General features: G+C 43.7%; 1 protein-coding gene across 2 annotated transcripts; it reads right to left on the bottom strand.

Annotated features, from left to right (window-relative positions):
• Positions 1-1,471: 1,471 nt before the first annotated feature.
• TSPAN2 (tetraspanin 2) lies at positions 1,472-48,646 on the bottom strand. 2 transcript variants are annotated; one of them, XM_041757360.1, is made up of 8 exons: positions 48,503-48,646; positions 32,473-32,575; positions 21,285-21,382; positions 19,898-19,972; positions 18,546-18,644; positions 17,357-17,428; positions 4,121-4,204; positions 1,472-1,798 (listed from the first exon to the last, which is right to left on the bottom strand). In XM_041757360.1, exons 1-8 carry the CDS (start codon positions 48,569-48,571, stop codon positions 1,733-1,735), a joined length of 666 nt encoding a protein of 221 aa, XP_041613294.1. In that variant the 5' UTR covers positions 48,572-48,646; the 3' UTR covers positions 1,472-1,732. The 2 variants fall into 2 exon arrangements, with proteins under 2 accessions (XP_041613294.1, XP_041613295.1); XM_041757361.1 differs by lacking the exon at positions 4,121-4,204.
• Between the last annotated feature and the right edge of the window lie 73,250 nt (positions 48,647-121,896).

Raw genomic sequence — 121,896 nt, 5'->3', positions numbered from 1 at the left:
TCTCACCTACTAGGGTATAGACATCTATTTCAAGAAGTGATTTTCTTAAAAATATCTTTTCTTTAGTTATGGACACAGTAAAGTATAATTCAATTTTTAACTTGCTTTCAATCTTTTTTTCTAGAAAAGCTTCCTCCAAAGTTAGTAGCAGTCAAAAGTATGGCAGAAGTGTGGTTTTCTATGCCAATGAGACTATTTGTAGTGGTTAAGTCTTTTCAGCAAAATGTTTTGTAAAAGTTTCTTGGGGATGTACATTTTCCTTTAGTGCACACCTGAAGACTTATGTTCTCACAAGTGTGTGTGTTTTGAAAGTCCCTAGTACTTTCATTTTTGTGTAGCCTTTTAAAATATAATTTAAAAACCCCTCCATGATCTATTAAATGTACTAAGTTATTAAAAATTGGCCAAAATATCAATTTAGATCCTAAATTTGGGTTTACACACCCAAATTGAAGTATCAAGACCATAAAGAATATGAAAATTTTATTTTTATAGGAGTCTTACACAGAAAAAACATATCTCTGTTCTGTGTGTTTAAGTATTTTAATTTACTTAGCTTGTTTCTGCTGTATGCGCACAACTGGTAGATGCTTTTCTTTCTTTTGGTTTGGTCAAGGATGCTTATGATATAATATTTGAATTAAGAAGGATTTTGTTTTATTCTAAAGGATGAAAATGGGAGATCAAAATCTATGAAGTCTCTAGGTGAATAATACAAAAAAATTAGGAAAATATGTAAACTCAAGTTATGAGGTATTTCATAGATACAGTGCCAGTAGAAATTCTCTTTCCCACTATTTGCAACTGCCAGATCTCTTGCTTTAGTCTTTCAATCTGTACATTTGGAGAAATACAGAAAAATTTGAGATAAAAGCCCTTTTGTTCATATGAGGATTGCTATAGTTCAGAGCAGAGTCAGAAAAGGAAAGTAATAAAGCATTATTTAAATGTATTTATATAAGAACAAAAAATTTCCTTAAAAAGTTATTAAAAGTTTTTTTTTTTTTAAGTCCTAAAGACACTCAGTTTTATAGGGCACATGATTGTCTGTGTGACCACTCTTTCCAGAGGGAGGTTTTTATTTTTAAATACGAGGAAAGTATGACTTCTTCAAATTAGATTTTCCATGCTATATTTAGTTTTACAGATGTGTTTAGTTCTAAAACTGTGGTTTACTGTGTTCTTGGGAGAGTATGTATATAAAAAAAATCCCAGGAAACCCTTACATCTAACTCAGATGCAGTCAATTTTAGCACTACACCAAGATCTCTCAATTCTTGTAGCTTATTGCTTCTGTGAACCGGAAATCCCTAGATTCTCTGTATCTAACTTTCTATGCCTAAAATCTGAGAAAATGACCTATTATCATTTCTTCTGAATAGCTACGTTGTTTTAAAGTTTATCAAAAATTTATCATCTGTTTCTGAGAGTCAAATAGGTTGTTCCTCTAACATAACAAGAATCAGGAATCTCCAGCAAAGATTTCATTATATACAATGCATACACCAGAAATACACAGATCACACACGAATATGCTCTCAGTCAACATACACAGCATTCACTCAAGGGGTAAATGAGTAACGAGCCAAACATACATACATGTGCAAATGTACAATTAACAGCATATTATTTTAGATCCTAATGTCCTTTGAATATTAAAAATGAGCCAGGAGAAAGTTCTGGTGACAGTCATATGAAAGCTCTAGGTTGCAATTTTCATGTAGAAGTAGCTTCATATCACATCTCTCGAGGTTCGTATTGCACAGCAAAGGACCATGCTGAATATCATACCAAAGATCTGAAACAGAGGGAACCACTTGTTAATGACATTAAAATGATAGAAATTGATTTTTTAAAAAGTCAGTAAATTGCATGGGTGTCTAACAAATAATTATACCAATAATTACTGGCTATAAGTGGCATTTTTATATATATTAATTATGGCTGCTGGTTAAAGACTTCCATATTAACATGTCAACTATTGGCTGTTTACACTTTGGTCTAAATAGTTTCCTATTGTTGGAAGAGCTTTTGTGACCACAGTGACCACATATTACAAAGTAGAGCATCTCTTCATTTTCCCTGCTTCATTTTAAAGTATAAAGTTGCTTCACTATTTAACTCAATAGTATTCTGAAAGTATAAACTGAGATATTGAAATATGGTATTACTGACATCTTCTGCCTCTTGGATAATTCTTTGAAAAGCCAAACACTGGGCAAAACCAATGGTTTTGAATACAAGGATACCAAAAGATCTTTCTTGTTGTCAATCATTTCCCCTACAATTTCTCAGAGCCTATGGAATGCTATCTGTGGGTACCATGTTAATAAACTACTGTCAATGTTTGTTTAAAGAAATATGTACCATGACCTTATGATTCTCTCCACAATCCTAACCTACATCAGACTAGAATCTATAAATGCTAAACTTAAAAAGACATGACTTATCTGCTATTACGGAAGGGAAGAGGTAGGCTTAAGAGAAAGAACCTGGAGCAGGGCTCCAAGCTTCTGGCTGCCACAACTCAGTACCACATATGGCAGGAGAGACACCTAATGGACATTTGGCTAACTGTGCAACTCTTACCTTAAGAAGAAAGGAATTACAGAAGCTCAGGGGGTGCTGATTCAAGATGACCAGTAGAGAGCCTTCCCCCTTTAGTGTGGTTGTCAACTTGGATACAGCCCTTACTTCGTCCTGGTTGTATTCTAAAGGGATCCCCTCAGAAAGGAACTTTTTCAGTATTGTCCTGCTACTGTCGTGAGTCAGGGGTTACTGTCTCTAGGATGCTCGCTCATTGAGATTGTAGAATTGTTATGAGTGTCTCTTTGATACTTCTATTATTCAGCACATTTTCAGATCTTCTGCCTCAAAATTGTCCTCAGGAAGCAACAGAATAGCAACTAGGCTAGCCCTATAGAAGATGAGGAGGGCCGAGAGATGTTCCTGCATTAGGAGGTACTCAGCATAGTATTTCACCCACTGCCCCACCCCTCTGAGTTCTAAATGCAGAAAAGAGGGAAGATGCTTGTGTGTCCCAGAAAACTGCCAATTCCATGATTTTCCTTGCAATTCCCTTTGCCTCTGCCTTAGCTTATGCCATGAATTAATCTTCATAGAGAGCTAGAGGGTAAGTGCTACCTTAGCATGAGCTATTATCACTCAACCCCTGGACTGTGGAAATCATCTCTTTACTAGCCTGACTCAAATCTCACTTCCCTCCAACTTACCTCCACATGGCAACACAGGTCCTTTTGTCCCTTGGTGGCTTCCCTCTACCTTAAGGATGAAGCCTAACCTCTCAAAAGGGCACAGTTATATGGATCCTCATATCCTCCTCACTGTCCTCTCTTGCCAGTCCTATCATATCCCTTTGGTCCCTATCAATTCTTGCACACTCTTGTACTGTAGAGGCACTGAGCCTCCTGTAGGTACCTAGGTGCACTATGCTTCACACTTCTGCATAGGTTATTTTCTTTGTCTGGATTCTGGGTTCAGGAGCACCCAGATTATGTACAGAGCTAGCATTTACTGAGTGCTATCTTCCAGACACTTTATATGAGTCAATACTCTATATGGATTACCCCATTTCAGAAATCTTCACAACAATCTTATGAGGTTAGTACATTAAAATCCTCATCTTACAGATGAGGGAATTGAGGAATAGAGAAACTTTCCCATGATCCCAGGGCTTGTAAAAGGTGACCCCAGACAGTGTGATGCCAAAGCTTGCACTATTAATCATTGCACTACACTGCTTCTGCAAATCATAGGTGAGAGAGATTAACCTGGTAGGCTATTTTAAATTTTTAACAGTAAGAAGAGACCCAGAATTGGAAATCACTTGTTTAGTTTAAGCTTGTTGGCCTTAAAATATGAAGTTATTGCAATGATAAACTCAAGGTCATAATTAGGTTAAAGTTAAAATTGGTATCATATTTTAGAGAACTGAGTGTTGCTATATCTAATGAGTTTTGTTCTTAGAAGATGTCCTGTCAACAAGTGTCTGTCTTTTATGAGAAATCTCTCCTAAAATACTGACATATCACACTCGAAGGCAAATAAGATGCAAAGGCTTCTTAGAAAGCAAAAAAGATAAGTTCTGGAACTTTCTCACCGTGAGACCTGCAATCCCAATACCAACAATTCCGATGAGCTGGAGCTTAACACTGATTATGGCCTCAATTTCATCAATGCAATTCTGTTTTGGAAAAAAAAAAGTCAGGAATAACAAACGATGATATCTGTGAATTATCACTCTGATCCAACCCTCTCTTTCTCTACAGAGCATCCTGTGAAAGTTAATCCACATCAGCTTCTTGCTCACATTTAAAGCGCTTCTCTTAGCACCATTTTGATAACCTTAAAGCAAAAATGTATATTGGGGAAAAAAATACAATCCTCTTCTTTTGGTGGAATGTTCCTATTTAGGCCAACAGCTCTTTCAGAGCCCTGAAACCTGGCTGGAGAAAGCTATTCTAGGACCTGAAGCATTTAAAAATTTGGGGCATCTTCTTGCTTTCAGCATATAAAAATAAGTAAAATATCCCCCAAATAATAGCTCCTTGCTTTTGTCTTGTCATTAATAATTTAAAAGACTTTCTATATACTTGGTCCAATTTACTATGCAAGGTAGGTATTACCTAGTAAGAGGCTTAAAAGTCTGTACTGGTTTAAATTAAACAAAGGAATACAACTCTAGCAATTAGACGACCACTCTTATCTATGATGGCTGTGCTGGTGGGTCTCTATCGTCTCATCTGCCCCATAGAGACTTGTGGAAGTCAGATTCAAAGAATGAGGGATAATTGGATAGGGAGCAGAACAGATCACTTGTCTCTACAATTAATTTCTCCAGTTTCTATTTGGAATCCTCTTACGTATAGAGGTATGCTCTCCATGCAATTATGTCTTTAGGCTGTCTAGGTCCTTTTACTTGTCACTCGTCAGCTCCCTCTAGTACTCACATAAGCTGTATGAAATCCCTATCACTATTATTAGGTCTCCTGTCATAACCGCATTCATTCATTCATTCAACAATCATTTCTTGAGCATCTACCTCGCCTCAGTGAGTTACTGGAATGACATGGTAGGTATAGAGATAAGACATGATTTCTTCTCCCCTTAGGGAGCTCACAGTTTAGAAAAGGATACAGATTCACAAAAAGTAACACACTATAATACATTCTGGTAAAAGTTTGAGAACCACTGCACTAAATAGTGGCTGTCTCACTAAACTGGAGAAAATGGTTTCCATAGGTTCTATAGTCAACCTATAGAAATCCTTCAACCTTCTTCTTCACCTATAAACTTCTATGCTCCATTCATTTCCAGGCACTGTTGTAGGCAGCAATCATGCAAAGTGAACAAGGCAGCCCTGCCCCTTACCTCCATCTCATCAAAGCCAACCAAGTACCTTTCTCTGTTGAAAGTTAACCCTTTATTGGAGCTAAATCTCATTCCCTCTCATCTCCTCAGGAAGCCTGTACTGTCAGTTATCTTCCCCTTTTCTGTGCATTCAGCCTCTCCTTCTCTGTTGATATTTCCACTCATCATATAATGCCATGCCTGTGTTCTTCAGCCTAAAACAAAACAATCCCCTCTACTGCAGTCTTCCTCTAGCTCTGCCCACATTCCCTCCTTGCTTTCACAGTCAGCTTCTTTTTGTGAACAACTCACATGTACTGGTTTGCTTAGTTGTAAAGGAAATATGTGCTTACGGTTGAAATCTGGGAAATTCAGTAGTTCCCCCCCTATCTGTAGTTTGGCTTTTGCAGTGTGTCACCCATGGAGTTTCACCTATCCATTGGGGATCTTGAAACATAGCCTCTGCGAGTAAGGGGGAACTATTCCAGATTAAAAGAAAGAAAAGAAGACATATTTGTATTCTTATAATAAAGATAATCACTAACACTGTTGGTGTATTCTTTTGCTTTTTTTTTTTTTTGAAGATTTTATTTTTTTTAAGTAATCTCCACACCCAATGTGGGGCTTGAACTCACAACCCCAGGATCAGGAGCTGCATGCTCCATCACCTGAGCCAGCCAGCCGCCTTTGTTGGTGTATTCTTTTTTTTTTTTTTTTTTTTTTTAAGATTTTATTATTTGGGAGAGAGAGAGAGAGAGAGAATGAGAGCAAGAGAAAGCACAAGCAATGGCGAGGGGCAGTGAAGAGGGAAAGGGACAAGTTGACTCCTTGTCACCCATGGAGCCTGACGTGAAGCTTGATCCCAGGACCCTGAGACCATGACCTGAGCCAAAGTCAGATGCTCAACCGACTGAGCCACCCAGGTGCCCCTGGTGTATTCTTAAACACAAACATACACTTAGTTCATTATTTATATACAACTATGTGCTTTTTAGACTTAAAATTATGACTTCAAAATTACTTTCATTAAACATTCTTTGAAATAGTGGCCTTTAATGGCTCTAAAACAATTCATCATATGATAGTACACAATTCTCCTATTGTTACAATATTAATGGCCTATTCAGTATTTTATTCTTATGAATAACACTGCAGTGATACCATTATCTCTGTCCATATCTGATTTTTTTTCCTTAAAATAAATTAAGGAGTGAAATTTCTGAATCAAAGGGCATGAACACACACTTAGCTCACTAGTCGCTTTAAATTTCTTTTTAAATTTTAATTCCAGTTACTTAACATACAGTGTTATATTAGTTTCAGGTGTACAATACAGTAATCAACACTTCCATACATCACTTCCCCATCACCATTTAACCCACCTTCCCACCTCTCCTCTGCTAATCATCAGTTTGTTCTCTATAGTTGAGTCTGTTTCTTGATTTGTCTCTCTTTTATCCTCCTTTGCTTGTTTCTTAAATTTCACATATGAACAAAATCATTTGGTGTTTGTCTTTCTATGACTTATTTTGCTTAGCATTAAACTCTCCAGCTCCATCCATGTCATTGCAAATGGGGACATTTCATTCTTTTCTATGGCTGAATAATATTCCATTGTGTGTGTGTGTGTGTGTGTATGTATATATATGTGTGGATAGATATAGATATAGATGATATAGATATAGATATAGATATAGATATAGATATATCTCACATCTTTTTTATCCATTCCTTAGTCTATGGATACTTGGGCTACTTCCAAATTTTGACTATTGTTGATAATGCTGCTATAAACATCAGGGTGCATGTATCACTTTGAACTAGTGTTCTTGTATTCCTTGGGTAAATACCCAGTAGTGAAATTGCTAGGTCATAGGTAATTCTATTTTTAATTATGTGAGGAGCCTCCATACTGTTTGCACAGTGGTGTGACGGTTTGCATTCACACTAAGAATGCATGAGGGGTCCTTGCCCCCCACATCCTTACCAACACCTGTTCTTTCTTGTATTGTTAATTTTAGCCATTCTGAGAAATGTAAGGTGACAATTCATTGTAGTTTTGAATTGCATTCTCCTCATAAGGGATGTTGAGCATTTTTTCACATGCTTGTTGACTATCTGTATATCTTCTTTGGAGAAATGTCTGTTCATGTCTTCTGCCTATTTTTTAACTGGATTACTTGTTTTTTTGGGGGGTGTTGAGGCTTACAGGTTTTTTATATATTTTAGATACAAACCCTTTGTCAGATATGTCATTTGCAAATATCTTCTTCCATTGTGTAGGTTGCCTTTTAGTTTTGTTGATTGTTTCCTTCCCTGTGCAGAAGCTTTTTATTTTGATGAAGTTCCAATTGTTTATTTTTGCTTTTGTTTCCCTTGCCTCAGGAGACATATCTAGAAACATGTTGCTATGGCCAATGTCAAAGAAGTTACTGCCTGTGTTCTCTTCTAGGATTTTTTATGGTTTCACGTCTCACATGTAGGTCTTTAATCCATTTTGAATTTATTTTCGTGTATGGTGTAAGAAGTGGTCCAGTTTCATTCTTTTGCTTGTTGTTGTCCAGTTTTCCTAGCACCCATTGTTGAAGAGACTTTTTCTTTTATTTATTTATTCATTCATTAGAGAGAGAGAGAGAGAGAGAGAGAGGAGAGAGAGAGAGGCAGAGACACGGGCAGAGGGAGAAGAAGGCTCCATGCAGGGAGCCTGATGTGGGACTCGATCCTTGGTCTCTAGGATCACACCCTGGGCTGAAGGCAGCGCTAAACCACTGAGCCACCCGGGCTGCCTGAAGAGACTTTTTCTCATTGGATATTCTTTACAGTTTTGCTGAAGATTAACTGGCTTTTTGGTTGTGGATTTATTAATAGATTTTCTATTCTGTTCCATTGATTTATGTGTCTGCTTTTATGACAATACCATAGTGTTTTGATTACTGTAGCTTTGTAATATAGCTTGAAGTCCAGAATTGCGATGCCTCTAACTTTGCTTTTCTTTTTCAAGATTGCTTTAGTTATTCAGGGACTTTTGTGGTTCCATTGAAATTTTAGGATTGTTTGTTCTAGTTCTGTCAAAAATGCTCTTGGTTATTTTGATAGAAATTACAGTATGCATATTGCTTTGCACAGTATAGGCATTTTAACACTATTTGTTCTTCCAATCCATAGCATGGAATGCCACTCTACTTCTTTGTGTTGATTGTCTTTAATTTCTTCCATCAGTGTTTTATAGTTTTCAGAGCACAAATCTTTCACCTCTTTGGTTACATTTATTCCTAGGTATTTTATTATTTTGGGTGCAGTTATAAATGGGAGTTTCCTTAATTTCTCTTTCTGCTGCTTCACTATTGGTGTAGAGAAATGCAATAGATTTCTACTCATTGATTTTGTATCCTGAGACTTTACTGAATTTGTTTTTAGCAGTTTTTTTTTTTTTGTGTGTGTGGAGTCTTTAGGGTTTTTCTAATTCCTTAGAACCGCTTTTGTTGCATCCCAGAGGTTTTGAACCATTGTGGTTTCTTTTTCATTTGTTTCCTTGTACTTTTAAATTTCTGCTCTTATTTCCCAGTTAACCTTTTCATTGTTTAGTTTCTCATGAATAAATAAAAAATCTTTTAAAAAATAAAAAAAATAAATTGCACTTTGTCCAATAGAAGTATTGGTACTCTGGCTTTCTTTTGACATCCATTTACATGATAGATGTTTCTCTATCCCTTCACTTTCAATCTGCATGTGTCTTTCGGTCTAAAATGAGTCTCATGTAGGCAGCATATAGATGGGACTTGTTTTTTATTTATTCTTCACCCTGTGTCTTTTGATGGAGCATTTATTGCATTTGCATTCAGAGTAATTATTAATAATTATATGTTTATTGTCATTTTATTATTTGTTTTGTGATTTCTTGTGAAGATTTTCTCTGATCCTTTCTTATCTTTCTCTCATGGCTTGCTGATTTTCTTTAGTGATATATTTGGCTTTCTTTCTCTTTATTCTTTGCATATTTATTAGTGGTTTTGATAGATGGTTGCCATTAGGTTTGTATATAACCTCTTTTGCATGTAGCAGTCTATATTAAATTGATGGTTGTTAAACTTTGGATTGTTTTTTCCTTTCCTCCTCATACTTTTATATGTTATTATATTTCATATCCTTTTTCTGTGAGTTCCTGGACTGATTTTTTTTACAGAAATATTCATTTTTATTCCTTTTGTGTTTCCTACCTTTATACTGTCACTTTTGTTCTCTCTTTTCCACTCAAAGAGTCTCCTTCAATATTTCTTGCAGAGCTGGTTCAGTGGTCATGAACTCCTTTAACTTTTTTTCCCCAAGAAACTCCTTATCTCTTTATTTCTGAATGATAGAGTATTCTTCCTGGGTACAGTGTTCTTGGCTGAAGATTTTTCCCATTCAGCATGAAATATCATGCTATTCTCTTCTGGCTTGGAAAGTTTCTGCTGAAAAATCTCCTGCTAGCTTTATGGGTTTTCGCTTGTACTGAATTCTTTTGTCTTTCTTTTAAATTTTTTTTCCTTATTGCTATAGTTTGCCAATTTAATTACAAGATGTTTTGATTAATTACAAGATGTTTTGATGTGGAGCTGTTTTTGTTGATTTTGATGGGTGTCCTCTTAGAGCTAGATATCTGTTTCCTTCCCAAGATTAGGGAAGTTTTCTGCTATTATTTCTTCAAATGAATTTTCTGCCCCCTTTCTCTCTTCTTCTTTTTCTTCTTCTTCTGGAACTCCTATAATATGAATGCTATTATGTTTGATAGAGTCATTGAATTCCCTAAGTCTATTCTCATTTTGCATAATTCTTTTCTCTGTCTTTTGTTCAGCTTGATTATTTTCCATTATTCTGTCTTCTACGTCACTAATTCATTTCTCTGCTTCTTTCATCCTGCTATTCAAGAACATCAAGCATGTTTCTTATTTTGCTTATTGAGCTTTTTATCTCTGCTATATTATTCCTTGTCTCTGTGCTTAGGGTCTCACTCAAGCCTTCTACTTTTTTCTCAAGTCCAGTGAGTATCCATATGATCATTGCTTTAAATATGTTATCAAGTATATTACTTATGTATGTTTTGCTTAGATCTCTGGCTATGGCTCTGTCCTGTTATTTCATTTGGGATAGATTTCTGTCTCCTCACATTGTCTGCCTCTCTGTGGTTGTTTCTGTGTTAAGAAAGTCAGCTGTGTTCTCTGCTCTTGAAACTGCTTTTTAATAAAAAGAGGTCCTGGCACTTCAGGAGAGTATCCTATGTGTGTTGCTTATGCCTTGTTATTTTGTCTGAGTCACTTTTCAAATATTTGTAGGAAAAAATTTCACAGGTAAATACAAGCATAATAAAAGTAGTAGATTAATGACATAAAAAACAGTACAGAGATTAAAACACAAAAGCAGTAAAATCAATTATATATATAAAAATCAGTCAAAGAATTCACAAAATAAAAGAATATAAAGTGTGACATCATATAAAATGTGGAGGAAGAGGAGTAAAAATTTAGTACTTTTAGAATGGGTTCAAACTGAAGTGAGCACCAGCTTAATATAGACTGTATATGCATAAAATGTTGTATATGAGCCTAGTGGTAACCACAAATAAAAAACCTGTAATAATATACAAAAAATAAAGAGAAAGGAATCCAAGTAAATCATTAAGAAAATCATCAAATCACAAGGGAAGAGACCAAAAGAAAGAACAGAGACGACTTACAAAACAACCATAAAACAAGTAACAAATTGGCAATAAGTACATACCTATCAGTAATGACTTTGATTGTAAATGAACTAAATGTTCCAATCAAAAGGGGACTGAATGGATAAAAAAAACAAGACCCATCTATATGCTGCCTAAAATAGACTCACTTCAGACTTAAAGACACATGCAGATTGAAAGAGAAGGGGTGGAAAAACCTTATCATGCAAATGGAAGCAAAAAAATAAATAAATTCTAGGCTAGCAATACTTATATTGGACAAAATTGACTTTAAAACAAAGACTATCATATAGGACAAAGGGAGATCACTTCACAATAATAAAGGGAACAATCCAACAAGAGGATATAACAATTGTAAATATGCATCTAATAAGGGAACACCTAAATTCATAAAGCAACTATTAACACACATAAAGGAATAAACTGATAGTTTACAATAATCGTAGGGAGACTTTAACATCCCACTTACATCCATGGATAGATCATCCTGGCAGAAATCAACAAGGAAACAGTGGCTTTGAATGATACATTGGACCAGATGGACATAATAGATACATTCAGAACATTCCATCCCATAAGAATAGAATATACATTCTTTTCAAGTATATATGAAACATTCTCTAGAATCAGTCACATATCAGGCCCCAAAACACATCTCAATAAATTAAAAAAGATTGAAATCACATCATGCATATTTTTTGACCACAACAGTATGAAACTAGAAATCAATCACAAGAAAATATCTGGAAAGAACACAAATACATGGAGGCTAAATAACATGCTAGTCAACAATGAATGAGTCAACCAAGAAATCAAAGAGAAAATAAAAAAATATACATGGAGACAAATGAAAATGATTAGACAATGTTCCAGAATCTCTGGGTTGCAGCAAAAGATGTTCTAAGAGCAAAGATTATAGCAATATATGCCTACCTCAAGAAGCAAGAAAAATCTCAAACAACTTAAACTTACACTGAAAGGAGCTAGAAAAAAGAAAAATAAACTAAGCCCAGAGCCAGTGGAAGGAAGGAAATAATAAACATCAGAGCAGAAATAAATGGAACAGAGACTAAAAACACAGTAGAACAGATCAATGAAAACAGAAGCTGGTTCTTCCAAAAAATCAACAAAATTGATAAGCCTTTAGTGAGACTCATTGAAAAAGAAAGAGTGAGAACTCAAAATCATAAACAAAGTAGAAGAAAAAACAACTGACAACTATAAAAACATGAAAGATTATAAGAGAATATTATGAAAAATCATAGGCCAACAAATTGGACAACCTAGAAGAAATGGATAAATTTCTAGAAACATGACCTCCCACAACTGAATCTGGAAGAAATGAAAAATTTGACAGATTAAATACTAGCAATGAAATTGAATCAATAATTTAAAAGCTCCCAACGAACAAAAGTACAGGCCCAGATGGCTTTTCAGGCAAATTCTACCACTTGTTTAAAGAAGAGTTAATACATATCCTTTTCTTTTTCTGAAAGAGAGAGAGAGAGCCCGAATGAGTGGGGGGAAGGGCAGAGGGAAAGAGAGAAACTAAGAATCCTAAATAGTCTCTACACTCAGTGCAGAGCCTGACGTGGGGCTTGATCACAGGATCCTGAGATCATGACCTGAGCTGAAATCAGGAGTCAGATGCTTAACGAACTGAGCCACCCAAGCTCCCTGAGTTAACACCTATTCTCAAACTATTCCAAAAAAGGAGAAGAGGAAGGAAAGCTTCTGAATTCATTCTATGAGATCAGCATTCACCTTTGTACCAAAACCAGGCAAAGACACTACAAAATAAGAGAACTACAGGCCAATGTCTCTGTTGAACAAATGTGTAAAATTCCTCCACAAAAACCAGGAAACCAAATCCAACAATATACTTAGAAAGATCATTCACCATGTTCAAGTTGGGTTTATTGTTGGTGTGCAAGGGTGGTTCAGTATTCATAAATCAATCAACTTGATACATCACATCACTAAGAGAGTTTTACCATAAGGTCACCTCAACAGATGCAGAAAAGCATTTGACAAGGTACAATATCCATTCGTGATAAAAACCCTCAGCAAAGTACATTTAGAGGGAACATACCTCAACATAATAAAGGTCATATGTGACAAGCCCACAGCTAACATCATTCTCAATTGGAAAAAATTGAGAGCTTTTCCTCTATGATCAGGAACAAGATAAGGATATCCCGTCTTACTACTCTTTTTCTTTTTTCCCACTCTTACCACTTTTATTAAACATGGGCCTGGAAGTCCTAGCCACAGCAATCAGACAACAACAACAACAACAACAACAACAAAAAAATAAGAGGCATCCAAACTGGTAAGAAAGAAATAAAACTTTCACTACTTGTAGATGACATGGTACTATATATTAAAAAAAACCCTAAAGAGTCCACCAAAAAACTACTAGAATAGATAAATGAGTTCAGTAAGGTCACAGGATACAAAATCAGTATATAGAAATCTGTTGCATTTCTATACACTAATAATGAAATAGCAGAATGAGAAATTAAGAAAACAATCCTATTTATAATTGCACCCAAAATAATAAAATACTTAGGAATAAACTACCAAGGAGGTGAGAGATCTGTACTCTGAAAACTATAAAACATTGATGAAAGAAACTGAATATGACACAAAGACATTCCATGCTCCTAGACTGGAAGAACAAATATTGTTAAAATGTCCATACAACTCAAAGCAATCTACACATTTAATGCAATCCCTATCAAAATACCAACAATATTTCGCACAGAATGGGAACAAATAATCCTAAAATTTCTTTAGAATCACAAAAGACTCCCAATAGCCAGAGCAATGTTGAGAAACAAGAACAAAGCTGGAGAAAACCAATCCCAGATTTCAAGATATACTACAAAGTTGCAGTATTCAAAATAGTATGTCACTGGCACAAAAAGAGACACATAGATCAATGGAACAGAATAGAGTCCAAAAATAAACCCACACTTTATGGTTAACTAATCTATAACAAAGAAGGCAAGAATACACAAGGGGAAAAAGATGATCTCTTCAATAAGTGGTACTGGGAAAACTGGACCACTTTTTTATTACATCATACACAAGAATAAACTCAAAATGGATTAAAGACCTAAATAGAAGCGCTGGAAAAATAAAACTCCTAGAAGAAAACATGAGCAGTAATCTCTTTGACACTGACTGTGGAATATTTTTCCAGATATGTCTCCTGAGGCATAAGAAACAAAAACAAAAATTAACTATTGGACATCATGAAAATAAAAAATTTTTGCACAGCAAAGGAAACAATTAACAAAACTAAAAGGCAACAAAATGAATAAATGATAAAATAAATAAATAAATATTTATTTCTACTGAATGGGAGAAGATATTTACAAATGACAAAATAAGGGGTTAATATTCAAAATATCTAAAGAACTTATAAACTCAACACCAAAAAACCCCCAAATAATCCAATTAGAAAATGGGCAGAGAGGTTGAATAGACATTTCTCCAAAGAAGACAGCCAGATGATGAAAAGATGCTCAACATCACTCATCATCAGGGACATGCAAATGAAAACCACAATGTAATATCACTTCACACCAGTCAGAATGGCTGAAATAAAAACAAGAAACAAGTGTTGATGAGGATGTGAAGAAAAAGGACCCCTCATGCACTGTTGGTAGGAACATAAGCTGGTGCAGTCACTGTGGAGAACAGTATGGAGGCTCCTCAAATATTAAAAATAGAAATATGATATGATTCAACTATTCTACTACTGGGTATTTACTAAAAGAAAACGAAAACACGAATTCAAAAAGATATATGTACTCGAAGTTCATTGCAGCATTATTTACAATAGCGAAGATATGGAAGCAGTCCAAATATCCACCAATAGATGAATGGATAAACCAGTGGTATATATATACATAATGGAATGTAACTCAGCCATCAAAAGGAATGAAATCTTGCCATTTGCAGCAACATGGATGGACCTAGAGGGTATAAGCTAAGTGAAACAGAGAAACACAGTCAGAGAAAGACAAATGCCATATGCTTTCACTCACATATGAAATTTAAGAAATAAAACAGATGAGCAAAGGCAAGAAAAGACAAAAAACAGACTCTAATATAGAGAACACACTGTTGGTTGCCAGAGGGGAAGTGGGTGGGGGATGGGTGAAATAGATAAGGGGGATTAAGGAGTGCACTTGTGATGAGCACTGAGTAATGTACAGATGTGTGAAATCATAATATACACCTGAAGTGAATTTAATACCATATGTTAATGGTACTTGAACAACAACAAAAAACAATCACATGGGGAGGTCCTTCTGGAATCCTTCAAATTGCATGACCTCTGTTGGGTCTGTGGTGCTCCCTCTCATGGAGGCTCACTCATGTACTACAGTGTGGGGGTGCTGGCTCCCTTGTAGGTCTCTCCAATGGATGGTGAGAACTTTGAGGGCAGTGGCTGTGCCTTATTCATGTCCTCCAGGTCTCAGGGAGTCGATAAGCATTCAACGGACAACAACAATACAAGCTAGACCTAGGATCTCATCAGTCTCTTCACAGCTATATGCTTAGAAGCATCCATGTCATTGTCCCCACATGCTCATATTTCCCTCTCTTATTTCCCACATTGGGTCTGTGCTTTCCTCAAGCCCTTCAGAACTGAAACTGCATAGCACACACCATTAATGATCCCCTAGGACCAAATACAACACATTATTTCCAGCCTTCATTTATTTGTCTTCTTCCCAGCACTGAACTCCATGGACAAACTATCTCCTCCTCCACTTCACTGTCTTCGGACTCTTCCCAACTCAATTCCTCCACAGACTTCTGGCTTCTTGTCCTCTGCTTACCTTTGTGACGAGGTTTTCAGCCCACCTCTACCTTGTTCTACACAATCTTCTTGGGCATTCCCTTCTATTCCTATGGCTTTAGCTACCACCACTATGCTGGGATTCCAACACCGATCTTCGGCTCAGATAACCTGTAAGTCCCAAAGGTACCCAAAGTGTAAACTTGACCAAAACTGCCTCAGGATCTGCTCCTTTCCCTATATTCACCTCTCATGGGGAGCGGAGTCTCTACCCATCCTTTGTGCCTAAGCAGAAGTCTGAAGTCTTAACTTCCTCCTCCCTCCTCCCTACTCACATACAAGAGGTCTCCCAGGCCTGTTGATTCTACCCCTGAACATCTCAGAATCCACTGCTCCCTCTCTCTTCCCACTGCTGGTGAACTTGCATTAGCTCCTCACATCTCTTTTATTTGTTTGTTTGTTTGTTTATTTATTTTTTATTTATTTATCAAGAGACAGAGAGAGAAAGAGAGAGGCAGAGACACAGGCAGAGGGAGAAGCAGGCTCCCTGTGGGGAGCCCGGCGTGGAACTTGATCCCAGGACCTGGGATCATGCTCTAAGCCAAAGGCAGATGCTCAACCACTGAGCCCCTCAGGCATCCCTCCTCAGCATCTCTTACCAGGGTGACCACAAGTGCCACCGAAATGGCTCCCTCCATCACTCTCTGGCTTTCTCTTCTACCTGGCACACTCAGCAGCCTGACTACGGTTTCTACAATGCAAAACTGACCATGTCAATCGTCTGCTAAAAGCAACACCTTTCCCAAACTTCCAGGTGTAAAGTCACGCCTCTGTCTACCTCCCCAAGAATGTCTGGCACCATCTCCTCTGGACTCCCGGCTCCCCTGCCGTCCTGGAGTTCCTCACCGCCACGCCTCTGTTCCCGCTGCCGGGTTGGCCTGGGATGACCGTCCTTTGTCAAAGCGCAGCCCATGGATTCCAACCTCCGTGAAGCTTTCCTAACACCACTGTGTCTCCACTGTACTCTGTACAGACATTATGCACAGCACGTCTCCCTTGACTAGGGAGACCACAAGGGGCAGAACCATGGTTTTCATCTTAAAGTGTTCAGAACCCAGCACAGTGCCTGACACACAACACTTAATAAATGAAGCATTTATCAGCGACTTCCACGGAGAGATGTGGGGTGACATTCTCAGGGTGCACACCCTTGGCCCTGGCAAATTTAATTAATGCCATAGCATTTGTACCATCATGGGCAAGGCAGCATGCCATCATTTCCCAGGGGACCAGCATACTGGAACTCAGTGTTGCTTCACTTAGTTTATATAGAATAAAGCTGAGGCAGAGAAGCCACCGGGAGAGGGCCTCTGAGAATCACACCTGTCACCCCACAGGCAAGAGCCATCTTACACTAGAGGTAGGATAGGAACCCTGGAAGAGAAGCTTACCTTGTGCCCCAGAAGCTCCTTTGGGCATGTGGGTTGGACCTGTTCAGAGCTTTCTTTTCCACAGCACTGAAACTAGAGAGTCAGAAAAGAGCTTTTAGGGCCCAGGAAGGGGAAGTAGGAGCTCCAAGTCTGGGTATCACTACTGAGGACTGGAGGACTGAGCAACCCAAAATGCCATTTCTAGAAAAAGAGAAGAGTCATATACTCATGCTAGCAAAACAACAAAGGACTTCTGTCAAGTTGTCTGAGTTTGAGGATGGGAAGTGACTCGAGGCAACCCAAACAAAGCAAGAAGCCAATTGATGATATCTGTGTAAATTGCTATTTTTTAGACAGGAATTGTGTCTTTAGGTTTTTTTGTTTGTTTTTCAGCCTGGGAGTCATTTAACCTGCTGAGTAGCTAATGTTTTATGAGCTTTAGGTAGGGCTCTTTAACTGAGGACAGGCTGGGACAGAGAGGAGAAGTGGTCATAGTAAATAAAGCCTGGGTGCTAAAATGTCAGGGCCTGAAGGCTGGCCAGCCAACAGGTGTCCTGCCTTGGGGCCAGCCCCTCAAAGACAAAGGACAAGGTATGCTGCCTGGTGTCCTTGGGGCAGCTGAAGCTGAATAGGATCCAGGGTTGGCACCTTCCAGGACATTCCTGTGACAAACAAGAATGGAGCTACCTGAAAGCATGTGGCCCAGGAGTTCATAGCTGCTTCTCTGCATCACAGGGGTTAAGAAATTGGGACGACTCCAGCCCGGCCCGTCTCCTCTGGAAGCCCCTCTTGGTTAACTATGTGTAGCTTTCAGCACTGCACTGACAGCACAATCCCACCAATGTTCTAGGATACAGGGAGCATCGCTGTCTCTGTGGCCTTTCATTTTGTAATTGATTCTGTTACACCACAATGCCACCTTTTGAGAGAACTTGGTATTTATTTGGGCTGCTTTCTGGGTGTTCTTATTTGTGCTCTTTTGTCTCTCTGGGGCACATTGCCTGATTTCTTCTTGTGAACTCTGTGTGCTAGGCTTCTTCCTCTTCTAGGTTCTACACGCAATGCCAACTGTGGCTCCCATGAGGGCTGAAATACTGTGCTATAGCTTGGCTTCATCAAATTTATTCTGATCTTTAATCCAGGAGATGAGAGAGAATCTGGTTAATGAATGATCTTTAGAAGGAATTAAGGAAGAATGAAAGTTACTTACTGTTGAGTGGAAGGTAATGAGAGTCCCATTTCCCCTTTCCTTGTCTTTTAGGTAATCATTATAAGCTTCTTCATACATGGTCTGAACATGTCGTATAGCCTGAAAACATACCAAGGGGACAGTGAGTGGGAAGTTTCAAATATTCTCCTTTCATTAAGGAAAATCCCCTATTCCTTACTCTTGGAAAATATAGTCCTTCCCTATGTTCATCTGTATTTTAAGATAATTCTGCATATATGGGATGGATTAGAGATTCTGGAATTTCTCGGATACTTTTGGAGATGGAAGGATAGACTAAGAATAACTTTCGTAGCCTAGAAAGATTTTTTTAGAGTGGAGCTTCTCAAACCTGAATGGTTTGAGGCCCATCAGCCCCACCCAGGAGATTCTCATGTACAACGAGTGGGGACTTAGGCATTCTTGGTACCACCCTGGTTAAAAGTACTCGAGTCTATTCATGACGTGGTTTGAAAGATGTTCATGACCAAGGAAAACTGGTTCAACATACAAATATCATGAAACTCAGGGAATGCTTTTTTTGGTATAAAGGCATGTGATCTGACATCCATAGAGATCTCAAAAAGTCCAAAGATCCAATTCTTCCAACCTACAAATATAACCAGATACTTTAGCAATATCCCAGAGGAGGTGTTACTTATTCCACATGTTTACCATTTAAAAAAATCTATAATGAGTTCATAAACACAATATTGGTAGTGCATGAATTTATGTGAAATACAGTAAATTAAGTTTCCTCCCTTCCTCCTTTTCACTCCCCTCTTTCCCACAGTGTGTCTTAACACAGGGTGTTCCTTCTAAAAAGGCCTCTTCTTCTGTGAGTTCTCCTGATAACCTATTTTAGACACCTATAGTTTGAGCACCAATTTAAATAAACTCTCACCAGCATGCAGCAGGCCAGGCTCTAGTCTTTGAGGGTAACGTGGCCTCTTTCCAGGCCAAGCCTGATGGACAAATGATAGTCTAACAAGGGATGAAAATGTGTGTTCCTCTCCATCCCTCTTTTTCATATATGTAATCTACCTGCTTTCCTGTTACAAATGGGATCATCTTAAACTAGAGATCCTTTAAAAAAAAATCAGACACCTTTATAAATCTAGCGAAAGCTATGATTTATACCTCCTCAGAAAAATGTGTACACGTATATGTATGCACACTTACACATACAACATATATAGGCCTGTATAATACTTTCAGGTTAAAAAGTTCTGTGTAAATGATATATGTGGGGGTTATTTAGTTTTTCAATATCATTGTGGGTGAAATATTCTCATAGCCTTTGCCATGAAGAAACACTTTAACCATCATAAAAAGTAATTGTAATTTCTACTTACTACACCCTTGCCTATAAAAGCAAATACTCCAGTGGTTACTTCAGCAGCAAATATCACCAGTAGGCAGGTAAAGAACTGCAGAGGAGAGAAAATATGCATTTCACTAACTCAACACCTTTTCAATTTATTTGGCCTCTTTAATACTAGTTCCATTTGAAAAACATTAGGCAAGGTTATTCGTTTGCATTGATCTGGTAGGAAGCATTTACCCCCACCCCCCTGTAGTTTGTTTATTCTTTCATTTGCTCATTAATTTATTCAGCAATTGTTCATCGAGCATCTACTCTGTACCAGGCACTGTCCTTGGCACTGGATATAGAGTGGTGAATAAGATATGACCCCAATGTCTGCTATCACAGACCTCCTATTAGAAAATGGGAAGTATGATAAATGAGAAAGGAATAAAAAAGTGAGTTAGATAATTCCAGGTAGTGATAAAGAAATCCCACCACTTTGAACAGTGCCGGGCACCTAGGCGCTCAATTAATTCTTGATGAACAAAAGAGATTTTATAAAGATTTAAAACAAGACTGGGAGATAGGGAGAAACTGGTTGGGCCTGGATTGGGGAAGGTGTGACCCACACTGTGTGGGCTGAGAGGCTTCTCTGTGGGGTGGGAATGGCGGGGAGGGGCATTCTCCTGGACCAATTTCTGTTCTGGTCTCTTGGGTCTACTCTGTGTTCAGTGATAAGCAACAGGGATGCTCGGCAACAGGGGAAAGACAGGTAGAAAGGAGGACTGCGGAGATGATTTAGAGATTTTATACAGCAAGAGGTCAGAAGGAGGAGCCACAGTTAAAAATCAGCAATTTTGGTAAGGAGAGACTGCCCACTAAAATTGCTGTTTCTGACTCTTCACGGAGAAAGACAAAATCTTTCTCTCTTCTGGCCCTTCTTCCTTCTGTTTCTCTCAGGTCACTCTGCCATTGGATGTATAGCAGTAACCGAAATTCATTTTTTTTTTTTTTTAAAAAAAACAGAGGCTTCTTGTTAAAATAAACCACCAGAGAGGCGTTTGGTGAAGTTACTGATCTCCAAGAGCAATTATTTTTCTTGTAGTTAGTTAAGAGCACCTTCCTGCCTATAGGAACTTTGGCCACCTCACTCACTGCGAAATAATTGTGATAGAATGATCATAATGACCCTGTACAATTATTAGGCACTTTAACTTCCCAAACATCTTCCCACTAATGACCTCATTTTTTTTTCATACTTTCCATATGAGGCAGGGACAAAGACAATATTATTCTTAAGCGAGAAACGGAGAAATGGAGACTCAGGGAGAGGGAGTGAGTGCCAAGGTCTCCGTGGCCCTGAGGAACTGGCGCTGGAGGCCAGACCTCTGGCCCCCTCTCTGGGCCAGTTCCACCCCGGACGCCCCACTTACGGATCCAAGCACACACTGCGACTCCCGCATGGCCCCGCAGCAGCCAAAGAAGCCCACGGCCATCATCAAGGCCCCCGCTCCGACCAGCACATACAGCCCTGTGGGGAGAGTCACAGGAGACACTGACCGCTCAGCCCACTCGCTGCCCCACCGCTCCAGGTGTCCCCACCCGGCACAGGCACCGTGTTGTGTCTGCTGCTGATAGTGTGTTACCCACGGGTGACCCTCACTGAGTGCACCTGACTCAACCTGCAGAGGATCCCGAGAGGCAGGGGCTACCATCGCCCCCGGTGAACAGAGAAAGCTGATACCTATGGGGGTGAAAGGACCCCTCACTGGCAAGGCTCCGAGAGCTCCCGTGTCCGACTGCCACACCTGATGCTCTTACTCACCTTGGCACGCCTCCCACAGGCCAGGCACTTTACCTTTCAGATTTCTGCCCCCCCTATAAAGTGGATAGTACTATTCTTTGCATGAAAGTGATGCAGCAGGTCAGGTGTCTGCGCCAGAGCTGGGACATAAACCCACTCCCCTCCAGGAGCCCCTTGGTCTCTTGTGGCACCCTGGACTTCATGACTATCTCCGTCATAACAGAGTCCTTGAGGACCAAGTGGGAGGGTAAAGAGCTGATGGTCTGCCCAGATGGGGAAGCAGGGACGGAGAGGGACAGAAGAGGGAGGCTTTGGTTAGGGATGGGGTTGGGAGGACACAGCAATAAAGCCATCACGTTTTGTGAGAATCAGACTTGAGAGGGCATTACCATGGACACTGAACACACCAGAGGTTGCAATGTTCCAAGAAAACAGCCAAGGAGAGAAGGCGACAAGGTGACACAGACCAAATACCATTACTAATACAATATTAGCTGCATTTATTACGGGCTGATTTTTTTCTAGGTACTGTTCTGAGCAACTGTCACAGATTTATTAATTTAATCTTCGTGAGGTAAGGTACCATTATTATATCCATTTTCTAGAGAAACTAGGCCCCCAAAGTTTAAGCGATTTGCCCAAAATTGCTGGGATGAGCTGAGATGAAAATACCCATCTGCCTCTAAAGCCATCTCATCACCATCACCCTAAGGGGCACTGCCTCTCCAGCAGTAACAGCACCCTTAACCTGGGTGCTAATTTCCCTTACTGCTGAAGTCAGGCCATAGGAACTGTGGTTCTCACAGAGAAAGAAAAGGACAGATATGTTCTTATTCTGAGAGAAATAAAGCCAAGCCCTTTCTTATTTCCTTTTCTGATCCTGAGATAAGTTAGAACACAATGTGACGCCTGGTACTTGGCTTGCTTGGAATAACGCTAATTGTCCCTATTTTATTTTTTGCATTTTATTCATGTGAGTCACCTGAAACCCCTCCCATTCGCAGAAAGGGTGGGGAGCCAGCGTTCCACCTCTGTGGGGAAAGCCTGCCCTCGGGGTACCTCTGCCTCCTCCAGGGGGGCCCTCTGGGGTGCTGCCGGTGGTTTGTGGGCAGATCTATCTAGTGTCTGGGGTGGCAGGCCAGGCTGCTGGGCTTCCTGCACCACCCATGCTGTTCTCAGGGCTTCTGGGACGGGGAAGCCCTGCTGTATCCGCAGTCCCCTGGTAGGTATTTATTGCTTTCCTGCTCTGCCTACTTGGCTACTTCCTCCCCTTTCCTTTTTGGTGAAAACCAAAAGAATGATTTCATGTAGATTGGACGTAGTAATGAGAGAAATGATTCCGTATTAAAAACAGTGCTACTGTTAACTCCACTGCCTAACACCTCATTGTTTTAAAAATTTTATTTCTCAGAGCTCTTTCACTGCCATCATCTCCCTGGTTTCTCCAACAACCCCCATAGGTAAGGCAAGTGTTCTGTTTCTGTTTTGCCAACGAGAGTCAGAGGGGTATGATGGCTGTAGGCAGGACACACAGGCCTGGAGACCTGATTCCCATCCTATTTCAAAGAGGCTGTGCAGGACCTTATTCAGTCCCCCCACAAAATGTCTCAGGGGTGGGCTGCCTTATTATATTAATTTCCCATTTAAAGTGTTTACAGTCTATAGATTCTGCTCAGAGCAACAGCCTAGGGACCCGGTCTGCCTGGATCCTTATCTAGCCTGGGTTCTAGCCACAGAGGAATTTACTGTGATATGACCTGGCCGGCTCCCTTCCATTTTCTGCTTTTGCGGGTGCTCTTATTTGTCTTTCTCTGAAGATCTGAGGTCCACTAACTAACCTTCTTCATCCTATCTAGGATATGCTCGGCACAAGACAGAATTCTTGATCAGACTGGCTGTCCGCCATTGCCATGTGTTTGCTTAGAGATACATGCTAGGTGTTTGCTATTTCTCAGGTGCCTGAGAGTCTGGAATGGAGGAAAGAAGGCAGCTCCTGAGGAGGTTAGGGTGTGGGGGACATAGGCACAGGACCTGAGGAGGACACAATTGTTCCCCACTGCAGACAAGCTCACTCAGTCCCTTGGGCCACAATCTTTGTCCTTCTAGAATAACGATCTCCTCAAGAAAATCTGCTTATTTGTACTGTAGTCTATTCTTAGGCTATCAGAATCCTAGAGTTCAGAGGAAAAACATCCCTAAACTGACCTAGCAGCTCCAGTTCCTGAGACCTCTCCCCAACAATCAAAAAGCTTTGTCTGTATCAACTCATTTAAAGTGGCTCCCCACCCCCGCCCGCCATGGGACTGGATGAGGCATGCTCATCAATTTCTGTGGCTTTTTGGTGGTAGATGGTTTTACATACCCAGCTAATAATCATTTTTCATCTGAGAATATTTTTCTCTGCCTCTGTGCAACTCTCCCTCCCTTCCAGCATGCCCTGGATGCACGTAATTATATATGTGTGTGTACATATACATATACATATACATATGTATATATATATTAAATATATATGTATATATATATATATATATATATATATATATATATATATATATATATATAATATTGTACGGGACCTAGCTTCTGGGGAAGGTAAAGACTTGGGCTCTATGTAAATCGCAACAGTGATGGGTTACTGCGTCTTGTTGTCTTGTTCTATGTAGCTTGACATGTCTTAGTCATGGAGTCATTCAGCACCAGAGTGACAACCACCACTTCCTGGCACTTTGGCCTACTCTGTGCTGCATCCACGTGGTGCACTTAATAGGCATCAGCTCGGAAACCTGCCACCTGAGAAGTATCAATGCTGTCAACTAGTCTCATTCTGATGACGTGGCTCTAAACCACTCCTGTATCTGTCTCTCCTCATATCCCCCCATGTAATTAGGCTTCCTGTAGGCTGGCTCCTTCCATATTGAGGAACATAATAATCTACCTACATAAAAGAACAAAACCTACAGCAGATATCACGCTTATGAGTTCTCTTCTGTTAAATCACCTCATGCCATGAGGTCTGTGGTATGTTAGTGTTCATATTCCACAACTGGGGAAACCGAGACACAGAGAAGTGAAGGCATTTACCTGAGACTGCACAGCTAGTGAGGGGCAAAGCTGGAGAGTCTGCTCCAAAATCCACACCCTGACTCCTCTGGTGCAATTCCAGCAGGAGCTCAGAGGAATGGGGACTCTCAGCTAAAAAGCTGTTCACTTTGCAGTTATACATGCCAAGAGGATGCTCTTTCTTTTTCCTTGAGGAAAGTGCTTGAGGAATCTCTAATGGATGAGGTCTGGGTTTTCCTCTGAAAATACAGGGCTGGGAGCCAGATCTCTGGACCTATCAACTGACCTTTAGGTGCGTCCTCTTAGAATTCCTTAGTTTTGTTATCTGCGATTTGGAAATAGAACCTAACTTGTAAAAATGCTTTGGAGAAACCGTCTCAACCACGTAAGCTATAGCATGTCACTTCTGCAGCCCCTACAACTCTCAGGTAAAACTGAAAAACAAGAAGTAAAACAGTATTATTGGAGTGAGTCAGAGTTTTGAAAAAGGCAAGCCAGCTCCTCAGCATTCAGTTCTGAAACCCTTTCCTTCCACACAAGGTCCGGCTGCAATCAAAACCAGGCTCCCAGACCCTGCGTTCAACACAGAGAGAAGGCTACAACGGTCAGCCTGTGACCCTGAGGAGCCACACGGCTGCTATTTGTGTGTGCAGAAAGACCTGCCACCATCCTTGCTCACAGACAGGACTTCATGCGCCCCAGCACATGCCACCTGTCTGGACTTCCAAGGCTGGAGGGGCCAGCTCCCCACTCAGCACTCCTACAAAGAGCCCCTGCCCTGTCACTCTAGGAGGCAGCCCTAGCTGGGGATTGCAATAGGAAGTCGGAGGGGCTGGGGCGCCTGGGTGGCTTGGGCGGTTGAGGGTCTGCCTTTGGCTCAGGGCGTGATCCCAGGGTCCTGGAATCAAGTCCTGCATCAGGCTTCCTGCGTGGAGTCTGCTTCTCCCTCTGCCTGTGTCTCTGCCTCTCTCTGTGTCTCTTATGGATAAATAAATAAAATCCTTAAAAAAAAAAAAAGAAGTCAGAGGGGCAGGCTGATGGAGTTTGGATGACGAGAGGTAGGGGAGCTACCCCCAGGAGTTCACTGAGAGAGACTACAGCAGAGAGAGTGCAGGAAACCCCAAGTTGTCCAAGCAGGTCCTCTCTTGCTGGGCTCTCTATTTTCCCCATCAGCACCCCAGGGACACAGACAGCTTACATCAGCCTCTAGACCTTGCCCTGGTTCAGAGGACCCTGAGAAGGGGCAACAAGTGGCATTCTGATTGCCCTTACCCCCTGCCCTCAGTATCCCCAGCTCCTGCTCACCCTCAGGGATCAGTGCTGGGTCTCTCCACCCTGGTGCCAGCTGTGATGTCAGGATGGGTCTTTATCACAAGAGGGAACCTCTCTCCATCATAAGGAGGAGGAAGCAAAGATCCCAGACAGGAAAGTATTCCCCCAGGGACAGAGGAAGTTCTACAAAACCTAAGCAGTCACCTGCCCAGAAGCAGGCAGCTAGACCACGTGTGCTCCTAAGACCCCTCCTGCAGAGGGGACTCGAGGCTGTGAGGCTCTATTTCTTTAACAGCCACTTGAATGTGCCAAGCCCGGTCACCAACACTCTTTAACAAAGGGGCGATAAGAGTTTAGTGGGCTCATTGCTCTGGAACTTATTCTGAAAAGAAAACACACAGATTAGTGACTGCCACCCTGTGACATGAAGTGAGATTTTCCAAAATCTGGGCCTACTTCTTTTTTAAAGTCCTATTACCTCACACTCTTTGCTATGTAAGTCCATAAGTGGTGTCCTGGTATATTTGTCTTCTCACTTTATTGCCAGAGAGTAGGTATCTTTCTTATTTGGAAAATTATTTATTGAGGAAAGAATTAGTCTCTGCCAACATGTATATCACTCCGTTTATGTTGTAAGAAATATCTGAAGTGAGGAGGAGGTCTCTGACTTCACAGGACTGTTTATCGTTGCCACTGTCCAGAGAGACAAACAGAACAAGCACAGGCTGGGGTGTCAGCAGACCTGGGCTGTGGGCTGAGCCCTCCACGAAGAGCTGGAAACCTTGGCCAACTGCCAACCTGCTGTTGTTTTATCTGCTGGTTCTCTCTCCTTAGTATACATAGCGCCAAGATTCTTGATAACACGTTTGCCTGAAGCTCCAGCCCTGGGCTTAAGCGTCTCACCACCAGCCACTCACTAAGGGCAGAAGGGAGGTGTGCTGAGGATGAAGAACTGAGGTGGGCAAACCCACACCCAGGCCCCAGGCCCCCAAGAGCACACAAGAAGGACTCAGGCCCGGCTGTATAGACTGTTGTTTCCCCTAGCCAGAATTCACTTCTTCTTCATATCTGTGAAAGACACAAACCCTCTCTGCTCAGTCCCTGCAGACTTTAACCTTTAGGGTAGACATGAAGCCAAGGCTTCAGCCAACAAGCCCATCCTAATGCCTGGCGGGGGAACAGGCACTGGCCCCAGGATTGGCAATGAGAGCGAGGGTCAGGACTTTAGCTGGAGCTGCTGGAACGAAAGAAGGGTGCCAGCGTGACTAGGGAGATGGCGTCGGAGCTGGGAGCAGCCACATTATCATCTTCAGGAAACCTGCCTGAGCATGGAGCCAAAGGGGAGCAGAGCTAAGAGACAGGGATAGGCAGGACTTGAGCACATCACCTGCACCCCTGAGGCCAGTACTAATCCTGGACTTTTAAGTTTTGTGAGTCAAGAAATTTCTGTTTTGTTCAACATAGCTTGTGTCAAGTTTTTGTGATTTGCAATCAAGGGTGTTGACAGGGCATTTCTTGCCTCTTGGGCCCCTCACATTGCCTCAGTTTAGATTAGCAAATAGGACCAGGAATATCTGCATGGAACCAGTTCACCCCCCTACTCAACCCAGGATTCCCCTGAACTGAAGAACACTCCATTCTGGGTTTTGCCATGTGAGCGGCCAATTACAGACCGATGTAGGTGAAAGTTTGCTTTTATCTGTCACTTCTTTGGTTTACAAAATCATGAAAAAAGGTTTTCTTACGTTGGACCTAAACTTACGCCTGTGTACCTACTATGGGCACTTCATTTGTGGGGCAAGGTAGATGGAGCCTGCTCCCCAGATTGCATCTCAGGTCCACATCCCTCCCCCCCTCTCTGGACAGGAACCCTTTCTTGTGCAACTCAGGTTCCTACCGAAAATCATAAATTATTACTTTGAGGCTTGACTCTTCTATCACTGATTATTTTTTTAATCGTTTTGATTCCTTCTGGCCCTGACTTTAATAATGTAGGATAATAACGTTTAATAATGTTTCTTGTTTTCCCATCTCTTTGCTCACAGTTCCTACTGCTGACAACCACCACGGGCAATGCCCTTGTGTCTGAGTGTATCAGTAACCTGGCATGTTCTTTTCTGTCTCCTCTCTCATTCCACAATGCATTGTGGGTCATACCTCCCCCAAACCCTAGTTATCCCTCTGTTGCTTACTAATTTAACAAGCTTTGACAGTCAGGGTCCTGTGTGCTTGTCCACCCCCCCTTCCCTCCCTGACACTTCTAATCCTACCTCCCACCTTGCCCCAATCTATTCCCCTCTAACCAGAGTCCTTTGCCTGGCCTGGGCTTGCTGATCACTGTCTTGTGGACACGACTCTTGTGGTCTTGCCCTATGGCCTTTGCTTTCTTCATTTTGCTTCCACTCATTGATGACAGCCTGGTCTTTCAAACCTAAATCAGATCCTTGCCTCACCAGTTTAGAATGACCCCTGATGTGCCCAAATACCACTTAGCTGGCTTTAGTTATATATTAGTTTCCATCAGAATTTAAATTGTTAACTCTGTGAGTCTTTTTAAATAGATTGCAAAGATACAAGGGAGTGAGTACAGCATTCATTCTCATCACTGTCTCTCATGAATAAATAAATAAAATAAAAAAAAATAAAAACACCATGAAGAGAATTTTAGATGGCCAGATGTTTATCCTCAACGAAAGGGAGACAGCCTTTCTTTTTTTTTTTTTTTTTTTAAATTTTTATTTATTTATGATAGGAACACAGTGAGAGAGAGAGAGGCAGAGACATAGGCAGAGGGAGAAGCAGGCTCCATGCACCGGGAGCCCGATGTGGGATTCGATCCCGGATCTCCAGGATCGCGCCCTGGGCCAAAGGCAGGCGCCAAACCGCTGCGCCACCCAGGGATCCCGGAGACAGCCTTTCTTACATGTTTTTCATATAACTCAGGTCTTCATGGTCTTTTATTTTTTTAATTTAAAAAATTATTTATTTATTTATTCATGAGAGATACACAGAAAGAGAGAGAGAAAAGCAGAGACACAGGCAGAGGGAGAAGCAGGCTCCATGCAGGGAGCCCGATGTGGGACTCAATCCTGGGACTCTGGGATCACGCCCTGAGCCAAAGGCAGACGCTCAATTGCTCAGCTACCCAGGCGTCCCTTTTCATGGTCTTTTAAAAATGGTTTCTCTTCACTATTGCTGAAAATTTCCAGTTCAAGCTCAGAAATTACATTATAGAGATTTACGTCTTCCAACCTCAACCTCAGTGGTGACGTGGGTACGTGGCTGGGTGTTAGACAGTTAGTTATTGCCAAACAACTTGAAGAAGAAGGTCTGCCTGTAAGTGAGCTGGTGGATGTTTTCCCACGTTTTAGTTCAACAAAGGGTAGACTCCTTCCCCATCCCTGGGGGCACAGATGCAGCTGTTGATGGAACGTCCTGAGAGTCCTACCTGAGGAAGAGGAGATAAATAGGGTTCCAGCACAGAGACAACAGCATGTGATGAGAAAACAGATTGAAGGCTAATACCCTGAACCTCTATGTGCCTGAGTTTCAGAGGCAAACTATTTCCATGCTTTTATTGGGACTGACATCATGTTAGGACATTAAGTAACTACCGAATTCAGAGTAGGGAGAGCAAATAATGTTCACCTCAAGGATCAGTTATATATGGTTGGAGGGGCTAGGTTAGGAAGATGCCCCTAAAGGAGTATCCTGGATTAGCCATCCCTTCCTCGGGCTGGGGAAACAATGAGTAGCTGCCTGCCTTATACTGGTCAGTGCTAATTCAGAGTCATCAATAAGGATCTCCTTAATGCAATCTATCAGAAACCCACCTGACTCCCGAGGCACCATTCAAGCACCCCTCCACCTGGAGCTTGTCCTGCAGTCTCCCAGTATTCTCTCCCACTTTTTTTTTTTTAAACATAAGCTCTAAGCCCAATGTGGAATTCAGATTCAAGACTCTGAGATCAAGAATAGTATGGTCTATTGACTGAGCCAGCCAAGAGGTTGCTAGAAGCTTCTTCTAAACCTGTGATGCTTTTTAAATGTGACTGCTATAGTCACAGGCATATACCACCACTGTTCCCATACAAGACTTTTTTTTTTTATATAAGTAATATCTATTCCCAATGTGGGGCTTGAACTCACAACCTCGAGATCAAGAGTTGCATGCTCTACCAACTAAGCCAGCCAGGTGCCCCTTCTCACATCTTAATTCAGTGATTATGTTTGTACCACACATTAGTACTTAACCTATGCATGGGATTACTGTCGCTATTTACCATCGCATATGTCTGGAGAGGCCAGAATCCCATTACGATGGGATCAAACTATTGCTATGATGAATCCAGTGGGCACAGAGGTGTGATTATAGTGAATGGAGTTAGAAATTGTAGGGCACAGTTATGGAATACGCAGCCCCTGGCCCATTAGCAGCATGAGGGGAGATGCATTCCTTCTGCTACCCTCCCCTGACTCTTCTGTACGTCCCCTGGAGGCAGTGCAGGACAAGGACAGGCAGAGCTTATCTGGGGCACAGGGGCCTCTCTGAGATAGAGAACGGTTCTGAGGAGGTCCGTGGAGCCAGGAGAGCCTCAAGGAGAAATATGTTAAATGTGTGTGTAGGCTTTGGACAGAGGGACGTGTGCTATCTGGAAACCACATGGGTGGCAAAGAGCATTTCAGTGTCGAAGTACAATGGCAGATTCCTCTGCTTCTTCCCTATAAAAACTCTGACTTTATCCAAGTGTCAGAGGCCCCCTGGGGAGCTTGGGCCCCTTACCAAGCCCAGGGTTACTCTTCTTTAGTCAGAAGAGCCAATCATTCTAGCTTTCTTCTTGGGCATGATGAGCTCAGGTATGAGCACACAGTACAGTTCTGGCCAATATGCTGCAAGGAGAGGCTACTGGGTGTCTTCTGACACAGGTTGTAGTCATTCCTAAGAAGGGCCACATGAGGTGAAACATCCTTTCTTTCTCTTTTGGACGTTGCCATTTGAGGACACGACCCTTGGAGCCACCATAGCTATCTTTCAAACCTAAGGGGACGTGTTTGAGGTCATCTCGAGGACAGCCAGGGGAGAGATGGAAAAAACCTGGGTCCTTGATGACTTTGTGGAATCCTGAGTGAATGCTGGAGAGTCCCCATCTCCATGCTTCTTTTACTGTGCTTCATCAATTTCAATATAGGTCTGACATGGTCACATTTGAATGTCCCTAAAATTAGGATGCATTGGTTTTTTAAAAAGATTTTAAAAATTTATTCATGAGAGACACAGAGAGGCAGAGACACAGGCCGAGGGAGAAGCAGGCTCCCTGCGGGGAGCCCAATGCGGGACTCGATCCCAGGACCCCAGGATCAAGCCCTGAGCCAATGGTAGATGCTCAACCACAGACCACCCAGGCACCCCAGGATGCATATTTTAGGGCACGTCATGGTTGAATTGGCAGCATTTCTTCTTTTCTGAGTGGAACTTAAAATAATCGTGTGTTTTACAAAAGACTGCCTCTAAGATTTGATGAGATGTGTGTGGACTGTTCTTCCTGCCGCCCATCTTAGAGTACGTTCCTTGTTACTTTTCTCCAGAAGAATCCTGGCTGCGATGCTGCTCTTCTGGGGAGGCCAAGGGTGGGCTGGGTGCTGAAGAGGGGAGCAGCACAGCTGTGAGGAGCCTTCCCCGAGGCTCTAAGTGAGCCTGGGCGCTCTGTCCCTCCCAGGAAGCAGACACTGCTCTTCTTGGCACTGGGAGCAAACGACCTGCACAGGACCTTCCTCTCCCTGTACCCTCCACACTCTATAGGTGGTGCAGGCTGTGGAGCAGCCTTTCCCACAGGGAGGGCTCTCACTGGTAGTGACAACAGTCTCGGGCTTTCTGAAGTCTAGAAGCCAGGTGCACTCGGCTAGAGGGTGAGTACAGTCTGCAGAAGAGGATGAGACGTAGATTGCAGGGACTGAACCCAGGGAAATGCTCAGCCCCCTTACCTCAGGCTTACCATGTTGTCTCAGAATTGCAGGCCACCCCCCCCTCCCTGGCCACCTCTTACCAAAGTTGGGGGGAGGTGGCCTCATCCCCAAGGGAGCCCTGCCCTCCACAGTCCCTAGTTGGGGGGACTGGGTACCTCTGAACCTTGAGATGTCCCTGCACTTGGGATTGCATCTCTCTCATAGACAACTTAAAATACAAGATCAGCATAAACCCCGAGTCAGCAGGGACCCCACAGCCCAGAGGGCTGACTGTGGAACGGACTCTGTGCTGCACCCCCTTGCTCGGCAGGCCAGTCCCTCCACACTGGTCTTCCTTGCCTTGATGAACCACGGGAGGAGCGGGCAGTGAAGGGGTGCAGGATCCCCGCTGGTCCTGGCCACACAGCCCCAGGGCTGGGCGGACCCGGTTTTGCTTCCTCACTTGCCCTCACATAGAAGTCCGGATACAGGTTCTGGGGCGGCGCTAGGCGGGGCTTAGGGCAGCTGAGGTCACTCACCCATGTAGAAATACTCTGGGGACTTGTCTTCTGATGAGAAGCCCTTCATGGTGCCTCCAAACCGAAACCAGAGTCCAAAGCCAATGACAGCCGACCCTGCCAGCTGGAAGGGAAACAACATGGTTTTCAGGGGGTGGAAAGGTGCAGTGTTCACATGAGCCAGGGGTGGGTGGGGGACCCCAAGTGCTGGGGCTGGAAGAGGGCATCTCTTTAGAAATCAGCCCATCTGCCCTTCACGTTTCTTGGGGGAGGAGAAATGATGGGCTCCAAGCCCCCCAGGTCCCCAATGTGATATCAGAACTGGGGGTTCCTGATTCCAAGGTGAGTTTGTCCTGTTCTGCTGGGACTGTCCTGTGGTTGCCAGGTATGGACAGCATGGCCTGGGAGGCGTCTCAGAAAGAATGTTCTAATAATAGTCCCCCTGGAAGGGATTTGCCCCCTGCCACGCTGTCCGTTGCTGGGCACTCTGGACCTCCTCACCAACATCACAGTGAGAGGGAACTATGTTTCCACCTCCAGTCACCAACAGCAAGATGAATCCTAAGACCTGAGGGGGAACCCACTTTTCTAAATTGGAAGAAAACACACAAACTTCAGAACCGCCCACACCTCCTGAGTGTGCAGGGCCAGTTAGAAAGCTGTCTCAGAGCTATCTAGTACCCTTTCTCCCCGGAACCTCCGTGGTCATTGTATTGCCCAGGGATGGTTTTGCCAGGCATTGAAGGAACTCGCCTTTTTTGTTTTGTTTTGTTTTGTTTTGGGGTGTTTTTTTTTTTTGGTTGCTATTTTGAGTTTCCATGGAAAGTGAGAAGGGAAAAAATAATTTTCTGAAAAAGCATGGTCTATGTGCTGTGTGGCTCTTGGTGAGGCTGTGTGGCTGGCGCAGGCAGCAGTTGGGCAGGCTGGCGGCTGGTGGAGTCATTGCCTGCTTCCTCCAGGCCACTCTGAGGGCTTTTGTGAGGCTCCTTGTCAATGCTGGGAGGCTTTCCTACCATTTCAGAACTGTCACAATGGCCTGCCAGCAGGCTCCTGCCACAGGCACCCATCTGGAATTACATCATATCAATCAATCAACAGATATTTCCCGGGCACCTTCTGGACTCGGGGAAATAAGTAGATGTAAAGCTTGCCTTCTGGTTCTGTCAACCCATCTAGTTAGTGTGTGTGTTGGGGGGTGGGTGGGTGGCTAGAACAGATGAACAGCTTAGAGGCTGCTTCTGCCCCAGCAGAGAAGAGCAGACACAGATGCTGGCAACAGAACAGGATGCAGAGAAGTAGAGCTTTAATAAGGAAAATGGTATCAAGGTCAGGGTTGGACCAGAGCCCTTTGTACGCAGGGTCCCTCTGTCTGCAGGGCTTATATCCCAAGGACCTGGTGCTACCCTTTGGGGCTCTCAGTCTGGACTCATAGAAAGACTCAGTCCTTCTCTTCTTTCCCCTCCAAGCCGTTTCGCTCTGTGGCCCGCTTCTTTAGAAGAGCAGCGTGACTTCAGTGAGGAGTCGGAGGGGCTAGAGCTCTACCAGCTGGACTCTCTCATGTGGAATAAGTAAGAGTTTCCAGTACTCAGAGGAAAGCACTAATTGGATAATGTGAGGGACAGCTAAAGGAGCTGGACTCCATCAGCTTTAGAAGAGTTTTGCATTTTTAAAAGGGTGGCATGGCATGGAAAAATATGGAAAGAAGTCATGCTAAAACAGTCACAGTATTTATCTTTGAAGGTGGATTAGAGGTGGCTTTTTTTCTTTTCATGCTATCTTTTAACTTGTCTGCAGTAAGCTTATATTACTCTTATAAATTTCAAAATGCTGTTTTTTGGATGCATTCGATGGTAGTTTATCTGCTCAATCCAGAAAAAGTGAGGAGGGTTTTCTTGGGCCACGCTCTAGTTTGGGAGGAAATCAGCTTTGAGGTCACTGCTGTTCTGGTGCAGGAAAGAGTGATGCCCTCGGGAAGGCACTGTCCTAAAAGCTCCCCGACGTTGCCTGCCTGGGACAGATGTGCCTAGCAAAGCCTCACAGGCCACCTTACCCATCTTGCCTCTGTGGTGACTTGATGGAAAGACAGTTTCCAAATACAAAGCAAAATCTATTGACAGAGGCATCAGGCCAAGGCATGCAGCCACTAAGCAGACTGTGGAGGAGGTGACTGGTCCCAGGGACACCCTACCACGCGGCCACATTTTTGGCATGTCTGTACACAGACTCTAATTTATTGCTGTCTGGGATCATCCTCCCAGACGGAATACATTTGTCCACTTCTGGCACAGATGTATTGGATGCATAATGGAAAATTAAAAGAGAGGTTGCAATTTCAAGCCATGGGGCAACAAGAAAAAAAAATCTGCGCTTGCTCATCCACAGCCCCAACCCCAAACCACACGGGTTTCCTCCCAGGGTGAGGAAACTGTGGCTTAACTGAATGTCATCACTGTGTGCAGGGAATCCTCCCAGCACAGCCACTGGCCATGTCAGGAATATGTGGGTGAGGACCCATCAGGCCCAAGGTTGCTCATGACAACAGTGATCACTGCTTTGGAAAGTGGGATCAACAGAGACCACGTAGCCTGTTGGTCCTTTTGAACTCACCACTCCCATGAGGCTCCTGTTATACTCTGGTCACTGGACTCAGGCTGATACCTCACCCTCAAAATGGAACTGAATTGAAAAAATTCACCCCAGTTCCAAACCAGCCAGGAGCAAAGCCGGGAAAGAGACATCTCACTAAATGATGGGGGGGCGGGGGGCTTCAGGCCCAAGAATCCTAAATTTTAATCCCTTCTAGACCCAACCCCCTCCCTCATCACCCCATTCTTTCTTCTCTTCTGAATCTCAACCACAACACTGCATGTCAGCCAATATTAGACAAGTAAGGAATAAGAGGCTGCCCCTTCCCTTGCCCCTAATTTCATCTCCTTCCTCTCCCTCCCAGTTTTTTAAGGAATCAACTGCAGTCTGGGTCAGGGGCATACTAGGCTTTAGGGAATCAATGATGAAAGACAGGATTCGTAGTCTCACATGGAAGATAATCCCGTAAGTGGGTACATGCAATATAATACAGGAAGTGTGCTCAGTGGAAGGGCTTGGTGCAGAGCAAAGCGTGACAACTGGTGTTCAGTAGAAGACATTCTGTTTTGGTTTACACCCTGAAGAATGAGTTTGAAGTCCCCGATCAGGGGAGGACTGGAGGGATCCTTACCTGGAGCCTTTGATGGGTACAGAGAGGAATCCAGGGCTGGAAAGGCAAGTTGGGGAAGACCATGCATGGCCCACGGCTTCTACTTAGCTTGTTATCATCTTGGAAAGCCTATGGTAGGGCCTTGAGGGTAGGGGAGATGGGAGCAACTCATTTTGATGGGAACAATCAGGAGCATGAAGGTTCCCTGATGCCAGACAGTGAGGAGCCAGAGATAAAGACCTGATGGCTGAAGGCGAGAGCGGGGATGCTGGGGAGTGGATGTGGTGAGCAGTGAGGACCATGAAGGAGCCACCCTAACAACTCAAGAACTTTGTGGAGAGCTGCTCTGCTTCTAGGACTAGTACCAATCCCCTGCCCTTGGAATAATTATCACTAGAAATGTTGCTTTTCCAGGAATAGACTTTTTTTTTTAAAGATTTTATTTATTTATTCATAAGAAACACACAGAGAGAGGCAGAGACACAGGCAGAGAGAAGCAGGCTCTCTGTGGGGGGCTCAATGCAGGACTCAATCCCAGGACCCTGGGATCACAACCTGAGCTGAAGGCAGAGGCTCAACCACTAAGCCACCCAGGTGCCCCAGGAATGGACTTTTTTGTACAATAGCATGAGTGGGATTTTGATGCTAGTCACTTAATAAACATTTATTGAGCATCTATGGTGAGCAGGAGCCAAGGATTCATAGGAAAGGAAGATCCAGCTCCTTCTCAGGAGGGTCTCAGGGGCTGGTGAGGAAGCTGATTCCCACTGGGTGGTCCAGGAGGGACACTAATCTTGCAGGTAAGAATTCAATCACAGAACCCCAGGCCACGAGAAGATGCCAGATATCATCATTCTTTGTGTCACATTTGTTTTCTGAGTACCACTTGTACATCAGGAATTCAGAGAATGTGATGAAACAGGACTTTGAGGGCAAAAATGTGCCCATTATTTAAAATGAAATAAAATAGAAAAAAAGAGGTAGCAGTGAAAGGAACAGTGACATATCAATCCACATCATTAAATAGTGGGTCACCAGATTCAATTATGCATCTGCACAGGCAAGTGATTTCAGTTTCTAATCATATTCTAGAGAGTCCGCAGAACACAAAGTTGCAAATTGTAAGCATATGTCTTTAGAGAAGACAGTTTGTGTTTCAAAACTGAAGTAGCAGAAAAGACGACTAAGGACCTGCTCAGAAAGTATTTAAAGCAAAGTGAATGGGCAAGAAGTTTCCTTTAAGTAATGGCTATTGGTCAGGAGCAGGTCATTTAGCACGAAGCAGAACTTGTTAAAGGATATCAATTTTATTTTACTGTATTTACTTCTACTTTCCTAGGATCACTGATGAAAGTTCTATCTTGAGGACACATTTTTTTTTCACTTAAAAAAAAATTTCGTGAATCACAAACATGGCTCTTCGGAAGGCACTAAGTTGGAAGGTGGACAGTGCTGAGATGCAAAAATGCCAAGATCACTCCCCAGACCTGGGTCCGCGGGCTGCCCAGCTTCCCTCCAGACTCTTTGCCCCCAGAGGAGGCCACCCTGATCACCATCCTGATACATTCCACTCTGCTATCGGATGACAAACCCCAGCAGAAAGCCTCCTTTCTGGGTAAAAAGTTTACTTGGGGAAGCTCTTGGACAGCACATGTTTTTTCACCTAGATGGGGGACAATTGTCCCTTGATGCTCTGATGCTCTCTCCACAGTTTCAGTTCCTTCTCCCACCTGGAAATCACTGCTTCTGCTATTTCTTTAGCTTAGAAAGCTATCCTCCCCTTCCCTTCCACCTAGCTCACAACCTGCACCCCCCCCCCCCCCCCCGGTCAGCTGCGAAGTCACTTCCTCTGGAAAGCCACCCCTGGCCTGGGTATGTACCTGCCTTCATGTCTCATATAACCATTTCTATTTAAATATTTCTGGAATTTAAGAAAAAATTAAGGCCTGCATGGGGGTAGGGATAGGGTGTATACTGCACTTACCCCTCTGTGATGCAGAGCAGACTCCCAACAGACATCTGTTAAATGAATGAGTAGAGGGCCTTCACAAAGGTACCTCTCAGGCTGTGCTATGGACTGAATTGTATCCTCCTGAAGCCCTGCCCCCAGTGTGATGGCATTTGGAAGTGGGACCTTTGAGAGGTGATTAGGTTTAGAGGAGGTCATGAGGGTGAGCCCCCCATGTTGGGATTCTCTTTAAGAGACTGCAGACAGCGCGTGTGCTCTCTCACTCTGCCCTGTGAGAACACAGTGAGAAGGCAGCCATCTGAAAATCAGGAGGAAAGCTTTCACCAATACCTTGATCGGCGATACCTTGATCTTGACTTTCCAGCCTCCAGAATTGTGAGAAGTCAATCCCTGTTGTGTAAGTCACTCTGGTTTTTTTTTGTTTGTTTGTTTGTTTTTTTTTAAATGGAAGCTTGACTTGACTAAGACAGACTGACAGGAGTGATTGCCCCCCAAGGGAATCCTTTGCAAAGCACTGTTTTAAAAAACATCCGTACCTGGGAAACACTATACCAGACACCTTGGAAGGCAGTGTGTGAACACACTGTTGAATATACTCAGCAAAATACTTTCCCACAGAAAAACAAAACAAAACTAGTGCATGAAGTATCAGTTCTGTGTTTTCTTTAGCCTTTAGATCTGTGCTGTGCGTTATGCACAGACACAAAGGGTACATCTGTACATGCCCTTTATAGGCATGGGTATATGAACACTTAATGCAATTATAGCAACACACACACAATGCGCTCGAATGCAAGAATGAACAAGGTCAATTTTGTATTCTTGCTCCCCAGAGTGAATACCAGGTGCATACACAACCCAGCTCCTTTGCAATTCTCTTCTTTGCAATGAAGTCATTCAAAGCTGGAAATGACACTTTAACCCTAGAGTTGTCATTAAAAGCTTTTAAGCTAATACTTGCTCTTGGTGGCAATTCTCATCCCAGATGCAATCATGTAATGAGCACTCACAATCTTGATCTGATTGCGAGCCACATTATGATACCATAAGGGTAATGGAGTTCCATCCTTTTAGCAGGCGAGAGTGAGAAGCACATTTGCTCTGGAAGATGACACTAATTTTCTCAAAGAGGAAAGCCAGTTCCCAAGATTTTCATCCTCTTAATCAGTGAGGGCAAGGCAAAGAGTCAGGCGGCATTTTCTCAAAATCAAGGATTCTGTCAGAAGAAATACAAGAGCCAAATGCCACAGGACATCCATGTAAAACCATATCTGTGGAAGCTTGCTGCCTTTGCCTTGACGTCAGGAGCAGGTGAGGTGGAAGCGGGAGGCAGTGCTGTGGCAGTGTATGATGAAGCAGCTGTTGGCTTGGCAATGTGTTGGTTAGAGACCAGGGTTTCTGGCTTTTCCTATTATTATTCTCATAATGATTCCATGAGAACAAGCTCATGCTAAGAAATTCCTGAAAGACTTCCTTCAGGTAAGGATATATTTTAAAGCCAATCAATGCTGAATCCTCCACACTGATGGTAGCATTCTGCAATCAAAACCACGACAGTATCAGCAGCATGCTACTCATCTCTGAAGAGAATGCTGGGCTATGTACAAGAGCCGAACATACCTTCTTCTGTTTGTTTAGGTCATTAGGAAGTTAACCTGTGTGGATTGACTGGCACTGTTGGGAGGCGGTGTGGAAGTGCTCAGACCATTCCGGGCTCAGGGGAAGGAAACTAACCTGGGGTGGAGGAAAGCTTGCTGTCATGACAAAGCAGATACAAGACAGGTGGTGGAAAGCATGTTGGATTTATTTGGTGGGTCTACACAATGCCTTTTCTCTAAAGAAATACAGAGCGAAGGAAGAGGGAGGAAAAGTCAGCAAGAATTAGGAGAGAGATGATGGCGGTATAGTTGTCTTTGACAGCAACACAAATATCACAGGCTGCTGGCTAATGATTCCAGTGAGCAGATGGCTTGATCAAGTGAAGATCAAATATGTACAGAGCTAAGATTCAATTCAAGTGTCCGAATCGGATGAAATCCGATGTCTGCCCTACCTCACCTCGCAGAAGATTTCCAGGAGGACAATGATGACCTTTCCAACATTCTCTAACTTCCTCCTGGCAACACTGGCTGGCTCTTATCTCAGGCTTGTCCTCTGAGTAAACACTTCCCCTTGAGAGCTACAATGCCTACCCTGACATCTCACCTGTATCAAGCTTTCCATGAGCAAGGACTGGGCATTTAATGATATTTGTTTTACAGCCTAATATTTTCCAAGGTAGTTTGAGAGAACTACTCTTGAGATAAATAGGATTCTTATATATTCAATGATAATGGTCTACACCCAGTTTTAGTTGTGACAGAGAGACGATGGCAGAAAAAAACATTTTAGTAGAACTCAGGTTAGACTGGAGTAAGCCTAAAAGCTTTGGTTTATTAAAAAGTTAGCTTGGATGGAATCCCAGAGAAATTGTGAAAGTCTAGATTGGTGTTCTAGATAGCTTTCACTTAACAGCAATTTTGCCAGAAGCCATCTGTGTCCGGAAGGCAGGCAGCACTGGGTCATTTGCCGGGGGACGGGCTGATTTGAGAGTGTGCTATTCATCTCACTTGCCTGGGGCAAGCAGGTGGGCTCCCTGGCCATGTCAGCAGCTTGCCAGGCACCAGGCGCTGCCGTGCTGGGGGCCCTGCCATCCCTACCCAATTCCCTGGCCCTGGTTTATAAGCTGAATCTTTTCCCAATCGCCATTTTGATGGGGAGGACCACTTGGCATGCACTTTGGAACACTGCCAATTGCTCTTCTAGAAAATTTTACCTCTTCTGGGTATTCAGACTGCACAGTGATGCCCTGAGGCTGGAAAATAACAAAAACACCCACTGTATAGTGCTGTGGTATCATGGTATCGAGAGGCTGCAGCAGATAAAAGCAGGGGTTCTAGGCATCCCTAGATTTTAATCAGGCTCTGTCACTTACTAGTCTGTGATCTTGGGCAAGACACCTGATTGCTCTCTGTTTCCTCCTCTGCAAAGTGGAGGTAATAATAGTGCCTCCCTAAGAGGTTAAATGAGTTTGAGTTTCATACTTAGAAAGGGGAGTGCCTGGTACTTAGTGTTACTATGGTGGTAGACTTGTTAATGTTACATTCAAATCGAAAACAGAATCCTACCCAAGGTAGGAAACACTGCTCGCATAGTGCCCATAGCCAAGTCCTCTGCTGCCTTTCTCTACTCATTTTTATTTTAGCTCTATGCTCTTTCCAGGATGGCTAGAATCCCTTGAGTTCTCTAAGTCATCTATTCTCAATATGTTAAGTGCCCCTTTCTAGAAGCTATGCTCCCCCTCTCTCTTTAGTTTTAGTTTTATAAGACCCAATAAAAGATAAAGAGAAAAAAGGTTTAGAGAGAAAAAATAACTCTATTTAGGCTAGAGCTACCCAACAGATCTTTCTCCAGTGATGTACATGTAAACGTCCTCGATCTGCGCTGTCCACTATTGCAGCCACTAGCCACGGTTATTAAGCACTTGACATGTGGCTACTGTGACTTAGGAGCTAAATAAATATGAAATCTCTTTCAGTACTAATTAATCTAAATTTGAATAGCCACACATGATTAGTAACATAGACACCATATTGAAAGTAACATGCTCGTCATAACTCCAGCCTTCTCTCCTGTGCGTCTGCAGATTGGAGTGGTGGACAACATAGACTCGGGCCACACAAGGAATCCCAGCTCTGCCGCTGGCTAGCTCTGAGTCCCTGGAAAGTCTCTTAAACTCTCTGTACCTCTGTTCCTTCCTGTATAAAGTAGGGGTGAAAATAGCTGCAATTTCAGGGGGCCAGTGTGAGCATTAAAGGAAATGTGCTCAGAAAGCAATGGCACACACCTTGCATTTATATAATGTTTACTCTTCTTCAAGTTTTTACTACTGAAATTAAATTTAAAAACTGTTTCTTTGATATATACCCTTTCTCAATTCCCTTCTTGCTTTTCCTCTGCCTTAAACTGAGCAGTAGTATTTTCAACCTAGCTCTCCTGCTTATCTCATATACTGAGCTGACTTTTAGCTTCTATGTCTGCAAAATGGAGATAATTATAGTATTTCATGGGATTGCTACAATTCATGACCAAATAGGATAATAAGTGTGAAAGCATTTTGTAAACTAAAACATCATAGGAATGTTAATTGGCATTATTATTTTTGTTCCCAATTAAATCCAAAAAGGATGAAGAGGTGGGCCAAGGTAACACTTACTTATTGTAAGATGTGCTCCCAACCAATCTGATATTCTCATTTTACTTGCTTCTTCCTCAATTCCTTCTCCTGATTCCTTAGCAACCATGAAACTGTCTCAATGATCAGTATAGCATCACTTACTTCAGGCAAACAGCCCTGGTATGATATTTTTTTTTAAAACATTTTATTTATTCATGATAGACACACACACAGAGAGAGAGAGAGAGAGAGAGAGGCAGAGACGCAAGCAGAGGGAGAAGCAGGCTCCATGCAAGGAAACCAACGTGGGACTCGATCCCAGGTCTCCAGGATCATGCCCTGGGCTGAAGATGGCCTTAAACCACTGAGCCACCTGGGCTGCCCCCCTGGTATGATATTAATTGTGAATATTAAGGCAGGGGATGTAGGTTATGTTCTCTTTTGCCATACATAGCTGGAGATCCAAAGATACTGCATGGATGTTCTAGAATTACACAGTGAAATACAGTGGACAATGAACACGTGGCTGCCTAGTAATTCTAGAAACCATCAAGTCTTAATATAAAAAAGGCTTAAAATAATAATGGTAAAGTAGTAACTGGAATTAAGAGAATTGCCAAGACGAAGGGCATTCTCTGCCCCATTCAGAAGTGAGAGCCAGCAGTCTTAACCAATGGTTCTCAAAGTGTATTCCCTAGACCAGTATCATCAGCATCACCTGGAGGCTTATTAGAAATGCAGACCTACTGGAGCACCTGGGTGGTTCAGTCGGTTAAGTGTCGGGCTCTTGATTTCAGCTCAGGTCATGATCTCAGAGTCCTGAGATTGAGCTTCGAGTCTGTGCCCAGCAAGGAGTCTGCTTGGATTCTCTCTCTCCCTCTCCTCCTGCCCCTTCCCCCTTGCATCCTCATTCACATTTTTGCTCTCTCTCCCTCTCTCTGAAATAAATAAATCTCAAAAAAAAAATAAAAAGACCTACTGAACAGAATATATACTTGGACAAGATCCTCAGATGATTTGCATACACCCTGAAATTAGAGGGGCACCAGTCACCAAGGTTTTCCCATCTCTTCCCAAGACTTTGGTAGCAGAGAGGCAGGGCAGGGTACAAATAGGCAGCTCCTGCGCTGGTGTCAGCAGTCGGTGCACATAATCCTGTGAGCTGGAGCTTTGCCACTGACTGCTGAACCTCTTCTAGGAGCCAAGGGATGAAAGAAGGAGGATCCCAGCAAGAAACAGTCACTGCCTCAAGGAGCAAAGACACTAGAGAGGAAATAAACTACAATAAAAGGCAAAATGGAGCACTAAATAGAGGTGTGAATGCCTCAAGGTCAAGGACCTGTGTCTTCAGTATTTTTGAATGCCTAAGCACTTGGTAGGATGCCAGGCACATGGTAGGTCATCAGCATATGTTTCCCAAATGACTGCAGAGGAAGAAATCTCTCTGGACTCCATGCCCTTGAGAAGCTATGAAACTCTTGCTTTTTCTTGTTTGGTTGGACACCTATTTACCACCTTTCTTTACTTTTATAAACTTCTTGGATTCTGGTGTCTACTCATGCTTCCAATTCTTAAATATGACTACTACTATTATCTTACATTATTGAGTATTAACTATGCATATGGACCACGCTACTTACTACTTTACATGTATTAACTCATTTTATCCACACAAAAATCACAGATGACGTTGGTACTTAATTATGTCCATTTTACAGATGAGAAATCTGAGGCTCAAATAGGTTAAACAACTTGTCTGAGGTCCCCTAGTTAGTAAATAACACAGACAAGAATCAATCCAGGCAGTGCAATGCCAATATCCACCTTCCTGGCTTCAAGTTCCTGGATTTGGATGGCCATCCTGCCTAGACCTGTCTGCTGGACTGCTGGCATTCTATCTCTAACCTTGCACAATGGCCCCTATCACAGACTCGTGGCCCCTTCTGGCAATGCCAGGCCCCTCTCATCCATTTAGGGGAGGCCGGCCTCTACCGCTGTCTTCTCACCTTGACAGAAATCAGAAACAAAGACTATCCTCCAAGAAGACCAAGAAAATTCTTATCTGCCTTCTGGGGTGGTCTAGCTTTTGGGTGGATCCCAAAGAAAGTTTTTTTTTTTTTTTTTTTTAAAAAAAAAACCAGTGTTCCAGACAGGTGGTAGCTCTAAAATTACTGTTTGAAAGAAGTTTGACAAAGAGGAGGAGGCCACCTGGCTAAGCCGCAGCAGTGCCAAACATCTTTCACTCCCAAGCTCAAGGGACACAGTCTTTCCCAACAGTACCTGCTAGGCATCACTGACTGAACCTCCAAAGCTGCATGAATACTGGTGAGAAGGAAAGTAGAGAAACTTCAGACAAGCCATATATGGCATGTGACTTTCAACAATGAACGGCCCTGCTTCCTGTCGGTCGCTATCACTGAGTTGCTCAGTACAGCACAATGATAGGAAAACGCTGAGCGTACAACAATAAGGCAAGGAATAAACAGTGCCTAGGTTTTTCTTTAAACCAACATATGCGGCTTGGTGTACTGTGGTGTTTTATTTATATTGCTATGCAACAGAAGAAAAAAAATAAAGGTGATTTCAGTGAGAGGCATGGGCATATGCTGTGCTATCTGATTGCAGTGTCCGAATTTAGACATGACAGATGTTGGGAGGGGTTCCATGGCAGACATCAACCATGATAACAGAAGTGAATTTAGTGGGGTTCAGGGCTAGGCTTTGCTTTTGTTTTTAAAAATGTAGTGGTGAATACAGTCAGCCAGGCAGTGTGCTGGCTCTGGCAGGATCTAGCTGAATGTTTATAAAATCAGAGTAGCCTAGGGAAACTTACTGAAACCAAGCTGCCAGAGGAGGCTGCAAATGGATTTGTCAAATTGGAGATCACAGAACACACTTGCCCCCACCTCCTTGCCTGCCTTCTGGTGAGTTCCTGATAGGAAAGACAGTGTGGTCACGGAAGGGCACAAATTGCAGATCACAGAACACACCCGCCCCCACCTCCTCGCCTGCCTTCTGGTGAGTTTCTGATAGGGAAGAGAGTGTGGTCACCGGTCACTGAGGGGGACCTTATATCTCAGAAGGGTAGGCACCTGAGCATGTGAAGGTGTGAGTGAATATGACACTTGAAGTCACAGCTGCAGCCTCATCTGCAGCCCCCATCCTTTGCCCCTTCCCCAAACTTCTCATGAACCCCTCCAACCAGGAAAAACAACTTCAGAAACTAGGGTGAGGCCTTTCTGGAATCAGGTTCCCTCAGTTACAGAGAAGGTGGATATCTAGATAACTTATCCCAAATAATCACTTTCCCCTAAATCATTATGTGTCAGTTTCCATTAGCCCTTTCCTAATGTAGATGCTGCCCATCTACTCTCCCATGGACGTGAGAGAGGGGAAGGCCCCATCCCTTCCTCCTGGGCTCAGTCTGGGCAAACAAAGAACAAATCAACAGGTAACGTGCAAGAAGAGATAGGTTCAGTCCTCTAGATCATTGATCATCATTGATCATTGGGGCAAATTGGGAAGGTCATTTGTACCAAGTGCTCTAACCTGCAGATTCATTCACTCCACAGATATTTACTAAATGCCTCCTGTGTGCCCAGCTCTGTTCTAGGCACTGGAGATATAACTGTGAACGTACAGAAAAAAAAAAAAAAAAAAAGGCCTGCTCTCAGAGCATTCCAAGTTCTAGTGGGGAAAATTCACAGCGCAAACTGAGAGGATAATGTGTCATCCTATAACAAAGATAAGCTGCAGGTCACTTGGCAAATATATATGCTATTCCCCCAAATGAAGGGACCTGGGAAAGACAGCTAACTTTTACTGAATGCTCCTATGTGCAGGCACCAATAACGTTTTTTGAGCCCTTACTATGTACTAGATTCACAGGAAGATGAGGTCAGGCACTTTATACATTTCATTTTAATCCTCCTCACAACCCTGTTACCCCACTGGTACAGATGAGCAAACAGACACCTAGAAGTAAGACTAACTTACTCGAGTACACCCTGGTTGTGTGATCAATAACTTGATCTCTGCACTCAAGCCCAACCCCTGTGTCATACGGTAATCCCACCCAGCCTTGTGCTGCTCCTCTGCCGGTGGGTGGTGTGTCAGCCCCCTTGCCTTGCCCACCTTCATTCTACCCGTCTTGGGAAGTCCAGCTTAAACACCCTATTCTTCAGGACCAACTTTCCTGGCTCCTCACTCTTGCTATGATCCTTTCTCTGAACTCCTTTTTTTAGATTTATTTATTCCAGAGAGAGAAAGAGAGAGAGAGAAAGCGTGTGCACAAGGGAGAGGGGCAGGGAGAGGGAATCTCCAGCAGACTCCTCACTGAATGCTGAGCCCAAGTGGGGCTCAATCTTAGAACTCTAAGGTCATGACCTGAGCCAAAATCAAGAGTTGAACGCTTAACCAACTGAGCCACCCAGGCCCTCCAACTTTCTCTGCACTCCTTAATTAGATCATATATATAAAAGGTCATGTCTAACCCCAGCAGCTAACACAAGGCAGACAGTCAAACATCGCTTTGTTCCTTCTGTTTCCCTTCTTTACTGTGTTTATGGCCAAAGTGTGACATTTGTCACTTGATTATGTACTTATTAACTTGTTCTATATGCATTGGACTTGTTTTCTTAACAACATTAGCAGCTAACAGAACAGCATTTTACAGTTACAAGTTACATATATTTATATATTATAAATTATCTAATACTTATTTAATAACTGCTTAGCAGTGGTTCTCAAACTTGAGCAAGCATCAGAATTACCTACAGGGCTTGCTAACACAGAGTTCCTGCTTCAGCAGGCTTAGCATGGAGCTGAGAATGTGCATTTCTGACAAGCTCCCAGGAGATGCTGATGCTCTTGTCCAGGAGCCACCCTCTGAGAACCACCACTTAGGAGTGTAATGTACCACAGTGCTTGGGACCACAGAGGCTGAGTCTGAGTCCCACCTCTGCCACACACTAGCTATGTGACCTTGGGCAAGTCAGCCTACGTGAGTCTCTGTTTCCTCATCTATAAAAATGGGGATAAAATATTATACACATGGGCACTGTTGTGAGGATTAAGAGTAATAATGAATGCAATGTGCTTAGCACTGTCCCTGACACAGTGAAAACATTCAATAAATGCTCCCTATGATCCCTGGAAAGGTTGGCACAGCATCAGTCACTAAATAAGCACTGAGCCCAGCCTGAGAATTCCTTCTTAGACTGATTGAAAACTTGTTTTGAATTTGTAAGCAGTGAGAGCGAAGGGTGTCACCGAAGCATGACATCTAGAATTAACAGCTTTTAAAATTAAGCCAGACTATTAAAAAGCAGCACAGCATAAAGGACCTTTAGAAATGTCCCTCCCTGTAGTATGCTGAATGTAAATGCCCCATGTACAAAAATCATGTGTGTTTTCAAAATTCAGGGGCTGTCTTTGGGGTGCCTCCTTCATACCTTCCCCTGCTGAAGGATGCTGAGCATGGCAAGTTGTCTTCTGAGACGTTAGAGTTCCTGGAGTCACCCAGGCATCTGGGCTAATGGGTTGGCAGACACAGGCAGAGCCCATCATTCAATAATTAATTAGTTGCAGTCATGGGAAGACAAACTCCCTGGAGCAGACAGACAGTCACCATCCTCCTCTCTCCTAGCTGTTTCAAAGCATCCAGGCCATTGCTGCTCCCCACTAGCCTTAGGAACCTGTTTCCCCAAAATAAGATTTATATTTTCCCCCAGGGTCTGACTGACAGTTTCCTGAGAAAACCCAGGAGGAATGTGCAGACAAGACAATTTTTAGACCTTGTCTTACAGTCCTCCAGGGCCTGAGACAGGGTATACAGGGATCTAGGGATGGTCTGGCCCTAACCTTGTCCCAATAACATAGGAGACAAGGGGCATGGCCCTATCTCTCTGTGAACCACTAATCCGGGGAATGTTTGTTCAATGCAAAGTTGAATGAGATCATCTGTGGTATTTAGCAGAGGCTGCGAGCTAGGGGCTGTGGGGACATGCTGCTGCCCTTTGGAAACCCCTATCTTCTCACCATCCCCTTGACAGAAAGAAGAGCACCACCGCCTCCTCCCAGCCCGAGGTACCTTCCTCTGACCCTCAGAATAAGGACGACACCTGCCCCCCCCCATTTTCACTCCTACCCCCCATTTCCTTAAACAAAACCCTCACCGCCAGGTGGTGTCCCCACACACGCCGTTTGGGGCACCACCGCTGGCAGCCCCGCAGGGGCACAGGGGTTTCTCTCCCAGAGCCCAGGCCAGGCCCCGGCTGCAGCGGACGGCAGGGCGACAGCGGGGGAGTGCCCGGAGGGCGCGAGGGCGAGCCACTCCTCAGGAGGTGAGGGAGGGGGGCTGGTGTCCCCGCACCTGGAGTCAGCAGCTGGGGCACAGGCTCCTCAAAGGGAAGAGCCTCAAGGTGTCCCCCTTCTCACCGGCTCTTGTTGCTCCACCTCTCCCTCCCTCTGCGCTCCCCCTCCATCCCTCTCCTCCCTCTTTGTCTGCCTCTTCCTCACCTCCGCCCTTCCGGACACCCAGCCTTCGGGACCCGGCTCGGACGCCGCGGCGGCCAGCTCCCCGGGGACCCCGGCCCCGCGCCCGCGCCCCCGCCCCCGCCCCGCCGCCGCCCGGCCCCTCCCCTGCCCGGCCTGCCGCTCCGGGTCTCACCCAGAAGAGCAGGTTGAAGCCGAGCAGCAGGTACTTGATGCACCGCAGGCCCCCGCGGAAGCGCCCCATGCTGCGGGCCCGGCGGCGGGATCCCGAGTCCCCAGGCCCGCGCTCGGAGCGCCGGGAGCGGCGGGGCCGGCGGGGAGGGGGCGGAGCGCGAGGGCCCGGGGCGGGGCCTGCGGGGCGGGGCGGGGCCTGCGGGGCGGGGCGGGGCGGGGCGGGGCGGGCCCCCGGGGACCCCGAGAGGCTGGCGGGGGTGGGGGCGCAGAGGGGGCGGAGATCCCGAGGCCGGAAGGACGCGCCCCGGGCTCTGTCCCCGAAACGCGCGCGGTCGGTCCCCCTGATGCGCGGCCCGGCGGGCGCGGCGCCCTCGGGGCTTCTGCGGGCAGCTGCCGGGAAGGGCGGTCCGCTGGGGAGCCGAGACCCATTTAATCAGCGCCCTGCACGGAGACTCATTTGAGGCCTGCGGTGGCGGGAGAGATGAGGACGCGGCCCCGGTGGCTATGGAAACCTGGGAAGGTGGGACCGGGGCCGCCCTGACGCCGGCAGTACCGTCGCGGGGCACCCGGGCCTGCGCTGGGCTCCCCGGCACCCGGCGAGCGCCCCGGCGCGGGGCCCCTTCTGGGGACCCTCCTTCCGTGCCCCCCGCGCCCTCGAACTCTTACCTTAACGGGGCAGAACTGGCGGAGGGCGCGGGACGCGGCTGCCCTGTGCGCGGGACGCGGCTGCCCTGTGCGCTGGCGGCTGCCCCCCACCCTGCTCCGCTAGCTGGCGGGGGCGGGGGATGGGGAGTCAGTCCGACCCCTCGGGGTCCCCCTGGATTCGGCTGATGGAAGGGCTTGGAAAAGAATTCAAACCCTCTGGGATTAATTGTGGTGTGGAGATGAGAGAAAGGGGGCGGGTTTTGTTTTGCTCTGTTTTATTAAGTTAGGCTGCTGGCTGGAAAACCAGGCTCCCGCTCCCATTGACTAAGTGTCTGCAATATGTGGTGCCAGACGGCGTGGGGGCGACAAGAAGGTGTAAAATCCAGGGATTCTGTGCATTAATTCAGCAAAATTGTAAGTGCCAATTATAGGCCAACCATAGTAGCAAGCCCCAGGGACTCAACAATGAGGGGACAGCCAGGCCTGGTAGCATCATCTCCGGTGGTGGAGAGGGAGCTGTAAGCGCATAAATATAACAGGATGAGGAGGTTGGGTAAGGTGCTGGTCAGCACAGCCTGGCCCCACCTTATTGGACAAGGAAGACTTTACTGAGCACAGTGGGCCTCATCTGGTCTCCAAGAATGAGCGTGTGCACAGAATGAGCAGTCCAGGCAGATGGGACATAAGGTGCAAAAAGCACAGGGCCGGAGACACCGAAGACACCCACTCCCCCGCCCCCCAGAACTAAGAGAAATGTACTTAGCTCAAGTGCAGCAGACAGATGAGACTGGGGGCTGTTGTTTGGACAAAGATGCAAAACTACCCATGGGCCTCAGTTTCCTTATCTGCAACATGAAACTCATAGAACCTACTGCATCACATTGTAAAGATTAAGGAATTACTATTTGTAGAGTGCCTAGAACTGTGCCTGGCACAGAGTAAGTACTCCATAAAGCTTAGCTATTATCACATTGCACTCTATCAATCAACTGGTTTCTACCATATTGCCATCTTTGCCTCCATCTGTGTCTTTGGACATTTGTTTGAATATCTAATGAATTTTATTTATGAAAATGAGTAGAAGACAGAAAAATGAAAGTGCTGATTCTGGTGATAAATTTTAAATAGCGCAATAGAGAAAAAGATGGAAATCATTAGGTATGCAGAAAGAGGCAGATAGCTTCAATCGTACACTGTTCTAGATCTGTCATCTCTGCTCTATTATAAAGGAAAAGAACTAAAGAGTAGTATCTAGTACATTGTGGGTATTCAATAAATCTCTGAATCGAATGAACAACAATGATATTATACTTTAAATATATTGTTGAATTTTATGTTTCCCAGAAAAAATGCATTTAGAGATAATATAGTCTATAGTCCCTGGGAACAGAACCCCTATTATAACATATAAATCTATTGTTGTTGCTTACCACAATTTTAGCACAAATATATTAGAGACATGGTTGGCTGCCTAGCACAACAGGTTTAGATTTTGAGTATTGACTTGCCCAGATCCTCTCTCTATAAAGTTGTGTTCTAGGGGAGTTGATCCTTGACAGGGTTGAAGTACTCTAACTGATGACACATTGTCTTTCTTTTTCTTAATGGTTTGTTTGTTTATTTATTTGAGAAAGAGAGAGAGAGAGAGAGCACAAGCAGGGGAGAGGGGAGGGGCAGAGGGAGGAGAGAAACAGACTCCCCACTGAACAGGGAGTGTGATACAGGGCTCGATCCCAGGACCCAGGGATCATGACCTGAGCCCAAGGCAGATGCTTAACTGGCTGAGCCACCCAGGCGCTCCTAACTGATGACACATTTTGAAGAGGATATTATACAAAAGTGGGGAACTACATTACATGACATACTGAGGAAGTAAGGCTTTAAACTAGGTATTATGCAAAGCCACACATAAGATCTAGGCAGGGGATAAGATGGGTAGATGTCTGTTTTTAGAATGGTCAAGCTGGGGCCACACAGAGGATGGTTTGCAGTGAAGACTTGAGACTAAGAGGCTAAGAGCCATTCAGGGAAGAAATGAGATCCTGAACCAAGACAGTGGTAGTGGGTATAGGAAGGAGGCTCAGATTTGAGAGAGATTCAAAGACTGAGAAAAGATCAAGGCAGTGGATATGAGGAGTAGAGGAGAAAGAGAGGGAAGGGTAATTCCTGGGCTCCTTGAGGAACTAGTCAGGTCCTGAACTGTTCACACAGAGAGGCAGTATAGGACGTATCCTGGGTTTGGGGGAGAATGTTACAGATACTGCAGGCGGGCTAACCCATCACCCAATCCTACAGACAAGTTAGAGGATAGGGAAGTCAAGTATGGTGTTTCCTGGTTTCCTGTGCAGCTAGGACAACAGTTCTGATGGATGGGATTTATGTGGAAGTCTGCTAGGTGGCTTCTGGAAAAATATGAAGCTGTGTTGATAAAAGTTCTGTTGTCACTGGCATTCCTTCCTTCCCTTTCTTTCCTATCTTAAACTCAGACATGAAGCCTGGAGCTGTAGAAAACTTTGTGACTAGGAAGGAAGGCCAAGGGAATGGCAGACCTGCCAGCCAGGAGATTGTTGGAGCTATTGAACTGACACTAGCAGCTACCTACCTCCAGATCTCTTGTTATGTAAGAAAAATCACCCTTGTTTTGTTTGTTCTATCCTGTTACTTGTAGCTGATGATATTTCTAACTGACACAGGAAGACAATAAATTCTTATTTGGATCTCTTCAGTTTTAGATCTGATGGGAAATCCAGATGGAGCCATCCAGGAGACAGATGGAAAGATGATTGGGATTCTGGAAAGAGGTTTGGGCTGTAAGTATGGGTTAGAGATTCATTAGCAAATGGTGATAATAGAAACGAATGGTCTCCAAACTTTTGCCCACACATGATTTGACCAGTGGTTTAGGATATCAAGTATGCCCTTGAATTATGATGAAATATATTCCTGTTGTACACTTTCCCCAATATTTTATTGTGAATATTTTCAAACATACAGAAAAGCTGAAATAATTGAGCAGTGAACAACATATATATGCCACCCAGGTTCTACCTTAAATGGTTTGCTTTAGTTACGTTACTTATCTCTACATCTGTCCATTTGTCAATCTATCTTATTTTTTATACATTTCCATATAAATTTTTGATGCCAAAACATTTCACTCCTGAATTTTTCAGCATGCATAACTTGGACGAGAGTACATATATTTGTTTACAGTTTTTTTCTTGAGATAAAATTTACCTCAATGAAATGTACACATCTTAAGTACACCATTTGATGATTTTTGACAAATGCTTTTGCCTTTCTAACCCCAAGCTCTGTTAAAGTATAAAACATTACTATCACCCCAGAGAGTACCTTTGAGCCCTTCTACAGTCTATGCCTTCATCTCTCCTGGAGGCCACCACTGTTCTGATTCTTTTTCATGATAGATTAATTTTCCCTGTTCTGTAACATCATATAAATGGAATTGTACAGTATTTACCCTCAAATATTTTTAAGTTGGTGTGTAAAATTCCTTAACTTTTAAGTTTGCAAAAGATGTTGTTTCTATTGTATTTTAAATATTGACATTAAAAAAATGGAAAGCCACCTCATTTTAATGCATTGAGGAGAAACTTAGTGCTTGTGTGATCTGCTACCTGCCATCATCCTTTTTTTTTTTTTAATGTATCAGGTTTAATGCTTGAAATGACAACATGAAATTTTTTATCAAGGCTTGCAGATGCCGATCTCTCAGTTTTTAAATATATAAATATGAGAAACTTAGTTCAAAATAAATTTTTACCGAGGTGCAATGGATGTAAAGCATTATATTAGTTTCAGGTGCACAGCATAAGGATTGGCTATTTGTACATATTTGTGATCCATTTAAACAAAAGTATACATAGGCTCCTCTTTAACAGAGTAAAAGTTTGACATCTTTCCTTTTTCTCCTTGGACTTGTAATTCTACTCCATCTTTTCCATGAAATGTAATCCTAAAGTAATTTTTATGCTTGGAAGACTTTTCTTGAGTCCCCCTCCATTTATACTTGTCCAAACAAATATAATTATATATTTATTAAAATTTTGCCTCCTAAGACCCTAACACTCTAAGTGTTAATTAACTTATTCTAGCTTGAGTTATCATTAAAATTATTCTTAGTACACAATTGATTCCTGATTGAAATAACAATAGAGTTTAAATTCACAATTATTAAACATAAAAATAAAATGTATTGGAGCTGCATCTCTTAATGAGATTGGTGGGGCTGGGATTTTTTTTTTGTTAGTTCTTGTATTCATGGATGAATAATCCTTATTGCTAGAACAACACAGGGCTCAGCATAAATTCCCTTAATATTTTTCGTTGCTTTGATATTAATGCTGAGAAATGTTTATATTTTATTTTTCTAAAGATTTTATTTATTTATTCATGAGAGACACAGAGAGTGAGACAGAGACACACAGTCAGAGGGGAGAGGCAGACTTCCCACTGAGCAGGGAGCCCAATGTGGGATTCTATACCAGGACCCTGGGATCATTACTTGGGCCGGAGGCAGACACTCAACCACTGAGCCACCCAGGTGCCCCGAGAAATGCTGTTTAGGTACATAGTGGGTAAATAAGTGAATGGAGATGGAAAAATTTGTTATAGATGCCAATCAGTTCTTTTTTTTTTTTTTTTTTTTTATGATAGTCACAGAGAGACAGAGAGAGAGGCAGAGACATAGGCTCCATGCACCGGGAGCCTGACGTGGGATTCGATCCCGGGTCTCCAGGATCGCGCCCTGGGCCAAAGGCAAGCGCCAAACCACTGCGCCACCCAGGGATCCCCCAATCAGTTCTTTAAACCTCTTCTGAATTATAAACCCCAATTCACATATGGATGTATCCTCAAACCCTATCATCAACTGATCAATAAGCTGGCCACTCCATTTGATCTTTCTTCTTTTTTTATTGAAAATAGAGTTGGAAGTCTTTTAGCTTACAAGAGCATTTATTATCCATATTATAATCATTCACTGTATTATTGTCACTGTAAATAGTCTCGTTATTTATGGCAATTTTTAAAAAATTGAAGTATAGTTGACACATACACAATATTACATTGCTTTCATGTGCACAGCGTAGTGATTTGACCAGTCTATACACTTGTGCTATGCTCACCACAAGTGTAGCTCCCCTCTGTCCCCATACAATGCTACTACAATGCCATTGGCTCTATTCCCTGTGCTGTACCTTTCATTTCCCTTGACTTATTCTCTCCAAAGCTGGAAGCCTGGGTCTCCCATTCCCCTTCACCCATTTTGGTCATTCCCCTCCCCCCTTACCCTCTGGCAACCATCAGACTGTTTTCTCCTATAGCAGTTTTTCAGGTTGCTGGTCCAAAGATTTTTTCCGCAAACTCTGAAGAGACCTACCCTTCTTAGATTTAGGATGAGTGAGAAGAAGCTCATGAAGAAACACAGCTTGATCACAGGCGTATTCTCAGGCAGATTGACGCTAGGGAATGAATGCACATGGCAGTTGAGGTTCTGGAAATGAAACTATTCATGTTGGAGTCCCTTCTGGAAAGATTTCTACATTGCCAGGTGATGCATGCCCCAGAGATGAGATGAGATGGCTGCTCTAAGCCACGAAGAGTGGATGATATGGCCAGGGAGGAGGGGAAAGTGTTGGGGATGGAAACTTTAAAATAACTACATTTGAAGAAGTGGGCGGAGGAGACATAGCACTCAAAGGAGACTGGTTGGAAAGGACTGGAGAGGTAAAAGGAAAATCAGAAGAAAGTGATGTCATAGAGGCTGGTTGGGGGGTGGGGAAGGAAGGTCTGGGAGGAAGTTTCTGAATGGGAGAAATAGCCACAGTGCTGGAACCTCAGCAGGAACCTCAGCAGGAATCTGTGAAGCCATGAGATAAGAGTTGATTGGATTTGGTGCTGTGGTAACTCAGGTAAGGGTAAGGGCTGCTTCAGAAGAGTGGTGGGTTGGGTGTGGAAGCTGGGCTGCAGTTTAGGGGTGAATGGGCAGCTGGGGAGTCACCCTAGTTGCTCTTCAGGAAGCCCAGCTATGAAAGAGGTGGAGCAAGATGGGGAGGGGGCAAGTTTTCTTTTCTTTCCTTCCTTCCTCAATGTAAAGATTTGGATATGTTCTTAGTGCTTTGGGAAGGTGCCTATGGAGAAAGGTGGAAAAAGAGAAGCAAGAGCAGAGTCTTGGGAGATCTGGAAGTGGGTGGAGAGACAGGACCCAGATGGAGGTTTATGTTTGGAGATAGGAGAACACAGGCAAGGACAGTGTTATAGGAAAAGGTGGCTGTCAAGGTGGCCCAATCCCAATCCTCAAACCCTCTGTGATCTGATTTTACTGCCTGTGGAACTTTCTACCCATTGATTTTAGCTAGTATCTTGTTTCCTTGTGAATTGTGTGATTTCTTTCACTTTTCTTATGGTCAGCTGCTCGTTTTCCTTGGAAAATTGTGGGAAATGCTTTGTGTCTTGAGTTGGGATTTTGTTTCTCTGGAGGGGATAGACTTTCACTTTTGCAAATCAGTCATCTCAAGGTACCACTGTAGACCCATTTCAAGACTGGTTTTGCAAGTTCCCAGGGTCATTTTCACCTGAAGCCTCCCCCTGCAAACCTCAAGATCAAAACATGACCATTTTCTTGTTGCCTCCTTTCTTGTGATGGGTTTATTTCCTCTCTATTTCTGCCTTGAGCGTGTAGCCCTTGGGAGGGGACACCAGGTCTGGGTAGGGTTTTCTGATAGACACTTTATCTTAGTAGGAGTTCACACTTTACTTGATAAACTGCAAGACTTTGCAGCTGTTAAAACAGAACCTCAGAGCCAGAGGTGGCCTTGCCACCTTTACTTCAGCAGCATTCTTGCTTTCATGTCATTTTGGCCTTTGTATATTCTTTCTCTTTTGTGCTAGCTAAGCAACGTGTTTTTAAAAAGATGCTGATGTATTTTATCCAATGTTTTAGTTTCTATGGAGAAAGTGGTTTGGGATATCAAGTTTGCCCTACCGCTGGAAAAAAAAAAGCCTGGTGTGCCTGCTACTGTAACTGATTTTGATAAAACAGGACATGAACAGTTTTTGACTTCTGGGTTTGCAAGGTACAAATCCTGTTGCTATGCCATTGTTGCTGGAAAATAGTCTGTGGGCTCGGTTTGTAAACCAGTCAGTTCTTGGATGGCCGGAGAGAGGAGAGGCAGATTTTATTTACTTATTCATGAGAGACACAGAGAGAGAAGCAGAGACACAGGCAGAGGGAAAAGCAGTCTCCCTGTGGGGAGCCCAATGCGGGACTTGATCCCAGGACCCCAGGATCATCACCTGAGCGGAAGGCAGAGGCTCAACCACTGAGCCACCCAGGTGCCCCTGGGCTCTCCTCTTTCAAAGTTTCCTCTGTAGCATTCAGGGAGCAGTAGCTCCCTTTCATCCTTGCTTTGCTTCTGTGTTTGCTGGTGAGAGGAAGGAGTGTACACCTGCTTGTGCAGGCATGAGTGAAGCAAGAGGAGGGACCGTGAAACAGGAGAGGGAACAAAAGCAAAGGATAATTGACTGTTTCCATAGGGTCCTATGGTAATGACCTACTCATTTTTGTTTTTACTTTTATAGGGAGTCGGGAAGGGAGAGAACATGACCCATTCAGGTGTCAGTTCTAAGTCTGAATGTTTATCGTATCTCATAAATGATCCCCATTTTCATCACCTGGATTAGGAAAAACTTTAAAAAATCACAGAATAATAAGCGGGCATCATCTTAATGTGACTTTTTTTGTTGTTTCTAAGTTTCGACAGAGTCCCCAAAGACTGAGAACAAAATCTTAGGGACCTTTACATTCTAAAGCAAGGTGTATGATTGTCTGTATTAGTAGCGTTCTCTAGAGAAACAGAACCAAAGGGATGTATGTGTAAACATATTATATAGGATTGGCTCACATGATTGTGGAGGTTGAGAAGTCCCAAGATCTTCTGTCTACAGAGGCAGAGCCAATGGTATAATTCCAGTCCCAAAGCTGGCAGGTTTAAGATCGAAACGAAGCTGATTTTTCCATTTGAAATCTAAAGGCAGAAAAAGACCAGTGTCTCGCTCTATGGCAGTCAGGTGGGAAGAAGTCTTTCTTACTCAATCCTTTTGTTCTATTCCAATCTTTAGCTACTTGGATGAGGCCCACCTACATTGGGGGGGGGGTAATCTGCTCTACTCAGTCTACCAACTCAACTGTTAATCTCATCCAGAAGCACACTCAACTGTTAATCTCGTCTAGAAGCACCCTCAGAGACACACTCAGAATGATGTTTGGCCAAATGTCTAGGCACCTTGTCCCTGGTCCAGTTGACACATAAAAATAACTACTGTACTGTCTATGCAGGACTTGCAAAGGGATGAAATGAAACCTAATCTGCTAGCCAAGGGTATCCCCCCATCACCTTGACCTTACAAAAAAAATACATGGACAAAGTGGAGAGAAAGGGTCCATCTCACCCCACCAGGGTGAGGGGAGAGGGAAGACATGCTTCTCCTCACAACTCAAGGAGAATCATGAAGGACCCGGTCTCTTTATGTCTGCTAAGTTATTGAAACTTTATTTTGTGGGGAGGAAGAGAATGATCTGAGTAGATTTGTATTTTGTCAAAAAGAGCACTGGACAGCGGGGAGAATGCATTCATTCAGCAAGCATTAACTAAGCAAGACCCTATGCAAAATAACCAGATATGACTTCTGGTCTCCGCAAGCCAGCAGGTTTTCTGAAAGGGAAGGAGTCTACCAAAGCCTTATACTTCAAAGAGACCCACAGAGAGTCCTAAGTGAGAAGTCCCAGATGCTCTGAGTGCAGTGAGAGCTCAGGAAGGCAAGATTCCTTCAGGCTGCATCAGTCTGGGAAAACCTCAGGAGAGGGTGACAGTGGAGGGTCTTGAATGAGTAGTATGATTTGAGAGGCTGAGTTGGGGGGTGGGACAAACATCGGAGCGAGTGGTGTGTGTGTGTGTGAGGGGGTAATGGCAAAATTTGGCCACAGTGCAGGATGTATGAATGAAGGGTGCTTAGTGGGTGGGAATCAGGGACACTGAAGTGCCATTAGGGGATGCATAAGATGGTTTTTGGTGGACATTTTAGAGTTCGTCAGGCAATTATATTAATGTACAGTGGAAATATTTAAGCAGTAATGATAACATTGCTTACAATGAGGGAAAGTAAAGAAAATGAGGCAATTTAATCAATTTTCATGAAGTAATGATTTAGATGGGGCACAGATCTGACAAAAATCGTCAAGGAAAAATTAACCCAAGGAAATTGGGCTAAGTTTAGAATGATTTAGGAGGGATGGCACACTAGTTTTGTAGAGTGGTGCTTTGGTAGAAAGATCAATCTGGAAGCTCGTGTAAAGTGGAAAAAGTGATCCAGGCTGGAGAGACCAGTAAGGAAACTATTGTAACGCATTAGTAGTAAGAGTTTCCTCTTTAAGGAACATGTGCTGCTTTTCCTTCACACGTTCCTATATTTGCTCAAGTTCTTATTGTAAATTCATCAGCTTGCTTCACGTGGAGGCAACACGTGCTGTTGGAAGTTTCCCCCACTGCCTTTCTGCAAGTAGCCACCTCCCGGTTTGGGCGGTGGTATTTTGAAGATTTGACAGATTATATGTCAGTCTCCTCTCTGAGCTCCTTTCCTTAGAATCAATGCCATTCTTTTTGCACCAAAGATTTTTGTCTCGTTGCAATGAAAGAAGTCTTCCATGAAAAGCGTGTGTGTGTGTGGGGGGGCAGTGGAAGGGGTGGGGGGACGGAGGATAAGACCTTCTGAAACTCTCAGGCTGATGCCTTGACATTACACAAAGAAGCTTGAGCTCTATCCCAGTGAAACAACATAGCGGGGAGGCAAGCGAAGGCTTTCCATCCCACCCTAATGTCCATGCCTGTGTCCTTTTTATTTTTGTTCTCTGGCAATGTCTACTTTCTTTGAGGCACTGTGGATTTCTTAAGATGCTGCAACCCACAACGAAATGTTCTTCCTGTGAGAAATTAAGCATTGGATTAGCATGTGGCAAGGGAAGTTGCCTGTCCAGGAAGGAAACTACAGTGCTATTCCAACTGGTCTTGGGGAGGAGAAGGGGCTCGAGCCTGTCTCCCAGTGCTTCCTGCCTATAGCCTGTCAGCTCATTTTTCTGGCTTTTTGTTCTGACATCCGAATTTCATGGATGGGTAACACTTATCCCTTCCTGCATCCTCCCAAAGGAGGGGGCCACTTCAGAATCAGAGGCAGCCTTCTTTAGAGGAGCATGTTTATACATAATCATTGCTGGAATAAAGAAATTTCTTTTCGGTATCCTCTGCCACCTTTCCATACCTTGGTGGCTTATTTATCTTGTGGTTGGTTACCTTATCTCCTGAGTGCTAAGGATGAGTCAGACGAGGCCTGGGGAGGGTTACGTGGCGTGTGACCTGATATGAGGTGCCATCTGGTACCTTCTTTCTCTTCTCTCCATCCTCCAAACCTCTTCTGTGCCCACCTCTTGACACAGTGCTGCCTGACTCTTTTTCTTAGACTAAACCACACATAAATTCACTTTGTCCATAATGATCCTCTAGCCTTTTTGCAGAGTCTATACTAGACTCGTTTTTTGGTGGGGGGCAGAATCCCTTCCTACTTCTTTGGAATTATCACTCCAATTTCTCTGCGATTTTCCTTAGGGGAACACTCCTCCCCCTTGGAAGCTGTCTTATTGAGAGTCTGTCGGTGGGCAGTGAGCATATGATCCAGGCTGAGCTGTCACAGTTTGCCGCTGGGGAGTCAGAGGCCAAGAGAGCTGCAGCACCAGGACCGGAAGGTGGTCAAGGCAGCTTCTTTGGGATGATGGTGACGGCCTAGAATCCCTGCTCCTGGGCCTGGTGGCATTTCCTTTGTTCCTTTCCTTTTCAAAACCCTGTGGTTTAGGCTTTCCTTTGATGCCCCCACATCTGCTTCCAATAAATTAGCTTTTTCTGGAGTAAGCCAGACTCTTGTTGCTATTGTTTATGATCAAAGCACCCAGAAAAGGCCACCCTCTGCTCCCTTCTCTCCGTCTCTTGTAGCTCCTCTCCTGCTCATGGTCTTGGTGGCTTCATGTTTCTGTTAAGAGCAAGCCCCTGTTCCCAGAGCAGCCTGCGGGCCCAGCCCACATGGGCTCTGGGAGTCTCCATGGGCGACCATTCTCTCTTCTACCTCCCTCGCCTTGTCTCCTTCACTGTGTGTCCCATGCCCTCTCATGTGCCCACTCACTCGTGCTGCCTTCTGCCTGTGGGGCTCTTGGAATCAGCCTTCCCACACCCTTCCCAACCCTTGCCCAGGTTGGTGGGCTAGGGGCTCTCTTAACACTCCTGGTACTTCCTTATGATGACAAGTATTGTGTAATTATATATCTCTCTGTGGCTCATTTGATCATTATCTCCTTCACTACACCATAAGATCCATGATGATAGGAGCTCTGTTTTTGTCGCGGACTGTATTCTTGTCCCTAACACAGCACTTGCTATGGGGTAAGAGTCCAAGACCTTTTTGCTGAATGAGTACAAAAAAAACCCGTGCAATCTGACCTTGCCAGACCACCTGAGATATGAATTCACTCAGTATTTCTGGGCTGAATCTGTTCTCTTTAGGGCTCTGGTCTACACTGGGCAGTGATGGCCAGAGTTCTAATCAAACCCGTAAACATAGTTGTAGTTAGCAAGCGTTCCTGCAACTCTCCTCTCTTTGACCCTCTATCCTAGGCCTGCCTAATGTTCACCTTATACCACCTGATTATATTCTCCTATGGAGGCCTGTTTCATGGTAGGATTATTAGATTCTTGAAGGCAGCAAATAGAATTGTGAAAACTAATTCTTTATTCTGGTTCTGTGCCTGAGTAGCTAATTCGGTTAATCTCTCTGAAGCTTAATTTCCTCATCTTTAAAATGGGGGTGATATTTGTTCTACTGTCTAATGCCTGGTGGTGATGAGAATGTGAAGAGATAATGTCAAAGATTTGGGAAAATTGCTAAGTGGATATAAAATGTGAGAAATATTTATCTACTGCCTTATAGCTTTCTGATATCCATGATAACATTTAGTCTTTTCTAGGCACTCTCCGAATGCTATAATGCTTTAACCCACCTGCCTTACTTCATCTAGTAAGTGAAAGAAAATAGACTACTAGTTACTGCTGAATGCACTGAGAGCCAGGCATGCACAGAGCTGAGGGCTTCACTTATGGCATCTCATTTAATGTGCACAAGACTATGAGATGGACACGAGTTTTTCTCATTTGAGGAGAAAACTGAAGCTAGAAGAGGTTAAGCAACTTATTCAAGGTCACACAACTTGTAAACTGGGGAACTGGGATTCGAATCGGAAGCCACAGACACCAGGGCTAGTGCTCTTTAGCAGGGCCTATAGGGTCACCTGTAGTGACTGCAGGTCAGACTCTGCTCAGTGCCCACTGTGCTTTGGGCATTGTGTTGGCTGACTGCAGTACCTCTGTTCATTTCAAGTTCACACCATCATTGTCGTTTCAGAAACGAGGAAGTGGAAACTGAGAGAGAGAGAGAACTTGACTCTCTGCTTCTGGGTAAGATATAGAGTTGCAACAAGCCACCACAACTGTTGCAATAAGGCAGGAGCTAGAAGAGAACGGGATACGTTGTTCAAAGCCCATATGGTGAGATGGTGGAGAGCTTTGGAAGCGATGAGTAGGAAGCAACAAAACTAGAGAAAGAAGAGCATCTCCCAGGCCAGCTGATGCCCACTCATTTTCTTCCCTGAGGGCACTTGCCTGGTTTGAGCACAGGAATGCACTTGATCTGAGTGAGCAGACTCCACAGAAAACAAGAGAAACCACAGAGGATGTGGCCATCTCCAGGGGCCAGTAGGACAGAGAAACCAGAGAGGCTCTGAAGGCAAGGCTCCTGCTCTTCTCCATAGAGTGTTGCAGGGGCGGGGGGTTGATAAGAAGACTTGGTAAGCCAGAATCAAGCTCTGTCTAAATCTGGGCCTACTGCACAGGCCATTTTTGTTTTGAGTTTCCTTCCTGGGGCCCATAGGGATCAAGGGATCCGGTCTCCTCCTTCCCCTTGGTATCTGTATTCCTCTGCACCAAGGGCGGCTAAATTGTCTGTGGCAAGTAGCTTTTCACAGACATTGGTGCCCCCTGCTGTCAGAGAGCAGTGTTGTGAGGACTCCCAGCTGGCTCTGAGCATCTTCTGTCCTGATATTGTTCTTTCAAGAACTGAGGCGTTTAACCCCCAGGATCAATTCCAAAGTCTGAGATTTTTGTCTCCCTGGTGTCCTCTACCCCTGAGTGTTAGCTGTCTAGATCTGTAGATGCCTGTGGCTGTCAGGTCCTCATCTGTAAGATAGCGTCGATAGTGCCCGTTTCACAGGCTGCGCCTTCCGCCAGGCAGGGTATAAAGTCCTTAACATGCATGGCATCCAGTTAGTGTGATTGGTAAATGGCAATAACAGTAGTGATCATTGTGATCCTTCTCAAAGCTTGCCAAGGAGGCAGCCCTGGTTGGGACTGTCAGCGGTGATGAGAGCTGCCCTGACTCTGGGATGTTCTGGGGCGTTGAGTCGTCCTCAGCCCCATGGGAGTGCACCAGGAGCAGGGAGCCTGGGGCCCAAAACCGAGGACAGGAGAGGAAGAGGAAGAGCGCTGGGCCGAGGTGTGTGCCACGCGGCTCCCTCCTCCCTCGACATCAGCATCTGGTCTGTTAACTGCTCAGTGTTGGCGATTCTCAGGCCTCAAGCCTCAGGCCCCTGGGAGCTGAGGTTGCTGAAACTACATCTGCCTCTCTGCAGGTTGCATCTTGGTCCCCTTTTACGAGGCGAGACCCCTGACCTCCTTAGATGGAGGCACTCTGAGTTCACTGATCTGATGGAGAAGAGTGGTTAGTCAGATATCTCAATAGTCTGGCCTTGGGGACCTGCTTTTCGGCCTCCCTGTGTGGGCCCCATGTGTATGTGCTGAGGGGGATCCATGGGCCATGGGTGTGGGGGCAGAAACCTGCCCAGGGTGCTTCCTGGTGCCTGGCTCCTGGGGCCTGGGTTGCCCAGCATCGCAGGGAGCTCAGACCTTCAGTCTGTGGCTTCAGCTCTGAATCACTCCTGCTTGCTGTTTCCCAGTTCCCCCCACTCTCAGGTTCCCGCACCTTTACCAGCACCAGCACCTTTAGCAGCAGCATTCTCAGGGAGGTTTCTTTCCTGGCAACCAAGAAGACTTCCCATCATTCGTTTTGAAAGCACACCCTGTCCCTTGGGCACCCATCTGCGGTCCCCCAGATCTTGGCCTGCCCTCCCCTAGGGCCCGCCCATAATCTTCTCTTTCCCAGTGTGCTTGGCCTCAGCTCTGGCTTGAGAGGACCCAGCTGGCTGCCAAGCCTCTGAACTTCTTTCTCTGGGTCCCAAGCTGCCTACCGCACAGGGATGCAGCTGGCAGCACCCTGGGATGATGGGTCGGAGTCTGAGGCATTCCCCTGCCACCCACAGACTCAGCAGCACCCTGCTGACTTGGAGGTAGCCTTAATTTCTGTCCCTACGGCCATCTGACTGTGACTTTTTAATTTTCATTTGCTCGTGTGTCGCCACATACACAGAAACATATCCAGGGCTTGTGATTTTGTTCTGCTCCAGGGTTGCCAGATAAAATACATGATGTCTGGTTAAATTTAAATTTCGAATAGGCAAGGAATCTTTTTTTTTTTTTTTTTTAGTTTAAGTATGGCCTATATATTACTTACTAAAAAAAAGATTCCTTATTTATCTGAAATTGAAGTTTAACTGGATGCATTATATTTTTATTTGCTAAATCTGGCAATTCTGTTCTCATCTGCTCCATCAGGGGCCTCTAGGGGCCTGGGAACTTTCTAGAGGAGGCTCTTCTGACAGCAGAGACTTGGTCTCAACTTTTTAGGTTAGGAGGTTTGTTACCCGTGACGTCTTCCTTAGACTGGGAGATCCTTGAAGATACAAATTGCACCCCTGTCTCCCATTCCCAGCCTTCAGATGCTCCGGGTAAGTCCCCGTGTGTAGGGTCTAGAGCTGGGGCTCCAGGGCTGGGCTTATTGTGAACAACATCGCTTTCTTGCAGACCTACCCATCAGAGCTAAACCCACATGTGTCCTGCCTGCTCGAGGGATTGCATTTCCTGAAATAGCCATATGGGCTGGTGAGCAGCTGGGAAACCTGGAGGGGAAACCCCCTCCATCACAGGTCTCGTAATGCCTCCCCGCCGGGAGGTTGGTTCTGAGCTGAGAGAGCTCCTTCTGGGTACCTCATGGCATTTTGCAGGGCATAGAGGTTCACTTTTTATTTTTCTGTGGCAGGTAGTATAGGATAAAGATCAGGCCTGGACTTCATTCTCTGCCCAATGGCCTTTCAATTTTTTAGCTTGTGTTTCATTTCAAAACCTCTTTAGATAGGGATTCCTGGGTGAGTTAGTGGTTAAGTGTCTGCCTTCAGCTCAGGGCATGATCCCAGGGTCCTGGGATTGAGTACTGCATCAGGCTCCCTGCAGGGATCCTATTTCTCCCTCTGCCTGTGTCTCTGCCTCTCTCTTTGTCTCTCATGAATAAATAAATAAAACCTCTTTTAAAAAGCAAGCAAGCAATTAAGCTCAGGCTAAAGCAGGAGAGGCTGTACTTTTAATGAGTTGGGCCAGTTGGGCCCCGTTGTGGCAGGGATAGTTGGGGTAACTTCTGCGCCTCTAAAAGAACCAGTAGTGGGGTGATCTGTACATGGACACAGATTCCTGGAAATGAGGGGACATCCAAGGCAGGGGAGGGAGAGGGGATGGCGTCCCTAGCCTGAGGTTTTTTTTTAGTGCATTATGCCCACCCTCCTTTATTATCAACTTTTTGGCTCCATTTCAAATCACTAAGCGCCCCTTAGAATCCTGTGTTGGGACTCGCCCCCTCCCTCTGGTAGGGGGAGGGCTCCTCCCACAGGTTGGTATTTTTACACTGCAGCCCTTCCCTTGGGCTCTTTCCCACTTTCCCCCACCTCTTGCCCACCTGGCAGCTCCCAGGGAGTGATTGATGGTGTTGTCTCTCCTAACTGTTGCTAGAGGGGAGAAAGAAAGTGATGATGCCAGAGGAGAGAGAGGGGGCCTGGGTTAAGGGGATGAGTGGGCTCATCTCTTTGGAGGGGCCCAAGGTCCTTTGTAATACCTTGAGTTTCATGCATGGACCCCTATGTGGGCAATAAAGTAAGCTTTTAATTAAAAAGAGAGATTTTGAAAGGACTGGAGCCCAGCACAGATGCTGTGGCATGAGAAGAATAGTTTATTCTGAAACAAGACATAAAAAGAATTTACTACAACATTGCTTAGATTAAAATAAAGAATTTCTGTTTATTAGACATCTTAAAGACAAGTTACATATTGGGAGGAGGTACTCGGAGTGCATGTAGCTCACAAGGGATTAGTAATATATATGACAGAAGAATATATATATATATATATATATATATATATATATATATATATATGTATGACACCTACAATTCAATAAAGAGAGAGCAAACAACTCAAGAAAAAACTAGAGAAGTCACATGAATAGGGGTTTCACAGAAAAGGAAATATATGGGGCTAAAGCACACACAAAGAGGTATTCAACTTCTTTAGTTATCAAGGAAAAATAAATTAGGACAAATTTATCTGTTTAATTGGAAGGAATTGCAAAGTCTGTTAACATAGGGAACTGGAAAAGATGCAGACATTTGTTCATTTATTCAAGAAAAAATTTCATTCAATCCTAGTTGGCACTCAGTCCTCTTTTAGGTGTTCAAGCTATTGGAGTGAACAAAAAGATCAAAATGCCAGTTCTGTGGTGGCTTACATTCTTCTGGGAGGAGGTGGACAGTAGGCAATAAGCATAATAATCAATAGTAGTTATCTAGTGTGCTACTAAGAGAGATATAAAGGAAGGTAAGGACAGTTGAGATTAATGGTAGGGCTGGTGGGGTAATTTTCAATTTAAATGGACTAGGTCAGGGTACATCTCATTAAGAAAATGACAGTTGAGAAAGATTTGAACAAGACTTGAACAAGATTGCAGATCAACATGATCTAACAAACATCTACGGAGCACTGCACCTAACAAGGACAGAATACGTGTTCTTCTCAAGTGCACAGAGTACGTTTTCCAGGATAGACCATAAGACAAAATTCAATAAATTTTTATTTTATTTTAATTCCAGTATAGTTAACATATAGTAGCATATTAGTTTTAAGTGTAGAGTATTGTGAGTCAACACTTCCATATGACACCTGGTGTTCATCACTAGTGCCCTCCGTAATCCCCATCACCTATTTCCCCCATGCCCCCACTTATCTCCCCTCTGGTAAACAATAGTGTGTTCCCTATAGTTAAGAGTCAGCTTCTTGGTTTGTCTCTCTCTCTCTCTCTTTCCCCTCCCCCCTTTGCTCATTTGTTTTGTTTCTTAAGTTCCATGTGAGTGAAATCATATGGTATTTGTCTTTCTCTGACTGGCTTGTTTCGTTTAGCATACTACTTTCTAGCTCCATCCATGTTATTAGAAATGGCAAGATTTTGTACTTTTTTTTTTTTTTTTACAGTTTAGTAATATGCCATTGTATATATACACCACATCTCCTTTATCCATGTATCAGTCGATGGACACTTGGGCTGTTTCCATAACTTAGCTATTGTAAATAATCGAAATTCAATAAATTTAATACAATTGAATTAACATAAAATATGTTGTCTGACCACAATGGAATGAAATCAGAAGCCCATAACAGAAACAGAGTTGGGAAATGTGTAAATATTTGGAATTAAGCAAGCAACACGCTATTAAATAACCAGTGAGTCAGAGAAGAAATCACAAAACTGCTTGAAGATGAATGAAAATAAAAACACATTATACCCAAACTCATGGTTTGCAGTGAAGGTAGTGTTGAAGGTGTAAACACATGAAAAAAAAATCTCTCTCAAGTCAAAATTACCATCCACTTAAAGACACTAGAGAAAGAAAAGCCATCTAAAACATTTCGAAGTAGGTGAGTCCTAGCCTATGACCACTCTCACTATAACCAACATCCAATATTACTTTTATTCTCCTATGATAGCCTCTGTTTACCCACCTTTAGTGGTAGTCTTCTGAGGGCAGGAGCAGGGACCACTTATACTCACTGTTGTGTCTCCATTACCTAGTATGGCATCCAGTACATGGGACGAGCTGCACGTTTTGTGGGATGAAAAGATGGACCCTTATTGCTGTGCTTGTGGGGAGTATAGCATAAGATACAGATTGTCTTGTCTCTGCATTGAGCACCTGAAACTAATGTAATACTGGGTGTCAACTATACTTCAAAAAAAAACATCCTCAGAAGGTCTTTTGTCTAAGATAAGTTTCTCAACACTATTGACATTTTGAACCAAATGATCCTCTGCTCTTGTGGCCGGCCCTGTGCACGGGAGGGAGTGTAGTGATATCCTCACCTGCTACCCACTCAATGCCAGTGGCTTCCCCCAGTTGTGACGACCAGAAGTATCTCTGAACAGTGCCATGTGTGCCCTGGAGGGACAAAAAAAAGCCCTTGGTGGAGAGCCGTTGGTCTAGCCGTTTCACAGTCTTGAAACTTCCTGAAGTTTTGACAAAGGACTTCATACCTCCATCTCGCGTTTGATGCATTTCTTAAAATGGGGATTGTTGATAGTGGAGAGGAGTGTAGGATGTGGAAAAGAAGTTTAAATTTAATTCTGTGTGTCATGACAAACTACTGAAAAGATGTAGGCAGGGGAGTGTATGATTCAATGTATAAGTAGAAAAGCCAGTGATACGAATTCAGTCAAGTCATAGGATATAAAACCAATGTACAGAAACCTGTTGCATTTCTATGCACTAAGAAGGAAGCATCAGAAAGAGAAACCAAGGAATTGATCCCATTTACAATTATACCAAAACTCATAAGATATTAGGAATAAACCTAATCAAAGAGGTAAAAGGTTTGTGCTCTGAAAACTATAGAACACTCATGAAGAAACTAACGAGGACACAAAGAAATGGAAATACATTGCATGCTCATGGATTGCAAGAACAAATATTTTATTATTATTATTTTTTTAATTTGTTTTTTATTGGTGTTTGATTTGCCAACATACAGAATAACACCCAGTGCTCATCCCGTCAAGTGCCCACCTCAGTGCCCGTCACCCAATCACCCCCACCCCCCGCCCACCTCTCCTTCCACCACCCCTAGTTCGTTTCCCAGAGTTAGGAGTCTCTCATGTTCTGTCTCCCTTTCTGATATTTCCCACTCATTTTTTTCTCCTTTCCCCTTTGTTCCCTTTCACTATTTTTTATATTCCCCAAATGAATGAGACCATATAATGTTTGTCCTTCTCTGATTGACTTATTTCACTCAGCATAATACCCTCCAGTTCCATCCACATTGAAGCAAATGGTGGGTATTTGTCGTTTCTAATGGCTGAGTAATATTCCATTGTATACATAGACCACAGCTTCTTTATCCATTCATCTTTCGATGGACACCGAGGCTCCTTCCACAGTTTGGCTATTGTGGACATTGCTGCTAGAAACATCGGGGTGCAGGTGTCCCGGCGTTTCATTGCATCTGTACCTTTGGGGTAATTCCCCAGCAGTGCAATTGCTGGGTCATAGGGCAGATCTATTTTTAACTCTTTGAGGAACCTCCACACAGTTTTCCAGAGTGGCTGCACCAGTTCACATTCCCACCAACAGTGCAAGAGGGTTCCCCTTTCTCCACATCCTCTCCAACATTTGTGGTTTCCTGCTTTATTAATTTTCCCCATTCTCACTGGTGTGAGGTGGTATCTCATTGTGGTTTTGATTTGTATTTCCCTGATAGCAAGTGATGCGGAGCATTTTCTCATGTGCTTGTTGGCCATGTCTATGTCTTCCTCTGTGAGATTTCTGTTCATGTCTTTTGCCCATTTCATGATTGGATTGTTTGTTTCTTTGCTGTTGAGTTTATAAGTTCTTTATAGATCTTGGAGACTAGCCCTTTATCTGATACGTCATTTGCAAATATCTTCTTCCATTCTGTAGGTTGTCTGAGTTTTGTTGACGGTATCTTTTGCTGTGCAAAAGCTTCTTATCTCATTTTTTCTTTTGTTTCTCTTGCCTTCATGGATCAATCCTGCAAGAACAAATATTGTTAAAATGTCTGTACTACCCAAAACAATCTACACATTTAATGCCATCCCTATCAAAATACCACCACTATTTGCCACAGAGCTAGAACAAGCAATCCTAAAATGTGTGTGCAACCACAAAACCCCAAATAGCCAAAGAAACCTTGCAAATTGGGGAGGCAAAGCTGGAGACATCACAATTCCAGACTTCAAGTTATACTACAACTGTAGTGATCAAAGCGGTATGGCACTGGCACAAAAATAGAAACATAAGTCAATGGAACAGAAGAGAAAACCCAGAAATGAACCTCAACTATATGATCAACTAATCTTCAGAAAAGCAGGCAAGTATATCCAGTGGGAGAAAAACAGTCTCTTCAACAAGTGGTGTCGGGAAAACTAGACAGCAACATGCAGAAGAATGAAACTGGATCACTTTCTTACACCACACACAAAAATAAATTCAAAATGGATGAAAACCCTAAATGTGAGACAAGAATCTATCAAAATCCTGGAGGAGAACACAAGCAGTAACCACTTTGACATTGCCAGTAGCAACTTCTTACTAGGTATGTCTCCTGAGGCAAGGGAAACAAAAGCAAAAATAAGCTATTGGGACTTCATCAAAATTAAAAAGCTTCTGCACAGCAAAAGAAGCAGTCAATAAAACTAAGAGGCAATCTACAGAATGTAAGAAGATATTTACAAATGTCATATTGATAAAGGGTTAGTATCCAAAATATATAAAGAACTTATAAAATTCAATAACCCAATTAAAAATGGGCAGAAGATATGAATAGACATTTTTCCAAAGAAGACATCCAGATGGCCAATGGACACATGAAGAGATGCTCAACATCACTGATCATCAGGGAAATATAGATAAAAACTACAATGAGATAGGACCTCACACATGTCAGAATGGCTAAAATCAACAACACAAGAAACAGCAGGTGCTGGTGAGGATGCAGAGAAAGGGGACACTCTTGCACTGTTGGGGTCAATGCAAACTGGTGCAGCCACTCTGGAAAATAATATGGAGCTTCCTCAAAAAATTAAAAATAGAACTATCCTATGACCCAGCAATTGCACTACTGGGTATTTACCCAAAGAATTCAAAAATACGAATTCAAAAGAATACATGCACTCTGATCTTTATAGTGGTGTTGTTTATGACAGCCAAATTATGGAAACAGCCTGAGTATCCACCAACAGATGAATGGATAAAGAAGATGTGAGATATATATATATATATATATATATATATATATATATATATATATATATATTACTCAGCTGTAAATTGTACTCAGCTGTAAAAAGAATGAAATCTTGTTATTTGCAATGATGAGGGTGGAGTTAGAGAGTACTATGCTAAGGGAAATATAAGTCAGAGAAAGACAAATATCATATGATTTCACTCACATGTCAAATTTAAGAAACAAAACAAATGATCATAGGAGAAGAGAGAGAGAGAGAGAGAGAGACCAAGAAACAGACTCTTAACTCTAGAGAACAAACTGGTGGTTACCAGAAGGGAGGTGGGTGGAGGATGGGTGAAATAGGTGATGGGAATTAAGGAGGGCACTTGCTGTGATGAGCACTGGGAGATGTAAAAAAGTGTTGAATCACTAAATTGTACACCTGAAGCTGATACTACACTGTATCTTTACTAAATGGAATTTAAATAAAAACTTAAAAAAAGAGAAATGCCAGTGATGAATTTTATTATTTTTAAAAATAATTCTATTCTATGAATATAAAACCCACATATTGTTCATTTGGAACACACAGAAAAGCACAAAGTAGAAAATAAAAATCACCTTAACCCCACTGTCTGAAGACAACAGGTTAAGCTGTTAATCTTGGAATATAGCAATCTTGGCTTATAGTTTTCCAATCACTGATAGATATTTGATACTTGTAGCATAATTGGAATGATCACCCTATGCATAGTGTTTTGTCAATCAGCACTTAAGAAACAGAGTGTCACATGGTGGTTTTGTTCCAGATTTTGCAGGAAGAGGTGAATGAACACTGGTGAGGTGACAAGAACCCTGAGGGCTGGATGGGGGACAGAGAGAAGCCCATTCTGTTCCAGGGAGTGAGCCCAGCAGGAGTATGGGCCGTGTCTGGGCCATGGGTTTAGGGGGCCACTTGGGAAGGATGCTGGTGAGCCAGGTGTGAACTCCCTGAAGATGCTCATTTCCCTGGGTTCTCCAGGGAACAGATTAGAGCCACTGTCTTGTCTTTGACTGCAGGCCTTCATGACAAAACACACCCCAGCTCTCCCAAACGACTGCTAGTGTGGGAGCTGGTTCCACACTGCTCTGGGGGCCTCTCTTCCGCCCTCCCTCGGTCATAATTCTGGCATGAGAGGACGGGTAGCTTGTGTACTTCAGCCTCCCCCACCTGTTCATAATTACAGTACATCACCGATTTTATATCAGGCATGGCGACAAGTACTTTTTATGTGGGTCATTTTAATGAATCCCACCTACTCTTCTCTGAGCTAAGTCACACCAGCCCTTTACTGTTGAGGAAGCTGATGCTCAGAAAAGTAGCAGCGGCCAGAAAGTGACAGAGCCAGTGCAACTTGAGCATGTCAGCCCCCAAACTCCACGTTTCCCCCTCCTGCACCTCCCTATGATCCCAGAGACATCCTGGGCTGTCAGCAGCAGGGGTTCACATTCTTCATGTGACTCTGGGGCAGGGCCTCACTGACATGCAGGGACACCTGGGTGGCTCAGTGGTTGAGTGTCTGCCTTCAGCTCAGGGCCTGATCCTGGGGTCCTGGGATCCAGTCCCACATCGGGCTCCCTGTAGGGGAACCTGCTTCTCTGCCTCTCTCTCTGTGTCTCTCATGAATAAATAAATAAAATAAAAAAATAATTTGGGGATCCCTGGGTGGCTCAGCAGTTTAGCGCCTGCCTTTGGCCCAGGGCGTGGTCCTGGAGTCCTTGGATCGAGTCCCACATCGGGCTCCCTGGGTGGAGCCTGCTTCTCCCTCTGCCTGTGCTCTGCCCACCTCCCCCCTGCCCCCCGTCTCTCATGAATGAATAAATCAAATCTTTAAAAATAAATAAATAAAAATAAAAATAATTTATGGTGCTACTAAAGGGAACAAGGGATAAAAATGTGGTAAGTACCTTTGGGGTGCCAGGCTTTGTGCTTAGTAGCACCTACATTTTTCTTAAAAATTCACCCAACAGTGAAATGATGAATGTTTGTATCCTCATGGTGGTTTCTCTGTGAAGAAACCCAGGTACCCATTGCTTCCAAGGTGTGGCAAGTGGCAAGCTGAGATTGCAGCTGCTGGTGGGCCTCGGTCTCCCCGACTTCCAGAGGTCTCCCTGATGCATCACCCCATCTCATTACTCCCAGGTAGAATACGGAGCCGGACAGCTAGGGGATGGAGGATGTGCTCTGAGGACTGTGTCTGTGTCTTTTGTGGCTTGCACCAAATTGGTGTGTGCTCTCACTGTCAAGCAAGCAGGAGCAGGAGCAGGAGCATCTGTGGCGGGAGTCCTGGGAGCAGCTGTCTGCCAGGTGGCCTGTGCTCAGAGGTGAGCAGTGATGTGCTCCCTAGGTCCCCTGGAGGCCACTGAGAGCTGGGTGGGCGCAGGGGCCACAGGCCACCACCCAGGGAGTGGCTGACACCCCCGGGGGAGAGAGCATCTCTTTTAGTAGCATCTTTTGTAGATGCTTTTAATAGCATCTCTTGGCTATTAAATATTTATGCAGTTAGTTTGGGACGCCTGGGTGGCTCAGTGGTTGAGCGTCTGCCTTCCTCTCAGGTTGTGATCCTGGGGTCCCGGGGTCGAGTCCCACATCGGGTTCCCTGCAGGGAGCCTGCTTCTCCCTCTGCCTGTGTCTCTGCCTCTCTGTGTATCTCTCATGAATAAATAAATAAAATCTTTTTAAAAAAGTCATGCAAATAATGGGTAGGTGCTTAGAAGGCAGATAGCCGGATGCCAGGAAGCCAGGCGGAAGGACCAGCACGCAGGGCCAGCAGGGAGATAAAGCCCGGCGGGAGCAGGGCTACCTCCCGTTTTAAGAGCGGGGCTGAATGAATCCTTACCCCCGCGGGGCCTCCGCCACAGCTGGATCAGATTGGAGTGACTTCCCTCAAGCCAACTGGGAAAGTCCCCAGGATGCTAGGCCACTGTGGCGGGTTCCCGGTCCCGTCCGTCCCGGAGCCACCCCTGCTGCCGCCCCCTCCCCTCCATTCATGGAAAAGCACCCGCGGCGCCGGTGCGCTGCGGACCTTCAGGCAAACGCCGGGCTGCCCCCCCTCCCCCCCTCCCCCGTGCTCACAACTGCAAGCGCTGACTCGTTTGTCCTTGGGCCAGGGCTGGAGGAAAATAGTTTCCCAAAAAAGCAGCTGCAGAAAATGTGGAAAAAATCCACACCCCAAGCGTCTGCAGAGTGGGGGCGGGAAGTCCTCTGGCCGAGCCGAGCCCGAGGGAGGATGCGCCGTGCTCTTGCGAGGGGGCAGGAGCGAACAGGAAACCCCGTGGCCCAGGGGCAGAGGAGACACGCACCCGTACCTGTCCCTTCCTGCCCGCTCCTGGCGGCATCCGGGACACGGCTCCCGGGGGAGTTACAGCCCCTTGAGAGGCTGCTGCAGAGGCGGAGCGTCCTGAGTCAGGACACCTGGTCTGAGCCGCGGGTGCTCAGTGCGGCCCCGGAACGTGCATCTGTTCTCTCGGATGTGGGGGCTGCCTGGGCCCCTCGGCGCTACCCGGCTCCCTGCGGTCTCTTCCTCGCTTCCTACCCTAGTGGGTTATGTGCGATCTCGTTTGACCCTTGCGGTGACCGGGGAGTGGGGTAGCAGGTAAACAGTACTGGGTCTCAGGAGGGGAGGTGTCTGCTCAGGGCCACAGAGACCTCAGCCTTCCTGAGTCCAGCGTCCCTCCTGCTGGACTGTGTGCCCCCCTCGGCGTTGGATCTCAGTCACCCGATGCGGGGGTGGGGTGGGGAGTGGGGGGGGTGGGGAGGGTGGTGTGTGTGTGTGTGTGTGTGTGTGTGTGTGTGTGTCCTGGGTTGGGGGAGCGGGGGTCCCAGCTGCCTGATCTCAGGAACGAGAAGTGCTGGGAGTAAGGGCTCTGGAGGCAGGAGGCCGACCTTTGTGGTACTGTGCTGGCCCCTAAGTGGCCTCTTGATTATGTGAAAGAACTAATACATGACCTTGGGCAAGTTGCTTTATCTGTGTCTCAGTTTCTTCATCTGCACAATGCAAGTGTGGAGTTACAGACTCTCTGGAGTCTGAGTCCCTTCCCATTCTCAAGCTTTGAGGAGTGAAACTTTCTTTTTCTTTCTTTCCTTTTTTTTTTTTTTTTTTTTAATATTTATTTATTCATGAGAGACACAGGCAGAGGGAGAAACAGGCTCCATGCAGGGAGCCTGACATGAGACTTGATCCTGGGACCCTGGGATCATGACCTGAGCCGAAGGTTAGGTCAACAACCACTGAACCACCCAGGCACCCCAAGGGGCAAAACTTTCTGACCAAACCCATATTTGCTAGCTCTTGCCAATGTAGCCAACACCTCCCTAGTCTGTTCAGACTCTGCTGTGACCCTTTCTGACACCCACCTGACCCTGGTGAAGTGCACTGAGCACAGAGCTGGAGGCCCAAGGCCTATTTTTGCCTCTGCATCTTCACGCACAGCTCAGGCTGGGTCTTCCATACCCCTCTGCAAGTGTTGGATCCCCTGCATGACCAGTCGTGGGAGGGCACAGTGAGGCTGGATGTGGGTGAAACCTGTGTGGACAGGAAAATCAGGGTCTCAGCATGGGAGTGGTGAGAGGTGAGGTTTTCTACCAGGATAGGAAGAAATGCTGTGACTCCATCACCCTGGATCTGGATCTGGACTGGACCCTGTCATCTGGATCTGGACTCAGTGACTCAGGGAGTATATTTTCATTTTATGGTCTTGGATGGCTGGTTCCTTGACTGGGCTAACGTACAAGACAGGTGAGCATCCACCAAGCATCAGGGAGGTAAGTCCTTGAAGAACCTGGGTGTGCTTGAGGGAGTCCAAGGGCCGGATTTTCACACCAAATGAGGGGCTGAGCATTGTTTGGAGGTTCTTTCAAGTTGGCTCTTCCACGTGCCTAGCCTGTGCCACTCTGGCGGTGTGGCTGGTGCAGGGCGAGCATGGAAAGCTGACTTGGGGAATGAGGGGGCTGGCAGTAGAGAGAAGGGTGGAGCTGCAACTACATCAGGGTTGGGATGGCCTACTTCTTCTGTGCACAGAGATGGTGGAGGCGGGGAGGGTGGTGTGTAGCCCCAGGCTTCCCCAGCCCAGCCACCATGTTGGAAATCCAGTTTATTGAATTTACAGTAAAGGTTTTATGGGGCTTTCCTGGAAGCTTCTCATTATGGAAACTCTTGTGCTGGCGGTTTGGTGGCTGGTGTCTGGTTTGTTTGGGAGAGGTTGAGTCAGGTCCCGCCTTGATGGAAATTTCCTCTGCCTGGGTCACTCAAGGGGAGCAGGCTAGGGGCTGGAGTGGGCCTGCCAGATTTGGGGAGAGGACCAGCTGTCCTGCAGCTTGGTCTTGAATGGGTCCCCACTTGTTTCTTATCTGACCTTTCTTTGTGGGTTCCACACATCTTTTTGGAAGAAGCTATGGCAAAAAAAAAAAAAAAAAAAAAGTCATTCCAGTTATTTAAGGCATTTTCATTATTTTCCACATATTTGGAAAGTAAGAGTGCTTGTTGATTAAGCAAAAACAAGCCAACTCCATGAAAATGGATTTGCTGATTATAAACATCAGGAGCGTGCAACACACAGGGCCATGTCTGGATCGAGAGTCCTCAGGCCTCAGCATGAAGTGCCTGCAGCTGCCGCTTAGAAGTGCCCTTACCTGGCTTTTCCAACTTCCTCTTGGACTCTCACTTTGTGCCTTTCTCACCATTAGGCCTACCCCAGGACACCTGATTTCATGGGGAGACGAGCAGGGCTTTGGTTTCAGGATCTTTGAAAAGATCAGGAACCCACTTTAGGCATGTAGGTGTCTCACCAGGGCCTGGGAAGTGGAGACTGGTTCACAGGTCACTAATCTCCCTTTGGCTGTTGGGAAGACTTTTAGATCCTGTAGCACTGGGTCACTAATCCTTTCCTGGGTGGTTTTTTTTGTTTTGTTTTGTTTTGTTTGTTTTTGTTTTTGTGTCTTTTTTGTTTGTTTAAGCATTTATACGACCGATGTTCTCAGTCTTTAGAACAGGGGCTATTCATAAAACAGAACATGCTGCTTGGGATTTGAATGGCAGTCATGAAAACCAGGTTGCTAAGGTTCCTCTGGGGACTGATGTGGGTCCCTTCATACAGAGTGTGACGGGAAACTGCAGCAGTGTCACTTCCTAGGGGTGAATGTGGTCCCTCGGCAGTGCTGGTGGACAGCCATGTTTCTCATGGTCCCACAAGCATGGTTTGTGCTGCCCCAGGACGTAGTGAGCTGCCTGTCACCAGAGGAACCTGCTGTGGCTTTCACTGACCTCTCCAAGGGGTGGTGGACCTGGAAGCTTCCTAGAGTGGGTAGGTACCAGCTTTGCAGTCTGAGAGAACTGGGTTCAAGCCTCGATTCTCCTGCATGCTCGGTTTCCTTCTCTGCAGAAGAGAAGATGATAATATCAAGGCTGTTCTGAGGTATAAACGGAGCCTTGCACACAGACCACCTGAGGCTGGGATGATGGCTTGCTATCATGCCTGCCCCCTCTTCCTTTCAAGTCAACTGTGTGCTCAGAGCATGGGCTTCACACTGCAAACAATTCTGTATTTTAAATAAACAACCACTTAGCTTCATTTGATACGTGATATATACATACACATGAGTGTTTGTGCCTTGTCTTGATGTCTCCCCACTGTCTATGTTTCCATCATGTATGTCTGGGTGAGTGTGCCTGCCCCAGATGGCGGAGTGGGGGGGACTCAGGGCCACAGTAGGCCTGGTTTCTGCCTTGCGGTGTTGATGACGATGATGCTAACGACACCCATCTTACACTTAGGATTGCATCTGACTTTCGCAGTATCCCTCGAAGGCAGGAAGGACAAATCCCTCGAAGGCAGGAATGGCATTGGTGGCCAAGGGCACACAGCTGGGGTAGCAACAGGACCGGGCTCAGGGCACAGGCCCAGCTGGTGGGCTGCACTGAAGATGCCCCAGGCTAGCCCTCTCTTTGCCTCCCTGCAATTCCCTGCTGCCCCTGCTCCTCCAGACGTTCTTTTCTTAACAACTTTCTGGACTTGGCTTAAGTTCCAGTAGCCAAATGAGATGGCTAATTTTCCATGTGGTTTCTAAGCAAGAACTAAAAACCAGAAAGCCTTTTCTTCAGACCCTGTAGGCTTGGGTGTCCGGGGTGGCCGAGGGCCCAGTTGCCTGCAGCCTAAAGGCCCCAGGGAAGCCAGAGCAGGGGCCCCCGAGGCCAGAGCAGGGCAGAGGAACACACTGTTTGTCCAGGGAGCTGCAGGCTCACCGGCTTTAGAAAGTCATCTGGTCAGTCTTTTTTCCTCCCTAAATTAATATGTTCATTCACTCATGCCTCTGGCCTGCTCTGCACATGATACTCGGTGCTTTGTCATACGCAAGAAAGGTGAGATCCTCCCTGGCCTTGAGGGTTTTGCAGTCTGGTTGATGAGTCAACCAGATAACGGAGATGGGCAAATGGGAGCACCAGAGAATAATCTACAGGCTGAGAGAGAGAGAGAAAAAATACATGGCAAAGCCAAAGTTTGAATCCTGGCTCAGTGTGGGGAGCGGGGATTGGACTGAGGGGCTGCTGTAGAGTCCCAGTGAGGACAGAAGCTCGGCCGTAGGTCACCTGTGAATGTGAGCACACTGGCCGTGGTGTCACTGTGTTGCTCCGCCTGTCTCCCTTGAGCCTCCATTCACTCTGGGAAATAGCCCAAGGATTTCATTTTTGCTCAAGGCTGGCCCAGATCGGACAGGGCATCTACCCTAAGTGCAACTCACCTCCAAGACTGCCCATGACTTGGTTTGTCTAAAAGGGTGAACCAGGCCAGGTGAGATTCCCCTCTAACTGCTGAAGAATGACCTAACCGTGGAAGCTGAAGCTGTGAGATTGCGACGTGGGATGGGAGGATGGCCAGGATGGACATGTGCAAGATGCTCTGAGAAGCAGAACCTGTGAGGTGGGGAGAAACTGCAAAGGGTAGAGGCAACCAGAGCTGCTCAGTGGTGGGAAAGGAGAGGAAGGCACAGAAGGGAGCCAAATCATGTTAACAGTGGCCCAGGAGCTAGAAGGTGTGCAACCTGCTGTTGTGGGCTGCTGCAGATCCAGAAGCAACACCCAGGTGCTGCCCCTCCCCTGATGCCAGGCAGCTTGGCTTCCTTGGTTCTTGCATCCATGTACCTGTCAAGAAACTCCCATGAAGAGAGGAAGCATCAGTCAGCTTCAGTCTCATGCAAACAACAGATATATTAGCCTCACTAACTTCCTAGAAACCTGGAGAATGAAGGTCAGGAGATATCCATACGTGCACACACAACCACATAGACATATGCACACATACGTGTGCATCTTAATTTTTAAAAAAGATTTTATTTATTTATTTGACAGAGAGAGAGAGAAAGTAAGAAAGAGAGCAAAAGAGAGCACAAGCAAGGGGGAGCAGCAGGCAGAGGGAGGGGGAGAAGTAGACTCCCTGCAGAGCAGGGAGCCTGACGTGGGACTCGATCCCAGGACCCTGGGATCATGACCTGAGCTGAAGGCAGATGCCTAATGTACTGAGCCACCCAGGTGACCCATGTGCATCTTGATTTAAATGCATTTTACAGACTTCTCACGATAAGGAAGTTCTGTAAGTGTGGGGCAGCAGAGCTGTGATGGGGCATGGACAGGCTTGGCAAGGAAAGCTAGGCTCCTCTCTTGGATAGTCCAGTTGGAAGAACAAGTGGGTCATGGCAGTAGAAACTGCTAATTTTAGTTTCCTTCCTGATGTAGATGTCATTTAAAGTCAAACTGTTTCCTAATACTTGTGCCCAGAAAATGATTTATTGAGGAATGCTAATACTGTTCTCTGTGTCCGACGTGGGCAGCGTGATGCCATCCCAGAGCAGGGGACATGGGGCCAGAAGGGCAGCGACTCGCTGAGCAGGGTTTCCCTCGGCTGCCCTGAGACCCTCCACTGAGGTGGATTCTTCTTCACTTAAAACTCCTTTAACACATCCCAGCTCTACACACCCTTTTGGCCCCCACCACCTACAGTTTGTTCACTGCTCTTAGAGGTGTGTGTTTGTGTTGGTAGTTATATTGCTTTCTTTGTTTCCCTGAACCCTGGGACTGGAACCTTCCCAGAGTCAGGAGTTCCTGCCTGGGCACTCTATGCTGTGGGACCTTTGACAAGCTGTAAGTATCTCTGAACCTCTATTTTCCCACCTATAAAATGGGAACAGTGACATCTGAGGATTGATATCATGTTCTTCTTTTTTCTTTTTTTAAAAGATTTTATTTATTTATTCATGAGGCACACACAGAAAGAGACAGAGACACAGGCAGAGGGAGAAGCAGGTTCCCTCCAGGGAGCCCAATGCAGGACTTGATGCCTAGGATCATGACCTGAGAGGAAGGCAGATGCTCAACCACTGAGCCATCCAGGTGCCCCCATATTATATTCTGCTTGTAAGGATTTTGCTTTATAGTTTTTACTGGTCCTATCACAACCCCCACCCCTACAGATGATGGGCATCTGATGGGCAAATCGGGGCAACTCAAATAATTGTTGAATGTGATCTCTGTTGTTGCCACCTTCACAAATTCCTTATTAATGCCCATCTGGTGCTGCACAGAGAGCTTGCCCTCCCTGCCATACTGACAGATGAGTATGGACGCACACACGCCCGTGGGAAGGCACCAGGAAGTTATGTAATGTGCCGATAGAGAAGAAACATCAGTTACACGTAAAGGTTAAGTGCATTCTGGAGGTTAGAAAAAGTGATGAGTGAATAATTGAGGTAAGAAAGTAGCTTGCAGGAACAGCTTTAAGATATGGATTGAGGCAGGGTGGGGCAGGGGCATATATGACTAATCTAAGAAGATCTTGTAGAGGAAGTGGGCTTTCAGGAGCAGATAGATTGGAGAAAGAGATAGGCTTGGTGAAGAGGTGGCCAGGGAACATTCCAAGCACATGAGTGTTGTTTCTGCAGGCTGAGGTGCTGAGGTGCCCTTAGGGTGGTTCACTTCTTCAGATTGCTTGGGGTGGCTAGAAAGAGAGTGTGTGTGTGTGTGTGTGTGCATGCACGTGTGCGCGCGTGCTCGTGCATGTGTGGATATATGTGAGTGTGTGCAGATGGTAGAGAAGGAGGAGGGCAGTGAGACAGGGAGGTGGGATAAGAAAGTAGGTTGAGTGATGAAGAAAGTGTGAGATTGATAACTCTAGGTGTGAGATGTTCCAGAGAAACCCCATCAAGAACCATGATGTCCAATAAAGATGTCCCAGCTTCTGTGTTTGGATTCAGGACTTGAACTTGGGGTGAGATTAAAATCAGAAGAAGGGATAAGGTTAGGAGTGAGGGCAGAGTAAAGAACTCGGGTTCCCAGAATCATATGATTTACAGATCTTACTAGAATGTGGCTGAGACTGGCCAGTTGGCCTACCACCTTTCCTCTTGAAGGTTTGCCATTGAAATTGAGCTTTTATTTCCTTGCTGCTCATTGTGGAGAAGCATGATCAACCCTTCCACATTCCTGTTGCCTCTAGGCCTCAGATGTGAGGGATGTGATTGGACAGCCATTATGACATCGGTCTGCACTTCCGGAGGACTGGCCTTCCCTCTGTACAAGGCAAAAATCCAGACATGATCTCATCAGAGCCACTCCCTGGAGGGAATCGGGAGACATAGGACTGTTTCGTCCCCATTTCCAGATGGTGAAACTGAGGAATGAGAGGAGCTTAATAAGTATGAGGCAATGACCTTGCTATAGAGCTGACCTTGCTCCACCAGAGTGGCTGTCACCTGGTACAGTCAGTGTGTGCATGCATGCATGTGAGCATGTTCCTCTCTAGTCCTCCCAGATCTTCAAAAATGACACTGGGGATGACGTAGTTTAGAAACAGACCCCAGTTCCTGAGAAAGAATGTGTGGCATTAGGAGAATTACATAATCTTTATAAATTCAGTGTCTTCATCTGTACATAGGGAACAAGGGTAACACTCACCTCGTACCACTGTTGTGATGGGCCACCAAGGTCATTCATGGATCTAAATCTTAGGGCCCAACTTCTGACCCCTTGCTAAACATGTGAGCCACCTGACCGCAATGTCCACTTGGTGGCGATTTGTCCTTGTGAGCTGGGCCCACTGTCCGTCACCCTGTTCAGGGGTGGGAGCCATGACCTGGTCAGTCTAGACCCCAGCTAATCCAATGTGGGTCTGTATTCTGTTAGATTTATTTTCCTAATTGTTTTATCAATGTAGGGGACAGGAGCTTGCTTTGAGTGCCTACTATGTCTTGAGCGATTTTCTAGGTGCTCTCCATAAATAATTTTATTGAATTCTTTTTTTTAAATTATTTATTCATTGAGAGACACACAGAGAGGCAGAGACACAGGCAGAGGGAGAAGCAGGCTCCCTGTGGGGAGCCTGATGTGGGACTCCATCCCAGGACCCCGGGATTCACAACCTGAGCCAAAGGCAGATGCTCAACCACTGAGCCACCCAGGCGCCTTGGTTTTATTGAATTCTTATAGTCCTGTAAGGAGTGTTATCAAACCAAGGGTTCGCATCCTCTAGGGAATAGTTTACCTGGGTAGTCCTGGACACTGAGCAGTAGAAGGAAAGAGACTGATATTTTCAGAATCCAGATGGAGGAGTAAGACCATGCTCTTTCTCAGCTCCAGGTATCCTACCACCTGTTGCAAGACACATAGTCCTGGTGGTCATTGGACAAGGCCAATCACACGCTTCCTGAGGTGTCTTCCACAGCTTCGGCCCACGGGTTCTCCTTCCACTTCAGTAATCTCTTTGGGTCTCCCCGGGGGCAGCTTTTCCTCTGCCAGCAACTTAGACATCAGCTTTCCCCAAGGGTCTGTCCTCTCTTTATATCGACTGTGCACCTTGAGGCATCTTCTCTTCCAGTGCCACAGATTACTCCCAACCCTCAAAGTTACCAGAGCTCCAGACTTCATAGTCAGTGAACAGCTGCCTTTTAGAATTTTCCTTGGGGCTGTCCTGCAGGCACATCCGATTCTACCTGTTCAGACCTGATCTTGCCTTCTCACATCCCAATCTGCACCTTATCTTTGTTTCTGCTTTGACAGGTGACATCACCATCACGTAACCTGGGTCCTTTACCCTCTGCACCTTGTCTACAGCCAAGGCCTGTGAACCCTTCTTCCTTCACATCTCCTCCTCTGTGCCATCAACATTCTCAGCTTAGGCCCTCAGTTTTTCCTTGCGGTTCAGCTTCTGTCCTCTTTACCAGAGAAATCCTTGTAAATCTGTAAAACTGATCTATGTCTCTCTGGTTTCTATCACCTTTGAGATGAAGGTCAAACCCTCCATTATCTGACCCAGTTCGCCTCTCTCTCTAGCCTCTCCTCTGGCCACGGGCCCCACCTTCTCTTTCTCCCAGACAGGACTAGAACACCTCCAGGGTGTGCTATTCCGTCTGGAAGGCCTGCTTCCCACTTCTCTGTCTGGCAAACATCTCAGCCCAAAGGTCACCTGTCTTGGGAAGACCTTCCTGTGCCACCACTTCTGCCTTTGCGTGACCACTGCCCTTGACATACGTGCACACACACACACACACACACACACACACACACACACACAGTTACTATGACTTGTCTAGCCTCCCCAGCCAGCCTCAAACCCTCTTGATGGAGTGATTATGTCTTACTCGCATGTGTATGGTGGTGGCTAGCACGGGGTGGAGATTCCAGCAGTATCTGTGGAATGAGTGCCCAGGGAAGGTGACAGATCAATAGACCAAGCCGCTGGGTGCAGAGCTGAGGGCGGTGAGCCCTTGTTGCTTCCGCTAGAGGGCACTGTCGCCGTGTGCTTTGAGGGGAGCCCTGCAGAGGATGGCTCCTCCTTATTCTCCCCAGGAGCTGTGCTGCCCTTACCAGCCTCCCCGTCACTCCTGTTAGATGCATCCTTTGTATTTCTCACCACCTTTCCCTTCCCTCGTGCTCCCTTGGATGGACACCACAACCCTCAACTGTGGCACATTTACACCTCTCCTTCCTTCCTTTTCGGGGTAACCAAAATCATCTGCAATCACTCCAGCTAAGACACTAATTGTAGAAAGTTTGAGGGTATCACCCATCTTAACAATTGCTTTCAATACCTTTGAGTCATGTGGTATGTGGGCGATGGGCATATTTTGGTGGGAGGGGTGGGGATGCCCTTGGAGCCCCTCCGCTCACATCCACTGTCCCTATGAGTGCTCAGTCCCTTCTGATGTGCTAAGGTACACATCCATCAGCATACACCCCAAGCTCATCTTATGTGCCGAGAATAGTGGCCACCTCCAAAAGCTAGTGTCTAGTTTTGAATTGGGCGGTACTTTCATTTTGTAGAAAATGTTGAAAAAGTAATGGATTCTTTCGTTTCATTAATAGAGTTTTTCTTCATGGAAAGTTCCTCAGTGCTCCGTGTTGTGAAACCACACTTGACTGATTGTGTTCAGTCATGGGCACGTCTTTTTATAGACAATAGGAATTATCCAAGGACGGTATCAAAAGGAGGGTGATCAGAATGGTTGTGGCATTTGGGGGAGGTGTCTGATGAAGCAGTGGGGACCATGTAGACAGCAGAAGAAAAGATGTAGGGAAAATGTGAAAGTTTCCCATCAGTGGGTGGTTCTTTCCGCCACCGTATAATAGTATAATAGGGGAATAGAAAGTTTCAGTGCTTTCAAAATCAAGGAAGCTTCTGGGCTTTCTTTTGTAGTGCAGAATCTGGGGAGCAGGGTTAAGAGAGAAAACAACAAAGTAAAAAAAAAGCTAGAGAGGCTAAGATTATCCCCGAGAGTCAGAGGGCAGGTGGGAGGAGGGCTGTGCAAGAGGCTGCAGTCCACGGGCAGGCTTGTTGGGAATGGTTCGAACGGTTAAAAAAATTTTTTGGGGGGGGTCGTCTGCATTGAGTAGGAGATCAAAAGAGAGTCACATAGAAAGGAGATTGTGAGACCTTGTTTATAGTTGATTGCTTGATGGCTTTTTGATGGTCTCTGAGAAATCCCTTGCTGTTTTTTGTTTTTGTTTTTTTAAAATTTTTATTTATTTATGATAGTCACAGAGAGATAGAGAGAGAGGCAGAGACACAGGCAGAGGGAGAAGCAGGCTCCATGCACCGGGAGCCCGACGTGGGATTCGATCCCGGGTCTCCAGGATCGCGCCCTGGGCCAAAGGCAGGCGCCAAACCGCTGCGCCACCCAGGGATCCCCCTTGCTGTTTTTTGAATTGCATCTTTACCTCTTCTTGGTTGTAAGACTGTGTCTCTGGAATAAGACGTTACTGCAACAGGAGCACAGGAAACTCTGGGATTATATGAGTGACTTGATTTTCTGTTAACCAGTCCCTAATAGGATAGGGTCCCCCATAACGGAGTGTGACTGTCAAATTTGGATGAATAGCAGAGGTGTTCGGCCCTGGGAAGAGGGTTGCAATAGCTTTGAGGAAATGAAACTGAGGTGAAAATGACAGATTGCTGGGCAAGTGTGAGGGGTCCCACTCTCACCCATGTCCTCCCATGGTCTGATGTGCAGTTGGTAAGAAGTTGGGCATGTACAAGATGATGGGCCTTCAATCTATGCTGGGTCGTTCTTTTCTGGCATCTAACTTAGCTCTCAGGGACCCCAGTTCCCAAAAGACCATCAAAGGATCATCTTGTATTATTGTGCATACAGTCGGAACAGTTGAATAAAAGTGCAGGTGATCTGCTCAACGGATGTCTGCTGCAGGCATTCTGTGTCTGGGGGACAGCCCTAGGAGCTTAGCTTAGGGGTATGAAAATCACTGAGACGTAGTCCTTGCTCTTCCTTTTTTAATCTTTTAGTTCTTTAAAAATTGCACCATTGAAGTATACTTGATATGCAATGGTACCTTAGTTCCAGGTGTACAAAATAGTGATTTGACAATTCTGGTACATGATGCTCACCATAATAAGCATAATTACCATGTGTCACCATACAAGGTTATTGCGATATTATTGACTATTCCCTATGCTGTGCTTTTCATCTCCACGACTTTTTTATTTTACAGTTGGAAGTCTGAACTTCTATTCTCTTCACCTATCTCATCCATCCCCCTTCTCCTCTGGCAACCACTAGTTTGTTCTCTCTATTTATAAGTCTGTTTCTGTTTTTTGTTTGTTTTGTATTCCACATGTAAGTGAAATCATATGGTTTTTGTTTTCTTCAGACTTATTTAATTTACTATAATATACTCTAGGTCCATCCACGTTGTTGCACATGGCAAGATTTCATTTTTCTTTATGGCTGAGTAGTATTCCACTGTGTAATATGTATGTATGTGTATATGTAATATCTTCTTTATCCATTCATCTATTGATGGACACTTGGTTGCTTCCATATATTGGCTTTTTACATAATTCTATGAACATAGGAGTGCATATATCTTTTCGGATTAGTGTTTTGGCTTTCTTTGGGTAAATATTCAGTAGTAGAACTTCTGGATCATATAGTGATTCTATTTTAAAATTTTGAGGAACTTCCATACCGTTTTCCACAGTGGCTGCACCAATTTATATTCCTACCAACATGCATGAAGTTTGTCTCCATATCACTGACACTACTTATTTCTTCCCTTTTTTGATGCCAGCCAGAGTGGTATCTCACCATGGTTTTGATCTGCATTGTCTCAGAGCCCTTATTCTTGAGAAGTTCATCTTCCATGGGGAAAGTCATGTAAGCCAGTGGCTACATCCAGTGTCCCAAGCATGGATAGAAGTATGTACAAGATACTCTGATGAGTGGGGGTAGGAGGAAGCTTTACTGAGATCATTCTTTTTTTTTTTTTAAGATTTATTTATTTATTTATTTTAGAGGAATAAGGGAGGAGGAACAGAGGGAGAAGTAGAGAGAATCCTCAAGCAGATGCCTGGCTGAGCACAGAGCCTGACCTGGAGCTCCATCCCATGACCCTGAGATCATGACCTGCTGAAATCAAGAGTTAGCCGCTTAACTGACTGAGCCACCCAGGCCCCCCTGCTGAGGTCACTTTTGAGCAAGTTTTAAAGAGTGCACAGTTTATCAAGTGAGCAAGGGTAGGGAAAGGGCATTCCAGACAGATGAAGCCCCATGGGCAAGGAGTAGATATGTGAGGCCACATCATGTATCAGAGACATTGGGGCCAGGGAATCAGAGGCACAGTTAGAGCCAGAATGTCTAGTTAAAACATTTGTGATGTGCAACCATGGAGATATAAAGTCTCTCTTCCATGCTGAGGAGCTTTAGCTTTACCCTACCAGGGCTCTGGATCCTAGAAGCGCTTTAATCCTCTCGCTGTTTGGTGAGCAAATGGAGGACAGATTGGAGGAGTGGGATTGTTATGTATACGGATGCACATGGTTCAGATGACAGTCGAAGGGCCTAGGGGTAGGGGGACCTTCCCAGTGGACAGCCTCATGACCTGCTTCTACACCATGCTTCTATCCTCAGCTTGTTTTACTTGTCTCTCATAAAAATTTGACAGAAAAGGAAACTGAGGATCAGAGTGGGACAGTCCCTTACGCAAGGTCACACAGCTAGGAAATGGCAGATCCTTTGGTTTCTTGGCGCTTAATACAGTGTTCTCTTTATGTCATTTTGCCTTCTGACAAGTTCCAACATGCAGAGGGCAAAGTGGGAGCTCTGGAAAATGGTAGATAAAGCTTTGGCAGTCTGGACATAGCCATCTTTCCTCCCCAGCACATGGCATGCCTAGGGACACCTCTGTGTCCCTAGAGCTCCTGATTCTCTTCCTCCTGAAGAACTCCTACTCTTTCCAGGATAAATGTCACTTCTCATCTGAAGCAATATGCTACCTCCATGACCCTTCTGGGCAGAATCAGTTGTGTTACCTTTGTTTGCACAGCATCCAGTGGGGTGGGTTTACAAGTCTTCTGCCCCATGAGTCCTGAAGCTTTGTGAAGGAAGGCATCATTTCCATCAGGTTGCTGGTTATAGCTCCAATGCCTAGCACTGTACCTGGCACAGAATAGATGTCTGGAAAATGTCTGTTGAATGACTAACTTGATGAATGTATGAATCAAGAGTCTGATCCTGAATCCTTTTGTGTAGATCTATTATCAGGTTTTCAGGGCTCTAACAGAGCACATGGTTTTCATATTATATAGTGGCTGATGCTGGTGTTCTAAGTAGAAATGCATTAGTACTAGAAATCTTCTTATATCTTTCTTTCTTTCTTTCTTTCTTTCTTTCTTTCTTTCTTTCTTTCTTCTTTCTTTTCTTCTTTCTTTCTTTCTTTTTAGTTTTAAAGCAAAGTGAAGGTGGTGACTCTGGGTTCATCGTTCCTTTGTAATTCTTCTATAATATGTTGGCCATAGGAAATTAATTTCCCTTGGAGACTGACACTTTCAGCCTAGAAGTTGTTGTTGTTGTTGTTTTCTATTTTGTTTTGTTTTGTTTTAGCTGCTAAGAGCTAAAACTGTTTTTACAGTTTAGATTTGTTTTGGGTCTTTTGGTAAGAAAAATTCTCTTCCTTTTTTTTTAAAAAAAATTTTCTTCTTTTTCCCTCCCAAATTCCATGCTTGTTTAATCTTGTTTAAACAATTAGAGTCATCTTAAGGAAGCCAAAAATGGAACCACTTTGGGGAGGGGGCCGGGGGCCAGCGCTCCTGCCCAGCCAGCTTTTCTCTCTTCAAGAAGAGCCTTTCTCAGAATATAAGGGAAGGGAGAAGAAATGTGTGGGAAATATCAGAAAGGGAGACAGAACATAAAGACTCCTAACTCTGGGAAACGAACTAGGGGTGGTGGAAGGGGAGGAGGGCGGGGGTGGGGGTGAATGGGTGACGGGCACTGAGGGGGGCACTTGACGGGATGAGCACTGGGTGTTATTCTGTATGTTGGTAAATTGAACACCAATAAAAAATAAATTTATTATTAAAAAAAAAAGAAGAGCCTTTCTCATCTGTGCTCTTCTGCCAACTGATTAATACCTTGTGATGAGCACCAGGCTATGCATGTCCAAGGGGTTAGCTCTTTCTGCATGGCAGCACTTTTCTTTGTTTAAGGAAGGACTATTTACATTTTTTTTTTTTTTGCATTTGATTAAAGCTCCAGGAGTGCCAGACTCCTGGGTCTGGTCCAGGCAAAGCTATAAGAGGTGACACTGGGGCCTAGGTGCTGCCCCATGTGAGAGAGCTCTGGGCTGTCTTTTGAGGAAACAGCAGGGTTTGGCCTGGGCAGAACACCTTTGGTTGTAGGTGTGCAGACACTTTGTCTCGCTCTGGCCTCACTTGTACTTGAGTCTCAGCTCCCTGGAGCTTTCTGGGGGCTGTTTATGGCTGTCACGAGTTGGCTTTTGGGCAGGAGCTCACAAACCAGCCTTGAAGCCAAGTGGTGTAAAGCACTTCCCAGAGCTCAGAAAGGTCTGAGGACAGAGCAGCTGTAGAGTAATAGCCCTTTGGCTATAGGGAAGGCAAAGGTATGGCATTTGTGGATCACCTTGCAAATGTGAGGAATTGGGCTCGGGATATTTCAAATGCACATTCATTTATCCTGATAATCACAATCACTAACATTTACTTAGTGCCTGTCCCATACCAGTCACGTATGGTCACACTTAGTCCTCAGAATATTTTTCCATTGATTGCTTACTCTTTATTTCCATTTCGCTGATATGGAAACTGACGCTGGGGAGATCAGGTCAGTTGAAGCACTTGCTTCCGGTGGGAACCAGACCAGGCTCAAAATCCTCTTCTGCAATGTCTTATCATGGAAACCCTTGTTTTTGTTTTTTGTTTTTTTTCCTGAATGCCATAAAATACGATCTCTTGAATTCCTTCATATGATCAAGAAGCAATTTCCCCCAGCAAACACGATGGTATTAAACCATAAACACCAGCCGCTGAGGTCACAAGAAACAAACTGCTGAAGGATAGGAGAGCGTTTGTTTCTGAGTTTCTCATTTATAGTGTCTACTCATTCATTTATTTTGTCCTATGCTAATTCTCACTAATAGGGAAGTGGTAACAGGCATGGAGGGTGGAAAAAATTTATGGGAGAAATACCTACAATTGAGAAAAGTCTATGTTCACATTTTTTTAGAGCATTGAGAAAGCTGCTAGTGTTTGATTTGGGCAGTGCAGGCATGCTCATGGGGCACCAGCCTCCACAGAACCTGGATTCTGAGCCACGCTGAGCATGGATGGTAGACATAGGTGTTGGGGGACTGGGGAGGGCTCATCCCAAAGGATGGATCTGTTCTTTTAGACTCTGAAAGAGCCTACCATTTTACAGGCAGACAATTCACCTTTCAGGTCCCTTTTGTTTAGGTTACTATCAAAATGATTTGAAATGCTGTGATGGGCATATGAACTTGGCCCGGGTGTGCTCAAGTAAGGGCGGGGGTGGAGAAGGTGCTATTTGCCTTGAATTTTGGGAATAGTTTGAGCTAAGGCTGTGAGTAGGCCACTGTCCTCCAGAAATTACCTAGTTGGTTATCCTCTTCTTGGAAGGTTCTCCAACAGGCACAGACTCACAGACCATCGTTTTTCCCCATGGGTGAACATGTTCCCCAAGAGGGATTGAGAGCACTCTGGTTCATCTTCCTGCCTCACTCTTTGTTGTGGCCTAAAGGTTGTGAGCATTACCAGTCCCTTTGGTGTTTAGAGGGATTGGAGCTCTTTTGCTCCCATCTGTTATTTATGCATGAGGGCAGCTCTGTGGACAAAACTTTGCATGGACCTCAGACCAAACCTTTCCTTTTCAAGGTAAAGGGGGTGTTGGGTGGTGGATGGGTTGGGTGAGGAAAGAATACCAGGGCTACACCAGGACCAGTGCATTTCTCCAGAATACCTCTGTTGCCAGTCTGCAGTGAACAGAGACTGGGCTCCAGATGATAAGACCCTAATGAAATGATTGGGCCACACTTTGCACTTGTAAAAAAGAACAAATGTTAACTAACAACAACAGTGGTAGTAATATGATTTTGGTTTGGGGCTGAGGCCTCAGATTTTCAGAGATGAAGCGCATATGGAATACATTCATAGCTCTTTATAATACCCTATAAACTGATTGGGTTCAGATGAGAAGCATTTGTCAGTGGAGTTCCCATTACTGGGTGTGGCGGGGTCTGGCCCAGGCTCTTACTGGAGGGGCTGCCTTAGGAGACAAGATGCTATTGTTAGCTGCGGTGGTGGGAAATGTTCTGTGGGGAACGCTCCTTATCTTCATGAAAGTGCCAAGCTGAAGAATGCTCGAGATGGCTTAAACTGCTCCTTTCACTCTGGCACATGGCAGGTGTGATGCACCAACCGGAAAATGTTAAGCACACGGGAGGACACCTCCTCGAGTCATAGGCTTTGAGAGTTTCAGATTTCAAGTTCTTCCTGTAAATCCAGTAACAGGACATTGTTGGTGAAGATTTTGTAGGTTTGGGTAATCTAGAAGACTACATGTGATGAGTTCCAACACACTGATGGTTGTGGTAAATTGTGGTGCTGTTGGGGTTCAGTGTATGAAGCCCCTGACCTACCAGTATTTGGGCTGGGCACCCCTTTCATGATAAGCTAAACCACCATATGACCACAGTTTTGTCCTGGAAAAGAGGAAGCTGAAGGTTTTTCCCAGAGGGCTGTGTCCCTGACGTTTCCTGCTCCTCTGTGGTTTGGCTTCCCCGCTTGGGTGGCCTGAGTGGTCTGCTGTTTTCAACCAATTTCCTTGCTTCTATTTTGATCATCAGTGCCACCAGTCATTGTTGCATGTTCCAGTGGAAATTTTACAAATATTTATAATGAGATTGAGTTTAGAGGTTTATCAAATGGAGATCTTTGCCACATTTAGGGAGTAACTGTAACATTTGCAGATTATTTACAAAGCCAAAGCCTATTTTAAGCAGGTTTCTTTCTCCTTTTCGACATAAATCAGTTTTAAAAATTTTGTTTTATAAAACTCCTTCTTTGCTGGAACTTATGAAGAATAAGGGTAGTTAGGAGAGCTCCAGGGAGCCTGGAGGAGAAGGCTATTGGGAGCAGGGGCTGAGAAAGGGCACAACAGTGGGAGGATGGGCAGCTAAAGAAAGGGTGATGTGCGTGTGGGTGGTTTGGCAACCATCAGCATGACCAGGAAATACTTATCATGATGTACCTGTGTATACCACTAATAGAAACATGAGGATGACTGACATTTCCAAATCTAGGAAAAGAGGCAGGTAAGTTAGTGGTACTCATCAAAAACAGGAGGCCTTCCTGGAGGAGATAGAGCATTTGCAATGATGGGTAGAAAGAATGCTGGCGGGGCCAATGGGTAAGGGCTGGCCTTCTTTCTGGGGTAGTCTGCATGGGCTACTGGTCTTGTCCTATTCACTTTGTCTATTTTTGCTATCTTTGCCAGTCCTTGATCTAGTTCAAATATTTCAAAGCAGGAGGAGAATTTCAGTAGAGAGACGGGCTAACTTCTAGAAAGGCAAGCTCTGCTTCCACTGTTTGAACCCTCTTCTCTCTTGACTCTGACCTTGACTCCTGCCTGAGTCCCACTTCACATTTCCCCCTGTTTGTGGACTTCTCTAAATGCATGCCCAGTTGGTACCTCACATTTGAAATGTGTAAAATATAATCTGAATCCAATTTTATTCTGAAATGAATTCCACATTTTTTTCTATGATTTTTATTCCCATCATGATGACCATAATCTTCTTTTAGGACCAAATGATGTCATGACCAGTGCACTAGCATGGTTATATTTCCCGTCACTGTTCCTCACATTTTCTCTTCCTCCATGTGCTGATGCTAGAATGGCTTCCCATGTAGAGTCCATTTTAATAAATATTGACTGAGTGCTTAATAGGCACAGATCCCGAATAAATGTGATCTGAATCACACCAAATTGAAATACTAATGTTAAGAGGCATACAATCTCTCTCAAGAAGACAGGCACAAAGTCATAGAATAGAAGTAATCGATCAAAGGAGAGGAAAATATTTGTATAAAAGAAGAGGATGAAGAAGAGTTTCTAGGCTTTGTGAGATAGTAGACTATTACTGAAGGAAGATCCAGGACTTGCTCCTAGTCAGTGAGAGACTTGAGATGGAGTGCAACACTGTACTTACTAGTTATAGGATCTTGAGCAAGTGGCTAGCTATCCCTGGGCTTGTGTCTTCTCATTTTCAGGGTGATGATTAAAAACTAGGTCGTCAACAAGGTCTAGGGGAAAATTCTTCAATTATTTTGTTGACTTGTGGTCATTTCCCAGCTCTGCCCAAAGGCTTAGGAGAGAGGTCTGATTGGTGATTTAGTTCTGAAATCAGTAACTCAGTAATCTACTTGGAAATATAAGTCCCAGAGACAATAAACACCACAACACGTTTGACGATTTATGTTGAGCCAACGGACCGGCACATGAGTCATGTCTTCCTGGAGGACTTTAAACTGCATTATCATTCTTCCTGGTTGGGAATACTGCTGACATTCATAGCTGTCTACCAAGACAGGTGTGTCTACAAGTTCCTCAACCTGGGGGAGAGCTTAGTCACCACCCCCTATTCCCCCTCAGCATCCCCCGCTTCTATAAGAGGTCACCTTACTCTACTCTCAAAGTGCAAAGTTCCACTACAGTCCTGGCTTATAATGGTCTGAGTGATGCTTCAAAAGCCCCAGGCGCTGCATCACACTGGACCTTCCAATAAAGTCTGGACTTTGGATAGTTAAGTTCACCAAACTGTGTGGAATCTAGAGAGGCTGCTCCTACCCTCAACACAGGCTTCTGAAAATCTGGTTCCAGATATATATTAACTCAAATGTCAGGAGGGAAATTATGAGATGAAAACAACTCCAACTTTATTACCAGCATTTTTTTTTTTAATTGGCTAATGTCAACTACATGGCCTGTGGCCTAATTTCCTTGGCTTGTTAAATGTCAAAATATTAGTTCTGAAGAGCAGCACTATGGGCCCAGGAATGAGCTCAGGAATAATATATCATACATCTTTTAGCTCTCCCCAAAGCTGGGAAGACATCTAATAAATTTGGTCAGCCTGAAAAGTCTAGGAAAAAATTAATTTGGGTCCAAGGATAAGATTAATAAAAAGAGATCGTCCACCATATTCATTCTCTGCTCTTCCAGCCAAGCTAATTGGCTCGCAGCAGCCTCTCTCCCCGGGCAACTTTGTATTCCTTTATTTCTATCATGGTTTGACTTGTCTCTGTAATGATCTTCACCCTCTCTCCACAGAATTGTGTCATTGGAATCCTTCCAAACTCATTCCTTCCAGAAGTTTTCCATTATCAAGATACCTAATTGGAGGATCACATAGTTGTGTGATAGTGAGCAAGGCTCTTAACTCTTGTGCCTTATTTTTTTTAATCTTTAAAATGAGAAAGTAGAATATCAGGGCTATGGCTCAAGATGTGGAAATCTGTATGTACCTACCACTTTTATAAGAACTTGACTGCAGATGCAGATATAAGGAGAACAGAAAGAGATCCAAGGTTCTATTTGAAGAAATAAAACATAGCACATTGTATCCCTCTTAGCAAAATCCTCTTCAGATCATGTTATCCTTACCTTTCCTTGACATCTACTTTTATGGGGACGGGGTCATTTTTGATTCTTCCTGCTACTATAGAGCCCGTCCCCAAGGGGTTATCATAGTCATCATAGTCTGACCTTTGTTAAGGTCATTGTACCTTTCAAGAAGACAAGTACAAAGTCATAGAACAGAATAATCCCATTCTTAGGTGGAGTCATATGAAATATACTTTTTTTTGTATGTCAAAAAATGGTCTAATAATTGGCAATTTCCTGCAGTCATCCTAGTACAAAAACCTTTCCTGAAGCTGTTCCCTCAGTCTTGTTGCTTTTGTCATCCTCCCTCACCTCCATCATCATTCTTTGACCAGTTGACAAATTTCTGCTCCTCTTTCAAGCCTTTGCTCAAGTATGACCCTTATCTGTGCACTTCACTGGAGGGCCTGGACTCTCCCAGTCCTTCTTATGCTTCACGAGCTTCCCTCTGTTCCATGGGGTCAGGTGCCAAGTGGGAAAGAGAAGGCACATTCAAGTGGGGGAAATTAAGGAGAGCTTAAGGAGGGGTCTATTTATAAAGATGTGGTCAGAATGAAGGAACCCAGAAGGGATGGTGAAGGCACTGGCTAGTGACAGCGAGGAGCCACTGCACACCCCAGGCTTGAAGAAGACGGGGGAGAGTGGGGGGTGGCTGTAACCCAGTGAGAGCCACAGCGAAGCTGAAGGGAGGCCCACATTTAGGAGATGTGCTCTTCGGTAGAGACATGCAACCACTTCCAACATATAGGCTTACAGGAGGAAGTCAGGGAATAAGTACCTGGACCCTTTTTTTTTCTTTCTGTGTAGCCACCTTTGCTTCTGCTTCCCATTTACCAAACCCCATCTGAAGCCAGAAGGTGAAGAGCCTGTTGTTTTTACAGATCAGCTTTCCAGGGTAGAGAGCTGGGTGGAGAGAAGGTCTGCCCAGGTCAGAGACACTTCTCTGTCAGGAACAGCCTGGAGGAGAGTTGATGATCCTACCGCCAACTTTTGTTCACCATAAATTTCCATTTGTTTTTGAAAAAGGAAGAAAATCTGGCAGAATCAGACAATTTATCCTTTGTGAATGAGGAAGGAGCCTGGAAAATGTTTGCAGAATGGTGATTTACACCCATCATTTAAAAAAAAGTTAGATAGTATTTTAAACATAAAACCACACAATAATATAATAGACACCCAATATACCCACCACCAGATTTAAGCGATTGTTACTATTCTCCCATATTTGTTCCAGATACTTAAATAAAATATTAGATATTCACCTGGAGCCATCTTCCCTAAATCCCATTACCCTCCCATCTCATAAGTAACCACTTTCTTGTTCTCTCTTGTAAATTGGTTACACCTTTTTTTGAATTTTATTTTATTTTTATTTATTTATTTTTATTGGAGTTCAATTTGCCAACATATAGCATAGCACCTAGTGCTCATCCTGCCAAGTGCCTCCCTCATTGCCCATCACCCAGTAACCCCAACCCCCCGCCTACTTCCCCTTATTCATTTTCCAGAGTTAGGTGTCTCTCTCTCTCATGTTTTGTCACCCTCACTGATATTTTCACTCATTTTCTCTCCTTTCCCTTTATTCCCTTTCACTAATTTTTATATTCCCCAAATGAATGAGACCATATAATGTTTGTCCTTCTCTGACTGACTTACTTCACTCAGCATAATACCCTCCAGTTCCATCTACGTTGAAGCAAATGGTGGGTATTTGTCGTTTCTAATGGCTGAGGAATATTCCATTGTATACATAGACCATAGCTTCTTTATCCATTCATCTTTCGATGGATACGCCTTTATAAGCAACATAGATTGTCTTGAATTCATCAATGTATATAAGTTGCATCCTACTACAACTTTTTATTTTTTTTTAATTTTTTTAAAAATTTATTTATGATAGTCACACACACACACACACAGAGAGAGAGAGAGAGAGAGAGAGAGAGAGAGAGAGAGGCAGAGACACAGGCAGAGGGAGAAGCAGGCTCCATGCACCGGGAGCCCGACGTGGGATTCGATCCCAGGTCTCCAGGATCGCGCCCTGGGCCAAAGGCAGACGCTAAACCGCTGCGCCACCCAGGGATCCCCTACTACAACTTTTTTTACCCCACTCTATATTTTTGAGATTTATTCATGTTAATAAATTAGATCTAGTTCACTCATTGTAACGACTGCATAATTACTCTGTAATTTATTTACCTATGGCTAGATTGATGGATACTTAGGTTCTTCCAGACTTTTTCCTTCTCTACTTTTTGCTACTACACATAAATGCTATGTTAGATATCTTTGTACCTGTGTACTCTGCAAGAGTACCTCTGAGATATATATTTAGAAGTGGAATTGGTGGGTCACTGGAAATGTACATCTTCGACTTTACTAGCGGTGCTAAGTTATCCCCCATATTGGTTGCACCAGTTTACAAAGTTGTGGAACAGATAGCAGTGGCGTATGAGGGTGCTTGCGAGTCCTGCCTTAGTCTGAGCTTGGTAGAATGTGCTTTTGGGCCCCTCTCATCATCCGGAACCTGGTCCCAAATGGAGAGGGAGAGGAAGGTCAGTATTTGCCTGTGACAGCTTGTAACTTTCCTTGGAGAGCCCCCTGGGAAAACAAAGTCTGTGTGTATGCTCAGGGCAGAGCGGGCTGCTGAGAGAATAGAGAAACTATTTTCTGAGTCCTTGTTATGTGTCAGGCACTTAATTTTAACTTTTTAAATTAAATATAACACATACAGAAATTATATATATATACACACACACACAATATACACATATACTATATATACATTTTAATAGAAAATAAATGTGCTCAGGTAATTATAACCAAGCAAATCACCTGTGTAACTGCTACCAGGTGAGAAATAGAACACTGTTAGCACCTTTCTTGTGCCCACTCATCTGTTTGCACACTAGGGACTTCCTCAAAGTTAACCAATGACTTCTAATGCTGTAAGCTTAGTTTTGCCTGTTTTGAAGATTATTTAGCTAGAACTGTACCCTAATTTTTCTTATGTTTATGGTTTCTGTGGCTCATTCATGTTGTTAAGCGTACCTGGGATTTGTAAGTCTCATTGTTGCATAATGTTGCATCGTATACATATTCTGTAATTTACTTACACATATTTACTGTTGATGGACATTTGGGTTGCTTTCAATTTGGGCTATTACAAAGAAAGTTGATATGAACATTCTTGACCATGTATCTGGAGTATATGTCTAGGTTACAGGATATCAGTGTCTTTATCTTACTACCTAATGTCAAATTATTTTCCAGAGTGGCTCTATCAAAATCTACAACCACCAGCAGTGTATGAGAAATTATGTTGCTCCAAATCCTTACCAAAGCTAATTATTTTTACTTCCTTAAATTGTAGTCATGCTGGTGGAAATATAGAGCTAGCTGTCTCATAATGGTTTTATTTTGCATTTTCTTGATGACTGATAAAGTTGAACAACTTTTCCTATTTACCGGCCATTTGGTTATTACCCTTTGTAGAGTGCCTGTTCAGATCTCTTTAACATTTTTCTATTGGGCTGTATATATATATATATGTGTGTGTGTGTGTGTGTATATGTATATGTGTATGTATATGTATATGTATACATATACACACATATATATACAGTATATATACACACATATATATGTATATATATTTTTTCTTTTTTAAATTAATACATAGGAATTCTTTATTTTTTTTCTGAATGCAAACCCTTTGTCAGTTACATAAATTGCTGATACCTTGGTTTATTTTGTGACTTAACTGTGTCTTTTGATGAACAGATGTTCTTAATTTTAGTGTTCTTAATTTTTTTTTTTTTAAAGATTTTATTTATTTATTCATGATAGTCATGCAGAGAGAGAGAGAGAGAGGCAGAGACACAGGCAGAGGGAGAAGCAGGCCCCATGCAGGGAGCCCGACGTGGGATTCGATCCCGAGTCTCCAGGATCGCGCCCTGGACCAAAGGCAGGCGCCAAACCGCTGCACCACCCAGGGATCCCCAGTGTTCTTAATTTTAATTCCCATTTTATCAATCATTTCCTTTGGTGATGCATTTTTAAACTTCTGCTTGAGAAATATATGCTTCCTCACAATCATGAAAATATTCTGTTTATTAATGTCTAGAATCTTTATTTTGCCTTTCACATTTGAAGCTGAATTTTTCTTGGGATTTATTTTTGTGTGAAGTGAGTTCAGTTTATTTTTTTCCATATGGACGTCCAATCACTACAGCACCATTTATGAAAAATATTGTATTTTTCCACAACTATCTGCTATATCACATTTGTCACAAATCAAGTGTTTTTATATGTGCGAATTTCTGAAATTGCTATTTTATTCCATTGATCCAAAGCCACTCTCTTAATTTTTAGAATAAGTCTCCTCCCTCTTTGTCTTTGTCAAGAGTGTCTTGGCTATCCTTGGTCTTCTATTTTAGAGTTAGCTCATTAAGTTCCATCAAAAAACCCCCAAAAGCCTACTTGTTGATGCAAAATAAACAACCCTTTTAACATTTCAAAAAAAAAAAAAAAAAAAAAAAAGGAAAAGAATTTTATTCAAGCCCAAGTTAGGATAGCTGCCCAGGATACCCAGTCTTCACAAAGAAGAGAGTGCTCTGGCAAGGGAACATTTGGTGTAGGGTTATATACATTTTTTACATAAAAAGTTACAAATTCTTAGATTAAGAACATTTCAGAAAGTTGCAGACCCTCTCTTAAGTTTCTAGTATATGTAGAGCTGTATGACTTTAATCTTATGGGAACCAGGGAAGTTTCTTACTTTTTCTTATTCTTTGCGTTCAGAATGCTCCTTTTTTTTATTATTTTCCTTGACAAAGCGATATACTATGTGCTTGGGGCAGAAATAGAGACCGTGCTTTGAGGTTTTGCTGAGTCATTTGACCTTGGTAAATGCGAAAGTATAGCTTCCCTGGGAGCCCAGGCAGGGCCCAAGAATGTTAAAAGCTGAAAATTTCCGGCAATTTTTTTTATCTAACTGCAATTTTTATTGGAACTGTGTTTACTTTAAAGATAAGTTACAGAGAATTGAAAACTTTACATGGTTCTTCCAAGCCGTGAACATGGAATATCCTTCCAATTATTTAGGTCTTATCTCAATGATGATTTACGTTTTTTCTCTGTTTCTCTGTAAAAGGTTCACACATTTTTCATTAGAATAATTTCTAGGAATCTGATATTTTTTAAAAGATTTAATAAATGGCATTCCCTTTTTAAAATTAAGGTTTAATTTATAAACAGTAAAATGCATAGGTTTCAAGTATATTGTTAGATGGATTCTGACAGTTGTATATACCTGTATAGCCCAAGATATAGAACATTTCCATCATCCCTCAGAGATCTCTTTTTCACTTTGAATCAGTTCTTGCCTCCTCCTCCACCAGAGGTAACCATTATTCTATTGTTGTGATTTCTTTCACCATAGATTAATTTTGCCTGTTCAAAATGTCATATAAATGGGATAACACAGTATGTATTCTGTTGTGTATGGATTCTTTAACTCAGTATATATTTTGAGGTTCATCTATATTGTTGTGTGTGTGTGTGTGTGTGTGTGTGTGTACCAGTAGTTCTTCTCTCTTTTATATTGCTAAATAGTACTCCACTGAATGGAGATACCAATTTGATTTTCCATTTTCCTGTTGATGAAAATTTGAGCTATTATGAATAAAGCTGATCTGAACATTCTTTTTTTTTTTTTTTTTAATTTTTTATTTATTTATGATAGTCACAGAGAGAGAGAGAGAGGCAGAGACACAGGCGGAGGGAGAAGCAGGCTCCATGCACCGGGAGCCTGACGTGGGATTCGATCCCGGGTCTCCAGGATCGCGCCCTGGGCCAAAGGCAGGCGCCAAACCGCTGCGCCACCCAGGGATCCCTGAACATTCTTATATAAGTCTTTGTGTGAATATATGTTTTCATTCCTCTTGAGGAAATACCTAGATGTGGAGTGGCTTGGTCTTAGGGTCGGTGTATGTTTAACTCTACAAGAAACTCCCAGACTTAGCTCCAAAGTGCTAAATGACAGTTCCATCAATAAATATTGTTTGAAGTGCACTTGCTGCATACACATCTTCAACAATATTTGGCATTGCCATTCATTTTAATTGTAGTCATGACAGTGGGTATATTTGTAACTCATGGTTTTAGTTTTAGTTCTCTGATGACTAACGATCTTGAGCATCTTTTCATAAACTTACTGGCCATTTATAGATCATTGTTTGTCAAGTCTCCTGCCAGTTTTTAAGAAAAATGGATTATCTTTTCATTACTGTGTTGTGTGTTGAAAAATATATTCCTATATATTCTTGATGTAAGTCTTTTGTAAGATTATACATATTATACGTATTTTCTTCTAGTCTGTCTTACTTTTCATTTGCTTAACAGTGTCTTTTGAAGAATAAAAGTGTTAAATTTTGCTAAAATTTATCTACCAATTTTCATCTTTTATGGCTTCCAATCTACCAATTTCATCTTTTCATCTTCATGTTTTCTGTGTCCTATCTAAGAAACCTGAAGATTGTAAAGATTTCCTTCTGTATTGTTCTCCAAAAGCTTTGTAGCTTTAGCTTTACAATTAGGCATACTATCCATCGTATGGGTTGAGTTTTTGTTTGTTTGTTTTGTTTTTTTCAGACACGGAAAGGCAGTTTTTCCAGTATCATTAAAAAAAAAAAAAAAGATTTTCCATTCCCCATTTATTTGCTTTGGTACCTTGGTAAGATACTAATTGACTGTATAGTATGGGTCTATTTTTGGACTCTGTTTAGTCTTTTGATCTATTTGTCTATCTTCATACTATTAGCACATTGTCTTGATTATGATAGCTTTATAATAAGCCTTGAAATCAGGTTAAGTAAGTTCTCCAAGTTTGTTCTTTTTCAAGAATGTTTTGGCTATTTATATATCCATATAAATTTTAGAATCAGCTTGTCAATTTCTACAAAGAAGTCTTTAAGGACTCTGGAATTTGTTGAATACATAGATCAATTTGAGAAAAATTGATGTCTTCAAAATATTGTCTTCCCAACTATGAACATGGTATATCTCTCCATTTGTTTAGATCTTCATTATTTTCTTTCAGCAATGTATAATTTCTGTAGGCCTTCAAATTTATCCCCGAGGATATATTATGCTTTTTGATGCCACTATAAATCATATTTCAAAATTTAATTTTCCAGTTGTTTTCTAACAACATAAAAATACAACAAATTTTTACATACTGATCTTAGTAGTTATCAATTGTGTAATGAACTGCCCCCAAACTTAGCATATTAAAAAACAAACAAACACTGTTTCTAAGGGTCAATCCAAGAATGACTTATTTGGGTAATTATGGGTCAGAGTCTATCATGAGCTGTGGTCAACTCTTGGCCAAGGCTACAGTCACCCAAATGTTCACCTGGGGCTAGATGATTTTCCAAGGTCACTCATGTGGCTGTTGGCTGGAAGCTTCAGTTTTTTACCACATATAAAATTGAGTATGACATGGACGTGGATTTCCCCTGAATTAATGATCTGGAAGAGCGAGAGAGGAAGTTGCTCATAATCTAATCTCAGAAGTGATGTCTTATCACTTCTGCCGTATGCTATTGTATGCTATCACACATACAAACCTTTGTACCATGTGCAAGGGAACTACATGAGATGTGAATACCAGGAAGTGTAAGATCACACATGATCATCTTGGGATCTGGCTACCACGGTCTGTCCTTTGGCCTCTAATAATTCATATGCTTTATACATGCAAAATATACTTATCCCCTTCCAAAGCACATAAAAGTTTCATTCCATTATAGCATCAGCCTTGAGTTCAGAATTTCATCTTCTAAAGCAGATCACGGTTCTCAGGTTATTCCTGTTATTCCTCATACAGGTTTATGAGTATAATTCCTCTCAATTTGTAGACTTATGAACTCAGGAAACAAGTTATTGGTCCTCTACCCATACAACATATAATATTGGCACAGCAGATAATACCCAATATAGACACTCTCGTTTGAAAAGGGGGAAACTGAGGCACAAAGGACTCACTAATTCATAGCAATTCTGAAATCCAGCTAGGCAAATGTTGTAAGTTCCTTGATAAGGCTACACACTACTACTTGGAAATGACTTTCTGTAGTTGTTGATTCTGTTCTTTGGGCTCTTAGTCTTCCTTTGGCATCATCCTTTTCTTTTCATGAGAGTTATTGTGTGTTTACAGCTGAGTGGTTTTCTCAGCCTGTTTCTTGCTTGTAGAATTTTTGAGTTCAAGTTTTGCCTTCTGTTTATTTTATACTGTTTCTGTACTTTTCAGTTCAAGCTGGCAGTATTTCTGGCCATAACATTCTCTCAAACTTTGTGGTTCTCCTGTGACTCTCATCGAGGTTTGCTCCATTTGACAAGCCCACACCTACAAACCTGTTTGAGGTAAATCCTCTCTACTTTGGGCTTCTGCTAATGTGGATGAAGGACAAAGCACTTAAGTTTCTTAGGATCCATATTATTTTATTTATGGGTGCCATGAGGCAAACGTTTGAACTCTTTAGAGGGCCTTTTGTCTGTCTGAAAATACCCTGAAGACCCATCTTTTAACTTTCTGAGGCCTTAACAAAGGATTTTACAGATATACTCTTGGCTTTGCCTTTAGAACATTGTTTCCTGAGAATGTCCTGGATTTGATCTTTGCGTGGGAGCAATTTAAGTTTAGTATTATTTGTCATTTGGGGAGTCTCAATCTCCAGAATCAGAAAATCTCATTTTCTTTCGGCTTAACAGTCCTTCTTTTAAGCTCATCTGTCTCCTCCCACATTTTATTTTTTATTTGTTTTTAACAATTTAATTAAATAATTCGGGACAGAGACTGCGAGCATGAGCAGGGGGAGAGGCAGAGGGAGAGGGAGAAGCAGATGCTCCTTTGAGCAGGGAGCCAGATGTGAGGCTTGATCCCAGGACCCTGAGATCATGACGTGCACCGAAGGCTGCTGCTTAACCCACTGAGCCACGCAGGTGCCCTCTTCTCACATTTTAATATAAGCAGTCACAAGAAGCTGCTGGTATAAGTACCACAAGAAACTGCGGTACCTTCAACACTACGGCCGGAAAGCTTCTTAGCTAAATAAGCTAGTGTATCAGGTATATGTTTTTACCTTTCTCATTATTACAGAAGAGAGTGCTGCTAAACTTTCTGCCATGTTTAACAAGGATCCCCCCTTTTCCAAGTTTCTAACAAGATTTTCCTCACTTTCCTTTAAGATCTCACCAGCTACCTCCTCAAAAGCTGAGCCTGACAGTCTGTTCAAGGTAACTCAGGCTTTCATTAGTGCTTTCTTTAAAGTCCTTACAACCATTCCAGCTCTGTTCATTGACTGGTTCCCACACCACTCCTACATTTCATTTTTATTATGGCAGCACTTTGTTCACAGGTACCAAAATCTGCACCAATTAAAACACTAGAAGGTGTATATTTTTAGGTCTTCTTGGGTGCAGTCTAATTCACCAAAGGACAGTAATGAAGAAGTGCCTTGGCATATTACATGCTGATTCTTTCAGTGGAATGATCTGGCTCCAACTTGAGTTCCTAAATTAGTTGGAGTCAGACCTGCAAAACTCTATTGACCTAGGGATAAGTTAATGATTAACATATATGAAAGGATCTAGATCAGTGGTAAATATTTAAGAAAATAAACACACGCGCGCGCACACACACACACACACACAAACACACACAAACACACACACACACACAGAAAATCAAGACTTGCTTCATTTTACAGATGAGGAAGCATGATTCAGAAGGATAAAGAGAGTTGCCTAAGGTCACATGGCCAATTAGTGGTGGAGAAGGGACTAAATCCAGTTCTTCCAACTCTTTATCCAGTGCACATTCCAGGTACCATATGGCCTTAGGGTTCCATTATGTTCTGTGGCTTCAAGAAAGCATCTTCTACCTGAGCATTCTCAGGGGCAGCGTGTGAGAAGAAAACAAAGGGAAGAAACTTAGGATTTTCTGCTGAAAAATTCATTTTTTAACATGCTTTGCAGTAATCCAGATAATTAATGTTTGGAGAACTACTGCTGCTCATAGGAACTTTTTCCTTGGGATTTTGAAGATACGAGGACTTCACTGTGACAGATTCAAAGATCAAAGTGTGGAAAATTATCTCTGGTTTCTCCTCTCATCTTTGCTTTTATTTCATGAGTAATGAAGCAGGGATCTTTGAATGCAGTCTTTATTTTCTTAGTTATCTTTTTCTTTGGAGCAAAGTTTTCAGCACATGTTAAAACACTTAGATTTTGAATAATTTGGTACACCTGCTTATATGAATGGTCATGAGTAAAAATTAGCCAATAAACTATCTTCTGAGGCCCTGATGCATATTTCCAGCTGTGTTTTGGACCCTAGCGCCCAGATACCTCTAATTCAATGTGTTCTCAACTCAATTCATTTCCTTTCTCTCTCAACCTGCTCAACCTTCTATATTTAAAAACTCTTAAAGACCTTATTAATCACACAACATGGAAATTTTGAATTTTTCCATTTTCCTCAGACCAAATTCTTCAGAATCTTCCCTGGAAAATATTTCTTGGATATGACCCTTTCTTTACATCTCTACTGTTAGTGCCCACTTTAAGTTCCCATTCATTCATTCGCCTATGAATGGCACTTATTGCATGCCCACATGCATGGCATTGTGTTCTGGGCTAGGATACAAAGGTGAACAAGACATGGTACCAGTCTTCAGGAGCTTATTTGTATGTGGGAATTGGAGGAGACAAAAACAGTGACAATACAATGTGATATGTTGTACATATATCCTTTCTCTCCTAGCTATTACAATGATCTTTCTCTGACTTTCTTTTCTCCCTCCTGATCTGTTGTCTTCATTGCCATCTGAATGACCTTTCTAATATACAGTTTGATTGTGATCATTATCTTTGTCTCTTTGTTGCCTAAAAAATGAAGACCATAGTCCTTAGTCTGTTGTTCCTTCACAGGCTGGTCTAAACCTGCTTATCTTCTTCTACATCCCTTTGTATTCTAGCTTTGAACCCCATGCCCTAGCCACATTAGATTACTAGTGGGTCGCCAAATACTGCTCAGGTAGTATCACATTTTTGTGTCTTTTCTTTCCCCCTATTTCTCTTGCCTTGGATGCCCTTCACATCCTATTCATCACCTGGTTGGCTCTGACTCATCTTCAAACTCTTACTCACTGTTTAAGACTCACCTTCTTCAGCTTCCCTACCCTGAGGCAGAATTAATTACAAACCCCTTATCACATGCCACTATTATAGAATTCATTTCATTGCATTACAGTTAATTCATAGCCTAGATACTGAGTTCCCTCCCAGCACCTAGCAAAATGCTAAATATGTATTTGTCAAATGATTGAAAAAAAAGAATAAAATATTTAAAATACACAGTGTACCATTGTAAAGAGTGTTTTGATTTTTACTGGTAATATATTGTGAAAAAGTAAGCAACATCCCTAAGTACTTGGCCAGGGTAATCAAAATTCTTGCATTGGAAATCAGAAGTTTCCATGTCTGTTTTTCATCCTTTCTCTTTCATGTAAATTTTGGGGATATGAGTTGGGACATCTATTTGGTTATCCTGAGTTTCCAAGATGTAAGATGGGACTAAATGACCTCAGGATTTTCATCAGAGAAGTGAGTGATGGTGAGAGAGAGCATTCCTCAGGGATGCTGGAGGTCAGGAGAAAGTCCCACTTTCACTTCGTCCATGTGACAGGAGTTCTTTTGCAATCCATCTCATGGTTCTGGTGGTGAGGTGTAGATGTGTGTGTGGCAATACTTGGGGATAGTTTAAGACCTTAGACACGAAATGACCCAGACGTGATTCACCAGTCAATGCATCTTCCCCAGCAGCTTTATGAGTAAGTGGCAAGGTATCTTGGCTTAAGTGCTTTTTTCCTACCAAACCCTGCCTTGAGAATGCAAACAGGAAGCTTCAGAAGAGAATCTGCCCCACATCCAGTTGGATAAAGATTTCTCATACATTTGGGAAAAATCACTCAGAAAATTGTCAGCCCTTATTGCAGATTAATCCCCAGAATTTCATTTCATGAATGCCCACTATTTCAAAACATTTCCCCACAGGGAATCCTACCAATAAATAGGAAGTCTCCAGAAGGTGACAGATAAGGGCAGGAATTCTTTCCTTCTTTTTTTGAAGCTAAATTTCCAAAAATGAAACCATACGATTCCTAGACCTGGTTTAGGTTTGCATGTTTTCAGGCCCTTAGAATGTTGGAACTGGAAGGGACTTTGAGGGAACATCTGGTTCGGCCTCCTCATTGTACACATGGCATCAGGGAGGTGAATGGCTTTTTAAGGTCACATAGCTTGTCAGGGTGGAGCTGGGACAAGGACCTAAGTCTCCGAGCCCTTAGCCTAGAGATCTTTCCTCCATATCAGCTTAACCACAGGAAAGTTCCTCTATGAGATGCATGGGGAAGTTGTAAAGGATAAAGGACTTTAAACATTTTGAATATGGACATGTTGCATTGCTCTCCTGAAACCTGGACCTTGCTATAGGCCAGCTCTCAGAGGCAGGCCTCTCTTTCTAAGAGGCTTGCATTGTCAGCCCTCATCTTGGATCTGCTCTTAGAGGAGCTATAGATGTTGAAGACAGATCAATACTCAACTTAGATTATGGGGATGAGTTAATTCAATGAATTTATCTAGTATCAGTTCTGTCTTTCCATTATGATGGGGAATCTCTAGCCCATTTTCAGCCTTCACCTCTTCAGGCAGTGTCTCCTGTCGTCCTCTCCTGCTATCTAGTTCAGCCCCACTCTCACCCTTTGCTTCCCCCATGAGACTCTTCCATTGAGTCCAGGAGAACCCGCAACCTGTTGAGGACAAAATCTTCTCTCATCTTTCCTGAAAACCTTCTTTCTGCCTCCTTGTCACAGCAGAAGCTAGTCTTTTCTCTGGATACTATTTCTGCAACTTTCTCCAACATAGACCTTCCTCCTCCCTCTCACAATGGCTCACAGAGTAAGGAGAGTGAGGTGAGCGTGCTCCCTCATTTTCCTCCAGATTATACTCATTAGTCATCCTCTGGCCCTCACCATCCCTTTGCTATTATTTGAAACATTCTTACTGACTCACCAAAGCTTCCTCAAGGAGCTAATTTCTTCCAAATCCTTCCTTCTCTCTTTAAATCTTGAACACTTGTTCCACTTCCTTAGACTCTGTAGATGGCTCCATGTCCTTCCTGCAGAGATGAATGAAGCTTTTCCTTCTTTTTCTCTCAAAATACCTATGTGTCTTTCCCCATAATTTTGTTCTTCCTTGCTATTTCAGAGCAAGAAGTCAAGACTTGAAAGCCAACTTCCCCATAGTTTCTGGATTCTTGCTCTGCCTATTCTTGGGCATCAAGACCCAAATCTCTGAATTGCATATCTTGGTGTTTTTGTTTCACTGGATGCAACCCTTCCTCCCCCACCAGCATCACAATCATCTCAGATATTTCACAAGTGCAATTCCTTCGATCCTTTTCCAAAGAGTATTGTCCAGTTAGTGCCACACCCCCAGTGCCTAAATAAAAATCTTTGGGTCTGGTGCCCAGAATCTGCATTTTGACAGACTCACAGATAATTCTCAAGGACAATACATTTTGAAACTAGAATCATGGCCAGGCATCTCTTATCAAAGATACCCATCCCATGTTCAATCTCTATTGCTATGTAGCAAATGATCCTAAATTTAGGGGCTCAAACCCTAAATAAACCCATGGGCTTAAACCCATGATTTCTCATCTCATGGTTTTCTATAGATCAGGACTCAAAATGTGGCTTAGCTGAATTCTCTGCTTTGGGGTCTCTCAAAGGCTGGAGAGTGGTGGCTGGGGCTGGTGTCCATATCAAGGCTCAATCGGAGAAGGATCCACTTCCAAGTGCATTCATGTCATTGATAGCAGCACTTCCTCGCTGGCTGTTGGCTGGAGGTCATTCTCAGTTCCTTGCCATGTGGCCTTTTCCACAGGTGGCTCATAATATGGCAGCTTCCTTCATCAGAATGAGCAAACTGAGAAAATACAGGGAAAGACAGTGTAAGTAATACAAAATCACAGACCTTTAAATCCTAATCTCAGACATAACATCCCAACATTCCTGCATTATGTTTGTTAGAAGTGAATCACTAGTCCGGCCTTTGTACACAGGGATTGGATTAAACAGAAGTGTATCAGGAGGAGGGATTTGGGGGTTACATTTTAGAAGCTGCCTACCATATACCCCACCCCAAATCCTTCCTCAAATCTGCTGCTACCCACTTTGGATGTCAATATTTTTTTTTTCCCTTATATTGCCCACTCAGCATCCTAAGAGAGGGATCCAAATTGGTAGCCCCATTTTCTGGCCACATATTCACTCAACCTATTCCATGGTGGCTTTCATTCTTGCCACTCTACACAATGATCTTTCTTTGTTTCTTTTTTTTTTTTTTCAAGTGTATCTCTTTTATTTTTATTTTTATTTTTTTAAATTAATTTTTATTGGTGTTCAATTTACCAACATAAAAACACCCAGTGCTCATCCCGTCAAGTGTCCACCTCAGTGCCCGTCACCCATTCCCCTCCAACACCCGCCCTCCTCCCCTTCCACCACCCCTAGTTCGTTTCCCTGAGTTAGGAGTCTTTATGTTCTGTCTCCCTTCCTGATATTTCCCAACATTTCTTTTCCCTTCCTTTATATTCCCTTTCACTATTATTCATATTCCCCAAATGAATGAGAACATACACTGTTTGTCCTTCTCCGATTGACTTATTTCACTCAGCATAATGCCCTCCAGTTCCATCCACGTTGAAGCAAATGGTGGGTATTTGTCGTTTCTAATTGCTGAGTAATATTCCATTGTATACATAGACCACATCTTCTTTATCCATTCATCTTTCGATGGACACCGAGGCTCCTTCCACAGTTTGGCTATTGTGGCCATTGCTGATAGAAACATCGGGGTGCAGGTGTCCCGACGTTTCATTGCATCTGAATCTTTGGGGTAAATCCCCAACAGTGCAATTGCTGGGTCGTAGGGCAGGTCTATTTTTAACTCTTTGAGGAACCTCCACACAGTTTTCCAGAGTGGCTGCACCAGTTCACATTCCCACCAACAGTGTAAGAGGGTTCCCTTTTCTCCGCATCCTCTCCAACATTTGTGGTTTCCTGCCTTGTTAATTTTCCCCATTCTCACTGGTGTGAGGTGGTATCTCATTGTGGTTTTGATTTGTATTTCCCTGATGGCAAGTGATGCAGAGCATTTTCTCATGTGCTTGTTGGCCATGTCCATGTCTTCCTCTGTGAGATTTCTCTTCATGTCTTTTGCCCATTTCATGATTGGATTGTTTGTTTCTTTGGTGTTGAGTTTAATAAGTTCTTTATAGATTTTGGAAACTAGCCCTTTATCTGATATGTCATTTGCAAATATCTTCTCCCATTCTGTAGGTTGTCTTTTAGTTTTGTTGACTGTATCCTTTGCTGTGCAAAAGCTTCTTATCTTGATGAAGTCCCAATAGTTCATTTTTGCTTTTGTTTCTTTTGCCTTTGTGGATGTATCTTGCAAGAAGTTACTGTGGCCGAGTTCAAAAAGGGTGTTGCCTGTGTTCTCCTCTAGGATTTTGATGGACTCTTGTCTCACATTTAGATCTCTCATCCATTTTGAGTTTATCTTTGTGTATGGTGAAAGAGAGTGGTCCAGTTTCATTCTTCTGCATGTGGATGTCCAATTTTCCCAGCACCATTTATTGAAGAGACTGTCTTTCTTCCAATGGATAGTCTTTCCTCCTTTATCGAATATTAGATGACCGTACATTTCAGGGTCCACTTCTGGGTTCTCTATTCTGTTCCATTGATCTATGTGTCTGTTTTTGTGCCAGTACCACACTGTCTTGATGACCACAGCTTTGTAGTACAACCTGAAATCTGGCATTGTGATGCCCCCAGCTAAGGTTTTCTTTTTTAAAATTCCCCTGGCTATTCGGGGTCTTTTCTGATTCCACACAAATCTTAAAATAATTTGTTCTAACTCTCTGAAGAAAGTCCATGGTATTTTGATAGGGATTGCATTAAACGTATAAATTGCCCTGGGTAACATTGACATTTTTACAATCTTAATTCTGCCAATCCATGAGCATGGAATATTTTTCCATCTCTTTGTGTCTTCCTCAATTTCTTTCAGAAGTGTTCTATAGTTTTTAGGGTATAGATCTTTTACCTCTTTGGTTAGGTTTATTCCTAGGTATCTTATGCTTTTGGGTGCAATTGTAAATGGGATTGACTCCTTAATTTCTCTTTCTTCAGTCTCATTGTTAGTATATAGAAATGCCATTGATTTCTGGGCATTGATTTTGTATCCTGCCACGCTACCAAATTGCTGTATGAGTTCTAGCAATCTTGGGGTGGAGGCTTTTGGGTTTTCTATGTAGAGTATCATGTCATCGGCGAAGAGGGAGAGTTTGACTTCTTCTTTGCCAATTTGAATGCCTTTAATGTCTTTTTGTTGTCTGATTGCTGAGGCGAGGACTTCCAGAACTATGTTGAACAGCAGTGGTGAGAGTGGACATCCCTGTCTTGTTCCTGATCTTAGGGGAAAGGCTCCCAGTGCTTCCCCATTGAGAATGATATTTGCTGTGGGCTTTTCGTAGATGGCTTTTAAGATGTCGAGGAAAGTTCCCTCTATCCCAACACTCTGAAGGGTTTTGATCAGGAATGGATGCTGTATTTTGTCAAATGCTTTCTCTGCATCTAATGAGAGTATCATATGGTTCTTGGTTTTTCTCTTGCTGATATGATGAATCACATTGATTGTTTTACGAGTGTTGAACCAGCCTTGTGTCCCAGGGATAAATCCTACTTGGTCATGGTGAATAATTTTCTTAATGTGTTGTTGGATCCTATTGGCTAGTATCTTGTTGAGAATTTTTGCATCCATGTTCATCAGGGATATTGGTCTGTAATTCTCCTTTTTGGTGGGGTCTTTGTCTGGTTTCGGAATTAAGGTGATGCTGGCCTCATAGAACGAATTTGGAAGTACTCCATCTCTTTCTATCTTTCCAAACAGCTTTAGTAGAATAGGTATGATTTCTTCTTTAAACGTTTGATAGAATTCCCCTGGGAAGCCATCTGGCCCTGGACTCTTGTGTCTTGGGAGGTTTTTGATGACTGCTTCAATTTCCTCCCTGGTTATTGGCCTGTTCAGGTTTTCTATTGCTTCCTGCTCCAGTTTTGGTAGTTTGTGGCTTTCCAGGAATGCATCCATTTCTTCTAGATTGCCTAATTTATTGGCGTAGAGCTGTTCATAATATGTTTTTAAGATCGTTTGTATTTCCTTGGTGTTGGTAGTGATCTCTCCTTTCTCATTCGTGATTTTATTAATTTGAGTCTTCTCTCTCTTCTTTTTAATAAGGTTGGCTAATGGTTTATCTATCTTATTAATTCTTTCAAAGAACCAACTCCTGGTTCTGTTGATCTGTTCCACAGTTCTTTTGGTCTCGATATCATTGAGTTCTGCTAGAATTTTAATTAACTGTCTTCTTCTGCTGGGGGTGGGGTCTATTTGTTGCTTTTTCTCTAGTTCCTTTATGTGTAAGGTGAGCTTTTGAATTTGAGATCTTTCCAGTTTTTGAATGGATGCTTGTATTGCGATGTATTTCCCCCTCAGGACTGCTTTTGCTGCATCCCAAAGATTTTGAACGGTTGTATCTTCATTCTCATTAGTTTCCATGAATCTTTTTAATTCTTCCTTAATTTCCTGGTTGACCTTTTCATCTTTTAGCAGGATAGTCCTTAACCTCCACGTGTTTGTGGTCCTTCCATACTTCTTGTTGTGATTAAGTTCTAATTTCAAGGCATTATGGTCTGAGAATATACAGGGGACTATCCCGATCTTTTGGTATCGGTTCAGACCCGATTTGTGACCCAGTATGTGGTCTATTCTGGAGAAAGTTCCATGTGCACTTGAGAAGAATGTGTATTCAGTTGAGTTTGGATGTAAAGTTCTGTAGATATCTGTGAAATCCATCTGGTCCAGTGTGTCATTTAAAGCTCTCGTTTCTTTGGAGATGTTGTGCTTAGAAGACCTATCCAGGGTAGAAAGAGCTAGATTGAAGTCACCAAGTATAAGTGTATTATTATCAAGGTATCTTGAGTTTGGTTATTAATTGGTTTAAATATTTGGCAGCTCCCACATTCGGGGCATATATATTGAGGATTGTTAAGTCCTCTTGTTGGATAGATCCTTTGAGTATGAGATAGTGTCCCTCTTCATCTCTCACTATAGTCTTTGGGGTAAATTTTAATTTATCTGATATAAGGATGGCAACCCCTGCTTTCTTTTGAGGACCATTTGAATGGTAAATGGTTCTCCAACCTTTTATTTTCAGGTTGTAGGTGTCCTTCTGTCTAAAATGAGTCTCTTGTAGACAGCAAATAGATGGGTCCTGCTTTTTTATCCAGTCTGAAACCCTGCGCCTTTTGATGGGGTCATTAAGCCCGTTCACGGTCAGAGTTACTATTGATAGATATGAGTTTAGTGTCATCATATCTATTCAGTCCTTGTTTTTGTGGATTGTTCCACTGAACTTCTTCTTAAAGGGGAATTTTAAGAGTCCCCCTTAAAATTTCTTGCAGAGCTGGTTTGGAGGTTACATATTCTTTCAGTTCCTGCCTGTCTTGGAAGCTCTTTATCTCTCCTTCCATTTTGAATGAAAGCCTTGCTGGGTAAAGTATTCTTGGTTGCATGTTCTTTTCATTTAGTACCCTGACTATATCCTGCCAGCCCTTTCTGGCCTGCCAGGTCTCTGTGGAGAGGTCTGCTGTTACCCTAATATTCCTCCCCATAAAAGTCAGGGACTTTTTTTCTCTTGCTGCTTTAAGGATCTTCTCCTTATCTTTGGAATTTGCAAGCTTCACTATTAAATGTCGAGGTGTTGAACGGTTTTTGTTGATTTTAGGGGGGGATCTCTCTATTTCCTGGATCTGAATGCCTGTTTTCCTTCTCAGATTAGGAAAGTTTTCAGCTAGGATTTGTTCAAATACATATTCTGGCCCTCTGTCCCTTTCGGCGCCCTCAGGAACCCCAATTAAACGTAGGTTTTTCTTCCTCAGGCTGTCATTTATTTCCCTTAATCTATCCTCATGATCTTTTAATTGCTTGTCTCTTTTTTCCTCAGTTTCCCTCTTTGCCATCAACTTGTCTTCTATGTCACTCACTTGTTCTTCCACCTGTTAACCCTCGTCGTTAGGACTTCTAGCTTGGATTGCATCTCATTTAATTGATTTTTAATTTCTGCCTGATTGGATCTAAATTCTGCAGTCATGAAGTCTCTTGAGTCCTTTATGGTTTTTTCTAGAGCCACCAGTAGCTGTAAAATAATGCTTCTGAATTGGCTTTCTGACATTGAATTGTAATCCATCTTTTGTAACTCTGTGGGAGAGTGGGCTGTTTCTGATTCTTTTTTTTGAGTTGAGGTTTTCCTTCTAGTCATTTTGCTCAGTGCAGAGTGGCCAAAAAACAAGTTGTATTGGGAAAAGGAGAAAAAGAGAGAGAAGGAAAGAAAAGAGAAAAAGAAAAAGAGAAGTAAGAAAAAAAGGGGAAAAAGAGAAGAAAAAGAAAGAAAAAGAAAGAAAAGAGAAAAAAGAAAAAAAAGGGTGGGGTGGGGTGGGGGAAGCAATCAGAAATCAAGAAGAAAGAAAGAAAAAAAAAGCACAAAACAAAACAAAACAAAAACAAAAACAAACAAAAAAACAAAACAAAACAAAAAAAAAACACGGGGGAGTATCTTCCGATTCTGTATACTTTAAGTCCCTTGACTTCCCTTGGAACTGGTCCGTCTCGCTGGTCTTCTGGGGGAGGGGCCTGCTGTGCTGATTCTCAGTTGTCAGCACTTGGGGGAGCTGCTCTGCCCCTGCCTGGTGCAGGGCTCAGTGGGGGTTGTTCACCCCGTGAGGCCCCGGGAGGAAGCCACAGTGGCGGGGGCAGCTCTGGGACCCTGGAGTCAGCTCCCGCAGTAGCTCCGGGGCTCTCCGTCTGCAGGGCCTGGGGGCTCCCGGGCGGGGCCGCTGATCTGCTCAGCTCCAGGCAGGAGCGTCCTCGCTGTCCTGGGCCCTCCCGGCCTCTGCCTGTCCCGGGGGAGGCCGGATCCTGGGCTGTGTCCCGGCGCCCTGTGCCCCGGGGCCTGCGCTGTTGGATTCGCGCTCCCGCCCCGCAGCCCCCTCCGCGGAGCCGCCGCCCGAGCCCCTCCGAGCTGCTCCGGGTCCCGCCGTGCGCGCTGCAGCCCTTAGGGAGCTCGGCGCACTCTCCCGGGGCGCGGTTCCTCTGTTACTGTCCCAGGGAGCCCGAGGGCATCCCCGCCTTTCTGGGGATCCTGCTCCAACTCCCTGCGAGCCCCTTTCCGCCCGGGAAGGTTGGTGCAGCTCCTGCTCCTCCGGGACGGGGCTCTCCTGTCCTGGGGACACTCGCCCTGGCCTCAGCCCGGCTCCTCGCGGGGCCCCTCCCCCTTGGAGGCCTTTTGTTTCTTTATTTCTTTTTCCCCGTCTTCCTACCTTGATAGAAGCGCGAACTCTTCTCACTGTAGCGTTCCAGCTGGTCTCTCTTTAAATCTCAGGCCGAATTCGTAGATTTTCAGGATGATTGGATGGTTTTCTAGGTAATTTGTTGAGGACAGGTGACCTGGAGACCCTACTCTGCCGCCGTCTTGCCCCTCCCCCTCTTTCTTTGTTTTTCTTTCTTTCTTTCTTTCTTTCTTTCTTTCTTTCTTTCTTTCTTTCTTTCTTTCTTTCTTTCTTTCTTTTCTTCTTTCTTTCCTTCTTCTTTAAGATTTTATTTTTTTATTCATGAGAGACACACAGAGAGAGGCAGAGACGTAGACAGAGGGAGAAGCAGGCTCCTTGTAGGGAGCCTGATGCAGGACTTGATCCCAGGACCCTGGGATCATGATCTGAGCTGAAGGCAGATGCTCAACCACTTAGCAATCCAGGTGCCCCTACACATTGGTTTCCTTGAAGGTTATGAGTGAACTTCTGACAGCCAAATCCTTTTCTCCTCCTCCTCTATCAGGGCTTCGCTTCAGCATCTGATTGCCCTTTCTTTCTTAAGATTCTCTCTTTCCTGACTTCCATGATAGTCTACTTTCCTGGGTCCTCGAGCTTCTTTGCATGTGTCTTCTCTGTTTATTCCTCTACTGTCTCCCCACCCTCAATTCTGATCAATCGTTACAGTGTGCTGGGCATAACGTTTTGTATTTCATAGGACGTATTATTTGAGAGAGACTGAAAAAGCTTTAGGGACAGCTTAGGATTTACCTAGGGACAGAGAAATGACCAGTTCACTAAACCTTTATGGAGAGACAGCATAAGAAAAACTAAAGTTGTTTTAAAAATGTATGTCATTGGGCATCTGGATGGCTCAGCTGTTTAAGTGTCTGTCTCTTGGTTTCAGCTCAGGTCATTTCAGGGTCCTGAGATTGAGTCCTGCATCGGGCTCCATGCTTAGTGCAGAGTCTGCTTGAGATTCCCCCCTTTCCTCTGCCTTCCCCCACCCACTCTCTCTCTCTCTAAAATAAAATAAATAAATGAATAATTTAAAAAAATGTACACTCTCATCTGTCACAGTCATGAGGATCCTAAGGAGACACAGTAACTAAATGTAATATGGTATCCTAGCTGGGATCCTGGAACAGAAAAAAAGACATTCAGAAAAAAAACTAAGGAAATCTGAATAAAGTATGGAGTTATGTTAACAATGATTGATTGATATTGCTTCATTAATGGTGACATATGGACCACACTAATGTAAGATGTTAACATGAGGAACTAAGGTATGGGATATATGCAAAGTCGGTGATCTCTTCACAATTTTTCCATAAACCTAAAAACATTATAAAATAGTTATTAAAAATTTTTAAAAACATATTTTATTTACATTTTGAATGCATGAGCAGGGGGTGGGGCAGAGGGAGAAACAGATCACCCACTGAGTGGGAAGACCCACATGGGGCTCGATCCCAGGACCCTGAGATCATGACCTGAACCAAAATCAAGGGTCACTCACTGAACTGACTGAGCCATCCAGGTGCCCCAAATATTTATTTCTAAAAATGCACCCCTTCCAGCTCTACTCTTCCCATTTAAAGGTTACACTAGTATTATGTATATTTACACTTACGTCTCGTGTCTCTACAAGATTCTACCTTCAGGTTTGTACTCACCTTATCTACCTCCTTAGAACTAAGCCTAGGATAAGAAAAAAAAAAAAAGAACTAAGCCTAGGGCCCTGCACACTCTACATAACTGTTCACTGAATGAGCGGGCGAGTGAGGAAGGGATTGTGAAAGACCTCAGTGAACTCTTGGACAGGCTGTTCTGGGAGGACATAATTAACCTAGTTGAAGCCCCGGGTAACGGGAATGTTTCACTGGCCTTTGTCTTCAGTTCATTCAGTCAACCAAACCTCTGAAGTGGCATGTCCCCACTTTTTTCTTCAAATTACATGTTCCTGCTCTGTTTTTATCTCTGTCACTTCATCTTCTTTCTTTTCTTTCTCTCTATTGTAGTTTCTCCTACTGTGGTGCCCTTTCCACTCATGTTGACCCAAACAATGGTTGTTCTTCCTAATGTGTTGTGGTCTCGTGGGAAGCTTCATGAGTGTCAGTGATGAGCTGGGACTGAAGGAATAGAACAAAGACGTTCGGTTCTGGCTGTGTGCCACCCAGGTAACCACAGATACTGGACGGGAAAACTTTGTGCCACTTCCCACGTAATTCATCAAAACTGACTTGTTTTGACTAGCATTAAACAATTAGACTTAATTTTCAAATTTCGTCATTTTGGGACAACTGTTTTGGTTTCCATTACCTTCAGTTTTAGTGTTTGCTCAAGGATATAGTGATCAAATAAAGAGCAAAGTCTCCTTTAATGATCACTCACAGAGCTCTCAGCTCTATATCATAACATTTGTGCACTTAGAAGTATTTGCCTCATCCTCCTCCCCCTCCTCTTCCTCTTTCTCCTCCGTCACCCCTAGATATATAGCTTGCTTATTCCTGGATTTTATTTGCCTGGGCCTTGCAAAGTGTCCTCTTTTTGTTCTTTCTTCATGTTTCAAAAATAACATGCCATCCTCTGTAAAGGAAGCCAGTGCTATTGGCTGCTCCTCAAAAAGGATAGATGGCAGTCAGCTGATTTCTATTGGTTTTAATCAGCTGTTCGGGGTTTAAGTCCAGGATGTGACATGAGAATAAATGCAGTTAATGAGACCACAAAGTTTTGGCCTCAGCAGCACAATTTTCTGATCCTCTGACCTGACTGGTTATAGATTGCAATTAAAAATGCCTTGTAATTTTACAATGTTTCATGCTCTTCACAGAAGGTTATTTTATCTGTTCTCATACTCTTAAGACGTGGTTCTTTCAAGAGCTGGAGTTCTCAGGTTTTCAGACCAATATGGCACTAGATGGAAAGTATATCTGGAGGGGATGGGGAGTTGGGAGGGACTAAGCTTAGGGTGAATTGTCTGGCACTGTGTTTCAGAGTGGTGAAGGCTTTGTAAGCCTAGGAGAGAATTTATGTCCTTAATGGAGGCAGGGGTGGTGTCTGTCCTGTTAATGCTCTATGCTCATGCCTAAAATAGTACCTGGCATAAGACAGGCACCCAGGGAAAGTTGGCTTGATGTCTCTTTCCCTTGGGTGAGACAAGAGAAGAAAGCTGAAATGGGCAGAAGGGTGATTCACTCTTATCATCTGTACCCCAAAATAGAGATCTCAATCAACGGTCTTGGGGGAAATTGTGGTTCCCAAATTATTCCTATTTGTAAGCAAGGGATGAGCTTAGCTCTATTCAGACTTCCCTTCTTGTGTCTGGCAGGGAAGATGAGTTGTTAATTAGGTTAGTCACAGTTCAGAACATTGAGCCATATTTACTCGTGGGTAGAACTTTAAGGACAATGGGCTGGTGTGTTCACCAACTCACACAGGTTTGTGGGAGCACATCACTTTGGCCCTCTGAAGCTGGCCAGAAGGTGGTAAGATCCTTCAGCCATTCAACTGGGACAATGGGTCAGCTCTGCTTATCAGGAGTGGGCAGTGGAATCTCAGGCCCAAACCCAGTTAGATGTGTAGACAGAAGTGTGTTGATCTTGCATTTGCTATTTTCCCTTGGGCTCCCATTTCTCTTAGGAACACACAGGGAGGAGGGCTGGCTGAGCCAAAGCAGATCTTGAGAATGCTGGGCCCATCGACAAGGCTCTAACTAAGAGTCCCGGCTTCACCCAGGTCCGAGTGTAGATCCTACTGTCTATTCTATGTGCTCTTTCATTTACCGCTCTCTCCAGGCTCGTCTGCAGTGGCTCTTGGAAATAAGGATCACATTCATTTCCTGTGATTGCTGTCACAAATTGCCACAAGGTTGGTGGATTAAAACAATAGAAATGTATTCTCCCACAGTTCTAGAAGTCAAAAGTCTAAACCGAAGCCAGCAGGGCATCCTCTGTCCTTGCCTGTTCCAGCTTCTGCTGGCTGTCGCGTTCCTGGGTGTGTGTCTGTAGTACTCCGACTTCTTCTGTCTTCATATGGCTTTTTCCTCTTGTGTGTGCATCAGGTCTGCCTCTGCCTCCCTCTTATAAGAATACATGTGGTGGCACATGGGGCCCACCAGGATAATCCAGAATGACATCTCCATCTCAAGGTCCTTAATTTATTCACATCTGCAAAGACATTTTTCCAGAGATGAGGACCTGGTATCTCTGGGGCCATCATTCGTCCCACTATAAGCAGACTCCAGAATCTTTCCTTTACCTCACCCATTCTTTTCTCCTTTTAAAGAGATTGGTATCTTCACAACTGAATTTCTTTGGGCAGATTAAGCCCCCAGGTCTTGTTCTTGGGTATGGTGCCAGAAGGGACAAATGGCATCTTATTTCTTCTAGTTATTACAACTTGCTCTGAATCATAATAAAAAACCCAGGACTTCCAGGCTGGATCTACATGACACCAACATCTGTAAGAAAAGCAAAAAACAAATGAGAAAACCCCCAGGCAGTTAAACCAGGTGCTTGTTTCTAAGCATCTAGATGTTGGGTCCTCGTATTTGGGGGTGTAGGCAACACTGTGGAAGCAGTCTCAAGAAGAGGGGGAAGGTCACGGGTGGCCTGCCTGGCAGGGTGGCAGGATGTCAGGGGTCTGGAGGGAGGGCACACTCTTAGGGGTGGGGGGAGATGAGAGGGAAAGAGGACGGACTGGCCTCCAAATGCTGAGCTGCAGAACTGTGTCCAAAAACTTGGGGTGGAGGCACAATTGGTGGAGAATGGAGACAGAAGTAGCTTCAAATGCCCACATCCTGGCCCCTCCAAGCGGCCATATTAAAGATCAAAGGCACAAAGTCTGTGCATTCCAGAAGGAATCAGGCAGCAAAGAGCAACTATGAAAGCATTCTTGACTGTCATACCCTCGAGTGCAGTGAACGGGCTCTCTGCACGGCCCTGTGCTCTGCCTGCAGAGTGGAGAATGCTCCTTTAGTCTTCATAGGGTCAGGCCTGTGACGGGGATGTTGTCAGTGCAATCAGAACAAGATGCTTCGGCACGGTGGCTCCTTTTTCCTGCTTCCCTGGGGACATTTAGGGGCCTCTGGGGATGGAGAATGAGGGGACACTGTCACTTTGGTTTCTGGGTTTTCAAGAGCAATCTAACCCATTTACATTTAGGCTAAGGCTTTTGGAACAGTCACCTGGTTGGCAGCTCCTTTTCCCTATAGGATCTTCCTGAAGGAGGGTTCAAGACTCCAGGATCCTAGTGATAAAAACTCGACCACTTGCCTGACAGTGGGTGCCTGACAAAAGGATGGCAGGAGAGTTGCTCAGGTCTGAGCTCCCAGGCCTTTATTCTGGGGTGGTGATGTGCTTTCTCTTCATCTCAAATCACAGTGACTCTTATTCCTTCTCCACTGCCTGGCCTGGATTTTAGATGGGCTAATGGATGCAGGCCATGCTATTTGGTCATAACTGAGGCCTGCCATCCAGATGGGCCATAGGAGTCAGTGTAGTTGGGGACTAAGGGCCCAGACTCTGAATTTAGTGACCCTGCCACTTCCTAGCTGAGTAGACTCAGACCTCAGCTTCTTTCTCTGTGGGAGCGTGAGGATAATGCCCACCTTTAAGGCTGTTTGTGTGGATTGCATGACACAAATTCCCAAAGCACTAGCTCAATGAGTGACCTATAGTAAATGCTCAATAAATACTAGCTATTTTTATTGCTATTATAAAAGGACTTTTCAGAGAACATAATTTTCTCTTTTTTCTCCTCTGGCTCCTGCCGCTCCCCCCCCCACCCCCCCCCCCCCCCCGCCGCTGCCCTACTTCCCTTCTAGGATTCCACATCTGGGAACCAAAAACATGAGATAGATAGAGACACACACAAACAGAAACAGAGTATGGATGTTTCCAGAGGTCCTCACATCTTGGCTGGGAGCTTATTTGTTTATAGTAAACCAGTTTTGTTAAATTCTGAGACAATTATTAACTTAAAAAATATGTAAATTTCAATTACAGCAAAAATTATGAACCATTATTCAGGTTCCCAGGTAGAGTTAAATCCAGTTAGTAGGTTAATATGCCTGTGACATCCTGGCTTTCCTACAAGAAGTCGAGGCAGGAAGCTGCAAGCGATGGATGTAATTGTAAACAAGGCCTTTGAAGATCATTTTTAGATCATGAATAGTTGCTTACAAGAAGAATGAAAAACAACATTTCTGACACTATACATTTTCTTTTTAAAATTTTCCCATCTTTTCTTTTCTTTCCTTTCAAGCTTGCTCTCCATTTGTGGCTCATGCCTACCTGATTTTGGAAATTCTAATGACAGAATGAAGCAGAATTCTTGGCTAGTATGCAGTAGGTGCTCAGTAAAATTAGGTTGAATGAGTTTCTTTCTTCTTTTCTTCCTCCTCTCTTCCTTCTTTTCTCTATTCTTTCTTCCGAGATCAGACGAGGTCGGGCGCGTTCAGGGTGGTATGGCCGTAGACTCTCTATTCTTTCTTTTCTTTCTTTCTTTCTTTCTTTCTTTCTTTCTTTCTTTCTTTCTTTCTTTCCTTCTATGGAAAATTTTTTCTAAAATCTTATTTTATATACCATGTAATTTAAATATTTTTCTAATTTAAATTTTCTACAGTACATGGGCATTTAACTATTTCATTTACTACTCCCCATATTTATATATCAAAACTGGAGAAATACTTAATCACCTATTTTGGGTAGCACTGGGCCAGGGAACTGGAGGCTATAAGGGACAGGGAAATAAATTTTCCTTTCACCTTAGCTTCTCTGTGGGTGTCAGCTTTATCCTGCTCTCACCATGGACTCTCTTTCTGAAAGTTGCCCTTTGCACCCCTGCTCCTGAGTCTTTACATATCCCCTGTTTAATCCTTTAGTCCAGAGTGGGATTGGAATTTCTGAACCTCTTTTCAGAATTTCACAGGAAGAGATTTAGACCAGCCCAGGTTAGGCCAGGGGCTCACTCCTGAACGCCTGGCTGTGGCCAGGGCCACATGGTGCAGACATAGCTGCCACAAGTTCCTTCTTCTCATCCTATGTGTGGTTGGCAACAAACTATACAGTGCTAGGAAGAGATATTTTTACCGAATTTAGTATGAGATGAGAGTTTTTAACTACTGAGCTACATCTGAGGAAGGTTAATCTGGTAGTAATGTCAGAAATGACTTCAGTGGTGAGAGGGATGATTTACTAGAAATTCTTTTTTTTTCTTTTAAAGATTTATTTATTTATTTGAGAGAGAGAGTGCATGCAAGTAAGGGGGAAGGGGCAGAGGGAGAGACTCAAGCAGACTCCTCACTGAGCCCGGAGCCTGATGCAGGGCTTCTGAG

The sequence above is a fragment of the Vulpes lagopus genome, chromosome 5, assembly GCF_018345385.1.
Source record: "Vulpes lagopus strain Blue_001 chromosome 5, ASM1834538v1, whole genome shotgun sequence".
In the NCBI taxonomy this organism is placed as follows: Eukaryota; Metazoa; Chordata; class Mammalia; order Carnivora; family Canidae; genus Vulpes; species Vulpes lagopus.
The sequence above is the reverse complement of the archived record's forward strand: the minus strand, read 5'-3'. Positions and strand labels throughout refer to the sequence as shown.

Coding starts and splice junctions, on each gene's coding strand:
- TSPAN2 (XM_041757360.1), bottom strand. CDS start 48,571: ATGGGGCGCTTCCGCGGGGGCCTGCGGTGCATCAAGTACCTGCTGCTC. Junction 32,576..48,502: donor GCTTCAACCTGCTCTTCTGG/GTGAGACCCGGA, acceptor TTTCCCTTCCAG/CTGGCAGGGTCGGCTGTCAT. Junction 19,973..21,284: donor CGCAGTGTGTGCTTGGATCC/GTAAGTGGGGCG, acceptor TCTCCTCTGCAG/TTCTTTACCTGCCTACTGGT.